Source organism: Spinacia oleracea, chromosome 2 (genome assembly GCF_020520425.1).
Source record: "Spinacia oleracea cultivar Varoflay chromosome 2, BTI_SOV_V1, whole genome shotgun sequence".
NCBI lineage: Eukaryota > Viridiplantae > Streptophyta > Magnoliopsida > Caryophyllales > Amaranthaceae > Spinacia > Spinacia oleracea.
Window position 1 is genome coordinate 62691604 of NC_079488.1, and position 120861 is coordinate 62812464.

Below are 120861 nucleotides of genomic sequence, written 5' to 3' on the forward strand. Positions count from 1 at the left end.
GGAGACTTTTATAAAGCCGGCGTCTAATTGTTTAGTGACTTCTTCTTTTATTTTCAAGGCGATCTCTGGTTTGAGCCGCCGTAGCTTTTGTTTTACTGGCGTCATTTTGGGATCTAGCGGAATTTTATGCTCAGCGATTTCTCGATCTATTCCTGGCATGTCTTTGTAGGACCAAGCAAAGACACCCTCGAATTCCCGCAAAGTGGAGATTAGATCGGCCTTTTCAGTGGGAGTTAAGGTGAGGCCAATTTTAATGATTTTAGGATTTTCTTCTGTTCCAATATTTACCGATTCTGTGTCCTCAATTATAGGAGTTTTGAGTTCTTGTTCACTTACAGCTTTTATTAGTTCGGTATATTCCTCTTCTGGCTCTTTTTCGTGCTCATTAGTGGCGAGACATTCTGCATTATTACTCGGATTTTTAAGCGACATATACTCAACAGTTTTGCTTATCTTATTAAAGTCATGAAGCATTACATCAAAAAGATCTCCCGGAGTAGAGATTTCCGGGTCTAAACTATTTTTGGGAGGGGTTACAATTTTGCTAGGTTCGGACTCGGAGTCAGACTCGGATTCAGACTCTAATTCTTCGTACATCAGACCCTCTCCCGCAGATATCTTGAACTTCATCCCACGAGCATTAGTCCATTTGAAAGTCTTGCGCCACCCTCGTTGGATTTGGTCATCTTTTGAGGGTGATGGAGCGATCAATTTAGTAGGATCGAACACTTCATCTTGAAGAGCTAATGCCATAATTTCTATTTCATTCTTCGCTCTTTTCTTTTCTAACCCAAACAATAGCCCGAAAGCATGTGAGTTGGGGAGCGTTTTTGGCATAGCATGATTCTTTGGGGCGAGTGGCCTTTGAGAACGTATAGGGTCGTGTCCCAGAGCATGCATCTCTTGGGTTTGTGCGACCTCTAGGTATAGATGTTCGGGACATGCTTCTTCCATCGCGTTCCTTGATGGCTATCACGGGCAGGTATTCAGGGGCCCTGCATTATTGTTGTGGAGTAGGAGACACATTAGTTTATTTCGTGAGTCGGTTTTTTTTTAGACATTCTATGACTACCCTTAAGTCAGACTAGTATATTTGGACTGCTATGTGTGCACTTTGAACTCTTTATATTTTCGAAAATCTCTGCCCGTGTGACATTCATAATTATTTGCATGGTCGACTTTTAGTGTCGAGCATTGCCGTCGTAGGAGGCCTAACAACGACGCAAAGAGTTATTAATTTTTTCACGAGTCGCTTTTTGAAATCGAGTGCTTTTCTTACGCCCTCGTAGCAATTCTTTTTACGAGCATTTTTTTTGTGCTACGTATTTTCCTTTTGCGCGGGCACCGAGGCTGCTGCGCCTGACCAGAAGGCCAAGCAGCACTTCAGCGCCCAGCGAGGGGCGTGAGAAATTCTGGCGCCCAGCCAGGGGCGCTGAAAATGCGTCCCTGACTGGTGCTCGATTTCTGTTTGCGTATATTTTTTGTTTATGCGACTTGATTTTGCGCGCTTGCCTTATAACGTCCTTTACGCGTTGTAGAGCGTTTGTGGGATTCGTTATGGGCCATCCCGAGCGTCGCTTATTTTTGTGGCGATCGTCCGGGTTTGCGGAACGCGTATTTCGGTATAACTCTTTGGCAAATTGGTTTATGAATGTTTGGGCAATTTTTAAGGTCGTTGGTTTTCTAGCATTATTTGTCTAGCATTATTCGTACGCACAATCATAACATAGTCACATAGTTCGCTACACATAACTACATTACAAACATGGATTTGAAAATTAAATATGTCACGTAGTTTATGATAGGCTTCTATGGGTAGTATTTGCGCCTGGCTTGGTACCGCTTCTATCGTAGATCCAACACATGCCCCGGTCGAGGTAGTGTCATCAACAGACGAATTTCGCTCAAGAGGCCAACCCGCAAGTGCAAGCCAAGGGGGCATGCATGCGAGAGGGACCTAATGAGCGAGCGATTGGGTTCGGGATAGGTGTACTACCTGCACAAGTACCGAGTGAGAAACATGCGCGGCGTATGCACCCCCCTATTGGAGAAAAAGGTATCCTTAGTCCCAACTCCCGAGGGAGCCGAGATTCGTTATGCGGTTCTGCCCGTTCACATTAATATGCTGATTTTCAGGTCGTCCCAACTTGATGGGGAAATAAACGCGGGGTAGGATCGTTTCACCCTTCGGCTATTTTGATTACCTACAAGCACGAGTATTTCCTTCACTATCCCCAATGGAGTCGCCACTGTGAGGGGGTCGAAAAAGCACGAGGCTAATGCGTGACCTCGTCCCTCGTGGGTGTGACGATTCTTTTATTCAATCAAGTGTAATTGGATTTCCTGTGAGTATACACCGAATTGACTAGTAATATAGGAGTCGCCATTCAGTTTTTAACGACAATGAGAAAAATTGACAAAACCCGGTTATCGTGACATAAAGGGAGTGCAATTATGTTTGACCACGACGGTCGTAGGTTCCCTTGTGATCCCTGGTGTGGGGATCTCTCAACATTCACCCGCAAGGTAGAGATTGAGGGTTCGGGGGACTGTAACTACCGAGAGGAGTACTCGCTCGTCGATAACTCCAGAGGCAGGATATCCTTACTAGCTCAGCATAAATAATTGAAGGGACATGCGTTAACTATTAAACTAATCTGAATTGATTTTAGCAATATGCAACATATAATACTAGATCGATCGCGATTATCTGATTTAAATAGTATTAAGGGACCTAGCATGATAATCCAATTTCCCAAAAATATTATATTTGTTAGGCGTGATAGAACATCAGGTTTAGTTAGTTTAACAGTTCATAAAAAGGGCGAGTAAAGCAATTAAATCATCGAAAAGGGGCACATTACGACGCACCCTTGAGAGGTGCGTCACGGTTCTCAGAAAACTAACCACTTTGACTTTGCTATTTCTCCTTTTTATTTAACGAATCTCAATTATGGGACAGGATACGTTCTGTTCGATTTATGGATCGATTGCGACAGAACGCGTGAACAATTTTGCAGCGTGAGGCTTAGGCTGGGGGTTGGAGTCAATACTCAGAATATGAATTGTGTGTTGTGTCCTTTTCACGTCGAATTTGGGGCTATATTTATAGGGAAGAGTTCGTGGAAAGATAGAATTGCAGAGTTCTAATCCACAAAGAATTAGGAAAAAAACACGTACCCAGGTACTTTCAGCGCCCAGGCCTGGGCGCCGAAGATTTCGGCGCCCAGAGCCAGGCGTTGAAAATAGGGTTTGGGCTGTTTTCTTAGTCAGATTCGGATTCCTTAGATCCGTAGTGTTTGAGACTTAATCGAGTCTTTTGGTGCGTATCAATTTCATGACGGAATGCGTCTGGGCCCGTTACGAACTCTAGGCTCGTTAGGATTTTAATTAATACGTAACTCTAATTTACGAATCATATTAGGAATAGGATTCTCGCAGGTTTCTATCTTTTATGACTTGCCACTTTTAGAAGCTACCTTTTAGGGCAGTTACTATTTTTAGAAGGTTTCTATAAATAGCAGGTTTCGGGTGAAATGAAAAGGGGAATTGAGATTCGTTATTTTATAGGAGACGCGTTGTCAAGTGGAGATTTACGCTTTCATCATCGAACCTTTCCCTTTCGGGAATGGGGACAAAAGTAGGTGTCTACAGGACGTCGGCAAGAATTAGCATAATCAACAGATTACAGGTACATGACCAAAATCCATAACTAATCTAATAAGCAAGACGAAATGTTCTAACTAGGAAAAGCTTTACCAAATATTAGTCTTTAAGGTAATACATAAAAAACCCCGGTGTTTAAAATTTTACAAGGAAAACTTGAGCCAAAATTAGATTATTTTTTCAGTTTTGGCTTCTTATACATGTGTATTACATATCCATAGTGTTTGACTGCTTGCTTAATATTCCTTTTGGATGTCACAATATGTTTGTATATTATTCTACTAGATCCAAATACGCAACGGAGGGAAGGTCATAGAGATTAGATAAATAAATAAGTAAATAAAAATTACTTTGTAACTTCATTATTGCAATATCAATTAATGCATAGGGGTAATAGAAAAAATTCCAACTTATTTTCATGTTACAAAGGCAATTAAAGGTAGAGGTAAAAGTTTCCATTACTTTTGTTTTGACTAATTCCTTGACAGGCGTGTTTTGTAAACTCATACAAACACTTTAGGACAGGGTCAAGGGGGGGATATTTTGGTTAGATTCTGGATTAGCCTAATTTGCAAGACAGGGGTAGGTTGAACATTGAAGACCATGGAAGGTCAAGAGATTTAGAATAAGAAAAGAAGTAAACTGAGCAGCATGCAGTTGTCCCCGCATATAATAGGTTTCTTCTACGATATCAAAGACGCATCCTTGTGCATTCTCCGACTCGTATATCCTTACCTAAACTTTATTAACAACTTTAAAATGGCAGTTGATCAATGTGGCACTTGCAACAAGCACAAGAACCGTATTTCATTATGAGTAGCCACAAGTACATTACATTCCAGGCTACGAAATTTCACTACTATCCTACCAAATACCACCATTTTACGCATAAAGGTGAACTGCAACTGTCACACTTTATTCAACCCATCAATTTATTCAACCATCAAGCATACCACAGTACAAAACCACAAATACAATCACAGCACTACTCTTACAAGACATAGAAAACAGGTTTCTCTCAATGAAGAGATGCTGTAAGTCCTCTAACTAATCCAACCAATAGAGCATCCCCAAAATATATATACCAGGGACATAATAAAATAATTAGTGATCAAGTCGAAAACTAAATCCTTTACCATTTCCTGAATGGAGTGTACAACTGAATTATACTTCTTCTGACCATCAAGTAGATTGCCTGCCTTGCCAAAATCTTCATCGCTTGCATCAATATCTTCATCTTCTTTCGAGGCATCCAATTCTCACATATCAGCATCGGGCTCTTCTAACGGCTCGATGCCTTCAAAATGTTCAGCATATTTTTTTCGTTGAACTGCAGCACCAAGAGAAACAAGAAGCTCATTTGTTTTCCCAAGTAGCATAGTTAATCTTTCATTTTTTCTCTCTTCAACCTAAATTCATTTCATAACCTACACAAACCATCTCACAAACCTACACAAACCCAAAACTTCATTTCATAACTTTTAATTCAACAAAACCTAAATGTGATAAACAATTAAAAATTCAACAAAACCAACTATTATAATAACCTATTCCAATTCATCAAAAACTACAATTAAAATTCAACAAAACCTAAATCCTAAAATGTACCCAATTAAAATTCAACAAATAATATCAACAATTAAAATTCAATTGTAATGCATAATTAATATTCAATCATAATTTCCACAATTAAAATTAAAATGCACAATTAAAATTCAATAAATCTCAAAATTAAAATTCAATACCTAAGGGCGGCGGAGTGGGCTGCGGCGTGGGCGGCTGCCGTGCCGTGTGAAGGAAATAATGCCCTTGGTCCAAGTATGCATTTAATGATAAGTCTAATAAATGCGGTTCAGTATTAATTATGCAAGTTAATAATTCAGTGAGATCAAGTGAACTGTATGCCTAACTAGAGGCCGCTTCAGTTCAAGTGGATTAATGATATTAATCAACAGCTTACTCTTGACTGAACCCGTAGGGTCACACAAATAGTACGTAAACCCAACAAGTATTTAATGGCATTAAATACTCTATCTAATCAATATATTCCGAATCGACGGATCTTGGTTTCAGTGGGAGCTGAGATCATCAAAGGCAGGTAAATGAATACTCCGGAAACGATGATATTGCCGAAAACGAAAATATGGATCGTATCGGAAATATAAATATTATCCAAGTCGTAGATGTTGCCGGAAACGGAAACATGGTACGTATCGGAAAATATTATCGGAAATGGAAATATTGCCGGAATCAGAAATATTGCAGAAAACGGAAATATTGTCAGAATCGGAAATATTATCGGAATCGGAAAATAATTCCGGAAATGCAAATATTAAATATTTGTTCGAGACGGAAATTAATTCCGGAATCGGAAATGTTAAATATTGTTCGTATCGGAAATGAATTCCAGAATCGGGAAATTAATCGGAAGCGCATCGTACGAATTAGCATCGGACGAGCTTGCTAGACAAAGGCCCAGCACGAAACCAGGCCCGCGTCCAGCAAGGCAATAGCGCGCCACACACGCCCAGCCCAAGGCTGCGCCAGGCCCACCGCAAGGCAGGCCCAGCGCGCACCAAAGGGGCAGGCAGCTCGTGGGCTTTATGGCCGAGTGGGCTGCGTCGCTCGGGCTTCGCGCGCGCGCATGGCGCCCCTCGTGGGCTGCTGTGGGTGCGTGTGTGTTCATGTTCACATACGAAACCTAAAGCGTATAGGATTCGTTTGATGATTAAATTTCCTAATCCTAAAAAGATAATTTAATTAAATAAGAGTTCTGCTAGGATTCTAATTTAATTAATTCGTATCCTAGTAGGATTCGATTGCTTATTCCATGGCCTATAAATATGAGATCAAGGCTCATAATTTACAACGAGTTTGAAGTATTCAAAGGTAAGAATTTTGAGCGAAAATTCAGTCATACACTTTGCCCATAATAGACGAAAATATTAGAACCTTAAGGGCGATTCTAGTTAGTCAATCTTAAGGCGGATCCGGACCTGCTGTGGACTTTCTACGGAGGGACGACACTTGGAGTCCTAAAGACTTCTTCTTGTTCGGTTCGGGTGCAGCAAGGGAGGGCACGCTACAAAGAGTATGCATCCTAATAATGCTAATTGTTATGTGGCAATTAATTTGGAATCCTGGCGTTTATGGTTTTTCCGCATGATTTATATTCGTTTATATGTATCATAACCTAACAGTGGTATCACGAGCCTCTAATTAATTCCATAACAATTTCTTAACATGGTTAAATTTTACAAATTTGCAAAGAATTAAAAGGGGTGATAAATTTTCGTAATTAATTGTTAATTAATTGCAAATTGCGTTTATTTAATTATATGTACGCAGTTTTTCGGCAGTTTCTTCGTTACTCAACAAAATCGAGTGATTTTTGTGTCAATTTCGCATGTAAAAGGCATTCTAAAATTTAGACAAAAATACGAGTTTTTGGCCGAAGCCAGAATTCCCAAATTCGAAGCCTAACTATGACTTTTCGGACGTTTTAGTTTTTCGAACGCAAAAGTTTGTAATTTTAAGATGTTAAATTGAATATTTGCGATTCTTGTTGTTAAATCTTGAATTTTTGATTGACCTACTGTATATGTTTAACAAATTTGAATGCCTAAGCTTGTTAATTATACAACCTAATTTGTAATTGTAATTAATTTGTTGAAATTCGAATAATTTAGAATTGATTTGATTTTCATAATTAATTAACGATTTAATTAGGTATCCATGATTAAAAACCACCATAAAAATTGTTAATTTATGATAAATTTTAGATTTTTATGACCTAGATTTGAATCCATGATAATCGGAAATTAATTGATTAATAAATTTTCGATTTTTCGCCCTAAAATTATGAAATTCATATGATTTATTAATTTTGAAATAAAAGTTTTAATTTTTATGAAATTCGCTCATAAAACTTGCAGGCACAAAGCAATGGACACTAGGTGTTACCCTTAAGGAGTGTTGTATAGTGCGGGCATGCGGGCATGCGACGACGAGCAAGGGAGCTCGTCGCCCATACGGTACAATGCAGCGAGCAAGGGCCATGGCACACGAGCACAAGGCAGCACGCTGCCCTTGTGTCGAGTGTTGTGTGCAGCGTGGGCGAGTGGGCGATGGACGATGGGCATTGGCGTGAGCCAGGCGAGCAGTCGCGTGTGGACAGCGAGCGTGCTGCGCCACAGCGCGCGCTGCCGCGCCCAGCGAAGCAACCAGATGCGTCGAGTGAGGCAGGTTGCGCGCAGCGTGGCTTGGGCTTGCTGCGTTGCGTGTGGCCTGCTCGTGTGATGTCGTACGATGAGTCGAGGGGCGCTGCTGCCTCGTGCACTCGATGGGGCTTGGGCGCAAGGCCAAATGCCTCGTCTTGTTACGATTGATGCGTTTTGATTTTAATTTTAAATTTTCAGTTCGGAAACGATTTTAATTAATTTTAAAATTCGTAATTTAAATTGTTTTCTCAGAATTTAATTTTGAATAATCTAATTATTAAAAATTTTATTTATACTAATTATTTTACTAAAATTAAAACCTTGAATTAATTTAAATTCAATTAATTCAACTGAAAATAAATTAAATGGATTCAATTATAAATTTATATGAGCTTTAAATTTTAATTAAAATTGTATGTTTCCGGTTAGACTAGGAAATACATTTTTATGTTTAAAATTAGTAAAGCATGTGAATTTATTGGTTTAAGTGGGAGCATTTTAGTCGTAAACTCTTGATTAGGTCTACATTCCTTTAAGGTTAAAACAACTTGATTAGAATTAATAAGGACTGAATAATTGGTAGATTATTGGTGCCCTTGATTAATTCTTGCAAATATTTATGTGATGCATAACATGTTTTACTAACCAGCTATGTGGGCCATTCATGATAATGAATGGGTGAATGGTATATATTGTATATGTAGTGTTTTGCAGGTTATTGAAAAGTGACTAGTATGCCCAAATAGGATAGAAAATATGGTCTGCGTACCATTAATTTGAATGTAATATTGGTCTAATGCACCAAAGTTTTTTTTTCAATTTAAATATGGTCTGGTACCATCAAATAGTTGTAATTAGTTTAATTATAGCTGATCCTATTTGAAGAAAATGTCGCCTCCCATGGTGAAATTCAAGACGGAGTATCCAATCCATTTTCAAGACGGACTTTGAAGTTGAAGATTCAAGATGAAGTCGGGCCATACTAGATGACATTTTTATCTTATGCATGTTTTAAGTTATTTATTGCTTTAAATATGTCTTAATTATGCATGAGATTGTGGCTTGATTATGTTGCATGATTAAGGATTTTAGTTCACTTAAAATCTAACCAACATAGTAAGAGCCTTAAATTTCAGACTTTAAAATTGAGTTAAAAGGTGCCATCCCAAAATAACACTTACTTGGATAACCTTTACATCAATCTTAGTAATAGTTTTCCGCCATAGCGAGGTGTTACTTATTGATTCTAAAGGGGTAAGGTACACAAATAATTGTGAGTACATGTTAGTTTTGGTGAAACTCAACGATATAAGTAAAGGAGTCCTTTTATGTCGTGGAAAATGCGATAGGTTTACCTAATAAGTTCTTAGACGTACCTATCAACCAAGAGTAGTTTCTAGACTATTAGCAAAGGCTTTTCTTACCTAAAATATTTTAGAATTGAGTATAAATACATAATGTGCTTAATTCTTCAATGATTTAAGGATCTTGGAATCATTTTATTCACACCTGCCGGAACACATAATTTGAATAAAATGCTTAATAAATGATAAATTATGCATGTTTGCTAGAATTTAAAGTTTATTAAGAGAAACTGTGAATGGTTATTTATTTGTTTATTCTTTTTCAATTGTAGTTTTAACTATGGCAAACAACAATTCATTCAACATCCGATCAATTCTCGAAAAGGAGAAATTGAACGGGAAGAACTTCCTTGACTGGCAAAGGAACTTGCAAATAGTTCTTATGCAGGAAGGAAAGGAGTATGTCCTGGAAGAGGCGATGCCCGAAGCCGCTGGCGACGGGGTCACTCAGGCAGCCCTCAATCGTTGGATTGATGCCAACAAGGATGTGAAATGTCTAATGCTTGCAACCATGAGTGCAGATCTACAGAAAACGTTCATCAACTCAGATGCTTTCACGATCATCAGTGAGTTAAAGAACATGTTCCAAGATCTGGCTCGAGTCGAAAGATTCGAGACTCATAGGCAAATTCTTGAGACCAAGCTTAAGAAAGGCGAGCCCGTAAGTCCACATGTTCTCAAAATGATTGGACTCATTTGAGAATATGAGTCTGTTGGATCAGCAATTCTCTCAGGAAATGGCTGTAGACACCATCCTCCATTCTCTTCATAGCGGGTATGATCAGTTCAAACTGAACTACAGTATGAATAGTCTGGACAAAACGCTCACTGAGCTTCACGGTATGCTGAAGACCGCTGAAAAGTCGCTCAAACGTGATAAGCAAGATGTGCTTATGGTGCGTGGGGGCAAGTTCAAGAAATCTGGAAAGAAGAGGAATGCTAAGAAAGGTGGAAACAAGGCCAGCCAGACTAAGCAACCAGGCTGAACCAAATCTGAAAAGAAGAAGGTGAGCCAACCCACTTCTGAATCTGAATGCTTCTACTGCAAGAAGAAGGGGCATTGGAAGAGAGATTGCTTGAAGCTTAAGGAAGATCAGAAGAACGGAACAGTCGTTCCATCTTCAGGTATTTTCCTTATAGGTTGTATACTTGCTAATTCAACTTCTTGGGTATTAGATACAGGTTGTGGCTCACACTTATGTTCCAATTCGCAGGGACTAAGAAGAAGTAGAAGGTTAAGCAAGGGTGAAGTCGACCTACGAGTGGGAAATGGAGCAAGGATTGCTGCATTAGCTGTAGGAAATTATTATTTGTCGTTGCCCTCTGGGCTAGTTTTGGAACTGGAAGACTGTTTCCATGTTCCAAGTCTTACTAAAAACACCATTTCTGTTGCTTGCTTAAATGCTAAGGGATTTTCCTTTTTAATAAAAGACAATAGTTGTTCGTTTTATTTTAAAGAGATGTTTTATGGATCTGCTAGATTAGTCAATGGACTTTATTTATTAGATCACGACAAACAAGTTTATAACATAAATACCAAAAAGGCCAAAAAGAATGATTCAGATCTCACCTATCTGTGGCATTGTCGATTAGGCCATATTAACTTGAAACACATAGAAAGACTTCAAAAGGAAGGAATTCTAGAACCATTTGACTTAGAGGATTATGGTAAGTGCGAATCATGTTTACTTGGCAAAATGACAAAGCAACCTTTCTCTAAAGTTGGAGAAAGAGCAACTGAACTATTGGGTTTAATCCATACAGATGTATGTGGACCAATGAGTACAAATGCTAGAGGTGGTTTCAGCTACTTTATCACTTTCACTGATGACTTCAGTAGATATGGTTATGTCTACCCAATGAAGCATAAGTCTGAATCCTTTGACAAATTCAAGGAATTTCAGAGTGAAGTAGAGAATCAATTAGGCAAGAAGATTAAGGCACTGCGGTCTGACAGAGGCGGTGAATATCTGAGCTATGAATTTGATGACCATCTGAAAGAATGTGGAATTCTATCAGAATTGACTCCTCCTGGAACACCACAATGGAACGGTGTGTCGGAACGGAGGAACAGAACCTTGCTAGACATGGTTAGATCAATGATGGGTCAGGCCGAACTTCCAATAGAATTTTGGGAACATGCACTAAATACAGCTGCACTCACTATAAATAGAGCTCCGTCTAAAGCTGTTGAAAAGACTCCATATGAGTTATGGTTTGGAAAGCCTCAAAAAGTGTCTTTTCTTAAGATTTGGGGATGTGAAGTATACGTCAAACGATTAATTTCAGACAAACTTCATCCGAAATCTGACAAATGTATCCTTGTGGGCTATCCAAAGGAAACAAAGGGGTATTACTTCTACCATACATCTGAGAACAAGGTGTTTGTTGCTCGAGATGGTATCTTTTTGGAAAGAGATCACATTTCCAAAATGACAAGTGGGAGAAAAGTAAACCTCGAACAAATTCGAGTCGAACAACAAACACTAGAGAATGCTCAAGATGACATTCAGGATGAAACTCAGAGATCTTTAGAAGTATCTGGTGAGAATCAAGGACCATCTGGAAATGTAACCCCGCGTAGATCGCAGAGATATAGATCTCAACCGGAAAGGTACTTAGGTATTTTGACGAACGAGAGCTATGACGTTCTATTACTTGAAAGTGATGAACCTGTGACTTACAAACAAGCTATGACAAGCCCTAGCTCCAAGCAATGGCAAGAAGCCATGCAATCTGAATTAGACTCCATGTCTGAAAACCAAGTTTGGGATTTGGTCGATTTGCCAGATGGCTACCAAGCCATAGGAAGCAAATGGGTTCTCAAACTGAAAAAGGACAAGGATGGGAAACTTGAAGTTTTCAAAGCTAGATTGGTTGCAAAAGGTTAAAGGCAAGTCCACGGTGTGGATTACGATGAAACCTTTTCACCAGTTGCAATGCTAAAGTCTATTCGGATAATGTTAGCAATCGCTGCATGTTACGATTACGAAATATGGCAGATGGATGTCAAAACCGCTTTCTTAAATGGCGTTTTAACGGAAACTGTGTTTGTGACACAGCCTAAGGGTTTTGAGGATCCAAAGAATGCTAAAAAGGTATCCAAGCTTAAGAAATCAATCTACGGATTGAAGCAGGCATCAAGGAGCTGGAATATACGTTTTGATGAAGCAGTCAGTGACTTTGGTTTCATCAAGAACGCAGACGAATCTTGTGTATACAAGAAGGTCAGTGAGAGCAAAATTGCTTTTCTAGTATTATATGTCGACGACATATTACTTATCGGAAATGACATTTCCTATGTTGAACTCTGTCAAGATTTGGCTTGGGAAATGTTTTTCGATGAAGGATCTAGGAGAAGCACAGTACATACTGGGCATCAAGATTTACAGAGATAGATCTAAGAAGATGATTGGACTCAGTCAAAGCACTTATATCAATAAGGTGCTTGAAAGGTTCAAAATGGAAGACTCCAAGCTAGGCTACCTACCCATGTCTCATGGAATGACTCTAAGCAAGACTCAGTGCCCAAAAACACTAGATGAGCGTAGGCGAAAGAATGGGATTCCATATGCATCATTTATTGGTTCAATAATGTATGCTAAGATATGTACACGCCCGGATGTTGCGTATGCACTCAGTGCTACGAGCAGATACCAGTCAGACCCAGGAGAGGCACATTGGACTGCTGCCAAGAACATTCTGAAGTACCTGAAAAGGCACAAAGATGATTTCCTGGTCTATGGTGGAGATGATGAATTAATTGTTAAAGGCTATAAGGACGCAAGTTTCCAAACCGACAAAGATGATTTCAGATCACAGTCTGGGTTTGTCTTCTGCCTCAACGGAGGTGCAGTAAGCTGGAAAAGTGCTAAGCAAAGCACCATTGCGGATTCAACAACTGAAGCGGAGTACATTGCTGCACATGAAGCAGCAAATGAAGCTATATGGCTAAGGAAGTTCATAGGTGAACTTGGTGTAGTCCCCTCCATTAAAGGACCAATAGCTCTGTATTGTGATAATAATGGAGCTATTGCACAGGCAAAGAAGCCTAGGCACCAGAGAGTCAAGCATGTACTTCGTAGATTTCACCTTCTACGAGAGTTCGTTGAAAGAAAAGAAGTCGAGATAAAGAAAGATTGGAACTGATGACAACATCTCAATTCCATTAACTAAACCTCTGCCGCAGGCGAAGCACAACTCGCACACTGCAACTATGGGAATCAAGCAGGTTGGAGAATGGCTTTGATGTCCTTATTTAATGTTTTAAAGTTTTAGAGTTTAATACTCTGTAAAACATTATTGGTTAATCATTCACATTAATGAATAGAATTCATTTTTCCACTTAATTTGTGGTTTATTAAATGATGAGTGATTAGTCCCTTCAATTTGACGATATATTCAAGATAGACTGTCAAGACCAGTCCTGTGACTAAGAAATGTCTATCAAGTGAACTTGAATGTCAAAAGTTGAAAATGGTCCCTGGTCGGAGATTTCTATAAAGATGGACGCATAGAAAACGTTAGACGACTAGAATGCAAGATGACTAGTAGTTCTGTTTCTTGAACTATGTGGACATGGCAATGTCGTAATCATTTGCATAGATACTTACTTTGGGAAGACTAGTATCGGACAGACCTATGAAACTTTACTGTAAGAGATGAAAATCAGTCATAAGTAAATTTCATTAAAATTATTAGACACTAATCCTCAATACCTGAGTGATTTGAGATTACTTGTTTGAGAACTGCTTACTTTGACGTTGTCAACCGTCGCACTGTAAAAGGAGGCTATAAAGGCAACGCTCAGGTAATCACCTATCAAACGAAGTCTAATCTCAAGATCGCAAGATTGGGATTGTCCTCCCATAAATTGGGATGAGATGCTGAAAGTTGTACAAGGCCGCTCGGAGAGCTAGAAACTGTAAAATGCATGGCCGTGCTCATATGAATCATAGGCTATGATTATCTGTTTATTTGATCAGTTGAACTCTGAACCCGAGAAACACCTCTGGACATAATAAGGATGACTACTCTTACCTTATGTTCAAGAGCAAGCATCGAGTGACAAAGGAATTAGGAAATACACACTTGTCCCTAAGGACAAGTGGGAGACTGAAGGAAATAATGCCCTTGGTCCAAGTATGCATTTAATGATAAGTCTAATAAATGCGGTTCAGTATTAATTATGCAAGTTAATAATTCAGTGAGATCAAGTGAACTGTATGCCTAGCTAGAGGCCGCTTCAGTTCAAGTGGATTAATGATATTAATCCACAGCTTACTCTTGACTGAACCCGTAGGGTCACACAAATAGTACGTAAACCCAACAAGTATTTAATGGCATTAAATACTCTATCTAATCAATATTCGGAATCGACGGATCTTGGTTTCAGTGGGAGCTGAGATCGTCAAAGGCAAGTAAATGAATACTCCGAAAACGATGATATTGCCGGAAACAGAAATATGGATCGTATCGGAAATATAAATATTATCCAAGTCGTAGATGTTGCCGGAAACGGAAACATGGTACGTATCGGAAAATATTATCGGAAATGGAAATATTGCCGAAATAGGAAATATTGCCGAAAACGGAAATATTGTCAGAATCGGAAATATTATCGGAATCGGAAAATAATTCCGGAAACGGAAATATTAAATATTTGTTCGAGACGGAAATTAATTCCGGAATCGGAAATGTTAAATATTGTTCGTATCGAAAATAAATTCCAGAATCGGGAAATTAATCGGAAGCGCATCGTACGAATTAGCATCGGACGAGCTTGCTAGACGAAGGCCCAGCACGAAGCCAGGCCCGCGTCCATCAAGGCAATAGCGCCCCTCGTGGGCTGCTGTGCGTGCGTGTGTGTTCGTGTTCACATACGAAACCTAAAGCGTATAGGATTCGTTTGATGATTAAATTTCCTAATCCTAAAAAGATAAATTAATTAAACAAGAGTTCTGCTAGGATTCTAATTTAATTAATTCGTATACTAGTAGGATTCGATTGCTTATTCCGTGGCCTATAAATATGAGATCAAGGCTCATAATTTACAACGAGTTTGAAGTATTCAAAGGTAAGAATTTTGAGCAAAAATTCAGTCATACACTTTGCCCATAATAGCTGAAAATATTAGAACCTTAAGGGCGATTCTAGTTAGTCAATCCTAAGGAGGATCCGGACCTGCTGTGGACTTTCTACGGAGGGACGACACTTGGAGTCCTAAAGACTTCTTCGTGTTCATTTCGGGCGCAGCAAGGGAGGGCAAGCTACAAAGAGTATGCATCCTAATTATGCTAATTGTTATGTGGCAATTAATTTGGAATCGTGGCGTTTATGGTTTTTCTGCATGAATTTATATTCGTTTATATGTATCATAACCTAACACCGTGCACGAAATCCGTGGGCGGTGGCTCTAAACAGGGAGCAGACCTAAACAAGCGCAGGGGGAAGTGAGGGTGAAGTAGTGAGGAGGGTGAATCAGGAAGGAGTGCAGCGCAAGGGGAACGGCGACAGTGAAGCAACGACGACAGTGAGCAACGACGCCAGAGCAACGATGGCAGTGAACGGAAGGGTGAAGCCGCCGGTGAGAATGGAAGCAGTGTTGGTGTTGGTTTCGTTTGGGAGTGAAGGTGTTGGTGTGAGGGGGTCAAAAAAGCACGAGGCTAATGCGTGACTTCGTCCCTCGTGGGTGTGACGCTTCTTTTTGTCAAATCAAGTGTAATTGGATTTCCTGTGAGTTTACACCCAATTGACTAGTAATATAGGAGTCGCCATTCAGTTTTTAACGACAATGAGAAAAACTGACAAAACCCGGTTATCGTGACATAAAGGGAGTGCAATTATGTTTGACCACGACGGCCGTAGGTTCCCTTGTGATCCCTGGTGGTGGGGATCGCTCAACGTACACCCGCAGGGTAGAGATTGAGGGTTCGGGGGACTGTAACTACCGAGAGGAGTACTCGCTCTTCGATAAATCCAGAGGCAGGATATCCTTACTAGCTCAGCATAAATAATTGAAGGGACATGCGTTAACTATTAAACTAATCTGAGTTGATTTTAACAATATGCAACATATAGTACTAGATCGAGCGCGATTATCTGGTTTAGATTGTTTTAAGGGACCTAGCATGATAATCCAATTTCCCAAAAATATCATATTTATTAAGCGTGATCGAACAATCAGATTTAGTTAGTTTAACAGTTCATAAAAGGGCGAGGAAAGCAATTAAATCATAGAAAAGGGACACATTACGACGCACCCTTGAGAGGTGCGTCACGGTTCTCAGAAAACTAACCACTTTGACTTTGCTATTTCTCCTTTTATTTAACGAATCTCAAGTTACGGGACAGGATACGTTCTGTTCGATTTATGGATCGATTGCGACAGAACGCGTGATCAGTTTTGCAGCGTGAGGCTTAGGCTTAGGGGTTTAGAGTCAATACTCAGAAATATAATTGTGTGTTGTTGTCCTTTTCACGTCGAACTTAAGGCCCTATTTATAGAAAAGAGTTCGTGGAAATATAGAATTGTAGAACTCTAATCCACGAGGAATTAGGAAAAAACACGTACCAGGTATTTTCAGCGCCCAGGCCTGGGCGCCGAAGATTTCGGCGCCCAGAGCCAGGCGTTGAAAATAGGATCTGGGTTGTTTTTCTTAGATTCGGATTCCTAGAATCCGGAGTATTTGAGATTTAATTGAGTCTTTCAGTGCGTATTAACCTTGTGACGGGATGCGTCTGGGCCCGTTACGAACTCTAGGCTCGTTAGGATTTTAATTAATACGTGACTCTTACTTTCGAATCATATTAGGAATAGGATTCTCTCGCAATTTCTATCTCATTTAGGATTTATGTTGGAGTGCAACACCTAATTCTGACAGGTTTCTATCTTTTATGACTTGCCACTTTTAACAACTACCCATTACGGCAGTTACTATTTTTAGCAGGTTTCCATAAATAGCAGGTTTCGGGTGAAATGGAAAGGGGAATTGAGATTCGTTATTTTATAGGAGATGCGTTGTCAAGTGGAGATTTACGCTTTCATCATCGAACCTTCCCTTTCGGGAATGGGGACAAAAGTAGGTGTCTACAGTTAGCCCCCACTTTGACTGAGTCTTGGAGTAAGACGATGGTCAAAGTATTAGACGGAGTGCGTCGCACAAGCCATGGTAACCTGTTTTTGCGAGGGTCTCACGAGCCCCCGAGTGATAATATTTGACTTAAGGGTCATCACTTGAAGTGTCGACATATCCCTCACGTGTCATTGGGATTTGTCAACTGATAGTATAGAAACTCCCTCACTTTGTCATTGGAAGTATCTAAAGATGCGTAGAAACTCCCTCACTTTGTCATTGGGAGTAGCTACAGATGTTTTCGAAATCAAAGCTATAAAGTGTAATTGGGCCTGGCCAAGCCCAATCACGAGGTAAAAAATATTTTTAAAGATTCTCATTTTCAGGGCTAGCTAAACGAGAAAACCCCCTTGTTTTTATGGGACGTAAAACGAAGGAAAATCCAGCACATCGTTCTTTTTTGGAAAAAACGGAAAACCATTCTTTTAAATTTTGGAAAAAGGGAAAGCTACTCACATCGTTCTTTTTTGGAAAAACGGAAAACCAAAAGCTACTCACATCGTTCTTTTTTTTGGAAAAACGGAAAACCAAAAGCTACTCACATCGTTCTTTTTTGGGAAAAACGGAAAACCAAAAGCTACTCACATCGTTCTTTTTTGGAAAAACGGAAAACCAAAAGCTACTCACATCGTTCTTTTTGGGAAAACGGAAAACCAGAAAAAGTTATCGCTGCAGCGACTAAGGACTTGCGCGGTTAGTGGCGCAGACCCCGCCGGCTAAAGATGGCGAGCCTGTCCGCTAAGGGTGGACACCCCGTCCGATAGAAGTGGACGAATCTGTTTTGAAGTTTGTTTGTTTTTTTTGAAAATAAGGACCTACGCGGTTTGTGACGTAGACCCCGCCGGCTAAAGATGGCGAGCCTATCCGCTAAGGGTGGACACCCCGTCCGATAGAAGTGGACGAATCTGTTTTGAAATTTGTTTGAAAATAAGGACCTACGCGGTTCGTGACGTAGACCCCGCCGGCTGAAGATGGCGAGCCTGTTTTTTTGTTTTGAAGATTTTTATTTTTTGAAAACTGAGGATCTGAGCGGCTAGTGACGCAAACCCCGCCCGCTGAAGGTGAGCGAGTCCTGTCCGCTGAGGGTGGACGTCCCTGAATTCGTTTTTCTATTTGGAAATCGTGCGGTTCGTGGCGCGATCTTGCCCGATTGAGGTGGGCAAGTCCCTATTTCATTTGTTCTTGTGATTTCTTTGAGAATTTCTTTTCTTATTCATTCTCGCAGGAGCGAATTCTTTCGAGGGATGCTCGAATTTAGTTGCAACCTGAATGTGGGTTGATAACGTGATTAAACGGACCATTGTCTTGTGGTCATCTTCTTTCATGGTTTTGAGCTAGTCTTTATGGCTCAATTTTGCCATTACCTGGGTCCTTGATTAGGGGACTACGTATAAGTGTCAATGGCGACCTTTGTCTTGAGGTCGTAAATCGGTTTTATTTTTTGAGACATCCAAACACGGGACTTCGTACAGCGTAGTCTGGGAATATTGTTTTAACTTTGCATAATATATATTTCTTTCGAGCCACCAAGCACTCGTGTTTGGCGGTCAGTTCTTGTCAAAGAGGTTCTTTGGGGATAAGCATTTTGTAATGTCCTTGATCGTGTTTGGGATTGTGCTCGTAAGTGCGAGCGATCTTTGTAGTGGTGTGCTACTCTTAACGAAGTCGTGAGGTGCGAACTTCAGTAAGGAACTCGGCAATTTTCGAGTCGAATGGATACGGCAGGGCCCAATAGAAGTTAGGGCCTTTTTTGAGCCTGGGTTCATTTTCGGCGCCCAGGCCTGGGCGTTGAAATAATTCACGCCCAGGTGGGGCGTTGAAAGTGTTGTTTGGGCTGGTCTTTTGATGACAGAGTTGGCCTCTTGTTCGTTCATTTTCCTCTTTTTTTTCTTTTGAACGCGTTCGTAAATGTTCGATACTTAGAAAAGGTGATATGTATGTGCGAACGAGCGTTCATAGAATGGCCGTTGTGTGCGGTCCATTAATCAGCTTGTTTGAATTTTTTTTTGAGCAATGACTGATTTTGAATAGTTTGCTTAAAAGCTTGATAGGGTTCAGGCCCATTCATGAAGTGGGCTCAAACATCGTGCCCTTTCGATTGTTCAAACATTTGCTTCGAGATTTTTTATTTTGCTATGGTTGTTCCGTAGCTTGGAGCCCCCAAGTATGCATGTTGGGATGCTTCCTTTTGGCGTACGATTTTTGTAGGTTCTTTCGAGAAAGATGCCTTGGGGTTCCGCTCGTTTAGGTGCGAGCTATCCCTGCCGTGGTAGGTAATGTTTTGCTACCTTTAATCCTTAATGTAGAAGTCGTGTGGCTTGCATTTTGAATTTGTGCCTCACTCTTTTTTTTTAGACTTGTACCGTGGGATGGTTGAACTTATGGTGCGACGTAGGCTTGTGTGGCCTAACAGCATGTCTTAGAAAATTCCTCCAGGCGTTGGGATATCATTATTATTTTTGCATTGGAGTACTTCATCATGCCTCGTTCAGGTCCTCGGACAAGTGTAGCACCTTCTGCGGGGGTTTGCACGGCTTATTACTTCGTTCGATGCGAGGATTCATAGGTGTTTCTTTCTTATTTTTATATCTGGGCAAAACTTGGCTAGCGGAAAGATTCAGCGCCCAGCCTGGGGCGTTAAAGATATCGGCGCCCAGCTTTGGGCTTTGAAAATGATTTCTGGGTATATTTTGGCAGTTCTTATCCTTGATTTTTTCTTTCGCTTTTGCTTTGGAACGAGGTAGACTGTGTAACGGGCGCTTGTAAGGAGAGCGTTATGTGTAGTAGTTTGATCGGAGTTTTGGTGACTCGCGATTTACAGTTACCCTTGATAGTGGGGTGACTTCATATATTCTTAGTAGTGCTTTAGAATTTGGGAGGGGTTGTAGCCATTCTAAGGTTTGTTTTTCACAATTAATGCTTAGGATTGTGCCCCTATGATGTATGTATAGCATTAGCGTCGAGAATTTGCGATAAAATCGTCATTTCGAGCATTTTTAGAGTGTTTTTCTCAAGCCCCCAATTGTAGCTACGGGATTGGCTTGATGCTATAATGCTTGCCATACGTTTTTATGCATTCATGATGACATGGATCATGAATAGTTTGAACCAGACTCGTTTAGTGCGAGGTACGTTCGCGTAGTGATTTGCTACTTCTTTTGTAAATGTCGTATTGTGCGACATTGCCGTGGTCAAGGTAGTCACATGTTGAAGTGTGCCTTGACCAAAAGCTAGGTGCCTTTCTTTACCCATAATCATATTTAGAAATCTTTTTTGAATCACTTGCAACATCGAAGATAAACACATACTTAGCTTAAACCAACGACACTTTATTATGTTCGAAGAAGTCTTTTGAAAATTATTTGAAATCCGAGTCCTACTGTGTACAATCCAAGGTGCCCTAAGTAGGTTGACTTATAGAAGGGTTCGTACAAGATTACATGAGTGAATCAAAATACTGTTACGATTTTTGGAATGTTGTCTAAGGATTTGCTGGAAGCCAGGGTGCAGGCGTCAAGATATACTTGTGCCCGTTTGGCGTATGCTTTAGGCTTTTAGGGCCATCTTTTCCAGAATTGCGGGAATATAAACCGTTTTCAAATTGACTTAGATTTACTTGGTGTATGTCCGTACAAAAGGTCAAGGTATATTTAGTTCTTTCCCTAGCTCTTTCATTTCAATTTTTAGCCCCCAGTTGCTGTTATGTCTTCCCATTAATGATGCTTTCAGATTTCGATTTTAGATGCCCGTGTCATATGTCTGAGTAGGGTGAGCCTTGGTTAAGTGCCAAGTCCTATTGACAATTTCTGATTTTTTTTTCAAAGGGGATTAGCAAGCATTTGAATTACCATGAACGGGTGCCCTGAGTTCGAAGGAACGATGGGGCGATGCCGTAGAACAATCTTTTCCATTGCAAGCTTACTGCCTTTACTACTTGTTGGCGATCATGACTGTGTCTAGTGGTGAAAGAAGGTCTTTAAGCGAACGACTATGTCTAGTGGTGAAAGAAGGTCTTTAAGTGAGTTAGTTCGCTTTAGGGAGGGTCAAGTCGAGTACTTTAGAGGTCATGGACGCTTGCGCTAGCCCCCATTCAATTGAGACAAAGCGATCTTTTGGGTCTTGGCTAAGTGCCTAGGAGTGTGAGTGCTCCTTCTGGCAAGGGTACGTGCCCTTATTATTTTTCGATGTGTGCTTATTAATTTTGGCACCTTGATGACTTGGATTTTTCCTTTGACTTAAATTTTTCTTTCGACTTGGGTTGCAAGTAATTAAATTTCAATAAGGGACTCTATTTCTTATTCTTGTTATTCTATAGGCTTTAATATTTTTGCAAATTGGTTGGACCGAATCATGGATTGCCTGCGTATCCGCCTTAAATAGATTTAATTTGGAATCAGGTCTTGAGTAGTTCTTAGCCTAGAAAATGGTTTTTTAGAATGCCGATTTTAAACAAGTACGTTCTGAGGTGGAATCGCAATGTTTGAAATAGGATGAGATAAGTGAAGTTCATTATTATTTCAATCTGCTGCTTTGCCGTAAGCCAAAAATTTGTTTTATTTTTTAGTACATGTATTTGCACAAAAATCTTTTCATGTTTTCACGTGTTTTTTTTTTTACGTATATTTGAATACGTGTTGTACTTTTTTTTTGTACGTATATTTGAATACGTGTTGTACCCCTCCAAGTGTTCGTTATTGTTCCGTGTATATGCGGATAAAATGACGAGCACTTCTGGACAAATTTTTAGCAAGCAGAGAGATTCAGCGCCCAGGCTGGGGCGCTAAAGATTTCGGCGCCCAGCTCTGGGCGCTGAAAATGACTTCTGGGCGGATCTTTTTTTTGGTGCGCTAAATGCTTCTTTTTTCTTTTTAGACGAACTTTTAAAGGCGCTTTGCAAAGTTTGTTTTTTTATTATTTATCATTTTTTGTACTTTTCATTTGTTTCTTTTTTATTTCGTAACTCAAGACGGTTTGATAGGATAATTTGTATTGGTCAAGCATGAGGATTACATCTGCTAGGGACTCACAATTTGCAGCCTCAAGCTAGGGTCATGAGCTTACATCAACCAAGGCCAATGAGTAGCATGGGGACGACTCAAGGGTATATCAACAGGATGTATCCAAACAAGTTATATGGCCATTATGCTAATGGTGGTGTAAGAGCAGGTTTTGGCTTTGGAAATAATGGGTATGACACACGTGTCAATGGCCGCGCGTGTTTTGCAGTCAACAAGTTCAAGAACAAGGGTCGAGGTAATGGTTTCTTGGGTTATGGCAATGAGAACATGGATGGGTTAAATGTGCTGAACAGGGGCCCTAGAGCGAAGGCGTCTAAGAACATAAGGATTGGAAAGGGTAGACATCGTAGAACTTTATGATTTGGATTGGTTGACTCAATTCTTTTCCTTCGTTCACTTGGGTAAATTTCGCACTTTGGGAGGTACGGGCTAAGTATTTCATGGCTCGCTCTTTTCGCTCTCCCTTTTCTCTTTCTATTTTTTCCTTTTTGCATGGGATTTCTCCCCAACATAAATCCTTCAAAATTTTATTTGGGCTAAAAGGTAGATGGTTGTGGTTTTTGAGTCACGAGGCGAGATTGAGTGAGCCTCGTTTGGTAGGCCTATAGTGGACCTTTAATTTTAGTAGGCCTAGGGTGGACCTTTAATTTTAGTAGGCCTGGGGTGGACCTTTTAATTGTCTTTACTTTGCAAGCGTATTTAGTCGTTTAAAATGTGCAAATAGCGTAGATTCAAAATGTTATTTTTACCTTATTGAAATTTAACGAAAGAATTACATCGAAAATAACTTTTTTGCTTCTTTTCAGATTCCAGTTTCTGGGATTTAATTGGAAGTTGCGATTTAGACTCGAACTTTCATTAATCTTTCTGATTATAACCCGTATATGAATACAAGGAGGTGGCCTAGACTCAAAATAATGACGTGGCGTAAGCCTATAATACTTGACCAAGCGACTCTCAAACTTAGGCTAATTGGACCATAACTTTCGTTGGTTGACACTTTAGATTTTAACCCTTGGGTGTTCATTTGTCATGCGCCATTTTGCTTAATGTTGGCAAGGTAGTTAATTGGGGAGATCGAATTTTTTTTTCCAAGACTAGAATCATTAGTGTGGCTTCCCTCTTAGTGTGTATTGCTTTACCCCAATGGTAGCCTTATGGTATGCCGATTTGGGTATTTTCATGGTTCGTCATGTTGCATTCATGGAAAATCTTTTAGTCCGTACTTAGGAGTATTTAAAGGAGCGAGTGGCTCGAGAGGACTATGATAGTCGTGACCCAATGTGATCATAAGCCTTGAGGCCATTAATTTTTGTTAATGGTATTGACACCTTAGGTTCACTTTGGGGGTTGTGCTACTATGAGGGAATGATTTTCAGAATGTGACTGTTTCCATTTTGCAAATACTATAATATATTCTTTTTATTGGTGAGAGAGAGTATTGAGGCCGTAGACTCTTAGCAAGGGATGACAATTACATATGGGTGCTTATTGATTTAAATGTTAGGAAGGGAGACTCAATATGTTTTAACCTTTTTAGCTTGCAGAAGGACACCAAGTATTAGGACCGATTCTATGGATAAGACAACTAAGACTTAGGATTTGGATTGTATTTTGCATACCCTAGTCTAGACTCGGATTTATTTATTTTTTATTTGAACATTTATTTTTTCTTGAAGACTTTATTCGAACACTATTTTTGAATACTTTGCCCATGTGACATTCAAGGTCGTTTAATTAGCATGCTCGGTTTTGGTGCCGAGCGTTGTCGTCGTAGGAGGCCTAACAACGACACAAAGAGTTATTTATTTTTATTTTTTAGTCGCTTTTAGAATCAAGTGCCTTTTCATACGCCCTCGTAGCAAAAAAAATTACGAACGTTTTTTTTGTGCTACGTATTTTCCTTTTGCGCGGGCACCGAGGCTGCTGCGCCTGACCAGAAGGCCAAGCAGCAACATCAGCGCCCAGCGTCGGGCGTGAGAAATTCTGGCGCCCAGCCAGGGGCGTTGAAAATGCGTCCCTGGCTGGTTCTCGTTTTCTGTTTGCGTCTACTTTTTGTTTATTCGACTTCGATTTTGCGTGCTTGCCTAATAACGTCCTTTACGCGTTACAGCGTTTGTGGGATTCGTTACAGGCCATCCCGAGCGTCGCTTATTTTTGTGGCGATCGTTCGGGCTTGCGGGACATGTATCTTGGTATAACGCTTTGGCCAATTGGTTTATGAACGTTTGGGCAATTTTTTTTTAGGTCGTTAGTTTTCTAACATTGTTTGTCACAATCACATATTTCTTTACACATAACTAACATTACATCATGAGGCAATAAGGCAATAATAATATGTCATGTAGTTTATGATAGGCCTCTATGGGTAGTTTTTGCGCCTGGCTTGGTACCGCTTCTATCGCAGATCCACCACATGCCCCGGTCGGGGTAGTGCTTTCAACAGACGAATTTCGTCCCAGAAGGCCAACCCGCAAGTGCAAGCCAAGGGGGCGTGCAGGCGAGAGGGACCTAGTGGGCGAGCGATTGGGTTTGGGACGGGTGTACTACTAGCGAAAGTGCCGAGTGGACAACATTCGAAGCGTATGCACCCCCCGGTTGGCGATGGGTATCCTTAGTCCCAACTCCCGAGATTAAACACCAAGGGAGCCAAGATTCGTTATGCGGTTCTGTCCGTTCACATTAATATGCTGATTTTCAGGTCGTCCCAACTTGATGGGGAAATAAACGCGGGGTAGGATCGTTTCACCCTTCGGCTATTTTGATTACCTACAAGCACGAGTATTTCCTTCACTATCCCCAGCAGAGTCGCCACTGTGAGGGGGTCGAAAAAGCACGAGGCTAATGCGTGACCTCGTCCCTCGTGGGTGTGACGCTTCTTTTTGTCAAATCAAGTGTAATTGGATTTCCTGTGAGTTTACACCCAATTGACTAGTAATATAGGAGTCGCCATTCAGTTTTTAACGACAATGAGAAAAACTGACAAAACCCGGTTATCGTGACATAAAGGGAGTGCAATTATGTTTGACCACGACGGCCGTAGGTTCCCTTGTGATCCCTGGTGGTGGGGATCGCTCAACGTACACCCGCAGGGTAGAGATTGAGGGTTCGGGGGACTGTAACTACCGAGAGGAGTACTCGCTCTTCGATAACTCCAGAGGCAGGATATCCTTACTAGCTCAGCATAAATAATTGAAGGGACATGCGTTAACTATTAAACTAATCTGAGTTGATTTTAACAATATGCAACATATAGTACTAGATCGAGCGCGATTATCTGATTTAGATTGTTTTAAGGGACCTAGCATGATAATCCAATTTCCCAAAAATATCATATTTATTAAGCGTGATCGAACAATCAGATTTAGTTAGTTTAACAGTTCATAAAAGGCACTACTACAAAAATGTCCAAAGAGATCTCTAAAAACAGACCCATTACATGAATTAACGGGTCTCTTTAATTAAAAAGACCTTATATAACAAATAGAGGGTCTCTTATATAGACCTGGACGCACTTACAAGACAATAAAATATAAAACAGAGACCTGCTAGCATAGATAAGAGGTGTCTTTTGTATGTGGGGTCCACTAGTTGGAAAAGTTGAGACCCGTCATCTTATACCGGGTCTGTTTCCTAATTTCGATCAATACGGAAAACTCGTTGTATAACTTGGAATTATTCCATAAAAATAAAAATTAAAACGTTTTGAATAAAAACGAAAATTCTTTTTCCCTTGTACCAGCGAAAAGCAACCCCTTCAGATCTAAAGTCAATCATCCCAAAATTCTTACTCCTTCATTAACAATCAAAACCCCTAATTTATCTTCCTCAATCATTCTCCATTTTCTGCACCTAATTCGAAGAAAAACCAATTCTTTCAATCTTCAAATCAACAAGGGTATAAAACCCTAATTTGTAGAAAAACAAATTCTTGTAATGAGATGTAATTTCAAAAGCTCGGAGGAAGGAAGCGGTGAAGTAAGCTCGAATCTTGCTATGGAACCAAGGTCTCCATTGATGAAGCTGCTTATGGTGAGAATTTTGTCATAATTAGGTTCAATGGTCGTCCTCATCTCTTAGTTAAAAAACCTAAAAAGGGCGCCGATAGCGGTGTAGATCTGCAATCGAAAAAAATCAATTTTCTAGAAATTGAAGCACCAAGCTCTACAACTGTCACCTTCTTTCCATTCTCAAATTTGAACCTCATATTTCACTGGTATTTCCCTTCCTCCTCATTGTTTGATTTTCTTTAGATCTGTCGTACGTAATTTTAAGCTTTTATGGTTAAAAATGGATGTTATTGTTTGCCGGCGGCGTAGATTTGTCTATTAGGGCACAATTTGTTATTTTTTTAAGCATCTCTGGTGAAATTGTGACCGTGGAGGTATATATTTTTAGCTGTTATATTTCTCGCTGCTATATTTAGGTTTAATGTTTATATGTGTATTCCATTGAAATTAAAACTGCCTGATTAATGACTTTATTCACCCTCCGTCGTCACCGTCGGTGACATCTCTGACAAGTATCGCCATTCATTTCCTTCTCTCTCTTTTTGTCACTCTTAGTTTTAGTGTAACTTTTGTGTGATTGTGTATGAGATTTGATAGTGGAGTTCGGTTAATTTTATGAACAAATGGATCAGGTTATTTTCGGAAAATATCATTATATATTGATTTATTTCAAATTTGAAGTGGAACATTTTAGTTTTAGACGAATGCTTTGATTTTAATCTAATTTTTTCGTGTTCTGTTTTCCTAGGAGAAAGATGATTAATCATAGTTACAAAAGGAGAGATGGCTCCAACTCCATTTACTGATATTGGCAAGAAAGCCAGAGGTAATTTGGATATTTTTGTTTTTGTTAATTGTAACTTTAACTGGTTTTATGACGTTTGTATTTCGTTTTATTTTGTGTAGATTATGATATTATAATTGTATTTGGTTTAGATTCATTTTATATTTTTATTAGATTGGGAATACTTGATTTGGTGAATATATTTCAATTATTATGTGTTTGGAATGATACTCACCATTGGTTAGGAACTTAGGATACATATAAGCTGAAGCAAAATCAGTTGTTGGTATATCATTGTTCCGAACGAAATCAGTTCCAATAGTAGCTCAAAATACTGGAATTTATTGTGCATATTGTTCTAGTTTTCTAGGAGAAGCTTTGCATAGTACATTACTGCAGTCGGTATGAGTACGTATTTGAACCTTATTCCGAGCAGGTGAGTGGAAAGTCACTAAACAAAGGGGAAAAGGTTTTTTTTCCTGGGGAACTGCATGGTTGATGTTTTTAGTTTCTAGAACTATTAGAAGTATTTTTATGTCACAGCTAACATATTAGGCAAATAGACCCTTGATAAATTTTTCTTGATTACATGTTTTTCCAGTTTAGAGACGTTGGAAGAGTTTTACATTGATCGAGTATAACAAAACACACATAGATACAATGATCTTACACGCAATTGATTTTGCGCGTTTTTGTTTTTCTTTTTGAATTTTTTCCAGTTGAACATAAAATATCTTTGCTTTGAGTATGATACGGATCAATATTATCAAGCGTTAGATGCTCTGTGTTGATGTAATGTTTGATCTCTCTTCTTCCCCGATTCATATTATCAGTATTGTTTGAGAGTTTAAAAAACCTCTTTCCACGTGTTGTAATTTGTTCTTTTTAGCAGATTACTTTCTAATTACTATATGTTGGTGTTCACAGAAATATGGATCTCAACAAGGGATCGAGGTTCTCTCCTGTAAGGCATACACTATTTGATCCTGGTGGTCATAGATAAGGTACATGCAACCTACATTTGACTCAGATGTATTACTTAAAACTGGAGCTATATTATTAACTGATGATGAATTTGCTCATTTTGAGCTCTTTCTATTTGGTTGAATATTTGTTTTGGCTAATTCCTTGAATCGACTTTTTGTAAAATGTTTCAACAGAATGGGGTAATCCACCTCTTACTTATAGTCGTTTATGAAGATTACTGGTTAGCTCTCGTCAATTTGGGTGTACGACTTCAGAGATATACATAGTATATTTTTTAGTGGGTTTATTTAGGTTGTAACGAGATTTTATTCCTGTAGTTGCACAATTTTTGTATTTTTAGAGGTAAAATTTAGATTTATATATGAAAGTTACAATCATGAATGAGTAATTTGTAATTTTGTGTAGAAGATTTTGGATGTAATATTTGTTTATTTTTCGGTTGGTAATATAAGCAATTATCAATATGCAGACATGTCGGCATAAATATTCTTTTTTTAAAAAATTAAAAATTATCAAAGAGACCCGTTAGGGGAAATAGGGGGTCTGAGTTTGTTGAATTAAAAAAATAACAAAAATTCAAAGAGACCCCTTTTCTTCCATATGAGATCTGAATTTAATTAACAAAGAGACCTCATATCTTTAAGAATGGGTCTTTTCCCCTTCTTAATTATTTTTTTAATGCTCTATATAACAGACCCCCTTTCTTGCCTAAGGGGTCTCTTGTTTCTAACAAAGAGACCTCCTTTAGATGAGAGGGTCTCTTAATCAAAGAGACCTCTGAGATAGAGACCTCCTCAAAAGGGGTCTCTTATGCCATTTTGGAAGGGTCTCTTTGCCCATTTTTGTAGTAGTGAGGGCGAGGAAAGCAATTAAATCATAGAAAAGGGACACATTACGACGCACCCTTGAGAGGTGCGTCACGGTTCTCAGAAAACTAACCACTTTGACTTTGCTATTTCTCCTTTTATTTAACGAATCTCAAGTTACGGGACAGGATACGTTCTGTTCGATTTATGGATCGATTGCGACAGAACGTGTGATCAGTTTTGCAGCGTGAGGCTTAGGCTTAGGGGTTTAGAGTCAATACTCAGAAATATAATTGTGTGTTGTTGTCCTTTTCACGTCGAACTTAAGGCCCTATTTATAGAAAAGAGTTCGTGGAAAGATAGACTTGTAGAACTCTAATCCACGAGGAATTAGGAAAAAACACGTACCAGGTATTTTCAGCGCCCAGGCCTGGGCGCCGAAGATTTCGGCGCCCAGAGCCAGGCGTTGAAAATAGGATCTGGGCTGTTTTTCTTAGTCAGATTCGGATTCCTAGAATCCGGAGTATTTGAGATTTAATTGAGTCTTTCAGTGCGTATTAACCTTGAGACGGGATGCGTCTGGGCCCGTTACCAACTCTAGGCTCGTTAGGATTTTAATTAATACGTGACTCTTACTTTCGAATCATATTAGGAATAGGATTCTCTCGCAATTTCTATCTCATTTAGGATTTATGTTGGAGTGCAACACCTAATTCTGACAGGTTTCTATCTTTTATGACTTGCCACTTTTAACAACTACCCATTACGGCAGTTACTATTTTTAGCAGGTTTCCATAAATAGCAGGTTTCGGGTGAAATGAAAAGGGGAATTGAGATTCGTTATTTTATAGGAGATGCGTTGTCAAGTGGAGATTTACGCTTTCATCATCGAACCTTCCCTTTCGGGAATGGGGACAAAAGTAGGTGTCTATAGTTGGTTTCGTTTGTCGAGCAACCTAAGTCAGAATAGTGAAGCTTGAAAACAACTAAGTGAGCGCGAATTTGAAAAAAAAAAAATCTAAAACACATTGCGTTGCAGCTTTGTTAAACTGCGAGGCAAATGACTCTAGGATGCTCCAAGAGTCATTTGCGTCGCAGATTAGTAAAACTGCGACGCACTTGATTGAGTAAATTTCGTCGCAGCTTGATTAATCTGCGACGCAAATGACTATGGGAGCATCCTAGAGTAATTTGCCTCGCAGTTTAACAAAGCTGCGACGCAAATGACTAATTTTTATGCGAAAATTTGTCTTTTGCGTCACATGTTCATAATGACGACGCAAATATAGTGATGCAATTAAACGTTTTTCCACTAGTGGCCGAGCAGCAAGCCAACGCTATGGGGCTAACGAGCAACAACCCAGCGCCCATGGGCCAGCGAGTAGCAAGCCAGCCTCGTGGGCTCACGAGCAGCAAGCTGCGGGCTGCGCTGCTTGGCTGCGGGCTGCGCTGCTTGGCTGCGGGCTGCGCTGCTTGGCTGCGGGCTGCACGGCAGCATGGGCTCAAGGGCCACGCGTTGCCTTGTCCGGCTAGGTTATTTCCTTGAGAAGTAAATCTCGTTTTCCTAATTCTACTCAAATAAGATAATTTGTTAAATCTGAAATACGTAAGTGTTTGATTAAACATTAAATTCTAATGATATAATTTAACTAGAATCCTAATGGATTTAGTTATTGGAATCCTAGTAGAATTCTAATTCTGTTATTTTCACCCTATAAATACGTGGTTCATAATCACAATTTATAAAAAAAATTCAATAAGTATTCACATAGATTAAGTTCAAGAAAGAATTTAATAATTTGCCTAAATTAATAAGTAAGCTTTCCGAATAAACATAAAACCTTAGATAATATTCTAGTTAAATGAATCTAAGGCGGATCCGAACGTGCTGTGGACTATCTACGGAGGGGCGACATTTGGAGTCCTAAACTTGTTCTTGTTCGGTTCGGGAAGCTAGGGAAGGCACGCATCTCATTGTATGTATCCTAATTATGCTAATTGACTATGTGGCAATTAATTTGGATTCCTGGCTTTATGGTTTTCCTGCATAAAATATATTGTTTATATTTGTCATAACCTAACATCGCCGCCTGATTTAGGGTGTCTCCGGCGAGTTAGGCATGGGTTTTAATTTAAATGGGAGGGTGGGTGTTTTAATTGGGTGGGTTTTAATTAAATGGGTGAGCTTTAAGTTAAATGGGTAGAACTATTTTAAACTGGCACGTGACTTTAGTATTAACCTGATACGTCATCATCTTCCACTTACAAAATCGGTCATTTTTGGAAAAGGACCACGCAAAGTCAACCCCCTTTGTTTGGGCCCTGCTAGTAATACCTCGTATTTGAGACCGTTTAAAAATAAATGGTCATAATTAGAACGGATTTTTCATGAAATGACCCCGAGGTTTGCGTTAATGCACCAAATACCCCTAATGTTTCCAGAATGCACCAAATACCTCCGAGGTTTAAAACAATAACACAAAATGCCCCTAATGAGCATTTTTCGTCCATTCCGTTAAGTCTCCGTTAGCGTGAATTTACTTTTTTTCCATTACTCAACCATTTTCTCTCCTAATCCTAATATTAACACTTAATTATATTAATTAAACCCCCCAAAAAATAATTAACTACTATTATTTAAAAAAAAACCCAAATTTTACTCAAAAAAAAAGCCAAACATTTTTCTTCTTCCTTATACTACGCTTCTTCTTCTTCTTCTTCCTTATACTACCTTCTTCTTCTTCTTCACCATTAAAACTCAAACTTTCTCTCTCATCTTCCTCACCATCATATTAATATAATCCATTGTACACTTAATTATATTAATTAAACCCCCAAAAATTAATTGCCTCAATTTTTAAAAAAAAAACCCAAAACTTTTTTTTGGGATTTCTTTCATAGATCTAAATCTTGAGGAGATGCGAAAATCACAGGCTAAGACAAACACATTCGGAAGGCTCGGGAGCTCGTGCGAGACGGGATTATCTGCAGAACCGGCGACAAAGAGATATTTGAGAGGAGGTGGTAGAGGAGAGAGAGGGAGGAGCCTGCGATGGTGGTGGTGGAGCCTGGCATGTAATTTCCTCAATTACAGTGGTGGAGCTTGCGACGGTGGTGGAGCAACTGCACCCTCGGTCTTTGATTGAAAAGACCCACCATATCTGATTTATTGGATTAATTTTTTGGGTTAAAGAAAGAAAAGAAGAAGAAGAGGTGGTTGCAGGTTTTTTGCGGCGATTATTGCGACGAGCAGCTTCACCCATTATTGGTTGCAAATTGAAATCCCCCAATATTGCTGATTTGGAGATCAATTTTTTTGTTAAGGTTTGTGAATTTTGAGGAGATGCGAAAATCAAATGTGTTTGCCTTAGTTTGAGTTGATCTGAATCTTTGAAAGGGGAGGCATTGGGGGTGGGGATTTTCAAAAAGCTCAAGGGACGTGAAGGTGAAATAATGGGTTAACAATGGAGATTGAAAAAGGAAAGAGAAAGAGACTGAGAAAGATAAAGATAAAGGGAAAAAAAAAGGAAAACAAAATAATTTTAATTTTAACGGAGACTTAACGGAATGGACGGAAAATGCTCATTAGGGGCACTTTATGTTATTGTTTTAAACCTCGGGGTATTTGGTGCATTCTGGAAACATTAGGGGTATTTGATGCATTAACGAAAACCTCGGATCATTTCATGAAAAATCCGTAATTAGAACCACCTTTGTCAATTTTTCCTTATTAAAATGATTTTACAAACAACAACAAATGGAATTAATCCTGCTCATTCCTTTCCCAAACCTGAAGACCCAAACCAAACGGCCTAGGAAACGCTAGAGTCGTTTAAACGATCCAAAAAGTCGCTCAAATTTAGCAAATTTCCGCAGTATTCCCTAGTTTCAGACGCCTTCTTCTTTTCCTCACCTCCAAAAACCCTAAACCCTGAAACGCAACAATGGCGGATGTAGTACAAGAGAGATTGGAGCGCATGGTTCCAGAGCTCGACGATTTGGAGAAAAGGGGGTTATTCAGTCGCCAAGAAATGGCCGAAATCGTGAAAAAGCGCCGACAATTTGAGTACAGACTCCAAAGGCCAAGCCCTTTAAAGCAAGATTTTGTCGACTATATTGATTACGAAAAGCATCTTGATAGGCTTCGTATTCTCAGGAAGAAATCCGTTTCTCGTGACTTGAAGGCTAAAGGTAACAAAAAACTGAAGAAATCTCTGTCCGATTACGCTGGGGTTCGACGAATTCTTGAGATTTATCGTATTGCTACTAGCAGATTTAAGGGAGACCTTGAGCTATGGTTTCAGTATTTGGAGTTTTGTAAGGAGAGGAGCAGTGGCAGGATGAACAAGGTAATTTGGGGTTTATTTTTGTGTTTATGGGTTTTGTTGGGGTTTTTTGTTTTTTGTAACTAGTTTTAAAACTCGTACGATACACGTCCTATTTATTTGGGATTATGAATTTATAGATTGCATGTTTGTTTAATGTGTGAGAATAAGACTATATTGGTTAAATAGAGCAATGTAATTGAATTTGCTTTGTGATTTTGAAGAATGTTGATTGACAAAGAAGTGCAATGGTTTGTATTGTTTATCTTATTCTATGAGTGACATGGTCAAACTGAATATTATGACAAAAAAGAAGACATGCTTATAGTGCTCTATATAGTATAGTAGCCACATGGTTAGTTAAAACCAAGTAAAAATCTTTGTGTTTTTTAGTTTTTGGAAGTTAATGTTGTTTATATCCATATTCATATTTACTATCAATGAGTATGCTTGTTTCTAAGTTGACACTGAGCGTTGTCAACTCGTTATGTTGTATTTCTGTTGCTCAGCATATGTAAAGCTTAAAGAAGTGGGTTTGTTTATCTTCTATTTTATTTAAATCTTTGTTGTGTGAAAAACAGATGATGATGAATCTGTAACCATGCTGGTTGAAGTAAATATTGTACAAATTAGCAATTCAGCAATGTGATTTTGAAAAACCGTTGAATTAGAAAGAAATAGAAGGGATTGCATTGGTTATGCAAGTACAGAGTAGCGACATTGATAAACTGTACCGTATTATTCTGAAGTTCTATCTTCCCCTTCTTTTATGTATTTTGTAGATTGAGTTGCTCCTGTTTCTGGATTATGTAACTAGCTGACCTTATTTTCCCATTCGAATTATATCCATTTTGAACGTGTTATGGTTAGGTGGAATATCCATTGAGGAACCTTGTACCTTAGGGTGTTAGGAAAGTGTAAGGTCGATTAACTTGGTTGGTCAGATTAGTTGTCTTACATGAATATCCATTATTTACAAATATCCCAAGCATTGCAAGTGTGGTGTTACGAGACTGCAAATTGGGTCCAGTAGAGAATATTCATAGGAAAGTTCATGTGCCAAGAATCAAGTTGGTCTTGGTCCTTAGCTTCACTCACGCTAGCACGGTAGATTACAGAGAGCGAAGAAAGATATTGTAGAAGAGACATGGTCTGGGAATTAGGAGAATATGAATGTATTTAGCAATATCTAAATTAAGTTCACCTAATACAAGCTATCCAACTTTCGAGAGGTTAGCACTCTCAAAATCTACAAATTAATTATCACTTTTCTCAATGAATTTCCCTGAAGCATCCCTTTCCCTTTTGTTATAAGGTCTTACAACATATCACTGTCTTGCTCACCACTCCACATCCTAACAAATTATTTTTGTAATTTCCCCTCATACCCTTCTTACAGAATCTGCAACAAACTCTAAGCTGCAGTTACAGTATTACCTTTCGTCCTAGCATAGATGAAATGAACCTGGGGCTTGGGCCAATTTACTGCATCATGCTGCATGGTTTCTTGTCAGAGATGTCTTTTGCATTGTTAAGGATTTGGATGAGGCATCTATCTAACATATCAGGCTTAGGTTAAAAGCATCTATTATAGGTAACCCATAGGTTAGAGCATGTCCATGGTGTTGGGAGTGACAGATGCACATATATTTGAAAATTATCAGTTTGTCATTTTGCCAAAGAGTTGAATGTACCTCACGAGAATGTTGCTAGCAAGCATCAAGTAAGATTGTGGAGGAGATGAGAGAGGATAAAATCTGGCAAAATGACTTGGAATTGGGTCATGTTGATGAAATCAAGGGTCATACCGTTTCTAATACCCGAGGATCATATACATTTAGGAATAAAGCACATTTGTCCTAAAAAGAGGATGGATTTCGTGCTTTTTTACGAACTTGTCATTGAAGTTTTAGCAAGGCTTCTTGTTTAGTTAGTCACCTTATGTTTTTTTATTAAAAAAATTTCTGCCCACTTTTACTTCATTCTATTTTTTACAAACATATTTTACCATCATACCCCTTCCCCAGGAGATGATTTTCCCACTCCTAAACTTGTTTTTGGCACTCCCGCTGCCTCTATGCACAAAGAAGAGTATAGAGCTCCATTTTTAAATCTGAAACAAGAGTGGAGAGCGAAGGTGGACAAAAGAATTCATTTAATTATGTCACGTGTACGGTTTAGGGGAGCGGGATTAGGGTAGGTGGTGAGTGGGCTGACATGGGATTTCTTTTTAAAAGTTGAAATTCATGCTGCGACAACCGCGACACATTCCGCGACTAACACATCATTTCCTTTACCGAGACTCTGCGACCGACCCCGCGGCTGCGACCGATAGATCTATGGTCACAATAAGTGGGTACATAAGAAAAACGGAGGGAGTGTGCTAAATAAGATAATAAATTAATTTTTAAAGGGTATGTTTTGATTATTGAGTGTGGAAATAGAGTACTCTTAAGCTCTTTGGGGCTTGAACATTTTTTACCTCCAAGCATGAAAACACGTATCATACCTGCCAAGCTACTTGCAATCATTTTATTGTAGGATGGTATTTTAATTTTTATAATTAATCAACTAGAGTTGTGTGCCATAATCCCTTGCATTTGGATCCGCCCTCTGGGTAGGGGGGACCGGGAAAATGTAGTGTTACTTGAACTTTTCTTCCTTGCTTAGTCTATCGTTGAAAAGGAATTGCATTATCTGTGCTAGTATAGTATTGACATGGTTATACTGAATCATGGAATTATTTTTTGTTTTTTGGGACTTGATGATGCAAGCATTTCCATTCTCCAGTATGACTCTTTAATCTCAAAGGATATGCATCATATGCTTTTGCCAACTCAAGCTTGATCGCGGTCATTCAGAAGTATGCTGCTTTTCAGTTTCTTGGCAAAACAAAGCTTATTGTACTGGGTGATCATCTGTGAAACAATGCTGGTTGCTCTTGTGTTCTTGATCCTAAAGATGGATGTTTTAAATAATAAATATGTTCCTTAATAATGCCTTTTGGCTTTAGTTCCTTTTCTGTAATATTTGATTGACTTGATGCAAAATATTTCTGTCGAGTCTCTTTATCTTTTGTCCATATTACTTTGTCAAATTAATATGTATTTCGTTGTAGCTTAGCATTTTATTCATGAGTCATTTTTTTTTACGATTTCACTGCTGGGCAATAGCCTGTATCCACGTTTAATTACTTAGTTTTTCAATTCACAGATACATTAATAAATAACCCCCCATGTTCTTTTGTACCGTGTAATATTACCACTCAGTATACTTGCTTCTGTCATTTTGATCTTGTTAAAATGAACTTATTTGAAATTAAAATCATCGTATCGGTAGTTACTTGTATGTTCATGTTAACCATTATTTAAAGTGAAAATGTTGAACTTTGAATTTCACTTCGAAGACATCACATTTTTATGATGTTTTATATTTTACATTTTGCCCATTGGGCGCTACAGGTTTTGGCCCAGGTTATGAGATTCCATCCTAAAGTTCCGGCTGTTTGGATCTATTCTGCTGCCTGGGAGTTTGACCATAACTTGAATGCAAGGGCTGCACATGTAATCATGCAAACAGGTTTGAGATCTTGCAAAACTTCCGAAGATCTCTGGGTTGAATTTCTGCGAATGGAGCTTACATACCTGAACAAGTTAAAAACACGTAAAGTTATTTTAGGGGAAGTTGATGGAACACTGATTCGTAAGGATGAAGATGCTAAGGAGAATCAGTGGCAAGAGGAAAACAAAGATCTGTTCATGTCCCTTGAAGAGAAAAAGGGTGGTGATGATAATTTTGATGTTCAAAAGGAAGATTCTTGTAAGAAACTGGATGTCTTTCGTGAACAAGGATTTAAACTTTTTGAGAAAATATATGAAGCTGCTATTGATGCTATTCCATCTAGTTTCAGTCTGAGGAAGAGGTTCCTAGAGATAGTGGAAGCTACAGAATTGGCACATTCAGAAGAAATGCGAGCTGAGATACTGGCTCACATGAAGAGAGATTTTTCGGAAGATTTTGAATATTGGAATTGGCTTGCCCAAAATAAATTAAAAGACCCACAAAGCATTCCAGATATAAGTTCAGAAAGTGGGCGTTCCCAGGTGGATGAAATCATAAAGGTATGAATTTTTTTACTCTATGTTCATTTGTCATTTACTCCCACTATATTTGCTCCTGAGGAGAGGCAACTTGGTTAATTTTCAAGTAGCTGGATAGTATACTTTTGCTCTAGTCCGGTGTCAAAGATTAGATTATGTTACTGGTTTGTACAACCTTCTAGTGGGACATAGTATTGGTTCTTTTAGATAGCTTTCCTAAGCTCTCTGTTTTTTTCCCTACCAGTTTTTAGAGAAGAAAATGAATCTATTGAAGCTACTAATTCCTCTGCTATATATTTGCATTCCCTTATAGGATAGTCTAATATAAAATAAAAACCAATTAATGTACTACCTCCGTTCCTAAATGATCTTTACGGTTACTATTTGCACGGTAATTAAGGAATTTTGGTGAACATGTGATGGTGGGGTAACAAATGGAAAATGAGTGGCTATAAATTGTCCAACAATGTGAGTGGGTGGAAACTAATATTAAAGTATTGTGAGTGGGTAAGTTATGGTGGACCAAATAAGAGTAAAAATGGAATAAAGTAAGAGTGTAAAGAACTTTCAGGAACGGACTAAAACGGAAAGCGTAAAGAACTTTTAGGAACGGAGGTAGTATGTAGCCATGAAATTGTTATATTCTTGTTATATTTACAATAAATCCTTAGTTCATTTTAATGTAAATTGTAAAGTAGTCAATGCATTAGGAGATAAGAAGCCTATGGAAGTTTGAAGAGCTTTTAACATTTATTTTTGGATGTGGATCATGTTGGCCACTTGGCCTGGTATATCCAAGATGCTTTGTAGAGACTGAAAGTTTGGGATGGAGGGATAGAAAACTAGAAAAGAACCACATCGTGTGTTGCTGTTAGAAAACAGCATAATGCTTTGGCAAACTGCTTGGTGTTGCTGTTTGTTAGAAAAGTTGTCTGTAGGATCACATTTGATATCAAGTGTCAGGTCAGGTCTGTTGCTAGAGTTTGTAATTTTTTTTTCTCTTCACTGAAGTTTTGGAAATCGATGAAACTAGCTTTTTAGCCAGTGTAGGCTTTCAATAGTAAAACCGAAGGAAACTGTGGTTATTTTATCATACTGTATGTTCTATCTTATGGGGAAAATGAAGAGTTTAAAAGAGTGAAATGAAGGGTTGAGTATTGAATTATATTCTTAAAAAGATATTATGTCAAGGAGTATATATAAAAGAACAACTTTAGATAAATATATTGAATTAGAGATAAGACCATCTTTTAAAATAAATCAAAAAGGAGAAAGGAAAGATTAAAAATGGGAGTTATAGGACTCATGGTGCTAGTGTGTGTTTCGCTTTGCATCAAGTAAAGCTCGTTGATTCTATATATAAATATCCATGTATGGGAATTGTGAAGTCCTCCATTCAGAGAAAAATCGTTTTTTGAAATTGCGTGGGTTGCATTCATTTCTGGACTCTTTTGTTAATTGTATTTGCAGTCATTAACTTCACTGCCATCCATTTAATCCTGTATTGATGCTACTTTTCTAGGTATATGAAGAAGCTATACAATTTATGCCATCAGCTGGGATGTTCAACATGTACATCAAATTTTTAACAAATGTCATCAATGCAAATGGAGAAATTAGAAATTCGGGAGATTATAGTGCTTCAAAGCATGCAGGAGACTATGTATCACACCTGATGAGGGTGTTTGGAAAAGCTGATGTCATGGGCTGTCTTGATGAAGAACTTGCCTCTCAGTACGTAATGTTGTACAAGAACATGGGTAATATCGATGAAGCAATGAAGTTAGCGGAGACTTTCTGCGAGGGGAGATATTCAGATTCAAGACAAGTATGGGTTCTGAGGGTTACTGAACAGATGAAGCACACTGCAGAAGCTGGAAATTCTAATAAAGCTCATCTGTCCTCTATCTTTGACCTATTGAAAAGGATGGTGAAAAAGGTAGATGTATCAGATGTCGAGGGCGTGTGGATAATGGTATGTTGTTATTTCTATTTTTCTGCCGTATAAAAATCTAAGCATCTGAGATTTTCTATAATATTTCACTATGACAGTAGCTTATACAATGACCTTCATCACCTGCATTTGCATTTACTTCTAACATCATCTCTTACCATTCGGATGTTTCTTTCTCCACTAGGCAAAACAGGTGAGAGTATTGGCCAATGAGGAATGGTATCTTCACCTCACCCCTTGGTCGTCTACTTTCATGTCTTTCTCTGACTCGTCAATCATCACTCTTCAACTAATATTTTTTCTTCTCTGTTAATTGGCCTCTCTGTTTTACCTCTTTTTGGTTGTCAAGTAGAAATATTCAAATTATTTGTTTGGTTCTGGTCTTGAATTTCTTAAAACATTAATAGTTTCCTAAATTGATAGCTTTACTTACTAGTTTAGTAAGTTAATGTTATGATGTAACTACGTTGCAGGCTCTTGAGTTGTTTGCAAATGAAAAGAAATACTTTGCCAAGTTGTTGGACCTTGCCCTTTTTTCATTGGCTAAAGATGGTGGCCAAGATGATGGATTCTCTCTATCTGCTGCTATTGTTAACTTTATTTGGCTGCACAATGGAATTCAACAAGCAAGGGACTTTTATAAGCGGTATGTAGTTAGACATTGAGCTGCTTATGGTGGAAGGAAGGAAGGAAGGAAAGGGGAGGGAAGGAGAGTGTGTTGGTTTTTTGTTTTTAAAACTTTCCGATACTGGAAGGGTTTGGTTGTTTAACACTTTTAGAGAGGAAGGAGAGTGTGTTGCTAGTTTAATTTTCAAAGAAGTAATTACTAACTCTCTCCTGTGAATTTGGTTGCAGTCTTGTAACTTTACCTCGGCCAGGATTAGGCATGTACAAGCGCTGTATTGAGCTGGAGATTTCTTCCAGTGACAAAGCTAGTCTTGCACATGCTCGTAAGTTATTTGAATCTGCACTTGCAACCTATAGTGAGGACATCAGCCTGTGGCAAGACTATTATTCCATTGAAATAAAGGTAATTACTGAATTGGATTGGATTGGATTCAATATTTATGAACTGTCTGTCTTCCTTAGAGGTCTGTTAAATATGTTTTACAATATGCAGATGGGAACATCAGAAACAGCCGCTGCTGTATATTGGCGTGCAAAGAAGACACTAGGGGATGCCTCAGTGCTTTCTGATCCTTTACCGCAGTAACGTGTAACGTGCAAGTACAATACAATTAGGAAGCTACAATTCCTTTGTGTGGATTTCGACAACGCAAGTGTAGCCGAAATGTGGTCACGTCAGAAACTCACGGTGAACGCCGCACAAAAAGATAAGAGAAGACCCCTTCTGAAAGTTTTCTAATTGCAACAGGAATGGTAATTTAAATTTATAATTTCATTTGTAGAAGAGTAACTAAGCTGATTATAGAAAATAGGGCTAAATCATTATTGTGGGTTTTGTGAACACCACCTGATACAACGCTTTGTTAAATCATAACCTTGTACTTGTAGCTTAGCTGGAAATGTTACTCAGCAATGTAAGATACAACCGTTTTATAGTTATCCGATCTTAATTCTTATTTACAAGCGGTGTGCAATAAATATTGTATACTGTGGTAAAAGTTTAACTCAAACTGTTTAAAAGTTAACTCAACTTGCTTAAAAATTAACTCAAATTGCTTAAAAGTTAGCCTTATATGTAGTGAAGTTATCTATTTCTTCTGCTTCAAAATAGTTGCAACACTTTGTTTTTTCCTATTTACATAATCTATTTTGTTTATTTTTGAAGATTTATATTAATCTTGTTAGATTCGTCTTAATGTGTCTTTTACAAAAATCATTTTTTATAACTTTTACTTGTCGATAGTAAAATATATTAATTGTTCATGATTACATTGACAATCGTGAACATCAAAATGTTGCAAGTAAAAAGGAGGGAGTATTATTTAATGATAAAATTTTTCATTTTTATAAAAAAATATTCTTCAAAATCACTAATAAATGATACTCCCTCCGTCTCTTTTTGTTTCTTACGTTTTCCTTTTTGGTTGTCCCAAAATGTTCTTTACATTTCCTTTTATATCACACATAAATATATTTTAACCAATTAAATCCATTGAGTCATTTAATCTCTCACACTTTTCCATTGGGACAATAACTTTTTCTCATTTTCCCAATAACAGAATTTTGATAAGAGTGAAAACATTATAAATAAACGTAATATTCCTCGTTTACATGAAAAACTCATAAGAATCATAATACACATTAATTAGTCGTTAAAACGCGTGCAAAATACCAAACGTAAAAAACAAAAAGAGACGGAGGAAGTACAATTAATGATTTAAACTCTTTAAAATGTGTATCTACTAATTTTTTTTTTAATATAAAAGTTAATTAAAACATATTAAAAGTTACAAAAAAAAGTAAAAGTTACAAAAATTTGGGTAATAGTTATGATAATGTACAATAAATTTATTGTATACTTTGTGTGTTCAAGACCTTATGATATGAGAAAGTCTTGAAATTATAACACTCGATTAATGATTAAATAATCTACAAGCTAGTAAAGTTTTGCCTTATATATAATGAATAAAAAGATTGATACAGTCGTCTACAAAATATGAAGCACATAAAGGGGCTTATTATTTATCGCCCTCTTTATTTACCAATATATCCTCTTATATGCACCTTCCTCGTTTACCTTCTTTTACCTCTAACCTTCTTACCACATTTCTGACCACCACCACCTCCGATCCTCCATCACCTCGGCCGCCACTCCGAGTGTCAATCCGGCCGCCACATATTACATGTATGAGTCTACCGGCGGAACCTCGACAACTTACAAGAGTTTTTTTTTTGTCCGGAAAAAATTCACGGACATATGCATTTTAAGTTTGTACCATGATATAAATTATGAATTTTGAGCTTCGACCATGGTATAGACTTATGAATTTTAAGCTTGTACTATGACAGGAGCTTAAAATTTATAAGTCTATACCTTGGTCGAAGCTTAAAATTCATAAGTTACTTAGCCGCTTCCCCCCCTCTCTCTCTTTTCTTCTCTCCTTTTATGGTCTACAAAAAGTAGTGTTTTCTAGGATGGAAATAGCCAAAATGTTTCAGAAATTTTGGCTATTTTCGCCCCTTTCACTTCAATTCTGTTTTGTTTTTTGGCGTTAGATCTCAATAAAATTACATATTTCAGTGTAGTAAGTACCCCTATCGTGATTTGATTCTAGTTAAGTTTTGTGTATTTAGTTTAGTTCAGGTTGTTTCTATGGTAGAGATTTGTGCTGGATCAAAGAGGGGGTGAATCTTTCGACTACAATAAGACGAATCTGACGGAAATCATATTTGTCACGGCTACAACAATCTATAGACCCCCTCATCGAAGAAAGCTGGAAATAGAAGCAATATAAAAGAGGGTATACAAAATGTTTGATATACTACGATCGTAGCTATGGTGAAATAAAGCTTTTATTTGATTCGATTATTATGTATTTGTTAGATTCAAATCTTTATTTAGACGTCGTATGACTTTATCAATGAATTAGTTTGTTATAAAAAAAACCCTTAAATAATATAGGCTTATGCATATTAAGCTCACACCATGGTGTAGACTTATGCATTTAAGCTCTTGCCATGCTACGAGTTTAAAATTCATAAGTCTATACCATGACCGAAGCTCCAAATTTATAAGTTTGTACCATGGTACAAGCTTAAAATTCATAAGTTTGTATCATGGTTCAAACTTAAAACACATAAGTTTGTGAATTTTTTTCCGGACAAAACAAATAAAATAAAATAAAGATGGAGGTTTTTTTTCTCCGGAAAATTGCGTAGCAATTGGTGGTGGTTGGCTGGTGAAGCGCTGATAGAGGGTTTTTCTCCAACAATGGGAAAGGTGAAAGTTAGAGGGAAAGAGAAATGAAAAGTTAGGATAAAAGTATAAATGTAAAAATATGAGACGATTTTGAGTATATTGAAGCGGTTTTTAACTCTGCACCACATACAAAAGCAATCTACTCCCAAATGCAATGCAAGTAAAATAAAAGTTGTCGAAAGTAAAATAAAAGAGTCTCAAAATCCACTCTCTCTTGGATCCTGAGCTGTTTTTGTTTCTGTAGAAAGTCTTATTTTCTCATAGTCATTTTGATGTGAAAGGGAGTAGGGTATGACACAGGAAAAGGCAAGAAAAGAAATTTCACATGCATGAATTTTTGATGATATATACTCCGCATATAACAAATTTTGGAAAATAACAAATTTCTGATGATATATACTCATCGGTTTCTAAAACATTGTCCAATTTGATTTTTTACGATATCTAAGACACGACATAAAACGTAAATAACTCTAATTCTACACGCGTAAAATTTATAAAAAAATTTGATATTTCGAACATATATATTGAAACGAATCTGACAATACCCCACATGACTATATTATTTTTATAGGTGTATGAGAATTCATAGCCAAAGTTTTCAAAGTTTGACCAACAAATTTGCAATGGGCCAATCTTTAAGAAGAGGAGGGAGTATTCATGAATTTTTAGGTCTTGTCTTTTCATTTCTTTTATTAAGATGATTTTTGATTATTAAGAACATTGCCTAAATTCAATCCAAAAGGAAAATAATTACGGTGAACGATAATCCAGATGATTATGGAAAACATAGTAAATATTTCCTTATCGGTAACGGACTTTTGTAAATATTCTACCATAAAAATAAAAAGGCAAATTTGTCAAAAAGGACCTTTTATAACTCAAATTTTGCGACAAAGGACCTTATATAATTTTTTTGTGAAAACACACCTTAAAGTAATTTTTTTTTGCGAGAAAGGACCTAAGGGAAGTTTCCAGCATTAACCGTGCTTTTTCGGCCATTGACTTGCACGTGAGCAGCACGTGTGGCTTACGTTGGCTAAAGACATTGATTTTCCCGAGTCTTGAATTTTCAAACTTGATTTTATTTCGATTTTTTTTTCAACTTTAGGTTTTAAAGCTTAGAATTTTGGAGAAAAATTGGGTATGATTAGCAAAATAAAGTCACACGTGTTTCTCACGTGCAAGTCAATGGCCGAAAAAGCTCAGTCAATGCCGAAAATTTACTTTTGGTTGTCTTTCGCAAAAAAAAAATTACATTAAGGGTGTGATTTCACAAATAAAAATTATATAAGGTTATTTCTCGCAAAAAAATTTACATTAAGGTGTGATTTCATAAAAAAAAATATATATATGAGGTCCTTTCTCGCAAAATTTGAGTTATAAAAGGTCCTTTTTAACAAATTTTCCAAATAAAAAGCAATAATTTACAGGTATATTTAGAGGTTTTCAAGATTAAAATGTAGAACAAGAAAATAGAATAATCTAACAGAAATTGTTGTGCCTTGTTAACTAAACTACAGCATTGAAAACGAGATTCGATGTAACCGGGGTGCACAATTGTATTTACCGGTTTGTTTCCAAGGTTTACACAAATCTCAACCAACAATGACACTCTTGGGTGTGAGATGGAGTCAGTAGAACTTATGCCAAAAAAATAAAAAAAGAAGAGGAGAGAAAGAGATAACAATTGTATGTTTTCAAAGCCAGAAAAATGTACAAGTATATATAGGACTTAATGGAGGAATAAAAACAGCTCTAGAAAGCCAAAGAACTCAAGTGCGTTTAACGACCACAATCAATAGAATTAATCTTTAAGTTTATATGAAGAGTTGGTAACACCGTAATCAAGTGTAATAACCACCAAATAACTCAATATGCTCAGAAGAATAAAATCCCTTAAACAACAATTCAAAGAGCCGTTACGATAGAAATGCAAAGCCAAACGTATAAAAGTATGACTTTTGGTATCGGCGCGATCTGGAGACCTCGCCCGATCGGAAGCACGTTGAACTGACCAAAACCTTTTTAATTCGCCTGGCATGGCACGATTGCAACAGCGAAATTGCGCCATAGTTATATGTGGTTTATTATACTCTTATAATTTGTTTGGTGTTATATCATTAACGAAAGGGAAACCGAAGAAATACAAAGCAAAGAGAAAATGAGTTGGCCGGTTATATTTTCCCTTTTCTTTTCGTTATTATTTAAACGCTAAACAAGTTGTAAGGATATCATAAAACCGCATATTACTATATGGAAACGTCATCAATGATAAAGATCTATGTACGTAGTAGGGATGTCAGTGGGGCGGGTTTTATGGGAGATCCGCCCCAAGTAGGCGGGGATGGAGGTAGGTTTGGCGGGTGATGGGGCGAGGATGGGTATAAAAATCATACAGGTCATGGGTGATGGAGCGGGTGTGGATTTTATATTGGCCCGCCCCATCCCCGCCCGCCCCGCCCCATCCGCACCCACTTGATACTCGTAAACTCTATCCGAGTATCATTTCCTATGTCAATTTAAAATTGAAACAAGATAAAAAGTTGAACAAATTTTTATTGTTTTGTTTGTAATATGTAATAATATAAATTAAGACTAGACTTTTAATTTTGTTTGTTTGATTTTTTTTTTTTTTGTTATGGAACTTGTTTTTTTCCATAATGTTTGCTAAATAAGAAAAATTAGGTGGCTATTGGCGCGGATTTGGGGCGGGGATGGATAACCAGGCGGGTGGTGGGTAAGGGATGGATTTTAGTTTGTACCCGTTGGGGCGGGGATGGGGATGAATTTTGTACCCGATATGGATGATGGGGCGGGGATGGGGATGAAAATTTTAGGTGGGGAAGTGATGGATTTTAGTTTGTACCCGTTGGGGCGGGGATGGGATGAATTTTGTACCCGATATGGGTGATGGGGCGGGGATGGGGATGAAAATTTTAGGTGGGGATGGGAATGGAGGGATCTACATCCGTATCCGCCCCACCCCATTGACACCGGAGACGTGCCCCCAAGTACCCCAATCCATTCTTAAAAGTTAAAACCAATTAAAAGTTGGACTCTTAAAATTAGTAAAATTTTGGTATTTACTATATTAAAAATATACTACTTTTGTATTAACTACCTTATAAAAATTTTATTTTAAATTATTAACTTAAAGTTTCCATTTTTATTTATTTATTTACTACAACTTTACAGTTTTCTCATTTTAATATCTCTTTCGTTTCTTAATCGTTTAAAGTGATTCAAAGTTCATTATTTTTCTTTTTCTATAGGGATTTCATTGAGAAAGACATTTCAAAATAATTCGTGTTTTAATTCATAAATATTTTAAAAGTTTACAAACAATATTTAATTCGTTTTACCTTTTACAAAATGTTAAAACAAGATCCGGTTAGGCCCATGTGCTCGACCCGGCCCAGCCCACGGCCATCTTTAGACCAGATCAACGTACTAAACTACGTACTCCGTAATAAAGATATCTAGGAACAAGGTACACGTAGACACAAGAAGGTAATGCTCCACAAATAAACACAAACCCTAACTAACTGAAAATTTCCAAGAATAGCTGCTGAAGTCTGAACTTAATTTTCATATGCATAAATCATGCTCAGTAATAGTCTGGTTCAATAAGGAATAATGAACAAAAAACACAAAAAAACAAAAAAAAAACATTTGGCATCAAATAGACCACCTAGTGATCTACTATTGTACTACAGTACAGTTTATCAATAAGTGAGTTAAGTGTGTACATCTTAGAATGCATGTGATAACGATCCTTTCATCAAATCTTATCTTTTGACAAAATTCTCCAAACTTGGGACACTCCTCTTTCACGGGCCTTCTTTTATGCATCTATTAATAACACCAACTTATTTTACACACTATCTACAAAACCCCTGTTCAAATTCAACTCGACGATAGTAAATCTCGAAAATAAAGGACTTGTTCGGTATCACATTTTGATTTTCGCAAATGTATGATGATCATGAAATTAGAAACTAATGATTCTGATTTTAAATTTTTGTTTTTAGTTTCTGAAATACTCAAAATTGGAAACAAAAAACGAAAACGTATAATACATTACTAGCTATATATAAGCCCATAAATCATTACTCCCTCCGTCTCGATTTATTTACCACATTTGACCAACTATAAGCCCATAAATCATTAGGAGTATTATTGAGAGTGTTCTGTTTGTGTGACAGGCTCCCCCCACCCCACTCTCCTGCTAAATAATTAATGTGAATTTAAGTGCCCTTTTGTCTTTGCTCATCCAAATACCAAATACCACATATCAGATATCACACACTCAATCTCTCCATCCTCCACCACGGCACTGAGGTGCGCATGTAGACAGAATTTGTTTGACAGAATTTGTTAATTGTTATACAGGCATTCACAGAAGTTGCAGTACGTTGTCAGAAAAAGGAAGCTTCTTATTTCTTAACAGTATAGAGAAAATAATAGAGGCTGAAAATTTGACGATATGGGGGTGTGTTCGAGCAAGATGAAAAGAGGAAGGTATGTAAGGAAAGATGATCCAAGGATGTTTATACAGAAAATGAAGCAACTACAGCAGGAAATCAGTGCAATATTGAAGCAAAGGGAGGAAGAGACAGAGGTGTATGAGAGGGAACTCATGTTGTTTGCGTTCAGAGAAACGGAGTGGAAGAGAGACCGGAAAAAGCTCCGGGAAGAGGTTAAGGGATTGCGTAGGAGCTTGGAGGACCGAGAACAAAGGATTAGACGGATGGAAGTGGAGCCTGGAATCACCGACAAATCAGAGCAAGATAATCATACTACTCATACTAGTACTACTACTACTACTACTACTAGTTCTAGCTTCTTGCTTGTGGAAAACATGAGGGAAGAAAGAGCAACAAGAGATGAGGCTGTTGAAAAATGGAAGACGTTGTATTTGGCTATTAAGCATGAACTTGATCATCTCATTCAAAGGACACATCAAGGTACCTTTTTTTTCTTTTTATTCTTTCTCATTATTAATTAATTAATTAATTAATTAATTAATTGTCTAGTCTACCAACCAAATTTGACTAACAAGAGTCATGAAAACAAAACTTTGTAGAATAATGTAGTCTAATTTGAGATAGATAATGAACCACGTACCTCAATCGTTATGTTATATTATATTATATTATATTATATTGGTATACAGAGAGCTGCAAAGGACAATGATGTAGATGAGATTCCATCTTAAGTCTTGTGTACTATGTAACATTGTCCCCTAAATTAAGTTGTTTAATCTGACGACTATTTTTTAAATGAGTTTGTATGAGATTTTGTCCAATTTACAGCAGAACTTGAATGAGTAGCACAACCTGATTTTAAGATTTTAATGTATTTTCTTTTGTCTCTCTAAATTATTTTTAAAATTCTTGATGGGGTTTTCTTCTTCTTGTTTCTTGTAAATTGTAAGCCTAGCGGCAGGATATATGCATTATCAGATAAACTGAAAGATTTCTTTTGGAAATTTCCTAAAAAGCTAATCATAGGTTTTTTTTGTCCCAGGGACACTTTACTGGAGAGCAGATGATGAAGATTTGATGGAAGATCTGCAAAAGGAGTTAAAGGCAAAGGATGAAACAATACAAGTGTTGAAAGCACAATTAGCTTCAATGGAGGATGAAGATTATAAAAGAAAGAGGGAAGTAGACATTCTCAGACAAAGCTTGAGAATAATGAGCATTAATAGTAGTAATAAGGGACCAACTTCTTCTGCAAAGGTTAAGAAACTCTCTACGAATTCAATCCGTTTTACCAAAAAGCTTGCATTTGTAAACTAGAACATTAATTATATAAACTAGTATTAATATCGGAATGGATGGGTTTAGTACTTAGTATATATCCAATCAAAAGAGAAAATATGTTTCTGATAATAGTAATATTTACTCATTTTCGATTGTTTCATCTGTAAATATTTGTTGTTACTTTCAAACTTGTCAATTCTATAAAGTACCATTAAATTTTAAGTCTCCATACCTATGTTTAAGAATTAAGAGTCGAGGAAGATGGAGGCTATTACGTTTGTTCTGCTCATCTTGGCCAATCTATCCGCTACCTTGTTAGTTGTTAGTGCATCTTGGTTCATGATATCAGTAATCCGCAAAATAAGAGCCCTGCAAAGATGAACAATTACGGGATTAACATCTGTAATGGTTGTCTTTGATGCTAGAGATAACTTGTTGATATAATCACAACATTCTGCCATATAATCCCTTTTCTCTGTAAACCTGTGTACAAAGCTAGCAGCTCACCTTGCATTTTTTACTGAAACCAAATACCCAGTCCCCTTGATGGTTCCAGACCACCCTAGTTTAATCAAGGAAGAATCAAGATTCAGTTTAAGCTAGGCCATTTTGAGAGGGTGGACTGTGGAGTTGTAATTTCAGGCGGTGTGAAACTCCCAAGCTAAAGTTTGGGCTTCTAATGCGAAATGCGAATACACAGTTTTTTATATTTTTTCTTCATAGTTTGCTCATTTCAATTTTGCATTAGGAAATTAATTTCTATATTTGGCTACACTCTTTTTTTCTACCCATAAACAGCTAATAAAAAGGGATAGAAAATTAAACAATAAACCTGTTATCTGTGGTGTCTGTTTTAGTATAGCTGGATTAGATCCCGTGCATATACGAATTTTGATAAACTTTTTAACAAAATATTATCTACTGCATCATTTTGAATTTTTAAAATATTCATTTAATTTATTCATTTAATATGCATAATTTATATGGGTAATTTGCTAATTTTGACCAAAATTTTGAGTTAATATATTTTGTATTATTAATGTACCGATTTGACTAAAATATCTCCAACAATATTTAGCTAAATTAATATTACGTGTATCTATTATTGCAATAATATATTAACTAATACCTATTTTCATAGATAAATTGTTATAAAAGAGGGAAGAGAATAAAAATAAAACAAAACAAATACATGCACTTTTTAGAAAAATGGATTTTGTTGGAAAAATTTCGCACCAGAAAGTGACACGTGTCATTCATGGTGTCTGTTTTAGTATAAAGTAATAGATGTACTCCCTCCGTTCCGGAATACTCGAAACGGTTTGACAGGCACATAATTTAATGCACTGTAATTGACTTTTTATTTAATTAGATGGTAGTTGGGTATTTTTTTAATATAGGTAGTGGGATGTGTATCAAACTTTTAAAGAGGGAAGGGGGAAGGATAGTGAAATTTTTAAATGATTTTTTATTAGGGAGTAGGGATGTAGGTGGATCCTTAGATAATTGGAAAATTGATTTAATATAAATATACGTTTCCACTTTTAGAAACGTTGCAAATAATCCGGGACGGCCTCATAAGAAAAACGTTTCAAGTATTCCGGACGGAGGGAGTATTAAATATGGACCGACGGCAGAAGTAAAAATAGTAAGCAATATACAAGAACATATATCTCAAACGAATTTCTCGAGAAAAAGAGAACTGAGGCATACTGCTACATAATCGGATCTCTCCCCCATTATTTCACACTCAAATAACTCGTCAATAGCAAATATATAAACGAACTTTTCTGGTTGCTATTGATAATATACAAATATCATCAGTTTGAAGCACTATACAGCACTATACGTCAAGTACATTTACAAAGCAGACATGAGGATACTAACAGTGCAAGTCTCAAAGTGTGAGTGTATAGAGAAACAACATCCACACTCATATTGTGAGAGAGCACCACAAGTGAAACAGTATGGTGCGTTGGGCAGCTGCTGTTTATCAGGGCAATATTCCAATATTCAGATTTGTCCAGAATCATATCTACAACTGAAGGTAAATAAGCTAAACAGCAGAATCATGTCTAGCATCGGGAAGCTGCACAAGCAGAACAGTCCAATAGAATGTGTCTGCTCTTTTCTAGTTGAATAGACATGACCCTCTTGCTCCTCCTGCTCTGCTATTTTAAAATAAGTATTCTATATACCGGTATGCAAAATAGAGAAGTGGAGCAACCCATGTCAAGTAACGGGTTTCCTACAGACACCATAGCATTATCGAAAATCAACTTTGATGGTTCATGAAAATAGGTTAATTTGAAACTTGAAAGTTTACAACCAACCATTAAGCATTGTGCTGTTTCAGCTGGTAGATAAATCATCTCCTTTCCTGCTTACTGGCACACAAGCAGTTTGATAATTTGACTTCACATTCTGTAAAAAAAAATAAAGGTTTATAAATATCATACAGTGTCTAAACCACTGCCATAACCACCACCACGGCGACAAAGCTGATAAGGATGCCAAAGAGAACATATGTAATGATCCAGTATGATCCCACCATTGACATGATCTTGGGAGGTTTGTTACAGCTTATAAGTGATTCTGCTCTAAATAGTTGAAACGGGTAGGGGGGCCATCTAGTTTCAAAACAGAATACAAGACTTCATGAGATATGGACTAACAGGAACGCAAGAAAACATATAACCTAGTGACCAGAGCTTGCATGGGTTTGTTAAAGGTTAACCCCTATGATCTATGACGACTACACGCTAATAGCTTTACCATAAGCTATTTAAACTTCACACAAACATTTTTAGACCTATGTTATTTTCCTATAAATATATGTTATTTTTTTCTCCCATGTTACTTTTTTATTTTTTTTGTGCGGGAGTATCATGAGCATGGTACTCCCGGGAGTACACAACTACTTGCGGCTAATCACTTACTGAATATTCCGGCTCTTTAGTTGCATATTTAAATTCAGGCCTAATCACAAGTTCTACTATATCTTCTGACATTAATAAATTGATTTATGTCATGTAATTAGGCATGATCGAATTCAGGGGCACACGGAAATAAAAAGATGCATGTGTATACTTATTTTCAAAAATTGATTGATTGAAGTATTGAACTTCAAAATAAAAGTTGCACACCAGTTGCATTAACAAATCGACATGAATCTTATATTAACCAAAATAAATGGGCCTGGACACTTTGTTTTGGGCCAAAATCATGGATTTCTATTTTCTCAAAATAGCTGAATCAAACACTTGGACACGCACCAATTTCCAGAAAAAGTACTAGAGTCTGACGAATACAATTAGCTAGCTTAAAACCACCAATTATCAACTTTTACCTTTTAGCTGCCATTGTTTAGCTTACTATTCATCCCTTACCTAGTTCTTTAGTCATGAATATAAGAATCAACACCTCTAGGGAACTAACAAAAGTAAAGTTAACCTCGCTTCAACTGAACTCACACAACTCGTTGCAAGGATCCATGGTCAACCTATCACAACTATGGTTCTGAGCAAAGAAACTACCTCCAACAGTGAGATATAGTAGAAATCCTCCATATGTTGCATCAATGCGCTCCCATCTCTAATTGCCCGGAAAATATTTATCTCGGTCTGAAGTATTCTGTCCACTAATTCTTTCTCACCTTTCATCTGCATAATTTACCCATCAAATTGGTTAAAAAAATTCAATCCAGATACCTGAAAGATACATTGGGTTGAAAAAGATTTTATATTTTCTTTTCTTAAGCAATATTTCTTAGTTCTTCCAAGGAAACATTCTGTGCATGTCAACTAATAAGTACCACCTTCAATATATATTAAAAAAATAAAAGAACACTCCAATGCTATAAAACTATAGGAAACTCTAAAATAATTTACTATTCCATGTCTCCAACATACATGGTACTTGACAAGTTGGCGGAAATTGATTTTCGCACACTTTGAACTTATTTTGGCATGCTTACTTGTGTGTAGAGCACATAAAACTGTGCTCTAATGCTCTCACAGTGGGTGTTCTAAAATCAAATTTTGATGTGCCAAGATCAGTTCCCGTACTTGGCTATCTGCTTGTGCTGAACGGCTGAACTACATGTGTCATGCCAATAAACTATTTTCATTGTACATTGAAATACTGGACGAGGGCCTACTATCTACATTGTCAAAAAATAATATTCAAAATTACAGACACAGAGAACCCATTTGTAAAGGACACAGGGCATACACAGAAGCCATGCAATACATTGAGAGCACAACATGATAGCCAGTATATAGAGCCAAACAGCTAATTCTGAGTTTGGTAGTTTCCAGCTCTAGTGGCAAAAAAATCTCGTCTTCCAAACTATCCAGAATCAACAAAGCAGTAAAAACAAAAGATTTCACAAGACTGGTACAGAATCTGTGGAACGACCTTTGAAAGCTTTCAGATCAACCACTGATATCCATTGTTTTGCTGAATTTAGATGCATTTTTTTTCCAGAAAGAAATTGAATGTGTAGATATGCATCATTTGAAATAATTACTGCAAGTACAAGTTTAAATAAGAAACCTAAAATTTAAATTATTTGTGTGTTTGGTTAGAAATAATGGCGGAAATTAGATGCATTATTTTCCAGAAATAATTAAACAAATTGAATGGTTAGATATGCATCAGTCGAAATCATTTAAACTGCAAGTACAAGTTCAAATACGTAACCTAAAATTCTAAATTATTTGTGTGTTTGATTAGCAGTAATGGCGGGAAGTGGAAATGAAGTGAAGGAAGGGAAGGAATAGACTTGCATTTTCCTTCCAAATGTTCAAATAGTGGAAGAATATGGTTGATTAAAAAGGGATGAAAACAGACCGTCTTCTTTCCCTTTCCTGAATGCCTCCCCCTTCTATATCCAAAATGGGAAAATAGATCCCTTTCTATCCCTTCCCCTCCCCTCCAAATTCCTGAAGGACATATTTTGGTTGCTGTCAAGCAGCTATTTAAACTACCACATATTCGCCTAATCTCCCAACCATGAACCATTCAGGTACTGGATGGCAGAAGATGTCAGTAAAAAAAAACAGTAACACAATTGGGCTCTTTGCTCCTGCTTCTAATCACTAAGTAGTTCTATTTTGTTCTCGAGGTGAACTGGACTTCACCAAATAGTTTGATTATCTCGTGCATAATTACTCCATCTCGTTTTACACTTTCACTTCCACGCCAGAGGAAATGGAGTTTGATATGAACTCACACGTACAACAGATTAAACAAACCACTCCACAGGCCACTAGGCATACCTACGGGTTCTTGATTCAGAATTTTCAATTTTGTTATATGGTAACCCAAAAGGATTTCCGAATTCAGATACCGATCAATGTCATGTGTATGCTTCTCCATGGGACATTCCCCACGAAACCTAGAAACAGAACTGCATTTGCATCCAAGCAAGACCCCACCTTAATCTTCCATTTGCTAAGTGACACCTTATTTTCTATGAACGCACTACCAAAAGACCACAAACAGTGCTAATCTCCACCCTTGACTTGATGCCTCATAAAATGTGGAAATGAGATTAACCACTGGGCACCTGGGTAATCAGTCTAGATCCAGCATCTTAGGGAGACTTAGTAAATTATCGCACGGTGCAGTTTAGTTTTTAGCACACTCCACATGCAACAAATATGTGCAAAGAAGGACAGCGATGATATATTCTACTAGGCTTTTAAAGCTTTCCTCCTTTTCTTCTTTTATTCTTCTTTTACTTTATCTTTTCTCTTTTACACTTTCAGAAAGTTTAACTACTCAGGATCAAGGTATGTGTATACATATTATTCTTATGAGGAAACCGCAGATTTCATTTTAAGAACCAAAAGAACAATGAAGTAAAAACAAAAGTAAAGCCAAGAGATAAACAGAAACATACAAATTCACTGACTAAAACTTCAGGTGTTGCTTCCCCAATCACATCCCCTTGATAGCCATCTCCAGAGAGCTTGACATGTTCCTGATGTAGCATATATCAAATGTAATAAATGAAAGATGTCTGAACTTTGAACGCTAGCGTTCATATTTGAACATGTAAAAATGGTGACTAACTTGTATAAATGAAAAGCATCTTGTATCAAGAAAAAGAACCTGAAATGAATGTGGACATTAAATGAACTTACTGGAGCATTCTCCTGATCTCCAGCAGACAGATAAACAGGCTGAGCTACATGACAGTAACCCATCAAGCGAGGGACAGTTGGTATGATGTCTCTGTGGTTCACTACTCTCCAGCTATCTTTCACTCTCTACAATGATTTTGTCAAAAATATAACAATAAACATCAGGCAGAACTTTTGAAAAAATAAAAATTCTTATTAGTCTTAGCTGACAAAATTAATAGATTTCCTTTTTGATAGCACTCTATGACGGTTTCTCCAACCCTCCAATTTAATCTATATTTTTTTACTTTTATTTTTTCTGTTTCTTTTTAGTTTCAAGACTTCAAACACTTACCTTATTAGCAAATGTCATAACAGTCATAATAGTTGCAACTAGTCAAATTTTAGTAAGCTTTATATGTAAAAATATCAATATTACGCTTAGTTGAACAACTAAAGAAATTAAATACCACCCTCCTAATTAGTAATTATTTCCTCTCTCTCACCTCCACCCTTCCCCTTTCCCCCTGCCAGGTAAGCCCAACCGCTACAAAGAACCTGCTGTAGGGATCTCTTTAACATTATTATTACATCAACTTCAGCGTAGTTGATTTCCCTAGGCCCACAACCACCTCCTTCAAGTAACTAAACCACCTAACCCTTTTCCTCCATGTCAACTAACCACCGCCACTTAACCCCATCGCCTACTCTCCCCTATAATACAAACTAGGTTAGGTCTGTGCACACACGTATATTATTAAACACTTTTTTATTTTTTGTGGCACAGTAATTTATAAAACATAAGTTTTATTCTTGTTTGTTTAAAGCATAATTTTTAAGTTACGGCATTGGTCGTTGGGAAAATAAGAGAAAATTGCTATTTGTTCGAATTATAAAGTGATTAGTACAGATTTAGGAGTTTAGGTTTTTGGAGAAAAATATAAGTGGGGTAAAAGAAGGAAAAAAAACTTATATCAAGTACCTGTTGCTAGAAATTGAAGTAAGAATGATATACGTAACCGATCTGATACCATATCGATTAGAATAGCCTACAATCTAGATCAGATATTTGATAGGGTTTAGGGTTTATAGGTGATTTTGTTATACCATGTTTTTAACACTTGTTTTATATAAATGTAATAAAATGAAAGAAAATAAACAATTTGTTGTTTTGGTATGAACGTATAGTAATACCATAATTTATTTATTTCACTATTGTAGTCATTTTGTTAAATCACTGAGTAGGGGTGGTCGGTGGGGATGGTATGGAGGACGGTCCCTCCACACCAAATATCCGCCCGAAATTCTCATCTCCATCCCAAGCAACCACAATAGATATGCTACTCATCCTTATCCCATTCCCCGCCTAATAAAAATTATCCCCACTCCATCACACCCGTCTCAAACCTAGCCCTTGTTTGTTTTTGGGAGAAGAGTTTTAAAGTTTAAAACTCTATTCTAGAATATTCGACAATTCGGTTGTCTAACAAAAGAAACATTATAATATGTAGGTTAGTAGTGGAAAAAGATATTCATAATCAATTAAATGAAGGATAAACGATGGAAGACATATCCAATCTAAAATTCGTCATAATTTCCCCGTCATCTGCGACAGATACATCAAATAATTTATCCCCATCACCACTACTTTCCTCCATCCACGCTCACTTGGGGCGGAGGGAGGGGGTATTGTCTCCCAAAAAAACGTCTCATTGACAATCTGATGTTTGTACATTTTGTCAACATCCACCTTACCTTTCAGCTAATTTTTAAATATATTGTCATAAATTCATTATTAAAATTGATTTTATTATTAACCATAATATTGATCAAAAAAAATGTGATTCTACAATTTAAGATGGGGCAAGTGTTCCCATGTCAAATCAATCCAAACCCACCCATCACCAACTACCATGTGGATATATGTTATTCTTATTCGCGACTGCCAACACCAATTATCTATATTTATCTTCGTCGTTGGCCCAATCTAAATTTCAAACTCGCCCCATCACCAAGGTGTGATGCACAGTTTATATATCAAACTTTAATTTTGCACAAGTTTTATGTAGATGGTGCAATCATTTACATGGCGTGTATAACCTCATCCCATACCCTCCTTACCATGGTACATAAAAAAAAAGTTATCTTAATTCAGACCAACTTATTATGGAGTACTTTTTTTCATTACAGTGTGTATTTAATGTAGATCTCTATTTAGTAAATTGCCCGTTGAAATTAAGGATATTTGTATACTAATTTGTTGTCTTTTAAAAAAGAGCGCAAAAGAAAGTTTATAACAATACATTGTTCTAAGTATGAAATAATAAGAGCTTGAATGATACAAAAAAGTACTATTTGTTAGTAAAATACATGACTTTAATCATGTTAAGAACCTCGTCTTGCATACAAAACATTTTCCTATGGGCTAAGATTTTTGTTTTTATAACTAAAATTTCCTCTATTATATAAGTCAACTTTTGAAATAAAATCAAAAAAATTAATTTTCCCTTACTTATTTATTGAATAACGTCGTTATAATTTTCAAGTTTGAGATATTTAGTAAGGAAGAAAATTTTAAATAAAAGTTTAACTCTAACATTTAGGAATAATAACTTTAATTCCTTTCAATAATCAATTACAATGTTATAAATTTAATAAATAATACATAAATATTTTGTCTTCTTTACTTAACATTTAAAGCCCAACGTTATATCATATAAATAAAATATATTGAGATAAAACTACAATAGGTAATCTAAGATATTAGACTTGAGATATTGGACATGAGATATTAGGCGTTAAATATTAGGCATGGTATTGTATTCAATATTATTGTTAGGACACATGGAATATTTGAATATGGAAATGATTGTTACAATATATTTGCTAAATATTAATTAGTATGCAATTCTTATACTTAGCAATAAAGTCAAATATATTATTTTGTTTTAACTTTTTTAAGTTTAATTATTTACATTAAAAGAGAGGCGAATCATAGAGTGACATTTGTCATCACCACATTGATTTCCTCTCTTTTAGTATAGTACATAGATATTAGTAAAAAAATATGATTTTTCATTTTCAACATATGGAATCAGAAGGTTGTTTTAATTTCACCCTCTCGTTCCTTATTGTTTGCTCCTTATTGTTTGCTGCTTTCAATAAGTTTTCAGTGGCCTTGAAGCTAACTTACACAAGTGTGAAGTGTACATAGCTGGTGTTCCTATTTTAGTGGTTGGCCTAATTATTGACAAACTAGGTATCTCAAGGGGTGCCTTTCCTTTCAAGTATGTAGGGGTGCCCCTCACGACCAAGAAACAGAGCTATACTGACTGCAAACCATTAATTGAAAAAATTGTGGCTAGGGTGAAGAATTGGTCAGCAAAGTTGTTGTCTTATGCGGGTAGATTGCAGCTGATCAAATCAGTACTTTTTGGCATTCAATTATACTGGTGTCAAATTTTTGTTATGCCAAAGAAAGTAATGAAGGGATTCATCTGCAGGTATTTTCTATGGACAGGAACGAAAGCGCCTGTTGCTTTGGAGCAGTTGTGTCTTCCTAAAAGCTGTGGTGGGTGGAATTTGAAAGATCTGATCACATGGAACAAAGTTGTAGTAACTAAGCAGTGTTGGGCTTTATCAATGAAGCAAGATAGGATGTGGGTAAAGTGAGTGCACACCTACTACATTAAGCATATGGACTTATGGACAATGCCAGTTCCTAATGGCTTATCTTGGTCTTTAAGGAAGATTTGGCAGCAAAGAGAAGAGATTAGTCAGGCAGGTGATGCTCATCACTTTGGCAGTGCACGGAAGTTTAAGAAAATTACAAGAACTTAAGGCATCAAAGTAGCCATGTTAGCTGGAAGAGACTCATTGTAATAGCGAGGCTAGCCCAAAGACCACCTTCATTACTTGGCCTGCAGTTCAGAATAGGCTAGCAACTAAAGACATAATGTTGAATTGGAACATTGATGGCACTTGTGGGCTTTGTCAGACTCGTAATGAAGATCTGCCCCATCTTTTCTTTGAGTGCAGCTACTTAGCTGATATTTGGAGCAAGGTTCTTCGGAGGAGTGGAATTGTGATAGGTTCATATTTTATAGTGTTTTTACCCCCGTCCCTTACTACTTTTTTATCTCAAATGAGCTCTTCGGAGCGATTTTTTTAGTACTAATGTGCTCCTTGTAGTGTGTTTGTAGTTTCAGGTTCATCATTGTAGGAATTAGCATATTTGTGTGCATTTCCTAATCATTTGCATCAATGCAAGAGATTATGTACTTTCGAGAGCACAAACATTGAGTTGGAGGAGTTTTCAAGCAAAGCGAATAGTGAAAGAAATAGAAAACCGACACTCGTCTACTCTTTTGATCATAACTCAAGTTCTACAACTCCAAATGAAGTGATTTTAATTGGGTTGGATTCTAGACTTCAAGAGCTATCCAACGAGTGGTCACTCACCTAATTTCGACGAATAACGAAGGAGATATGGCGTTTTGAAGATAGAGGATCGTGCAGTTTGTATGCGCTCCCGACCGGGCGATGGGCGCCCGACCGGGCGGATGTACGCCCGACTGGGCGGATGCCGGCCAGGTCGGGCCGTTTACGAGCTGGATGCCCGGTCGGGCGAGCGTCTGCTCGAGCGACGACAACTTCTGGACGCGCAGATTAGCTTTTATTTCCGGTTTTTGGTTTCGTTTTTGGGCAAGACTATTTAAACTAAGCCCTTGGCTCATTGTAAAACATCGAATTTTCTAGCATTGAATACTTCTTTTTATTTTCTAGCACTTAGTTAGTTTCTCTAAACTTATCAAAAACCTTTATTTTATTCTCAATTAAAGTTCCAACCTTTTAGTTCTTCATTCGTTCTTCGTTTAGGTAATAATTCAATTCTTAGCTTTTTTATTTAATTTCAATTCATTTGCTTGCTTTATTAATTGTTCCTAATTATGTTTCCATTGATTAATATTGTGTTGCTTATTTCAAATATGTGTGAGTAGTTCTATTCTAGGGTTTTGGGAATCCATGGACTAACTTGAAGGGATGATAGAATATTGTTGATGGATTATTTGTTAATTCCTATTGATTGCTTCCATTTACTTTGCGATTAGATTTGCGCAGGTTTAATTGTATTAGTCTAGCAATATCAAGTTAAGATTCGAGAGATGCAATTTGATATTTAGGCTTGTTTCAGTAGGTAGAATTGGCATTAATACATAGCGAGAGCCTGTTAACTTCAAGTCTATGATTAGTATCGATTCGAGAGAGCATGCTAGTCTAATTAATTGTTTTATTGATTATTAATATTGTTTATAATCCTGGATTGTTGTTCATTGGTGAACCTATGCCCTAGACCTTTTATTATCTGATTCATTTCCTTTCTTATTATCGTCGTAGTTTTAATATACAAACCAACCAATTTTCTAGTTTCCCAATAGTCTAGACCTTAGTTTTAGTAATAGAAAGAACGCATGTTTCCCTGTGGATACGATCCCTACTCCCCTTACTATCTTGTTAGTGGACTTAGGTTTATCTTTGATTAGGTGATACGACTTTAGCCTACTTTTTGGAATGTGGAGGTTCAGTGGACTCAAAGAAAGAGCAGAAGTACTAAAGCTAAAGACATAAACAGTAACAAGGTGTTTATTGAGACAGTTTATGCCATCTAGTTGCAGAGGAATGCTAAATTATTCTCAAATCAGCTTGAGCCTAGCCACACTGTTGTTAGTAGAATTCTTTTCAGTGTAGCATGTAGGAGTTAAGTGTTGTTTTCTTTGCTTTCCTGTTTGGTTTAGCTTTGCCTTGTTCTAGGTGTATCTGGTGTTTTGTTGACCAGTTGTAATTCTTACTTTGGTGATTAATGAAATCTATTATTTACCAAAAAAAAAAGTTGGATCATGTGAACGTTTGTTTGATGCTCTTTTTTTTTCAATTGTTTATATGTTGCTCCGTATTCGCTAGTTCCACAATGTGCTGACAGCAATACATTTTAATTTTATTAAAGAAATAACTTTGACAACATTATGGTTTTTAACAATTATGCAAAAGGGATAAAACATATAAAACAAAGGAAAATTTGTAAAAAAATAAGTCAACCTTTGGGTAGTCTTCTAAAAACAATCCCAATTTTAGGTATTTCTGGAATAATCCAACGTTTATTAGCTATCTTCCCGAAACAGTCCTTTACCTGTTGGTAACCAGATTAACAAGTCAAAATGACACGTGTCTTTATCTAATTGGTCTATATTCTATTAACTTTTAATTTTTAAGATTTTGATTTTAATTTAACAAAAAAAAACATCATTTTCTCTTCCCCTCTCCCTTGTCTGACTTCTATCTCTCTCCTCCTTCTCCTCCTTCATCTCCTCCTTCCACGTTTATGGGGTAAATATATAACTTCCTCCTTCTTTTTTCCTTTTATAATTGCATCAAATTTACATATTTTTGTTGATTTACATGTCAGAAGATAACAAACATATACTCGATCCGTACAAAGTATCAAATGACATCTATGATTCTTGTAACTAATTGGAAGAAGTACAGAGTATATGTATTATAACTAATTGTATCTACATTGCTTAACATAAGTGGTGGAGGAGTTTGAAAATTGTCAAGAATTTGCCCTTGGTGCACCGTGCACGATAGAATTGTTGAGGCTTATTTCTTGATTTTGGGCGTGTACCACGAGCCGAAGTACTCGTACGCTAGAACGATTGGCCGCCTCCATCACTTCTCCTCCCTCCCTCTCTCACATCCAATCTCCATAACATGGGTCGCCTTTAATAATCTTGAAAAAACTATAATTTCTGTTGAAAATTGGAGGAGATGGGGATTTGGGGGGAAAATTGGTTGACTTTTGATGGTTGCAGATAGAATGAGAAGCAAGAAGGGGGAATGTCTGGGTGGTTGCTTGCGATGGGTTTGATGTTCGGCATTTGTGGCTGCGGGGTGATTGCTGATGGTTGCAGGTTGGCGGTGTAGTGGCGGCTATAGTGGATTTAGTGAGGAAGAGAGAGATGGAGAAGGGGAAGGAAGAAGGGAAGGAACTTTTTTTTTAATAATGACAATAAATATCCAAACCAATAAGAAAGCGCCACATGGAATTCTTAATCTTTAAACAATAAATTTGACCTGCTATTAAGGTTATAGACTTATAGGTAAAATGAACTATTTTGGGAAGATACCCCATAAACGTTGGATTATTCCAGAAATACCCAAAATTGGGATTATTTTAGAAGACAGCCCAAAGGTTGGCTTGTTTTTTACAAATTTTCCTAAAACAAATATAGGCGTTCAAAATTATACAAAGAAGTTCAAGCCCAAATTATGATATTCAAACTTTGCCCAAGCCACACACTAGTTTGGGCTTAAACCAAAGCTATATCCATCAGGAAATACTAGACACAAGTATTTCACATTGTCAAAGTCTTCAATTGCATTAGAAAGTAAAACTATGAACACGACTATAACTAAGGAACAGAAAGGTCGTATTTGTTTTCACCATAAATTGCTTTCCAACTTAGGCACGATTATCCTGAGAACAAAGTACATTTTATTTCTCGTCCACGACGGAACCTAGAATAGTCAACGTTAAAAAGTGCAAACTACACAAAATAGAAGTATGCATTAGCAAGTAAAATGGTGAACAAGACTACAACTAAGGAATAGATAGACGTCGTATTTGTTTACGCCAAAACCATCAACATTAATACATTTACTACCAACTTAAGGCACGATTACCCTGGGAACAAAGAATTTCTATTTCTCATCTAAGATGAAACCCATGATGGTCAACATTAAAAGTGCAAACTCTACAATACTGAAGTATGCATAAATGCAATACAAAAACTGTTAATGTCATGTCCAATTCTATGGTTTCCTATATATACTTTCTAAAATAGAAAAGATGGTTGAGACTCGAGACAAAGACCAAGTATCTTTGTCTCCCTCAATAAGATGTTATTCCTGCAACTTAAGAGTCTTGATAATATTTGGTTATGTATTTAAAATCAAGTGACATGTTGTGATATACTGGCACTTAAAAATATGTAAACCAGATCATGGAAATGAATGGGTTCAAAAGGCCTGATTCCCAGAGTATTCAGTCAAGCATCAAACCATCAGCTGGTAGCCTGGTAGTATAGGAGGGGGCATAGGCTCACTGAGAACCCTAAAGTAATTCTAAATGATTTCAGTCCCTGGAATCTAAGAGAAAGGCAACCTTTGGAATATATTCTTTAAAGGCGTCAGAATGTGATGCACATAACTTTCTAATACTTCCCCCGTTCCCTAATAGTTGCAACATGGGTAGGGGACAGGGTTTAACAAAAGGGGGAAATAATGGGATTTGGACCTTTTTCTCCCCACTGGGGTAGTAGATTAAGCAAAAATTGAAAGGGGAGTAAGGGAAAAGTTGTAATTTTAATAGTGAAAGTAACTAAAAATAGTAACATTGCAGCTAAAAAGAATATTTATGTTTTAGGGAAGTGTTATAACTAAAAGAGAAAGGAAGAAGTATTAAACAGGCTGACAAACGTCATGTGTTAAAACACGCTGCTGGTGGGATGAGTTGGCAACTTTGTTCACACTTCACAAAAGGACTTAGTCCGACTTTCTCACTTCTCTTGTCCAAGTTGAATGTTCGGACCTTTACGCTCCCACAGTCCCACTTGAAGGGGAGAATTAAGGATATAGTTCTCCGTGCTTTTGGTGTGTATGAAATGTGCACTTGTTTCCAAATCCTAGTTATTTTGTTACCTAGGTTTCTAGTGTTTGGCTTAAGCTACAATCATAAAGCTAGTAGTATATAACGTAAATGTTTTCGTTGAGTAAAGTCAATTGACAAATTTCCTAAAAGTTTATCATAGCCGCTAACCAAAGGAACTTTACTGGTAAGTTTAGCCCCTATGGTGGTTTCTCACCTTAGGCTAAGCCTGCATAGAAGCATTGGAGCAACCATATAAAAAGTCGAGTATGGTTAAAATTAACAGAAGACATCCTAGTCACATAAGTAAAGAATTTTCCTACACCAGAATATTCAAAATCATTTAATCTTGATATATAATCGTGGAAGGGTTTACAGCAGCCATAGCAATAATAAGATTTAATCTCGATCATAAATGCGATGACTAATACATTCAGATCAAAGGTGTAAATCTCAGTGAAATAAAATAAATTTTTCTTCATGGTAAATCTTTCCTACAGTCATATTGTTCAATTGTTTCCCAAGTTAAAACTTACCTCTAGTTGTATCTTTCCACCACCTCCCATGCCATCCAATTCCATCATCAACTCATGTGAATTTCCTATCAAAATATACTTCAATCATCTCATCACTGTGTGAATGAAATCTTATTCCTTTACTCTTACATTGTCTCTTCTGTTTAAAAGATGTACTTCCAGAACCACTCAAAAACCACCTCTATACATTACACTAGTACTTGAGAAGGAGAGTGTTATACCTATCTATTTAAATTGTTCATTAGTAATGGTGACAAATAAAACTGGATAGAGTTTTAAAAAAAAAGCATATCCTAAATTTTAAACAAAAACTAATTCCAAACAAACAAAAATTGGCATATTATAGCTAGAAAATAAAATTCTTTTCAAAAGAAATAAAAATCTATGACGCTAATCGATTTATGGTTCAAAGCAGCCAGGAAAAGTTAAAACAATGTTAAAACAGCTGTATTGTAGAAAGAGAACACGAAAACAAAGTAACTTTCTTACCATCACATAAGGCTTCCAAATGAACACCAGCATTTCCCATGCGCTTGTGTGGTGTGACAAGATTTGCATCCCAAGCTGCGACCTAAAGAGGTCACACAAATGTTACGTGCAAAGAAGTGAATTATAATAACGCGCCTCAAACTTGCACAACTTTCTTAATTCTGATTCATTGTTTTATTATCCACTGTTTGGTGTTCAGATGAACAAAAGGTAATAAATATAGAATTTGACATGGGTTTCTAATCCAGGAGCCCCATATAGCCTCTTAAACACTTTATCAGCTTGTGAACTAAACTAGTCCCATACAACTCCTTAGACACTTGCCAGCTAGGATTGGCTAATCGCCTAGTGCTACCTTTAAAACAATTAACCAGCTACTCATCTCAATAAGAAGATGGTAAACTTGACAAGTTTTTAAGTAGTACGAGAAGAGAACTTGAGCGCTAACCCACAAAGATCAATGTAGTAGATGAGTTTGCTAAATATTACATGGCTCTAAAAAGCTTGAAGCTTTTTGCTAGTGCAAGAGGTGCAAAGCAACCAAAAAAGTACACTAATTTAATAACTTAAAAAATTAAAAAGGAGAAGATCTGATGCAGGAAACTCAAATACTTATAATTAAGCTGTAAATATTTTTATACTTCAGTCAATATCAAATAAAGCCAGACTATAGCGAATTCCAGCAAGGTTGTGCAAATTAGTGCGCAGATAATTTTAAAAAGGAAACTTGCAAGCATCTTAAAGGATAAATAGATTTACAATTTGAATGCCATAAATTCAGTAAAAAGATCTTCAGAGTGCTTTCACCTGAAGAAAGGTATTTGGTGAAAGCTTGATATTTAAAATGAATTCCTCATTCCACGTTGGATCTTTTGTCCTGAAATCATCAAGAAGCAGAAAGATAAAGGAGGATGCTGATTTGGCCAACCAAAAGAGAATAACAGATAGAGACAGACATGAACTATGAGTTAAAACTTCTCAAACAGGTTACTTATCATTAATCTTTGTAGTATTATGCTATGAACTAATATATGGGTAGGGGCACTTCAAGAAATAGCTATATAAGTTAGCATGGGTATCTTGGGGAATAAGTTAGGGGGTTAGTTAGGGAAGTATTACTATATACAGAAAGCTTATTTAAGACGGGATGTTATGTTGAATATTGATATATTTTGTATTGAGCTTTTAACAGTTCACTTGGGAGAGGATAAAGCCTCTCAAAAGCTTGAATACCATTTACATTTTCTGTATTTTCTATTAATCAAATCATCTTCTTCTTCCTATTTTATACCATTACTGATGCTCAAGCTATAGCATATTAATCGCATACGTTCTTTCATACATAAAATGCAATCCAGATGATGCATACAACAACAACAACAACAACAAAGCCTTAGTACCAAAATGATTTGGGGTCGGCTAACATGAATCCAGATGATGCATCCTTAAAAAAATAAAAAAATAAAAAAAATTCCATTTCAACAGTCATGAGTCATCATATCCGAAAGGAAACAACACTTAGAAAGTTGAATTGCAAACTAAAAGAGATAAATTGAAAGGGGATGACTACCCCCATTTTATTTTGCTCTTGAGAACTTGACCATCAAATTCCATGACAACATATGGATCGCTTGTCCCCTGAAACAAAACATATGTGTTGAGGGAGGTGGGCAGTGAAGTATGCAGAAAATATTATGTGCAACTTTCAAATCAACACGGAAGAGAAATCAAAAGCGGAGGAGGGGGGGGGGGAGTAAATGAAGAAATTAAACAAGGATCTTCGTCACATGTATGAACAAGTCACAAATTATAAAAAGTCGATAATTAAAGCAAAAGTGGCTAAAATATTACAAACCCATGGATCCATGGCTGGGAAATTAAAGCCTTTCTTCAACTTTATAAACAATTGTCCATCATATATTTCTCGGACAAACGACCTGCAAAAACATAACTCTTTTAGAACATTTCAAGTATTTAACCAAAATAAATATTTTTGCTTTGTCTATTTCGTTCCTTCTTTATTTATATACCCCCTTCGCTCCTTAGTGTTCTACTCACTTATTGTTAGAATCCAACCTTCTTTTACTTGTACTTTTCTTATCTATAGCTTCCCAGGACTTTTCATTTAAATTTTTCTAGGCTTTAGATAAGACTATTATGTTTCTGCCAATCCAGTGTTCAATGGTAGTTTTTAGCTGATTCAAAATAAACCTCTATATGGAGTATGCACCAATTATCCTGAACCCCCCCCCCCCCAAAAAAGCTGCCTTGCTTTCTTACTAGCTTGTTGTTAGCCTTTATTACTATTGTGTTGTCGCTCGTATTACAGCTCCTAGACTCAACAAAGTCTTCCAAAACAGATAAACTCTCGTCGTCGGCCCCACTCCCTTGCGCACAGGTGCCCGATCGGCCCTCGCCGCTCACTCTTGTTGCCAATAGACAAGAGCGCCCCTTTGAGAAACTTTGCTCGCTCATGCTCCACGAGCCCCTCGACTCAGTTCCGCACAAGGCTTGCACCCCTACTGCCGAATAGGCAAGAGCTTGATGCACGATCCGGTATCCAAAAGACTCTGACTGTGACACTTATTGTAGTCTCTTGTTTCTAGAATAGTGTGAAAATGTGGATAAAGTAAGAGGGAAAGTGTAAAAAAGTGAGTATATGTAAGAGAACGGTGGATAAAGCAAGGGAAAGTGAGTGGAAAGGTGTAAATATCATGGGGAAGGGGGTAAGATTAGGATTGTGCACCGGTCCATAACCGGTCTGGTCCAGACCGAAACTGAAATATCGAAATTTTTATGTCCGGAGACCGGACCGGAATAATTCCGGTCATGTCCGATCCGGACCTGATTATTCCGATTCAATCCGGATTTAGCAACTGCGTATTTATGAATTTATTTTTTAAAGAAAAAAGCCACTTCAAAATTAGACTACTGGAGACTTCAAGCCCGGAATTAAGATGAGGTAATCAATAATCTCACCTTACACAAAACAATATGTAGATCAAACATCATATTTCATGAAAAGTATTTTCAAGATCCAAAAATCACAAGTCAAATGAATATCATTAATACTTAACAACAAATCTGAAATTTTTTCACGAAAAGTTTGTAAAAGATCTAAAACATAATCAAAAATCCTAAACCACAATACCATAATTGTATACCTTCATATTACATATAACAACTACTCTTATGTGTTATTACCACACTAACAAGTAATAACACTCATGCGTGAAGATTAATTTATGGAGTTTAAGACTCAAAACTTCATCCTTCCTCCCAATTTACCAAACACTTGGCCAAATGCTCATGCAGTCATGCGTGAAGCTTCAGAGAGGGAAGCAGAAGTAGCATATCAACGATCTTGTGGGTCGTCGTGACTGATGGTGGACGGCTGATTGTGGATAGAGAATGGGGGAGAAGGAAAGAGAAGAGAGAAGGAGGATGCAACCGAGTAAGAGTATGGGGGATGAGAGAGAAAAGAGGAGTATTTGGGTAATGGTGGCGGCTAAGTAGCTAACTATCTGGTAGGGTTTTTGACTTCTCAAACTTCTATTATTACTATTTTAAAAAATTTGGATTTCAGGTCCAAACCGGATTTTTCCGGTTTTTGTCTGGTCCGGTCTAGAATACGGAATCTTAAATATTTTAAGAGCGGTGTCCGGACCTGAATCCACCGGTTTGGACCAGACCGGAAAATTCAGGTCCAGTTAGGTAGGATGGTAAAAGGAGTTTGCCAAAAGTAGAATAAAGTAAAATGAGTAGAACTTTATGAAACACACCAAACGGAAAGTGAGCAGAACGTTGAGGAACAAAGCGAGTGCATAAATTGGTGCATGAGTATTCTCCTAAAGATATGTAAACTAAATAGACTTATTTTATTTTAGATTGAACCCATACTACACCAACCAATATTTGATGACTCAAAGAAAATCGATGTTTCTAAGCAAATACAAAATTGCCTCGCTGGCTTCTACATATATACTGAAAATAGAACCCCATTCAACAATTTACTTCCTCACTCAACAAATCCATTTTGTGCCTTCAGCTTAAATAAATATTGAAGACTTTAAAAGGTGGATATGCCTAGGCAAGAAGAGAAACTATAAATTTTGACCAAGAACTCCTAGGACACTGACTTGTATACACACAGAAAAATCAGTTCAAGCCTTGGAACGAAAATGCAGTTCACCTGGGGCCCCGCGTAAAATGACAGATGAAGCCATTACTCAAATGGATTTACCCAAAATAAATATAAAATACATATATCTTGTGCGAGCTATGGATGCTTCCTGGACACATTAAGAAAGAAATCCCAACTAAGAAAATCTCCAGGCTAATAAGTACTTCCACCAAAACATTAAGCAGTTTTCAGCGTGTAATGGTGCTTCAAGTAATAAAAAGTTTAACAAGATTATCAAAAATTGTTGATATCTAACACCAAAATCGTGTCAAAACAATAAGGAATTCTACGGATGCTGAGAATGGAAACCATTGTGCAACAAATAGTGAGATAGATACTGAGCACTTTGATGAATTACACTGACATTGAAGTCACACGTGAGATCATGAACGATAACGATAGCAGCAACAAATTAATGATGATTTGATGACACAAATAAAAGAAAGACAACAGTGTTACTAGTTCTTAACATTAAGAAAATGGAAATACCCCTTCCCGTGAAACTGGCTCACAATTATATCACATAAACAATCAGTCATGCACTTAATCTCTCATAAAATCATCATACAGCGACAAACTTAAGAAAACGATCACGCACTCGGAAAGATAAACCGTGGAACAATCAGCAGCATCATTTTCTTGGCGTCCAACGTTATCCTGCATAACATCAATTCCGTTCAATCAAATTACAATATTTCTTCTCCATAACTAGAACCTCAAATGCATCTCATTGGAAACTACATAATCAAGCAGAAAAGCAATCAATTAACTACGCATAAATGGCAAAAATTAACAGAATATGCTTGAAAATAATTTAGAAGAAAATTACAGGAGTTGTATAAGCTTCGAATGCAAAACCAGCTAATATGACGGCAAGATTAATGTCGAAAGACGGACGATGAACCTCAACTTCGACCTCATCGGCTTGCAAATTCGCTTTGCGAAAACAACATAGAGTACGATTCCCCGTTCTAACATTTCTCAAATCGGAGCCGAAAATCCTAATTTTACCGAAAAGAAATAGAGGTTGGAGTTGGAAATGAGGGAGTTTCGGGACTGCGATTGATCGACAGCGGCGGAATTGTGAGGAGAGATAAAATGGATAGGGAAGAAAACGGTGGTGTAGGGAGGCAGCAGCCATTGGTGGTCAGAGTGACAACACAGAATTGGAGGAATTATTTGGTTAAAACTTGAAAAGGAGAGTATTTGCGCCAGAAACCGATCTAATTGGTAGCCGGATGTCCGACAAGGATTGCTAAACCTCAAGAGGCCTGTGTCCATATGGACATAAATGACTCAAATACAATTATTTTAGTACCAACACAGCCTATGTCAGTACCAATAACATAAATAATTTGTATTGGTACTTCTTAGCAATGTATTGGTATACCAATACCATAATAATCTTAGTACCAATACCAAATTAGCGGGTACCAATTACAAGTCACTTGTGTCCATATGGACACAAGTCACTTGAGGCCAAGACTTCCTCGATGTCCGAGAAGGAGGGAGGCTAGATCGCTAGTCGCCAGCGACATTTTTTGTCCATACCCGACGCATTTTCGTAAAATTAAAGCACGTTTTATTGTTGACAAAGTCAACAAAGTAACTTCCAAAGTTACCGCTCTTCATCCCCGAGTACCGATTCACACTCTCCTTCTCCAACACCAACTTCCTCCTTCTCTCTCATGCCTTTGCATCTATTTCATCTCCGAGAAATCCATTTCCGATTCGACAACGACCTTGTTACTCTGAAAGAGAGTGGAATCATTTTCTCCTCCTTCTCTGTTGAAAAACGATAGTCTTCAAGATATTCTTCTATGGCCAGAGGTTAGTAATTCAATTTTTTTGGGTTCTTCAAGATATTCTGAAATTGGTTTTTCAAACTTGAAGATATTATTGAATGAAAAAGTAGTTATCTTGATTTGTGGTTTTTTAGGGTATAGTCAAATTGGGGTTTTTCTAGGGGTTACAGTCGTATTTCCGTGATATTTGTTACAAATTAGGTGGTTGATTTACGGGACAATTAGATCTATTTTTAGTTCAGATCGGTTCCCCTGTTATTGTGGTATGCATTATATAATTTTAGTAGCATTTTTATGGTTCAATGTTTGCGATTTTGGTTCAATGTTTGCGATTTTTTAGCTGTGTGTACATGGTTGAGTTTTGGATATAAATTGTTGGGAACTGGGAAATGGGTGCTGAAATTATTTTCATGAATACCTTTACTGGTTCAGCTCCCTTGCTTTCATTTTGATTACATATTTTTTGATTTTAGTTGTCTAAAAAATAGAAAACCAAAACGAGGGGCCTTAGTTACACTTGTTTTGACATGCATTTTGCTTCTGGTATAAATCTTTTTGTTGCCTTCTGGTACAAAACCAAAATTGATGTTTTGACATGTAATTTTTGACAAAAGCCCAATTGACATGCATTGTGTAATTTGTTTTGTTGCTGTCAAAACAAAAGCTAAATTGAATACAAAACCAGAAGTAAATCTTTTTGTTCACTAGTACATAATTGAGTTTATGTAACACGTGTTGGTAACACTTTTTGAAATACAAAATTATTAGATTTATAAGTAACACTTTGGTAACATTTGTTTAGAATGTAACACTTAATGTACCACTTTTAACATAAGTAACATTACAAAGTAACACTTTTAAAATAGGTAACGTTTTATGGTAACACTAAGAAGTGTTACCTTATTTTTAGAAAAAATTAAACATTTGCAATTGGAAAAATAAGCGGTAATCCGTAATTTCCCAATTTATCAAAAAAGTAAATTTTAGCCGCCAAAGAGTAAAAAAAATATTAGAATTTGGGCAAAATTCTAGTAAAACCTTGATAATCGCCAAACCATAAGAAAACAAAAAAAAACAAAAAATTGAATCTCTCTCAAAAGTTTCCTCTTCCCAAACAGAGGCAACAATAATCCCTTAGGTTTAGTTTTTCAGAAAAACCAGGTCGGCGTCTCGATTTCATCAGAAAACCAGTTATCATCTCGATCGTTATCTTGCGTTCCATCAAATTTGCGCTTCCAATTTCATGTAATTTTTTATTTGTATGTAGTGGGTGTTTTAATTTTTTTTGTTATTTAATCATTAATTTTCAAGAATCTATGAATTGATAATCTAGATTATAGCGTTAAAGTTTTTGATTGGATTCTGAACGGTTATTGGCTTGGTCTTTGATGTAGTGTTAATTTTATTTTGATTTATTGATTTGGTATTTCGAATTTCTGAATCATGATTCTGATTTGATATCCAGGTGCTTGGGAATCAGGGCGAGTTGCGGCGGCTTCACTGAGGTAATTTTCTCCTACTTACAGAATTTTAGAAAGATTATATGAGCGAATAACTCCTGTAAAATCTGCAATATTCTTTTGGTTAGTTGTTTTCCTTACTGTTGAATTTAAGTGTTTAGATGTTCAAGATTATTTGTTTGGATTTGTCCCATGAAACTTGGCTAGAAATTGAATCTGACTGATTACATACTTTACCTGATTTAGGTTTGTGAGCTCTTAAATCCTTTAGCAATAAGGTACTTTTGTCTCGTAAGATTTCTTCATTTACTCTCTCCATCCAAATTAGGTGTGCACTTAACCAGCTAATCTTATCCAAACTAAAGGTCATTACTCTGTTGAAAAAAGTTTTTGTTGCAAAGTTGCCTATTCATGTGGTTTTTTCTTGTTACTTAGGTCTTGAATAGATTTTATGGAGCAATTAAGTTTGCAAATTTTTTTAAGAAGATTGTGCTTTTTGCTTCACTAAAATGTATTTCTTACTATTTAGTTTCTAACAACCCTCTTAGTGATCTGCAGATTATAAATATAGTGAGGAAGCATATATTGGCCGGTGGAGTGAATTGAAGCGTCCGTCATTTACCATTCCACCCCTTGTATTTTCCTCCCGTAAGTTTCTTTTAACTCTTGTCTTTCTCGTTTGGTGTCATAAAACGTCTTATACCTCTGAGGTTGTAATTCATTGGATGTTTTAGACAACATGTTAAGCTAGTCCTTAGTTAATAGCTGGAAAATACCTGATGTTTGACTATGGTGCTGATTTTTGTTTAGTTGGTCGGTTGGTCCTATACAGCTTGAGTCTTGGGAGATTTGAGAACAATATTCTCTTTAAAGCAGATTGTTCATGATTCATGAGCTTCTTTGATCAAGAGGTTTAAGACTGCCTTTTTTTCTTAATGTGGTGAAATAGCAGTTTATTGCATCATAAATAGCAAGAATCTTGATTTTAACATAGTATGATTCATTATTTATGAGCTACTTTCCGATTAACTTGTTTTAATTTTCTGACTCAGAAAAAATATGCTGCTAGTTTATTTATTATAGGGTGTGATTTGTGTCAGTCATTGTGCAATATAATTGCAATATCTGGCACAACAATGAATATAAGAACACATAAATGATGAGAAAGGAGTAGGCTTACAGGCTAAAATTTGTAAACCCCAGCGGCTTTATACCACACCAGCTGGTACAAGTATGTATTATGATGTCTAAATGTATATCATTGTTCCATTTGAGACACTTTTAACCGTAATTTTATCAATCCATGTCATAGACAATCTGCCAGAATTACACGCCTGTAGCCATCTACTTTGCTAATCGGCTGATTAATCGGCCATTACTAAGCGGTACTCTATGTTCTAGAATGAGTGTAAGTTTAACGATGCCTATGAATTAAGGTCTAACATATAAGTGTCGTTTATAATCTCCCTATCATACCATAAGTGTTGAGGAAGTAAGTCTTAGTTTGTATTTGATAATGAGAAACAAGATGCTAGGTATTGGGTGGAAGTTGTATAAAAGATTGGAATTTAAAAACGTACATCTTATTTGTTGATCTGGTATATACTGGTCATTTTGGGTTGCTTTCGTATCCACACATGATTGCCATATTATGTTGCTGTTAAATGTTTGACTTTACAGAACTGCAATCTTCTAATTATTTAGATATGCATTATTCTGTTTACCAGGATTAACTCTTTATCTCTTTCTGAAGTTCTCGTTTAATTACTAACATAATAGATGGTCCTCATGCTTATGGTTTCCTAACGGGAGAACTCCCTTTCTTAACCCCTTACCCACCTAAGAAAAAAAGAGTTAGGTATGAAATAGATGACCAAGGTTGTTACTTGCTAGTATTAGTACTAGTTGAGACTTATTGTTAATTGCCTGGAGCTTCTCATAATACAATTGTTTATAATAACTCCCCCCATTGAATTTATTGCGTACAAAATTGGAAAAATGATACTGGTACCATACAATCCTCTATCGGCCTATTTCTTGCTAGACTCGCAATTCAATAAACTCATATACTGTCAAAAACAGTTTTAAACCACTTGTATAGAGACTTTTACTCCTTAACTATAAACTGCTAGTAGTTATTGAATTTGCTACCCGCTGATTGTGCATAGTGTGTGCAATACACTATTATCTCTTCGCCTTATATCCTTGAAGAATAAGACTAATAAACTGGCCAGTAAGACAACCTGATATCAGGTCAACCAAAGTTGAGTTAACCCAAGACCCATGGGGAGACATTCTATAACTTGTATAAGTGTATAATTAGTCTCTGAGTTAACCCGAGACTCGTGTTTGTCTTGAACTGCATTAGTTCTATTCAAATCATTTTGGTATTGATCTTGCGGTGAAAACTGTATTAAGATCAGTTTACTTAGTAAAGAAGATTTGTCAGATGCCTATAAACAGTAAACACTTGGATAAGATTGTTTAGGATAAGGGTTGTAGGTATTTTCCAGTGGATGTCAAAAATTTGTGGGCAATATTTAAAGCATTGAAATGCTCAGGGAACAACTTTCACAACTGTGAAACCTTGATAGCAAACCCTTGATTGTGAAACCTTGATAGCAGGGGCATTATTTCTTTGATAGCAAACCCTTGATTGTGAAACCTTGGGATCAGGATCTGGATATGGATAAAGAGGAGGTGCAAGTTGTTCCCATTTGGATTCAGTTGAAGCTGAATTTCAAATACTAGAGTGAAAAGGCATTATTCAAAATTGTGAGTCAGGTTGGAAAGCCAATCAAAAGAGACTATGCTACCACATGTAGAGATAAAATTCAGTTTGCTAGAGTCATGGTGGAAGTTCCCATGGAGAAAATCTTACTTGATCACTTATTCTTCCTGGATGAACATGGTGAAAAGGTTAAGGTGGACTTGAGATATGAATGGAAGCCTACTCTATGTAATAAATGCAAGATGGTGGGGCATGCTGAAACAGAATGCAGGCAAGGTAAGAGTAGGAAGGTGTGGGTGCAGAAACAGACAGAAGTGGTTGCTCAACCACAGAAAGAGACTATAGCCATTGAGGTGGATCAGGAAGGCTTTCAAAGGGCGTTGAGACCAATTAGGGTCAGAGCTGATTCAGTGGAACCAACCCAAACTGCTAACCCTTTTGATATACTGCAGAATGAAGAGATGGTGGAAACTAGTGGTACTGTGACAGGTGGGGGAAGGAACTTGAGTAGACAGGAGGGTGGACAAAGTGGAAGGGGGGACCCTTCACCACCTCATGGATAGAGTTCTTAGCTGGAATGTAAGGGGCATCAACTCATTGAAGAAACAGGATGAAGTGAGAAGGTTCATCCAGAAATTTGATGTAGGGTTGGTTGGTCTCCTTGAGCATAAGGTGAAGGGTGCTAATCTTGGCAAGCTTTACCAAAGAGTTTTTACAGGCTGGTGTTTTACAGGAAATGTTAGTTTTCACAAGGGAGGGAGAATAGTGGTAGCTTGGAAACCTGGAAGCTTTACAGTGAGTGTTGTAGCTGTTACAGCTCAGTTGATTCATTGTCATGTTACCCCCATGAGTGGCAAAAATGGCTTCTATTGCACTTTTGTCTATGCATTCAATGAATGCAAGCAGAGAATTGAGCTATGGAGAGACTTGAAGATTTTAAGCACACAGGATCCTTGGATTATGTGTGGAGACTTTAATTGTGTCATGGCTAGTAATGAGAGAATAGGTGCACCTGTCAGACAAGCATAAATCAATGATATTACTAGTTGTATGCATGTTTGTAGTATGGAAGATGTGAAGAGTGTTGGGAACATGTTCACTTGGAATAATAAACAGCAGGGTTCTGCTAGAGTGTTTTCTAAGTTGGATAGGGTGTTAGCTAATCCAGCATGGCAGAGTGAGTATGTGGATGCAGAGGTATGTTTTATGAATGAGGGTGATTTTGATCATTCCCCTGGCTTGCTTACAATTTATCCAAGATCTGCAGGAGGGAAGAAGCCATTTAGATATTTTACAATGTGGAAGTCAGCTCCTACTTTTGATACCATCATTAAGGATGTATGGAGGGAACATGTATCTGGAAGTAAGATGTATGTTTTAGTAACTAAATTGAAGAAGGTGAAAGTTGGTCTGAAAGAGCTCAATAAGAAGGGTTTTACTGACATTCAGGCTGCTGAAATTAAAGCTCATCAGGAAATGTTAGATGCTCAGCAAGCCATGCATTCTAATCCTGCAAATCAGCAACTAGCTGATCTGGAGTTAGATGCCATCAAGGAATATAAATTACATCATCAAGTGTATATGGACTTTTTGAAACAAAAAGCCAAGCTGGATTGGATCAAATCTGGTGATGAGAACACTTCTGTTTTTCATCAGAGTATCAAGGCCAGAAATGTTTAAAATCATGTTTACAGCATATATGATATGCATGGAAAATGGCAAGATACTCCAGAAGCAGTTTCTGATGCTTTTCTTGATTATTATAAGCAGCTGCTGGGTACAACTCAAGCTGGAAGGAGATCTGTAATCAAAGAAGTGGTGTTGGCTGGCCTAGTGCTTACTGATCATCACAGAGCTATTCTCAATGCACATTACACTAGAGGGGAAGTGAAGAATGCTCTATTCTCCATTCCTGGAACTAAAGCTCCTGGACCAGATGGTTTTGGTTCTTTCTTTTATAAGGATTCTTGGCATATAGTGGGAGATGAGGTAATTGATGCAGTTCTTGATGTGCTGAATAATGGTAAACTTTTAAAGGAGATTAATCATACAGTCATCACTTTAATTCCTAAAACAAAATGCCCCAAAAATGTTAGTGAGTTTAGACCTATCTCATGCTGTAATACACTTTATAAATGTGTTACTAAGGTGATGTGTGGTAGGTTGAGACAGGTGTTGCCAGACTTGATTCTTGAGAATCAAGGGGGGTTTGTGCATGGAAGATATATTGCTCATAACATCATGGTAGTGCAGGATTTAGTAAGGCATTATGGAAGGAAATCTGTTCAGCCTAGTTGCCTTTTAAAAGTTGATTTGCAAAAGGCTTATGATACAGTAGATTGGTCTTTCTTGAAGGAAATGTTGGAGAGTTTGGGGTTCCCTATTGCTTTTAGGGAGTTAGTGATGACCTGTGTTACAACCCCTATGTTTTCTCTTATGATTAATGGTTCTATGCATGGATTTTTCAAGTCTAAAAGGGGTTTGAGACAGGGGGATCCTATGTCACCTTTGCTGTTTGTTATATGCATGGAGTATTTGTCCAGAATATTGCATAAGTTGATTGATTTGCCTCAATTTCAGTTTCATCCAAGGTGTAAAGATGTGAAGCTCACCCATCTTTGCTTTGCTGATGATCTTATCTTGTGTTGTAAAGGGGAATATCCCTCCATATATTCCTTGCTCCAAGCTTTTGCTTTATTTTCCAAGTCTAATGGTTTGATGGCTAACAAGAGTAAGTCTGCTATTTATTGCCATGGCATGTCTGAGAGTGATGTGAAAAGAGTGGTGGATGCATCTGGTTTTACTAGGAGTACTTTGCCATTCAAGTACCTAGGAGTGCCAATCTGTTCTAAAAGGATTTCAGCAAGTCAGTGTGATGTTTTGGTGGACAAAATGACAGCAAGGATTAAAATATGGAGCACTAGGAATTTGTCCTACACTGCTAGAATGCAACTGGTAAATTCAGTTCTTTTAAGCCTGCATATGTACTGGGCTCAGATTTTCATCCTTACTAAGGGTGTTCTGCATGATATTGCTAAGATTTGTAGAGCTTTCTTATGGAGTGGGCAGGCATATAGTACTAAACCAAGCTCTGTTTCCTGGGATAGAGTTTGTTCACCTAAACAGGTTAGTGGTTTGGGGTTTAGGGATGTGGTCACTTGGAATATTGCTAGTTTGGGAAAATATGTGTGGGCTATCACCACTAAGCAGGATAACATCTGGATTAAGTGGATTCACTCAGTTTACATCAAAGATGGGGACTGGTGGGAGTACTAACCAAATGCCTCTGCAAGTTGGTACTGGAAAAGGATATGTGAAACAAGAGATCATCTGAAGCAAGTTTTCTCCTATACTGAATTTAGGAATATGGCTAAATATTCTGTCAAGCAGGTTTATAACAAGTTGGTTGGAGATAAACCTCATGTTCAATGGGATAAAGTGGTTTAGAACAGACTGAATGTGCCTAAGCATAGGTTTATATGCTGGCTTGCAATGCAGAATAGGTTACAGACTACAGCCAAGTTAGCAAAAATAGGGGTGAGCACCTCTGCTGATTGTTTAATTTGTAAGCAAGCTGCTGAAGTTCATGAGCACCTGTTTTTCAGTTGTCAGTACAGCAAATTGTGTTTTCAAGACCTGGCAGCATGGCTTAACATTAGAAATGTTAATACTGGTCTGTACAATGTCATCAACACCATCAAGAGAGGGAAGCATTCCAAGTTCAGAAACCAAGTATGCTATGCAGGGGTGACAGCTTTGGTTTATTTGATTTGGAAAAGTAGAAATCAGAGTTTTGGGAAGGGTCAGTTCCAACAGTTGATTCTGTTATGAGTAATCTGAAACGAATTGTAAAAGATAGAATTAAATCTGTCATGTGTAAGAGAGTAAGTAGAAGAGATACTACTTGGTTTCAGAGTCTGTAAGTAGGTTTTGATTTCTATAGCCTGCTGGCTGTTAGGTGTTGGTTCCTTTCTGCTGATGGCAGTTAGTTGTAGTGTGTGTTCACCTCTGTGGGAGGTGTTTAAGCTGTACTGGTTTTGGTTGGTAATAATTATAATAGCTTGCTTACCAAAAAAAAAAAAAAAACTTTCACAACTGCATAGAGAACTAGAGGAGTAAAGAAATACAAAGAATTGGAATTACAATTTTTCTAACAGTCATTCACATTTCATTGAAGTCTTTATCTTGTTGATCATTTCCATAGTTCTATCAAGTAATGGAATTCATTCCTAAATCCTAGTCTAGTACTCCAGAATAGTGATTGTAACTTTAACTTAAGACAATTTTAGTCTTGCTTCAAATTATGTAGTTAACAATTAGAAAAATAAATATTCAAGTAGAAATTAAGGGTCTGAGAAACTGACAAGCATAATTCTTCCTGATGTTCGAGGAGTAGCTCTGCCTCGTTACATCCCCCCTAACTGCTTGTTGGTTTATTCGTTTCTGTTGTTCTTTTAAATTTCATTCTGTTCGTTTTCTTTATAGGCTATACCTCCGTTGAATAAAAAACAAGCATAATTCTTCCTAATGTTAGAAGAAGCATGTGTCTTTTATTTAGATATTATGGGACTACTCGTACATTGATCCTTGTGAGCTTAGAAAAGATAGCCATGAAAAGTTGGAAGCATGTCCAAGACATTGGGTTTACTCTTTTCCACTCGGCCCACAATTACTCGTTTTTTGTGGTTATACAAGTTCATGATCAACTGGTTATATGTAGTCTAGGCTACAATTTACTAGTGTAGTCATTACTTTAAGATTTTTTGTTGTGCTTCTTTTGATTATCGATATTTGATCTTTTTAATTTTATATTTTTTATAGGATGAAGATGATGGATTGGATCTGATTGCAAATGAAGATCAAGTTGATAGTGAGAATCATGCACACATAAGGAAAAAGAATTGAAGATTAAAAGATACAAGACATTTAGTTTTGGACTATACAAGACATGTTATGTTTAGATATTGATCATTTGGTTTTATTTTGAACATAATAATTTAATTTTCATAGATCATACATCAAATACAGTAGTATGTAGTTTATTAGTTTAACCTTCAAAATTACATTTACATATTCTTGCAAATAACTATTTCGTATTCATATTATTATTAATTACTATTATTCTTTTTATTGTTAATATTGTTATTCTTATAATAAATTTATCATTATAAAATTATATTTATTGTGTTTATTACAGTATAATTTATTGTTATAAATATCATTATTATTTGTACAATAATTTTGTAATATTTATTAAATGATTAATTATTCTCAATTATAAGAATCACATTGTAAGTGTTACAATAGATACTAAAATGTGTTAAATACGTAGTGTTACCTGATAGCATAAAAGTGTTGCTTAATATTGGAAAAAGTGTTACATTATATTGTGAAAAGTGATACCTATGATTCAATAAAGTGCTACTGTAACTCAAAAGATTATATAAGAAAGTGATATTAATGGTTAAAAAGTGTTACCTAAGATATAACGAGTAACACTTTTTAAGTGTTACATAGGACTGGAAAAGTGTTACATGGAATTATTTTTAGTAACACTAGTAAAAGTGTTATTATATTTTATTAAAAGTGTTACCTAAAATTATAGGTAGCACGAGCATATGTATCACCCACAAAGTGTTACTTATAATCTATGGAAACACTTTACCCCCCTTATGTAATAGTTTTTGGATGTTACCTAAAGTTAATTATGTATGGTTGCTTCTGGTACAAAACCAAATTTGGGCTTACTTTTTGTTGTCTTCGGGAATAAATCTTACTTGAAATGGTGGGAAAATTCTGTCTATTAATCATCATTGTGTTGCTTCTTCAATGTCGATGAATTTGGTGCAGTGGCATGATAGTTATTTAAGTGCAAGAATTTGCTAATCATATAAAAGGGGTCTCTTCTGGATTTTCCAGTTTTATCAAATAGGAAGCTTGATCTAGATGAGAGTTTCTGTGCATCAAAGCTTTTCAATAAGCATCTTTTGTCCCAAGGCTTGTGAACTTGTGCTTGTTAGTTTGATAGAGATATGTTACATGTGTTGTAGTATTTTTCAAGGGTATTGGCCTTGTTGGTTTGAATTAGAGACACTGCTATTCCTGTTTTCCCTCATTTGGAACCTGCGTCATAATATTTTTGGAAATGCTCCTGTGGGAATCCTCATTCTTATAACAATATAATCTGATCAGACAAATTTAGTCGAGGAGGTACCTGAGAAGAATCGGTGACTAATGCAGTCAAGGCTCCCTTTTGAACCAATTGTTTTTCATTCTGAATCGATTCGCAGTTAAATGTTCACATAAACAGTGGAAACAAAAATAGTCAAGAAACTATGCAACATAATATGATATTTTCTTATTGAAAAGAGAGAAAATATGTATAGCTTGTATATACCTGTAAAAGAACAAGCAATTTGTTCACTACCCCATCCATGTAAGGAGTTAAGATATCTGGAGTGCAATTCTCGCTAAAATTAAGAACAGCTGAAGCAGCATGTGCCTGCATAATGCGGAAAAAAGGGCATAACTGTGAATCTTCAAACATATACTTTATAGTTTATACTACTCAGCAGAATGCAAGTGTTGTTAGATACAATGATGTTAGTTTGTTGAATATACCCATCCCCATCAATTACTATGTAGTTTGTGATACCATTTGCAAGCTAATACTCAAGATTGCCTTCATCACAGAACAAGCATTAACAAGTAGGAACACAAATCTTTTCAATGTAAGCAACCTTAGTCCTATCCTTACAAGTGAAAACTAGTGTACATTGCAACACATGAACTATGAAACAGGTAAGCTGGAACACTGTCAAATTTCTAGGTTCTCAATAGTTAACATAGTCATTGAAGGAGTCAACTAGCCTGCACTCTAGGATTTTGAAAGTCATCCATGGAACATGTTTTCCCTCATTTGGAACCTTTTTTTGGTAATGTAGATGGTTTGATATTGTCTAAAACGTCCACTTCCTAAAATGTTTTCCAAAACGTAATCTGTAGATAGCTTTAGTTGCATGAGTAATAGCAGAACAGAACTGCAACATAGCTAATTTCATGAACACCTTTACTGGTTGAGTTTCATGAACTTTGATGAAATTACATATACCAATTTGGGGGAATTCGAGACTTTTACTAATAATGGATGTTATTATTATTAGGTTTATCTGAACGAGGAAGGGGTCGTGGACGAGGAAGGGGTTGTGGAAGAGGAAGGGTAGAAGCACAAGTAAGTGCAAGAAAGGTATGTTCCTCCCCTCTCCATCTTCTTTATCTGTCAAATGGTACAGATTGAATAATAAATGTGTTATTTGTAGTTAATTTTTATGTGTTTTCACTACAAGAAAAACACGATTTTGTGACTGATTTTTAGTGACTGACAAAAAATCAGTCAAAATCGGTAGTCGCAACGTAGTCGCAAATTTGCGACTACCTTCAAAAATTTGCGACGGCAAATTCAGTCGCAAAAATTTCATATAACAAAATTAAAATACAATAGAAATTGCGACTACAAATAATATTATTGCGACTGTTATAACCGTTGCCAAACTTTTTAGTACAAAAACATTGTATACTTCGTTGCTCTAATTTCTTGCTAAAAGTTTAATTCAGATTCCAAAGTAAACCTACCCCACCCATTAACTAAACCTAAGTATATAATACGGAGTAGAAATCTGTCAAACCTAACCTACTACTTTTTCCGTTTCCTATCTCCCTCATCAATTTCTCTCTCTTTCTCTTCTTACTTTCTCTCTTCATTTCTCTTCTAAAATCCAACGTGGCCAACAATGAGTATGTTTAAAAAGTAAAGATCTTAATCTTTACTAACTCACAAATCTCCAGTATTGAATTGAAGCACACAAGTCCGGAGAGAGGTCAGCCAACCAAATTTCAAGCACATGTCAAGTTATACCTTCAATCTTCTCCCTCGGTTTTATCGACGCACAATGCTAACTCGGCGAGTATAGATAAGCTTTTTGATAAAATTCTAACTTATTAGTAAACTTTAGACTATTCGATGAGTAAAGTAGATCTGGAACTTTTGTTCAAGAATTTTAACTTTTTTGTATATGAAAATTTTGTGAGTAAGGAGGACGGGGTGGTTCTGATCTTGTAATTTCAATATCAATTATAGGTTGTAAATTTATTTCCTCGATTTTTCGTATTTATATTATTAGATCTGTAATTAGCTTTTGAAATTGGGTTGTACGTGCTTAACTAATGGAATGACTAATATTCTCTTCTTAAATACGATCTTCTTTGATACGAAGTATTCTATAATATGTGATTATGTTTTTATTTAATTTCTTTTGCCATGAAATTCTTCTCTAAATTGAAATTAACAACTAATTGAGTTGTTAATTTCGTTTTCTTTTTTTAATTTCTTTTGGAAGAATTTGCGACTGCGCGCACTGTAGTCGCAAACGTTTGATATACAGTTGCAGACCATCAGTCACAACGTGGTCGTTAATGTTAGTCGCAAACAATTCGCGACGGTGATAGTAGTCGCCAAAAGTATTTTGCGACAAGGGTTTCAGCGACTGCTGCTCAGTAGCAAACCCACTTTTGCGACTAATCTAAGCAGTCGCTAAAATCGATATTTCTTGTAGTGTTTATAATAGTTAAACTTTGATGACATTGACTTTGATGAGGAGCATAGTGAAAGTGATTCTGAATATACCTGTCAAAGTGATGAAGAGGTAACATAATTGCAAGCAATACCGTTTTTTTACTTCAATAGATCTTTTGATGTAATACATTTATTCTTATTTAGATGCAGGCATCCCCCAAGAAAAAAGAGGTTGTTCCTAAAAGAGCAAAGGTGGTTACGAATATGTATAGAGTAAGTGTTTATTTACTTGTTGAATATCTACTGAGTTTACAAATATTGAAATAATTTGATTTGTGTTATTTAATTCAGGATAATACTAGCACTAAGGGGGGGTATGACGAAGGTGGCAAACAAAGTTATTCAAACACGCTCTCAGGAGATGAATAAAAAGGTAGAACCACTTTGACCTTTTTCATTAAATGAATATCTTAGTGAGTGATGTTAAACTGATATTCTTATGTTGTGTATGCAACCTCCGAATCAGAACTGTGCTGTTGAGGCCCTTGGAAGAATATTAGGAGGGTTCGATGATAGGAAAAGGAAGTTAGTTAATGAGATGGGATTTGTTGGCCTGTTTAGTATGATTGATAAAAGGTTGCCGGCAAACCTAACCTATGGGCTATGTACAAGGGTAGATGTGGCTCTCAAGTCTTTTATGTCTCCAGACGGGGTCCAGTTTCCTCTAAACCCCATTCAAGTGCATTGGGTTCTTGGGATTCCAATGGGACCGAGACCGGTCCCAACTAAAACTGTGATATGAGAATCTTGAAAAAGACCTTATTACTAAGTACCGGACTGTACACAAGAAAGGTGGTGGCATAACCAAAAAGACTTTGATGAAATATGTTGAGGGTGCCTGTGAAGATGATAACGAGTTCAAGAGACTCTTTTTGATGCTTTCTTTAGACTCGGTACTTACCCCCACCAAATGTCATCGATTGAGTATGAAATTTTTCCACTGTGTTGTTGTTGCACATGAAGCCTCTGAGTATGGTTGGTGTAGTCTTGTCCTTGAGAAATTTTTGCATGATGTTGGAAGCTTTAGTAAACGGTTCTACGCAGATGGTTATGCTAGAGGATATGGATGCTTAATATTTCTGGCAGTAAGATTTTAATCCTTATGAATACATATCTTATCATTGAATTACATATCTTCATATCATTGCATTTAATATCTTTATATCATTGCATTTTAAGTTAGGTTCTTTGTAAAGTTGGAAAGTAATGTTTATGCTTTGACAGATCTTTTACCTAGATCGACTTAAGAGACCGCCTGCTGATTGGGGTGTATTTTCGAGAATGATGGTGTGGACAATAGAAGAGATGAACAAGGCACAAAATCTGGATTGTCTTCCATCCCGGGATTATGGGTGTGTAGGGGTAAGTAATATTCATCGAAATGTCTACTTATAATGTCTACTTATAATGTATTTATCGAAATGGGGTATACTTATAATATTTATCTTGTATTATGGGGTATACTGATAATATTTATCTTGTATTATAATATTTATAATGTATTTGCATAGTGTGTTGATGTCGCGTACGGCCCTACCCATCCAATGATGAAGGGTATTATGCCCGGGAAGAGGATAACCTCGACTGAGCTTGATAAGGTAATTTTATTATTAACTAATTTTAACTTTTAAAACTTTATATGGACAATAAGTAGTTTCTCAAACTCAAAATTTACTAAGTGTGACAATATATAAACTTATGTGACAGTATATAAATTTATGTGACAGTATATGCACACATGTGACTGTGTTACCGATTAATAACACTAACGGTATATATTTTCAAATATTTTCATAAATTTTCAATTGAGTTTATTGCTTTAATGTCAAATATAGACCTCAGAAGGAAAAAATGTACACACAGGTAACACAAAAAAATAAACATGTTCCAATAATCCAATTAAAACTCAAAGATAAGTTATAAAATCCCCTTCTAAGAAAACAACCATCTTTACTCACCTTCCGGGTAGAAACTTGGCTATTTCAGCCCACTTGTTCCCATACATACGATGTGCATTCATCAAAGCTAGTTCTTCATCTAATGTCCAAGCATCTTTCTTTATGTCTGGATTCAAATGATTGTTCCACCTGTGAGAAAAATAATTATTTAGCCTAAGTTATCACATAAATAATAATATTAGTTCACTGACAGCCAAAAGCAGTAGAGCAGAGTGATATTTGTATCTTAAAGAGAGTCAATCAGCCCTTAACCCAACCCACTTAAAGGTTTGAAGAGCATCTTATCAGCCCCTATGAGATCAGCATGGGACCCAAATCTTAACTTCTCAAGGCCAAGGCCAGCCTCTTATTGTTTCTTTTGGCTGTGAAATGTTACGATCCCACCACAAGAGACTGAAATTCCAGGGTTATGTGGGATTTATATACATATATAGCTCCTATGACATGCTTAGGAGTGTCTTTTAATGCAATAAAGTTTCCTATTTTGATAGTACATATTTCATTTATGACAGTATATATATTACAATACAATGACAACGTGCATATACTATATGACAGTAAATATATCATTTATGACCGCAAATCTATTATCACAATACAATGACAACATGCATATACTATATGACAATTTATATATATTTTATGACCGTAAATCTGTTATTAATAGATTTTTATATGCTTCATGATCTGTCTCCCTTTTCATGGAGTGTTATGTTTAATTTATGATCTTTGGATTCAATTGAATTTTGAAGATGCACCTTGATGTTTGTAGTTAATGAATGCCGCCAAGGCTGGATTGGACACCAATGACGAGGATGAGTATGACGTTTCTGTTTTGATAAATGTTACGGGGAAAAGAAAACGAAGGCGTGGTGGGACATCAAAATGCATTCCACAAAAGGTCAAAGGAAAGTCCACATCACAAGGTACAATCCTTTTACTTGTTTTTTTTGTTATTTGTTTTTGCACAGTCCCTTAAACTAACTGATCTACCATAACCAGAAGCACAACCTGATATACCACCTGAGAGAATACGTATTATTGAGAAGACCATCTTGACGAAGCAGTACACCAGGAAGAATAAAAGGACATGTGAACTTGCTCAGAATGGGACAAACCAATCTGATGAGGCACTGCACCTCGATGTATCAGCTTAGAATGGGACAAAGCAATCTGATGAGGCACTACACCTTGATGAGCCACCTTAGACCGAGAAAAACCAATCTGATGAGGCACTACACCTTGATGAGCCACCTCAGACCGAGACAAAGCAATCTGATGAGGCACTACACCTTGATCCAGGTAATATCGTTCCAAACCACACTGTGCAGCAATATTCTGAATCTTTTTTGGGTTCTTCAAGATATTCTGAAATTGGGTTCTTCAAACTTGAAGATATTATTGAATAAAAAAGTAGTTATATTTCAAACTTCAAGATAACACTTAATGCAGTATATATTTCATTTATGACAGTATATTATTACAATACAATGACAGCATCCATATACTATATGACAGCTTATATATATTTTATGACCGTAAATCTGTTATTAATACCTTGATCCAGGTAATATCGTTCTAAACCACACTGACGAGAGTTTTGTAGCAAGTCCTGAAGTTAGTGAAAAGGTGTGCACATATGATTCGGAGAATGAAATAGTGTACTCTTCCCGTCCCATGACCCTAGCGTTAAAGGGAGTGCGGATTCGTATGTCTAAAAAATTCTGTGAAATGAAGGAAAGTCGCAAGAAGAGGATAATGGGACCCTCCCCGACGCTTAATGAGTCGTATATTCAGATTTGGCGTCCGAAAAAAATCCATGCGTATGTTGATATGATAACCCAGTTTGTTATGGACAACAGTAGTGGGTCATCTAGAAATCTACATGGAAAGTAAGGAACTTAATTTCTTATGGTTTGTTGTTTCATGGGTTATGTTTTATGTTATACTAATTAATCATTGGTTGTGCTTGAAGGGTCAGACCTAAAGTGTTGGAGTTCGATGGAGATTATGTGAACGCAAACCTGAGTATGGGTGTTGTAAGAAGTAATAGTGAAGTTAGTGACCAGGTATGCATTGTGTACTATCTTGTATTTGTTCCATTATGTTTTTTTTACCTAATTTAATATGTTTCCACAAATTATTTCCACAAAGTATGTGAGGGTTGCAAGACAGATCTATGAGGAAACATGGAAATTACAATTTCCAAAACGGATTAGGCATTTCATGTTGGATCCTGCGTTTGGGGTGAGAGCTCTATCATCCCCCTCCCTCCCCTCTTATTTCAACATTCACTGATATTCTTACTTCTGTGGGACATACATTAGTTGTGGGTGCTATAGGTGATTCTGATAAAGTAAATAGCCTTGCGCAACGGTACACTAAATAACTGAGTGGAACAGCTCTCGCTAGAATAAATGTGGTAAGTATAAGTGTAATACCCCGAATTTTTAAAACTTAGTTAATTATGCTTAATTATTTTTATTTAGCTTAAAATCGTTTTAAATCATAATTTCAAAATTTATTTTAATTAATGAAATTTTATTTCGCTTGAGTTTTTAATATTGTTACACGAATTATTTTCAGATTTTATAATTTCAAATTTACGAGCTTAGCTACATTTTTAAATCTTTATTATTTCATAATTTATAAAGGGTTTTAATAATTCCAAAACGTTCTTATTTTATTCAAAAACTAAATTTATTTTTCGTTACGATATTTTTAAAAATAATTATTTCAAAACTTGGTTAAACATTTATATTCTAATTAATTTCCTAAAAATAGCCCGAATTTTCTGAAAATTATCCAACAATATATATATTACCAAATGCCCATTTTGTTAGGTTATGATTCATATGACAAAACATAAATCATGCGGAAAAACCATAAAGCCAGGAAATCATATTATTTACACATAATCATTTAGCATAGTTTAGATGCATACACTTTGTTGCGTGCCCTCCCTAGCTGCGCCCGAACCGAACAAGAATAAGTCTTTAGGACTCCAAGTGTCGTCCCTCCGTAGATATTCCACATCATGTCCGGATCCGCCTTAAGCTTGACCAACTAGAATCGCCCTTAAGGTTGCTTAGGAATTTCGGCTATTTAGGTGCAAGTGTATGGCTGATTTTTCTTCAAAATCTTACCTTTAGAATACTTCAATTGTATCTATAAATTATGACCCTAGGATCCTATTTATAGAGGTATGGAAAAGGAATTATAATCCTACTAAGATTTGGATTTATTAATTAGAATCCAACTTGAACTCTAAATAATAAATTTAATCTATTAGGATTAGGATTTAATCAATACACGAATTCCGATAGGATTAGGATTCGTTACGAACATGAGCATCGTATGGCCACGAGCATCGCACCACCCGCATAGGCCTTGCGGCCCACACGAGCAGCCGCTGCTCGCAGCCCAACAGCACGCCTAGCGTGCGCGCGCCAAGGCCTTGCTGGGCCTGGCCTTGCGCTGGGCCTGGCGAGGCTGTGGCAGCTCCATGTTGGGCGCTCGGCTTGCTGGGCGCGGGCCTGGCTTCGTGCTGGGCCTTCGTCTAGCAAGCCTCGTCCAATGCTAATTCGTACGATGCGCTTCCGATTAAATTCCCGATTCCGGAATTCATTTCCGATACGAACAATATTTAATATTTCCAATTCCGGAATTAATTTCCGTTTCGAACAAATATTTAATATTTCCGTTTCCGGAATTATTTTCCGATTCCGATAATATTTCCGATTCTGACAATATTTCCGTTTTCGGCAATATTTCCGATTCCGGCAATATTTCCATTTCCGATAATATTTTCCGATACGTACCATGTTTCCATTTCCGGCAACATCTACGACTTGGATAATATTTATATTTCCGATACGATCCATATTTCCGTTTCCGGCAATATCATCGTTTCCGGAGTATTCATTTCTTGCTTGTGTCGATCTCAGCTCCCATTGAAACCAAGATCCATCGATTCTGAATATCCATAGATGGAGTATTTAATGCCATTAAATACTTGATCCGTTTACTTACTATTTGTGTGACCCTACGGGTTCAGTCAAGAGTAAGCTGTGGATTAATATCATTAATTCCACTTGAACTGAAGCGGCCTCTAGCTAGGCATTCAGCTCACTTGATCTCACTGAATTATTAACTTGTTAATTAATACTGAACCGCATTTATTAGACTTAATATTATATGCATACTTGGACCAAGGGCATTATTTCCTTCAGTCTCCCACTTGTCCTTAGGGACAAGTGTGCATTACCTACTTCCTTTGTCGCTCGATGCTTGCTCTTGAACATAAGGTAAGAGTTGTCATCCTTATTATGTCCAGAGGTGTTTCTCGGTTTCAGAGTTCAACTGATCAAATAAACAGATAATCATAGCCTATGATTCATCCGAGCACGGCCATGCATTTCACAGTTTCTAGCTCTCCGAGTGGCCTTGTACAACTTTTAAGCATCTCATCCCGATTTATGGGAGGACAATCCCAATCTTGTGATCTTGAGATTAGACTTCGTTTGATAGGTGATTACCTGAGCGTTGCCTTTATAGCCTCCTTTTACGGTGCGACGGTTGGTCAACGTCAAAGCAACCAGTTCTCAAACAAGTAATCTCAAATCACTCAGGTATTGAGGATTTAGTGTCTAATAATTTTAATGAAATTTACTTATGACATATTTTCATCTCTTACAGTAAAGTTTCATAGGTCTGTCCGATACTAGTCTTCCCAAAGTAAGTATCTATGCAAATGATTATGACATTGCCATGTCCACATAGTTCAAGAAACAAAACTACTAGTCATCTTGCATTCCAGTCGTCTAACGTTTTCTATGCGTCCAATTTTATAGAAAACTCCGACCAGGGACCATTTTCAACCTTTGACATTCAAGTTCACTAGATAGACATTTCTTAGTCACAGGACTGGTCCTGACAGTCTATCTTGAATATATCGTCAATTTGAAGGGACTCATCATTTAATAAACCACAAATTAAATGGAAAAATGAATTCTATTAATTTATTGTGAATGATTAACCAATAATGTTTTACAAAGAATTAAACTCTAAAACTTTAAAACATTAAATAAGGACATCAAAGCCATTCTCCAATATGCTTGATACCCATAGCTGCAGTGTGCGAGTTGTGCTTCGCCTGCGGCAGAGGTTTAGTTAATGGATCTGATATGTTGTCATCAGTTCCAATCTTGCTTATCTCGACTTCTTTTCTTTCAATGAACTCTCGTAGAAGGTGAAATCTACGAAGTACATGCTTGACTCTTTGGAGGTGTCTAGGCTCCTTTGCCTGTGCAATAGCTCTGTTATTATCACAATACATGGATTTTGGTCCTTTAATGGAGGGGACTACAACAAGTTCACCTATGAACTTCCTTAGCCATATAGCTTCCTTTGCTGCATGCTTCATGTGCAGCAATGTACTCCGCTTCAGTTGTAGAATCCGCAATGGTGCTTTGCTTAGCACTTTTCCAGCTTACTGCACCTCCGTTGAGGCGGAAGACAAACCCAGACTGTGATCTGAAATCATCTTTGTCGGCTTGGAAACTTACGTCCGTATAGCCTTTAACAATTAATTCATCATCTCCACCATAGACCAGGAAGTCATCTTTGTGCCTTTTCAGGTACTTCAGAATATTCTTGGCAGCAGTCCAATGTGCCTCTCCTGGGTTTGACCGGTATCTGCTTGTAGCACTGAGTGCGTACGCAACATCCGGGCGTGTACATATCATATCATACATTATTGAACCAATCAATGATGCATATGGAATCCCATTCATTCGTCTACGCTCATCAAGTGTTTTTGGGCACTGAGTCTTGCTTAGAGTCATTCCATGAGACATGGGTAGGTAGCCTCGCTTGGAGTCTGCCATCTTGAACCTATCAAGCACCTTACTGATATAAGTGCTTTGACTAAGTCCAATCATGTTTTTAGATCTATCTCTGTAAATCTTGATGCCCAATATGTACTGTGCTTCTCCTAGATCCTTCATCGAAAAACATTTCCCAAGCCAAATCTTGACAGAGTTCAACATAGGAATGTCATTTCCGATAAGTAATATGTCATCGACATATAATATTAGGAAAGCAATTTTGCTCCCACTGACCTTCTTGTATACACAAGATTCGTCTTCGTTCTTGATGAAACCAAAGTCACTGACTGCTTCATCAAAACGTATATTCCAGCTCCTGGATGCCTGCTTCAATCCGTAGATTGATTTCTTTAGCTTGCATACCTTTTTAGCATTCTTTGGATCCTCAAAACCTTCAGGCTGTGTCATAAACACAGTTTCTGTTAAAACGCCATTTAAGAAAGCGGTTTTGACATCCATCGGCCATATTTCGTAATCGTAATATGCAGCGATTGCTAACATTATCCGAATAGACTTTAGCATTGCAACTGGTGAAAAGGTTTCATCGTAATCCACACCGTGGACTTGCCTGTAACCTTTTGCAACCAATCTAGCTTTGAAAACTTCAAGTCATTTTCTTCCAATGGCTTGGTAGCCATCTGGCAAATCGACCAAATCCCATACTTGGTTTCAAGACATGGAGTCTAATTCAGATTGCATGGCTTCTTGCCATTGCTTGGAGCTAGGGCTCGTCATAGCTTGTTTGTAAGTCGCAGGTTCATCACTTTCAAGTAATAGAACGTTATAGCTCTCGTTCGTCAAAATACCTAAGTACCTTTCCGGTTGAGATCTATATCTCTGCGATCTACGCGGGGTTACATCTCTAGATTGACCATGATTCTCACCAGATACTTCTAAAGATCTCTGAGTTTCATCCTGAATGTCATCTTGAGCATTCTCTAGGGTTTGTTGTTCGAATCGAATTTCTTCGAGGTCTATTTTTCTCCCACTTGTTATTTTGGAAATGTGATTCTTTTCGAAAAAGATACCATCTCGAGCAACAAATACCTTGTTCTCAGATGTATTGTAGAAGTAATACCCCTTTGTTTCCTTTGGATAGCCCACAAGGATACATTTGTCAGATTTTGGATGAAGTTTGTCTGAAATTAATCGCTTGACGTATACTTCACATCCCCAAATCTTAAGAAAAGACACATTTGGAGGCTTTCCAAACCATAACTCATATGGAGTCTTTTCAACAGCTTTAGACGGAGCTCTATTTATAGTGAGTGCAGCTGTATTTAGTGCATGTCCCCAAAATTCTATTGGAAGTTCGGCCTGACCCATCATTGACCTAACCATGTCTAGCAAGGTTCTGTTCCTCCGTTCCGACACACCGTTCCATTGTGGTGTTCCTGGAGGAGTCAATTCTGATAGAATTCCACATTCTTTCAGATGGTCATCAAATTCATAGCTCAGATATTCACCGCCTCTATCAGACCGCAGTGCTTTAATCTTCTTGCCTAATTGATTCTCTACTTCACTCTGAAATTCCTTGAATTTGTCAAAGGATTCAGACTTATGCTTCATTAGGTAGACATAACCATATCTACTGAAGTCATCAGTGAAAGTGATAAAGTAGCTGAAACCACCCCTAGCATTTGTACTCATTGGTCCACATACATCTGTATGGATTAAACCCAATAGTTCAGTTGCACTTTCTCCAACTTAAGAGAAAGGTTGCTTTGTCATTTTGCCAAGTAAACATGATTCGCACTTACCATAATCCTCTAAGTCAAATGGTTCTAAAATTCCTTCATTTTGAAGTCTTTCCATGCGTTTCAAGTTAATATAGCCTAATCGACAATGCCACAGATAGGTGAGATCTGAATCATCCTTTTTGGCCTTTTTGGTATTTATGTTATAAACTTGTTTGTCGTGATCTAATAAATAAAGTCCATTGACTAATCTAGCAGATCCATAAAACATCTCCTTAAAATAAAACGAACAACTATTGTCTTTTATTAAAAAGGAAAATCCCTTAGCATCTAAGCAAGAAACAAAAATGATGTGTTTAGTAAGACTTGGAACATGGAAACACTCTTCCAGTTCCAAAACTATCCCAGAGGGCAACGACAAATAATAAGTTCCTACAGCTAATGCAGCAATCCGTGCTCCATTTCCCACTCGTAGGTCTACTTCACCCTTGCTTAACTTTCTACTTCTTATTAGTCCCTGTGGATTGGAACATAAGTGTGAGCCACAACCTGTATCTAATACCCAAGAAGTTGAATTAGCAAGTATACAGTCTATAACGAAAATACCTGAAGATGGAACGACTGTTCCGTTCTTCTGATCTTCCTTTAGTTTCAAGCAATCTCTCTTCCAATACCCCTTCTTCTTGCAGTAGAAGCATTCAGATTCAGAAGTGGGTTGACTGACCTTCCTCTTTTCAGATTTGGCCCCAGTTTGCTTAGTTGGGCTGGCCTTGTTGCCACCTTTCTTAGCATTCCTCTTCTTTCCAGATTTCTTGAACTTGCCCCCACGCACCATAAGCACATCTTGCTTATCACTTTTGAGCGTCTTTTCAGCGGTCTTCAGCATACCATGAAGCTCAGTGAGCGTTTTGTCCAGACTATTCATACTGTAGTTCAGTTTGAACTGATCATACCCGCTATGAAGAGAATGGAGGATGGTGTCTACAGCCATTTCCTGAGAGAATTGTTGATCCAGCCAACTCATATTCTCAATGAGTCCAATCATTTTGAGAACATGTGGACTTACGGGCTCGCCTTTCTTAAGCTTGGTCTCAAGAATTTGCCTATGAGTCTCGAATCTTTTGACTCGAGCCAGATCTTGGAACATGTTCTTTAACTCACTGATGATCGTGAAAGCATCTGAGTTGATGAACGTTTTCTGCAGATCTGCACTCATGGTGGCGAGCATTAGACATTTCACATCCTTGTTGGCATCAATCCAACGATTGAGGGCTGCCTGAGTGACCCCTTCGCCTGCGACTTCAGGCATCGCCTCTTCCAGGACATACTCCTTTTCTTCCTGCATAAGAACTATTTGCAAGTTCCTTTGCCACTCAAGGAAGTTTTTCCCGCTCAACTTCTCCTTTTCGAGAATTGATCGAATGTTGAATGAATTGTTGTTTGCCATAATTAAAACTACAATTGAAAATAATAAACAAATAAATAACCATTCACAGTTTCTCTTAATAAACTTAAATTCTAGCATACATGCATAATTCAGTGTTCATTAAGCATTTTATTCAAGTTATGTGTTCCGGCAGGTGTGAATAAAATGATTCCAAGACCCTAAAATTCATTGAAGAATTAAGCACATTATGTATTTAGACTCAATTCTAAAATATTTTAGGTAAGCAAAAGCCTTTTGCTAATAGTCTAGAAGCTACTCTTGGTTGATAGGTACGTCTAAGAACTTATTAGGTAAACCTATCGATTTTGCCACGACATAAAAGGACTCCTTACTTATATCGTTGAGTTTCACCAAAACTAACATGTACTCACAATTATTTGTGTACCTTACCCCTTTAGGACCAATAAGTAACACCTCGCTGAGCGAAAACTATTACTAGATTGATGTAAAGGATATCCAAGCAAGTGTTTATTTTGGCATGGCACCTTTAAACTCAACTTTTAAGTTTGGAACTTAGGACTCTTACTATCTTGGTTAGATTTTAAGTGAACTAAAATCCTTAATCATGCAACATAATCAAGCCACAATCTCATGCATAATTAAGACATATTTAAAGCAATAAATAACTTAAAGCATGCATAAGATAAATGTGATCTAGTATGGCCCGACTTCATCTTGAAGCTTTAACTTCAAAGTCCGTCTCCAAAATGGTAACTTCGTCTTGAATTTCACCGTGGGAGGCGCCATTTTCTTCAAATAGGATAATCTATAATTAAACTAATTACAACTATTTGATGGTACGCAGACCATATTTAAATTGAAAAACAAATTTGGTGCATTAGACCAATTACATTCAAATTAATGGTACGCAGGCCATATTTTCTATCCTATTTGGGCCATACTAGTCACTCCATAACCTGCAAAACAGTACATATACAATATATACCATTCACCCATTCATTATCATGAATGGCCCACATAGCTGGTTAGTAAAACACGTTATGCATCACATAAATATTTGCAGCAATTAATTAAGGGCACCAATAATCTACCAATTATTCAGTCCTTATTAATTCTAATCAAGTTGTTTAACCTTAAAGGATTTGTAGACCTAATCAAGAGTTTATGACTAAAAATGCTCCCACTTAAACCAATAAATTCATATGCTTTACTAATTTTAAACATAAAAATATATTTCTAGTCTAACCGGAAACATACAAATTTAATTAAAATTTAAAGCTCATATAAATTTATAATCGAATCCATTAATTTAATTTATTTCAGTTGAATTAAACGAATTTAAATTAATTCAAGATTTAATTTTAGTAAATTAATTAGTATAAATAAAATTTATAATAATTATAATATTCAAAATTAAAATCCAAGAAAACAATTTAAATTACGAATTTTAAAATTAATTAAAATTGTTTCCGAACTGAAAATTAAAAATTAAATTCAAAGCGCATGAATCGGGTCAAGACGAGGCCATGGGCTTGCGCCCATGCCCCGTCGAGTCCTCGAGGCAGCATCGCCCCTCACGAGTAATCGCACAGCAAGGCACGAGCAGCTGCCACGCGCAAACGCAGCAAGCCGAGCCACGCTTGTGCGCAGCATCGCTCGCTGCTTCGTAGCGCAGCAGTTGCTTGGCGAGGCTGGGCGAGGCAGCGCTCGTGCTGCGAGGCACCCCTCGCTGCCCGCGCGCGCGCCTGCCTTTCTCGCTCGCCTTGCTTCTTCGCCCATCCGCCCATGCATCATCGCAGCACTCGACGCAAGGCAGGGCTGCTGCGTTGTGCTCGCGTGCTACTCGCCTTGCTCGCTGTATTCGTACCGCATGGGCGACGAGCTCCCTTGCTCGTCGTCGCATGCCCGCACTATACAACACCCCTTAAGGGTAACACTTAGCGTCCATTGCTTTGTGCGTGCAAGTTTTATGAGCGAATTGCATAAAAATTAAAACTTTTATTTCCAAAATTAATGACAAATTAATAAATCATATTAATTTCATAATTTTAGGGCGAAAAATCGAAAATTTATTAATCAATTAATTTCCGATTAACATGGATTCAAATCTAGGTCATAAAAATTTAAAATTTAACACAAATTAACAATTTTTGTGGTGGTTTTTTAATCATTGGTACCTAATTAAATTATTAATTAATTATGAAAATCAAATTAATTCTAAATTATTCGAATTTCAAAAAATTAATCATAATTACAAATTAGGTTGTATAATTAACAAGGCTAGGCATTCAAACTTGTTAAACATATACTGTAGGTCAATCAAAAACTCAAGATTTATCAACAAGAATCGCAAATACTTAATTTAACATCTTAAATTTACAAACTTTTGCGTTTGAAAAACTAAAACCTCCGAAAAGTCATAGTTAGGCTTCGAATTTGGGAATTCTGGGTTCGGCCGAAAAACATTATTTTTGTCAAAATTTTAGAATGACTTTTACATGCGGAATTGACACAAAAATCACTCGATTTGGATGAGTAACGAAGAAACTGCCGAAAAACTGCGTACATATAATTAAATAAACGCAATTTGCAATTAATTAACAATTACGAAAATTAATCACCCCTTTTAATTCCTTGCAAATTTGTAAAATTTAACCATGTTTATGCAATTTAGATTATGAAAATAATAAGAGGCTCTTGATACCACTGTTAGGTTATGATTCATATGACAAAACATAAATCATGCGGAAAAACCATAAAGCCAGGAAAGCATATTATTTACACATAATCATTTAGCATAGTTTAGATGCATACACTTTGTTGCGTGCCCTCCCTAGCTGCGCCTAGAGCTGTCAAAAACTGACCCGACCCGAGAAACCGACCTGTATTTTTAAAGACCCGGACCCGACCCGAGACCCGACATTTTGTTAAAATAGGAAACCCGTAACCCGACCGTATTCAACCCGTTAAAACCGACGACCGATTTCGACCCGTTAATGCTTGACCCGGACCCGAACCTGGCACCCGACTGAAATGTAACCGATCATAGAATTGCGTCAACTGACCCGACCGGAAAATGACCGAACCCGATTCAACACCCGACCCGATGCCAACCCAAAACCGAGTATAACCCGATAAAACCTGTTATTGACCCGACCCGTGACAACCCGTTACATGATTCGACCTGTTGACAACCCGATTTATTACTAACCTAACTAAATAGTGATAAATCAAGTTAATATTATTTTTCATAATTACTTAATCTAGAACAATTGAAAGCGTTAAACCAAATTTAACCTAAATATTATTATTTAATAAAACAAACGCTCTTATTTTGTTACTACAATACTTAGAGTTATTTTTATGTAATTTGTTATAACCTTTCATTTCGTTAATAATAATAAAAAAATTATCTTGTTCTGATCTTACAATTTGTAGTTACATTGTATTATATATAAATTAGTACTTAATGTTCAAATAAAATAATATGTATACCCTTACTAAATTTATATTTCTTAAATAATACTTGTATAATTAGGAGTATTAAAAACTCATCCATCCTATTATTTTTTGAAAAGAAAAAAAACATTTTATTTAGTAAGCTGTTCATCACATTTTGTAATAGGTAAATAGTTTCGATAATTGGAAGGAGAAATATAACAACCATTTCAACTAAAATAGAATGATGAGCATAATTGAATCAGAATTGCCTTGGATTTTAAAATGGTTTATGTACCCATAACTTAGGAGCTAAAAACTTATATATAATATTAAAAATATCAACACCGTTGGTTCCATATATTACATCAAAATGGGATTTTAAGTTTATGTACCAAAAAAATACAGCTAACAAGGGATAAACATTGGCAAAGCTGTAAGACCAACTACTTATCCAAAGCTTAGATTAGAAGTTGAAGTGCCACTATACATTGCACGCAAGCACAACATAACAAGTTAAAGTTTAAGAAGTTTAAGTCATTTATACATCAAAAAATGATCGCTCTTGGCAACACCACTTCAAAGGAGCACAAAAGAGAAGCATGACCACACCTGTTGCAACAAAGCAACAATTTAGAAGTTAGAAAAAAAAATTGCAAAAACTCTTTGTAGTAAGAGATAAATAATCGAAGAAGATGATTAGAACAACTTGCAGATAATAAAACAACTAAAACCAGACAGCAAGAGGGAGGTACAAGAAAATCATATTGGTTGAACCATTAAAATCATATTAATTGAAGTATTAACCCCTTGTTTTACATCTACCATTAAAATCATATTAGTACATTAAAATCATATTAGTGAGGAGATACAAGAAAAACCAGGCAGCAAGAGGGAGCTAGAAGAAGAGAAAGACATTAATATTTGAGAGAAGCAGCAGTTGAAAGAGAAATTTGGTTTTTTGTCTTAATATTCTGTTCTGATGGAAAATATACCAGAATGCTAAAACTACAAATACAACTCCATCAACAATGTCAGTACTAAAAGTTATTACCAAATAGGGGAACATCTTATAATTCACTCGTTAAGCTCTAAGCCTCTAACAGCTACGAAGTATTTACTATTTTACCAAACCAAAACTACAACAAAGCCAACAACAGAAGTTGCCTAGTTACCCTTTGTAAAGCGAAACCAGAACTGCAATATTAATGCAGCTAACATGCAAGTTATGAAGGAAATAATGCCATTGGTCCAAGTATGCATTCAATGTTAAGTCTAATAAATGCGGTTCAGTATTAATTAACAAGTTAATAAATCCAGTGAGATCAAGTGAGCTGAATGCCTAGCTAGAGGCCGCTTCAGTTCAAGTGGAATTAATGATATTAATCCACAGCTTACTCTTGACTGAACCCGTAGGGTCACACAAATAGTACGTAAACGGATCAAGTATTTAATGGCATTAAATACTCCATCTATGGATATTCGGAATCGACGGATCTTGGTTTCAGTGGGAGCTGAGATCGTCACAGGCAAGAAATGAATACTCCGGAAACGATGATATTGCCGGAAACGGAAATATGGATCGTATCGGAAATATAAATATTATCCAAGTCGTAGATGTTGCCGGAAACGGAAACATGGTACGTATCGGAAAATATTATCGGAAATGGAAATATTGCCGGAATCGGAAATATTGCCGGAAACGGAAATATTGTCAGAATCGGAAATATTATCGGAATCGGAAAATAATTCCGGAAACGGAAATATTAAATATTTGTTCGAAACGGAAATTGATTCCGGAATCGGAAATATTGAATATTGTTCGTATCGGAAATGAATTCCGGAATCGGGAAATTAATCGGAAGCGTATCGTACGAATTAGCATCGGACGAGGCCTGCCAGACGAAGGCCCAGCACGAAGCCGGGCCATCGCCCAGCAAGCCAGCGCGCCACAAACGCACCATCCAAGGCTGCGCCAGGCCCACCGCAAGGCAGGCCCAGCGCGCGCCAAGGCTACGGCAGCGTGTGGGCTTGCGGCAGTGGGCTGCGAGCTCGCGGGCTGCGCGCGCGCGCATGGCGCCCCTCGTGGGCTGCTGTGCGTGCGTGTGTGTTTGTGTGCTACTCGAATCCTAAAGGTACCGGGATTTGTCATATGATTAAATCTAATCCTAAAAGATTTAGTTTATTTAATTAGTGTCCTAGTAGGATTATAATTAAATAAATTAGTATCCTAATAGGATTCCAAATCCTTTTCCATAACTCTATAAATAGGTGCCTAGGGTCACATATTTACATAGAGCATTCAAGTATTCAAAGTGAGTTTTTGAGAGCAAAATTCAGTCATACAATTGCCTATAAAGTGCCGAAAATTCTAAGTACCTTAAGGGCGATTCTAGTTGGTCAATCTTAAGGCGGATCCGGACGTGCTGTGGACTATCTACGGAGGGACGACACTTGGAGTCCTAAAGACTTGTTCTTGTTCGGTTCGGGCGCAGCTAGGGAAGGCACGCAACAAAGAGTATGCATCTAAACTATGCTAAATGATTATGTGTAAATAATATGTTTTCCTGGCTTTATGGTTTTTCCGCATGATTTATGAATTGTCATATGTATCATAACCTAACAGTGGTATCACGAGCCTCTTATTATTTTCATAATCTAAATTGCATGAACATGGTTAAATATTACAAATTTGCAAGAATTAAAAGGGGTGATTAATTTTCGTAATTGTTAATTAATTGCAAATTGCGTTTATTTAATTATACGTACGCAATTTTTCGGCAGTTTCTTCGTTACTCATCCAAATCGAGTGATTTTTGTGTCAATTCCGCATGTAAAAGGCATTCTAAAATTTTGACAAAAATAGTAATTTTCGGCCAAACCTAGAATTCTCAAATTCGAAGCCTAACTATGACTTTTCGGAGGTTTTAGTTTTTCGAATGCAAAATTTCGTAAATTTAAGATGTTAAATTAAATATTTGCGATTCTTGTTGATAAATCTTGAATTTTTGATTGACCTACTGTATATGTTTAACAAGTTTGAATGCCTAGCCTTGTTAATTATGCAATCTAATTTGTAATTATGATTAATTTGTTGAAAATTGGAATAATTTAGAATTAATTTGATTTTCATAATTAGTTATAATTTAATTAGATACCTATGATTAAAAACCACTATAAAAATTGTAAATTTATGTTAAATTTTAAATTTTTATGACCTAGACTTGAATCCATGTTAATCGGAAATCAATTGAATAATAAATTTTCGATTTTTCGCCCTAAAATTATGAAATTAATTTTATTTATTAATTTGTCATTAATTTTAAATATAAAATTTTTAAATTTTATGCGATTCGCTCATATAACTTGCACGCACAAAGCAATGGACGCTACGTGTTACCCTTAAGGGGTGTTGTATAGTGCGGGCATGTGACGACGAGCGAGGGAGCTCGTCGCCCATGCGGCATGAATGCAATGAGCAAGGCCATGGTGCACGAGCACAAGGCAGCAGCCCTGCCTTGTGTCGTGGGCTGTGAGCAATGGACGAATGGGCGAGGGCGAAAGCAAGGCACATCAGTCGCTTGTGGGCAGCAAGCGAGCTACGCCACAGCGCGCACTGCCTCGCGCAAGCGTTCGGAGCCTCGCGCGCAGCGAGCGCAAGCTCGCGTGCCACGAGTGCTACGCCCAGCGTTGATGCCTCGCGAAGCGAGCGATGGCTCGCAGGATCGAGCGCTGGCAAGCGCGCTGGCGAGCGCTGGCGAGCGCGCGCAGCGAGCAATGGCCCGCATAAAGCGAGCGCTGGCGAGCGCGCGCAGCGAGCGCTGGCTCGCATGAAGCGAGCGCTGGCGAGCGAGCGCAGCGAGCGATGGCTCGCGTGCATCGAGTGCTGGCGCACGCAGCAAGCACCAGCTTGCAAGATGCCTTGCGAAGGAGAGCAGCAGCAGCGATGCGACGCAGCGCATGGGCTGCGCGCACATGGCCAGCGATGGCTGTGTGCGTGTGGCCCATGGGCGTGCGTTGCGTGGGGTTGTTGCGTTGCGATTGGATCGTTTTGAAATTTTAATTTGAAATTTTCAGTTTACGTAATTTTAATTAATTTTAAAATTAATAATTTAAATTATTTTCTTGGATTTTAATTTTGAATATTGTAATTATAATAAATTTTATTTATTCTAATTATTTTACTAAAATTAAAATCATGAATTAATTTAAATACGACTGAAATTAAATTAAACTTTTTGGATTCAATTATAAATTTATATGAGCTTTAAATTTTAATTAAATTTGTATGTTTCCGGTTAGACTAGAAATACATTTTTATGTTTAAAATTAGTAAAGCATATGAATTTATTGGTTTAAGTGGGAGCCCTTTTAGTCATAAACTCTTGATTAGGTCTACAAATCCTTAAGGTTAAAACAACTTGATTAGAATTAATAAGGACTGAATAATTGGTAGATTATTGGTGCCCTTGATTAATTGCTGCAAATGTTTACGTGATGCATAATGTGTTTTACTAACCAGCTATGTGGGCCATTCATGATAATGAATGGGTGAATGGTATATATTGTATATGTACTGTTTTGCAGGTTATGAAGTAACTAGTATGGCCCAAATAGGATAGAAAATATGGTCTGCGTACCATTAATTTGAATGTAATTGGTCTAAAGTACCAAAGTTGTTTTTCAATTCAAATATGGTCTGCGTACCATCAAATAGTTGTAATTAGTTTAATTATAGCTTATCCTATTTGACGAAAATGGTGCCTCCCACGGAGATTTTCAAGACGGACTTTGAAGTTGAAACTTCAAGATGAAGTCGGGCCATACTAGATCACATTTATCTTATGCATGTTTTAAGTTATTTATTGCTTTTAAATATGTCTTAAAATGCATGAGATCAAAAGCTTGATTATGTTGCATGATTAAGGATTTTAGTTCACTTAAAATCTAACCAACATAGTAAGAGCCTTAAGTTCCAAACTTAAAAATTGAGTTAAAAGGTGCCATGCCAAAATATACACTTGCTTGGATATCCTTTACATCAATCTAGTAATAGTTTTCGCTCAGCGAGGTGTTACTTATTGGTCCTAAAGGGGCAAGGTACACAAATAATTGTGAGTACATGTTAGTTTTGGTGAAACTCAACAATATAAGTAAGGAGTCCTTTTATGTCGTGGCAAAATCGATAGGTTTACCTAATAAGTTCTTAGACGTACCTATCAACCAAGAATAGTTTCTAGACTATTAGCAAAAGGCTTTTGCTTACCTAAGATGTTTTAGGATTAAGTCGACAAACTGTGCTTAGTTCTTCAATGATTTTAGGATCTTGGAATCATTTTATTCACACCTGTCGGAACACATAATTCGAATAAAATGCTAATGACTTGTTTAAATTGCGTGATTGCTTTCATTTTCAAGTTATTATTCATGATAAATGTTTAGACTTTGCATGCTTCAATGTATGTTTTAATTATTGTTTATAATTAAATATCTTGCACTGCAATAAATCCTTTTAGAAAGGTAACAGTAAATTTCCTCGATTGGTAGTGAATCCAAGAACGATTCACGGAAATGAGAGAAAATGAGCAATTTAAAATGTACGTTTCTTATATCGACTTTTATGGTTGTTTTCGAATATCAAAATCGAATGGCAAACCAATTGGTGCTTGTGAATTCAAAATACAATGTAGTTTTGAGATCATAAAGCATTGAGTTTAAACACTCAGCTTTACCAATGGTTAACAACCTAATATCTTTGTCCATTTAATTCTCGAATGAGTCTGGTCCCTAGACATTCGAATAGATCGATGCTTAGAGAACTTTAGAAGCTTCTGGTAAGATCATCTAGTTGAAACTTAATATTCAACATAAATTAAATGGTAAGAACCTTGTTGGGGTGACATTGGACATGTCTAACAAAGTATAAAAGTCAATACTAAAGAATTCAATTCTTAAGACTATAAGAAAGGGTACAAGAAATAGGAAAACAAAGGAACAAATGAAAAGAATTTACAATTCCGTTTCTACCTAAAAGTTAATGTTTAAAGAAAAGTGACCTAGCAATCAAACTTCCTTGGTATCATATACCGCTTGAGGTTCTTACTTCGGTAATAACTCAAACAATGGAAGCTAGGATACACTAATGACCTACAAGTGGGAAATGAAGCATGGCAATGCTACATTAGTTGTAGGGTCATCTAGTTTGTTTTAAGTCCTTTCAAAGGCTGGAACTTAATGGCTATTTTGTTCCATAATCAGCATACCTAAATTTCTGCTTCAAACACAGAAAGACTCACATTCAGAAGAACAAAAACAATGTTTGTTTGTTTGTTTATTTGAATGAAATGGTCAATTACAGGTTGAGTCAATATGCTTGATTAAAACAAACAACTCTTTAAAGAACTTTACTAGGTTCAAATCAACCCCTTGATTTGAGTTCCACTAATCTTTGGCATTGTTGCTTAGACCATATCAACAAGTTAACATTCATAAGCTCTATTTTGATGGACTTTTGAAAGTTGATTGATTTCTAGATCATTTTAAGACAACTAGTCTTACTTGTTGAAAGTAACAAAGAATATGAACTATTGTTAGAACGCCTAGACGATAGAGTTCAAAGCTAAAGAAAGGTTTTATGACTTTATTATTTCACATGGATTTGAGTGAATATAGGTTTATTTACTCAAATGTGATATAAGTTGAATCTGTTTGGCTAGTTCAAAGATTCAGAAGTATAAAATCCACTTGGCAAGAAATCATAAAGATCTAGGTTAGATCATGTTGATGATTACTTGGGACCAAATATGATCATCAATGATTGTGTGTTGTAATTTCACAATCTAGCTCCATAAGATATGGCATATCTACGTTGGAATAATCGAAGTCAATTAGTACTTGATTCGATCAATGATGAATCATAAAGACTTTTCCTATAATTTCTAAAACAAAATGCTCAACTACCACCAAACTAAACCAAATTCGTCAAAGCTATTGAAAAGTAATTTCAGAATAACTTTTCATAAAATATATCTAAAGAGTTCCTAAACTCAGTGGGAGCTTAGTGTTTGTTATTCAACAAACTAAGGCCCCAAGTATAGATATATGTTTCATTGTGATTTATTCAAATGAGACACAAGGGTATTGTTTCTACCACGAATTTTTGAGAACATAATGTTTGTTTGCTCGAAATAATGTCCTTTTGGAGATTCGTTTCCAAAATGACAAGTGGGAGAAAATAGACCTCGAAAGTCTTCGAGGCGAACAACAAACATAAACGGACATTCCGGAGGCTTTTCGAAGTGCTTCAGAAAATCCGAACTTATTCTGTAAGGACTTTACAAGTGGCTTTAAAAAAATAGACATCTCTTAGAAGACTTTACAAGTGCTTCAAGGAGAACAGAATATTCAAAGGACTTTCAAGTGGCTATTGATATTCTGTTGTTTGATGTTCTAAACCCATGTAGGCATAGAGTTCAAGTCACTATGAGATTCTTGTATTAGATAGTGAAGAAACCTACAACTTGCAGTCAAACTATTATCATGTAGATTAATGAGTTTGTGACTTGTGAGAAAGCTATGACGAAACCCAGATTCCCTAAAATGGTTAGAGGCCATATATAGACTCAAATGTTTTAGATGGTTAGAGGCCATAAAACATACTCAATGTTTTGATGACAAAATTGAAATTTTGTTGATTTGCAAGAATAGTTTCACACCTATTGGTTGCAAGTTTGTTTTAAGGATAAAAACCATCAAATATGAAATTGTGTTCACACACAAAGCTAGATTAGTTGCTAAAGGTTACAAGAAAATTCAAGATGTGGATTGTGTTGAAACCTCATGCAAAATCGTAATGCTTAAGTCTATAATTCAAGCAATGATTGCATATTGGTACATATGGCAGTTGGATGACAAAACATCTTCCTCAGTCAAATGTTGGAAGAAACTATGTACATGGTATGTCATAGGATTTGTGGATCCAAATAAATACTTGAAAAGAAAAGCTAGCTTATGAAATCTAAGTACAGATTTAAGCAAGCAATTGGGAATTGGAAATGTATTTTAGTGAAACTAATAAGTATTTTAGTTTCATAAAACGTACATAATTCTTATAGATATATAAGAAGTTTAGTGGGAGTACATAAAAACTTAACTGGTCCTGTGTGTATCACACACATATCTCTCTATTGTAAAATAACATTCAAATGCTAATGACTTAGATTTGAAATTATTCATCAATGATGGACCATGGCGGAACTTAGTACATACTGGGTATTAAGATCTATTTACAAAGATCTTATATTATTGTTTTGGATTAAGTAATGGCATTTACTAAATCAAACACGAAATACTCCATTGGAGATATTCGACCCATGTGAATAAATCTAAGTAAAGAATGTTTGAACTATGTATAAGCATTTACTAAGTTAAACATCAAAGGATCTGAGTAAGATTCTTAACCTATATTATATGTCAAAGAATTTAGCTGGATTTAGTATCTACTGAAACTAGATGAGCTAAAGTTACATGAATAGAATTCAATTGGGAATTATTTTGCAAAAGAATTTATCATGTATGATATAATATGAGGATTGCCAAAAACGTATCGTATGGCTTTAGGCATGACGAACATATACCAGTCTCTATTGATCTAAGTGAAGATCAACTAGATAGAGATCAAGAATACTTATGGTACTTGAAAAGGTACATAGGAATAGTCCTTGATTCAAGGAAATAAAGATATGCTAAATATTGATGCTACACGCATAAACACTGGCAAAGGATCAAGCAAGACCCTTTGGAGTTAACCATTGATAAGGACGAGCTATAGAGCATCGTGTTTTGAAATGGCAACATGGATTGGAGACCATGAGTTGTTGCGTGGGAAATTGAATATTAATTTCTATGTTCTAAGATACAGCTGGAAAGTATTCCATATATCTGTGAACTGCTTGGATAAGTAATTCCAAACAAGGCATCACTAGCAACCTATAAAGTTGAAGTAAAAGTACTTATTGCCTAAGAAGCAATAAAATAGAGTTGTTTATATGAGTTCTTGATTGAACTTGGGAAGATCACATGTCTGTTGACTTAATGGTTCTTCATTACAAATGCGTAGAACCACTAATGTAGCAAGAAAGACTAGATCACAAAATAAACATACTCAAAAGTTCTTATCATCATATCTCGAAGAACATTCGATGAAAAGGATGTTAAGATTGGCAAAGCGTGATAACTAAACCTATGCAACAAGTGAGAAGCAACACTCACGTTGTAGCACTGGAAATCAAGCATAGCTTTGAATTCCATGAACTGTTTTAAAGATGGGTTTGAGGCCCATGGTTGTAAAACAATGGGGTTGAACATTTATCATATATGAAATGTATTTTCATATTCCATTTAATCTTGGTTTAGTATTAAATGATGAGTCCCTTCAATTTGACGATATATTCAAGATAGACTGTCAGGACCAGTCCCGTGACTAAGAAATGTCTATCAAGTGAACTTGAATGTCAAAGATTGGAAATGGTCCCTAGTCGGAGTTTTCTATAAAATTGGACGCATAGAAAACGTTAGACGACTAGAATGCAAGATGACTAGTAGTTCTGTTTCTTGAACTATGTGGACATGGCAATGTCATAATCATTTGCATAGATACTTACTTTGGGAAGACTAGTATCGGACAAGACCTATGAAACTTTACTGTAAGAGATGAAAATCTGTCATAAGTAAATTTCATTAAAATTATTAGACACTAAATCCTCAATACCTGAGTGATTTGAGATTACTTGTTTGAGAACTGGTTGCTTTGACGTTGACCAACCGTCGCACCGTAAAAGGAGGCTATAAAGGCAACGCTCAGGTAATCACCTATCAAACGAAGTCTAATCTCAAGATCGCAAGATTGGGATTGTCCTCCCATAAATCGGGATGAGATGCTTAAAAGTTGTACAAGGCCACTCGGAGAGCTAGAAACTGTGAAATGCATGGCCGTGCTCGGATGAATCATAGGCTATGATTATCTGTTTATTTGATCAGTTGAACTCTGAAACCGAGAAACACCTCTAGACATAATAAGGATGACAACTCTTACCTTATGTTCAAGAGCAAGCATCGAGTGACAAAGGAATTAGGAAATGCACACTTGTCCCTAAGGACAAGTGGGAGACTGAAGGAAATAATGCCCTTGGTCCAAGTATGCATTCAATGTTAAGTCTAATAAATGCGGTTCAGTATTAATTAACAAGTTAATAAATTCAGTGAGATCAAGTGAGCTGAATGCCTAGCTAGAGGCCGCTTCAGTTCAAGTGGAATTAATGATATTAATCCACAGCTTACTCTTGACTGAACCCGTAGGGTCACACAAATAGTACGTAAACGGATCAAGTATTTAATGGCATTAAATACTCCATCTATGGATATTCGGAATCGACGGATCTTGGTTTCAGTGGGAGCTGAGATCGTCACAGGCAAGAAATGAATACTCCGGAAACGATGATATTGCCGGAAACGGAAATATGGATCGTATCGGAAATATAAATATTATCCAAGTCGTAGATGTTGCCGGAAACGGAAACACGGTACGTATCGGAAAATATTATCGGAAATGGAAATATTGCCGGAATCGGAAATATTGCCGGAAACGGAAATATTGTCAGAATCGGAAATATTATCGGAATCGGAAAATAATTCCGGAAACGGAAATATTAAATATTTGTTCGAAACGGAAATTGATTCCGGAATCGAAAATATTGAATATTGTTCGTATCGGAAATGAATTCCGGAATCGGGAAATTAATCGGAAGCGTATCGTACGAATTAGCATCGGACGAGGCCTGCCAGACGAAGGCCCAGCCCGAAGCCGGGCCATCGCCCAGCAAGCCAGCGCGCCACAAACGCACCAGCCAAGGCTGCGCCAGGCCCACCGCAAGGCAGGCCCAGCGCACGCCAAGGCTACGGCAGCGTGTGGGCTTGCGGCAGTGGGCTGCGAGCTCGCGGGCTGCGCGCGCGCGCATGGCGCCCCTCGTGGGCTGCTGTGCGTGCGTGTGTGTTTGTGTGCTACTCGAATCCTAAAGCTACCGGGATTTGTCATATGATTAAATCTAATCCTAAAAGATTTAGTTTATTTAATTAGAGTCCTAGTAGGATTATAATTAAATAAATTAGTATCCTAATAGGATTCCAAATCCTTTTCCATAACTCTATAAATAGGTGCCTAGGGTCACATATTTACATAGAGCATTCAAGTATTCAAAGTGAGTTTTTGAGAGCAAAATTCAGTCATACAATTGCCTATAAAGTGCCGAAAATTCTAAGTACCTTAAGGGCGATTCTAGTTGGTCAATCTTAAGGCGGATCCGGACGTGCTGTGGACTATCTACGGAGGGACGACACTTGGAGTCCTAAAGACTTGTTCTTGTTCGGTTCGGGCGCAGCTAGGGAAGGCACGCAACAAAGAGTATGCATCTAAACTATGCTAAATGATTATGTGTAAATAATATGTTTTCCTGGCTTTATGGTTTTTCCGCATGATTTATGAATTGTCATATGTATCATAACCTAACAAGTTACAACAGCCCCCCTAATGGTTATCAATATTTGCATATAAACCCAAACATACCATTATTGATCAATACAAATATGACAATACACAATCAACAAGGAATATGTCCCACGACCACAAAGCACTTGGTCACAAGTAACTCAACAAGAATTTCAGCAAGTTAAATGTAATACAAGAGCAATTAAAAAAATAAAAATAAAAATAAAAAATAAAATCAGATAATAAAACTAAAAATTATAAAAATAATGATAAAAATTATATTAACATTACTTACCACTAATAATCAGTTGAAGGCTCGGTGTGAAGTTCACAATTTTCAACCTCTTCTTCATCATAACCATCCAACCAATTTTTACAAGTAACCAAAGCCTCGAGGTGTTCATCTGTAAGACAACTCCTTAGCTTGGTCAAGATACGACCACCCATGCTAAACGACGATTCTGAGGCAACGGAGGTTATAGGAATGGCAAGTACATCTTTTGCCATTCGAGAGAGGATTGGATAAGAGGCAGATTGGTCTTTCCAATAATTAAGGATATCAAACTCTTCACCCGGAAAACTGGACCTCAATGGCAAACTCAAATAGGCATCTACTTCGGATGTGGAACTGCTTACTCTACTGGAAGCTACAGTTGAAGTGAAATTCTAACAAAAAAAATATAATATGAGATTCAAAACATAATTCTGGTCAAAAGATATTGTTGGTTAAGTAAATAAAAAATAGAGAATAAAATAACCTTGTAGATATCGCTGGTCTTAAATGGTCTCGGAGGGGCAAAAGGCAAAACAGATGTTGATGTGCTTTGTAATGAAGATGAAGATGAAGAGCACGGTGTTGAAGATTTGGCATAAAAATTGTACATCTCGATAAATTCAGAAAGCACAAATTGTGTCTTTCTATTAGTTTCATCATCAACGTATAGGATAGAGTACAAGTTCTTCACCAAATCAAGCTTGAAACGAGGGTCAAGAATAACAGCAAAAGATAAAATTACAGAATAATTGCTCCAATATTTGTCAAACTTATCTTGCATCTTACCAGCCATTATTCTTATCATTGAATCATCATTAACATGGGCATCATGTAAAAGCTTTTCAATACTCATAATATTAGCAAAGTAATGGTTTGAAGTAGGATAATCCGAACCAGAAAAAAGTTTTGTAATTAGATAGTATGGCTCAAGAAAATCAAACATTGATTGAATATGTTGCCATTCAAGTGGAGAAATACCAAAGTGGTAATTATTTTCTCGTTTGGCAAACATATCTAAAGCTTCTTTGGCTAACAATGCTCTTTGAAGCATTAAAAAGGTAGAATTCCACCTAGTGGACACATCTTTTTTTAACTTCAATTTAAAATCAGAATTAGTAGCCACAACACATTGCTTAAATTTTACTTTCCGACATTCAGTGAGTGTAATGTACTTCACACCCTCACGAACCTTCACAATACAGTCATCAATAACACGCAAACCATCTTGTACAATCAAATTCAAGATATGCACACAACATCTAATATGAAAATATTTACCATCCATTGGTAAAGGAGAACAAGCATGCAAATCACACTCTAATCTTGCAGCAAACAAATCCATATTAGTAGCATTATCTACTGTGATTGTAAAAACTTTCTTTTCAATACCCCACTCTCGAATCAAAGCTTGCACAAACTCATAAATCTCATTGCCAGTATGAGCAGATGTGAAATGTTGAAAATTTAATATTTTTGAACGCAATTTCCAGCTACTGTCTACAAAATGGGCAGTGAGGACCAAATATGAATTTATGGTACATGCTTGCCACAAATCAGAGGTGAGACAAATTCTAGAAGTTGATGCACCTAGAGTATCAAACAAATTTTTCTTTAAATCATTATACTCGGACATGCAACACTTAGTAATGGTATTTCTACAAACAGTTTTCACATTTGGATTCAAATAATCATGCAACTTCCTAGTCCTAGGATGTTCAGCCATTTTGAATGGATATCCATGAGCTATTATCGATTGAGTAAACATTTTCAGATATGTTTTTTGATCAAAACTAGTACCAGGAAGTCCATTTGGATTATTAGACATATACTTTAAATAAGGAGGGCAACTTAGATAATGTCTCTTGGCATTAGAAGTCCCCATACCACTATCATAAATAAAGGAGTGTGTTATGCAATACTTACAATGCACCTCAAAACCTCCTACTGATAATGGAGTGAAAATGAAGTGATCCCATACCGGAGAAGTACGTCTGCCCCTCTTATTTAATGTGCCTTTATTAGTAAAAGCACGCTTCCGTTTTGTAGATGCAATGTCATTACTTGTAGACATCAGCTCATCTACATTGTCATCAATCCCTTCAATAAAAAAAATTACATTTATCACATACACAGAAGATATAAAATAATTATAAAATTTTAAGAAAATATTTACATTACCAGATTACCTATCTCATATTCATTTTCCATTCCGGATGGAACTTCTTGATTATCCATTGTGACAAAAAGTCTTATCTCCTGTGTTTGTTTCACAAAACAAGAGAAATAAATTATACATACCAAATAAAGATTAAGACTTGTTGTACATCAACCAAAATAATCATGGAATTCCTCATAGAATATTCCTCATTGAATAGCAACAAAGGGAAGCAATTATAAAGCAACCATATAATATAAATCCCACATATTCAAACAAAGTCGCTTTGCATAGAATGTTACAGTTAAAAATATCTTCAACCAACTAAACATACACATTCATTAACACATACGCAATTCATCTCAAGTCGCATTAGTTTCCAAGAATTAAATGACAAGCATACAGTAATAATAAACTAGTAATTTTGGTAAACAGAAAATTGGGCTTCATGGCAATGAATGATGTGAATACTACTTATTGTTGTCTTCATTGACAACCTTTAGTCGTTTTCTATTGTTTAGAAAGAAATAACAATTAACAAAGACCCCAAATCCCAACTAACCACATTATACCAACTAACCTATTATACAGACAAGGAAACTTCATCCTTATCTTCTTATTGGCATTAGCACAGAAAGCACAAAAGAAATTAGGAAATTTTAATATTTCATTTCAATACCCAATTCAATGTGATTAACCTATTGTCAAAATTATTTAATCGATTTATTAAGTACCCAATTTAATTTCTAACATCACCACATATAATCAAATTATCAAACAATTAGGGGTTAACCAGATCGATTATGAATATTTTACAAACAATAGCACCAAACATAACAGATTTACAATCTGGAAAAAGATAAAACAAAAAGGTTAAACATTAGACACAAGGGTCAAGCTGATTATACCAGAGAAGACGGGGCGACCTGAAATTCTGCGGGCGATGAGGCTCCAATTTATGGCTCCAAATTTACGGCTCCAGCAAAATCTACCCATAAAGATAACAATGTGTCAAATAAAAACACAACAAACATCTAAATTATTGTGAAAATGGTAGATCTACGATCAAAATAATAAAATTACCCAGATCAAGGAATGAAGATGGAGGAATTACCTAAATAACGAAGAGACCATGTTCTACGTAGAGGCGCATCGTGTGAGAGTGAGAGTCTAACGCCTCTTTTTTGTATGAATGGATATGGAGGAGTGAAGGTGGAGGTGTCTGCCTTTTTTTCTTTGAATGGAAATGGAGGAAGGGAGGCAGAGGAACCGTGGAAATGAGAGGTGGGTAGGATTAGGTCATTGTCATTAGGGTAAGAAATGCCCCAAGAGAGGAGAACTATTTATATCATTAGGGTTTTAACGGTTATTTTTGTGTTTCATGGTTGGGCTTTGTCAATATTTGGCCCAAAATATTGGATTATTGTGTTTTTTGGCCAATTTATTGTAGATGTTATTATTATTATTATTATTATTATTATTATTATTATTATTATTATCTACATCAATTTGTTATTATTATTATTAAAAATATTTTATGTAAGAAACATATACTGTAGTATATATAATTCAAAAATAAAATAATAATTAACGAGTATATAAGACATGTACAATATATTTCGTTATTGTGTTTATGAAGTTACTGTGATTGAGATTGAGAGTATATATGAAGTTATTGTGTTTGAACTTGTTTAAGTTAATTATATAATTCGATACACTATATTCAACTGACTATTCAAACATTATTTGTCTAATTTTTGTTCAATTGAATGTATCAAACCGAGTAATTAAATATGATGAAAACTATATAAATTTGTGAGAGTCATTGTTGTTTGAAATTCTTAAAATAATTTATTAACACTTATAGTTTGATTGTAGTTATGTAATTACAGTCTTGTTCTTATAGAGTTATACTAATTAGCTTGTCATATTTATCACTTATAGTCGTTAATGAATTATATGAAGTATAACTTATAGGAGTAGTCCGCATAAAGTTACAGTCTTATTAATTTAGTAGTCCTACACTCGTTTAGACTTATATTTATAAGTTATAAAATATAAGTAGTTTATAAGTGTTTTAACTAACTAGGATCCTAGTAACTATCTAATCTAACTATTACCATTAGTATTTACGGAGTACTACAAGGGTTATTCTTGCGTGGACTTGGTCCACAATAATATTAGCGTGGATTCAAAATCAATAGTTTTCTCTAGCACGTTTTTACGCTCACAGTGACCTTAATTTATTGTTATATAGTAACAGGTAACTGGTATAAGGAGCTTATAACTAACTAGTATAACGCCTGCTATAACTAAACTTATAGGTTTGTAGACGTTAATTGTTATAGTGTTATACTATTGCAGGCTTATACTATCAATATATAGTCATATATAGTTATACTCCCTCTGTCCCAGAATACTCGCAGCGGTTCGAGTCGACACGCTTGTCAACATCTTTAACTACATATTATAAAAACTTATGAAATATTAATATTTTGAAAATATATGTTAAGATGAAACCAATAATATATTATATGCTAACTTTGTTTTCATATACTAGAAATAAAATAGGGTCAAAGTGAATTATGTGAATAGTGCAAAAAGTCAAACCGGTGTGTGTATTCCGGGACGGAGGGAGTATACAATAATTTTGACTAAACTTAACCTATTTGCTAGTATGTAAAATCATAGTGAGAACAAGATATGTTCTGTTTACGCTTTAAAATGTTGAGATGACCAAATCGATTATTTACTCGTAATCCCTTATTAACTGTATATATGTATTGACTTGACAAAAACACACAATGACTTAGTTTAAATAAAACTCAAATTTGAAATAAATGAATCATTCATTTTTACAGTGTAAGAAAAATTATTTATAAAGTTAAACACGTCTACACCTGATAATTATCGGACCCGGTTTTAACCCGTTTTTTAGAGTGAACCTGACCTGAATTTTAACCGAACCGATAAATGTCCGATTCGAACTTGACCCGAACCCGAAATTAACTGCTACAAGTACGACACAAACCCGACTCGATAAGACCCGAACCCGAAATTGTACCCACCAGAATAAGACCCGACCTGAACCCGACCCGAACCCGACTATACCCGAAATGAAAAAATAACCTGACATGACCCGACAAAAATTCAACCTGACCGAACCCGACCTGAACCTGGGTGATAAAATAACCCGACACGACCCGACCAGATTATGACCCGAGACCCGTTATTATCAGACCCGGACCCGACTCGAATAACCGTTTTGACAGCTCTAGCTGCGCCCGAACCGAACAAGAACAAGTCTTTAGGACTCCAAGTGTCGTCCCTCCGTAGATAGTCCACAGCACGTCCGGATCCGCCTTAAGCTTGACTAACTAGAATCGCCCTTAAGGTTGCTTAGGAATTTCGGCTATTTAGGTGCAAGTGTATGGCTGATTTTTCTTCAAAATCTTACCTTTAGAATACTTCAATTGTATCTATAAATTATGACCCTAGGCTCCTATTTATAGAGGTATGGAAAAGGAATTATAATCCTACTAGGATTTGGATTTATTAATTAGAATCCAACTTGAACTCTAAATAATAAATTTAATCTATTAGGATTAGGATTTAATCAATACACGAATTCCGATAGGATTAGGATTCGTTACGAACATGAGCATCGTATGGCCACGAGCATCGCACCATCCGCGCAGGCCTTGCGGCCCACACGAGCAGCCGCTGCTCGCAGCCCAACAGCACGCCTAGCGTGCGCGCGCCAAGGCCTTGCTGGGCCTGGCCTTGCGCTGGGCCTGGCGAGGCTGTGGCAGCTCCATGTTGGGCGCTCGGCTTGCTGGGCGCGGGCCTGGCTTCGTGCTGGGCCTTCGTCTAGCAAGCCTCGTCCGATGCTAATTCGTACGATGCGCTTCCGATTAAATTCCCGGTTCCGGAATTCATTTCCGATACGAACAATATTTAATATTTCCAATTCTGGAATTAATTTCCGTTTCGAACAAATATTTAATATTTCCGTTTCCGGAATTATTTTCCGATTCCGATAATATTTCCGATTCTGACAATATTTCCGTTTCCGGCAATATTTCCGATTCCGGCAATATTTCCATTTCCGATAATATTTTCCGATACGTACCATGTTTCCGTTTCCGGCAACATCTACGACTTGGATAATATTTATATTTCCGATACGATCCATATTCCCGTTTCCGGCAATATCATCGTTTCCGGCGTATTCATTTCTTGTTTGTGACGATCTCAGCTCCCACTGAAACCAAGATCTGTCGATTCCGAATATCCATAGATGGAGTCTTTAATGCCATTAAATACTTGATCCGTTTACGTACTATTTGTGTGACCCTACGGGTTCAGTCAAGAGTAAGCTGTGGATTAATATCATTAATTCCACTTGAACTGAAGCGGCCTCTAGCTAGGCATTCAGCTCACTTGATCTCACTGAATTATTAACTTGTTAATTAATACTGAACCGCATTTATTAGACTTAATATTATATGCATACTTGGACCAAGGTCATTATTTCCTCCAGTCTCCCACTTGTCCTTAGGGACAAGTGTGCATTACCTAATTCCTTTGTCGCTCGATGCTTGCTCTTGAACATAAGGTAAGAGTTGTCATCCTTATTATGTCCAGAGGTGTTTCTCGGTTTCAGAGTTCAACTGATCAAATAAATAGATAATCATAGCCTATGATTCATCCGAGCACGGCCATGCATTTCACAGTTTCTAGCTCTCCGAGTGGCCTTGTACAACTTTCAAGCATCTCATCCCGATTTATGGGAGGATAATCCCAATCTTGTGATCTTGAGATTAGACTTCGCTTGATAGGTGATTACTTGAGCGTTGCCTTTATAGCCTCCTTTTACGGTGCGACGGTTGGTCAACGTCAAAGCAACCAGTTCTCAAACAAGTAATCTCAAATCACTCAGGTATTGAGGATTAAGTGTCTAATAATTTTAATGAAATTTACTTATGACAGATTTTCATCTCTTCCAGTAAAGTTTCATAGGTCTGTCCGATACTAGTCTTCCCAAAGTAAGTATCTATGCAAATGATTATGACATTGCCATGTCCACATAGTTCAAGAAACAGAACTACTAGTCATCTTGCATTCCAGTCGTCTAACGTTTTCTATGCGTCCAATTTTATAGAAAACTCCGACCAGGGACCATTTTCAACCTTTGACATTCAAGTTCACTTGATAGACATTTCTTAGTCACAGGACTGGTCCTGACAGTCTATCTTGAATATATCGTCAATTTGAAGGGACTCATCATTTAATAAACCACAAATTAAATGGCAAAATGAATTCTATTAATTTATTGTGAATGATTAACCAATAATGTTTTACAAAGAATTAAACTCTAAAACTTTAAAACATTAAATAAGGACATCAAAGCTATTCTCCAATATGCTTGATACCCATAGCTGCAGTGTGCGAGTTGTGCTTCGCCTGCGGCAGAGGTTTAGTCAATGGATCTGATATGTTGTCATCTGTTCCAATCTTGCTTATCTCGACTTCTTTACTTTCAACGAACTCTCGTAGAAGGTGAAATCTACGAAGTACATGCTTGACTCTTTGGTGGTGTCTAGGCTCCTTTGCCTGTGCAATAGCTCCGTTATTATCACAATACAGGGCTATTGGTCCTTTAATGGAGGGGACTACACCAAGTTCACCTATGAACTTCCTTAGCCATATAGCTTCCTTTGCTGCACTACAAACACAAGCTCATATAGCGACGGACCAAATCCGTCTCTAAATTAGTCAAATCCGTCGCTATGTGTGCTTAGGGACGGAGTTAGGGACGGATACCATCCGTTATTAAAAACCTTATCGCTAATTCAATTTAGGGACCGATTCCATAAAATCCGTATCTAATATTTAGAGACGGATTTTTGAATCCGTCCCTAAAATTTAGGGACGGAATTAGAATTCATCTCTAAATTTACAAGTAAAAATAATTGCTACCTATTGTTAGATGTTCGGTTCAACTCGGTCCCATACCGGTTCGAAATCTCGCTTAGGTCAACCCGGTCCAGCTTTGCAAGGGGAAGGGATAAGGGGAATCGAACTTGTGACCTCAAAGTCACGAGGAGAAACTCTAACCAACCACACCAAATACAACTTGTATACTTCTATGTGTGAAATTGATAATAATTAAAAGAAATATTAGAAACGGATCTAGAAAATCCGTCTCTAAACTAGGGACGGATTTAACATTCCATCTCTAAATTAGGGACGGATTTAAAATTCTGTCTCTAATTTAGAGAAATTGCTAAAACACATTAGGGACGGATTTTAAAATTCGCTCTCTAATTTAGATCTAACTTTCTACGAAGAGTCTATGAGAAATTGCTAGTGGATTTCACATTTTGAAATTGCTAAAACACATTAGGGACGGATTTTGAAATCCGTCCCTAACTTAGAGACGGATTTTGGAATCCGTCCCTAATTTAGAGACGGATTTAAAAATCCGTCCCTAACTTAGAGACAGATTTGAAATTCGTCCCTAACTTAGAGAAGGATTTTGAAATCCGTTCCTAAATTAGAGACGGATTTATAAGTCCCTAGATAAAAGTATCGACGGATTTCCAATATCCGTCTCTAAATAAATTTAGAGACAGATGTTGAATATTCCGTATCTAAATTAGAAAACGGATATAAATCCGTCTCTATATATCCGTTGCTATACGAGATTTTTTTTGTAGTGCTACTTCATGTGCAGCAATGTACTCCGCTTCAGTTGTAGAATCCGCAATGGTGCTTTGCTTAGCACTTTTCCAACTTACTGCACCTCCGTTGAGGCAGAAGACAAACCCAGACTGTTATCTGAAATCATCTTTGTCGGTATGGAAACTTGCGTCCGTATAGCCTTTAACAATTAATTCATCATCTCCGCCATAGACCAGGAAGTCATCTTTGTGCCTTTTCAGGTACTTCAGAATATTCTTGGCAGCAGTCAATTGTGCCTCTCCTGGGTCTGACTGGTATCTGCTCGTAGCACTGAGTGCGTACGCAACATCTGGGCGTGTACATATCATATCATACATTATTGAACCAATCAATGATGCATATGGAATCCCATTCATTCGTCTACGCTAATCAAGTGTTTCTGGGCACTGAGTCTTGCTTAGAGTCATTCCATGAGACATGGGTAGGTAGCCTCGCTTGGAGTCTGCCATCTTGAACCTATCAAGCACCTTATTGATATAAGTGCTTTGACTAAGTCCAATCATGTTTTTAGATCTATCTCTGTAAATCTTGATGCCCAATATGTACTGTGCTTCTCCTAGATCCTTCATCGAAAAACATTTCCCAAGCCAAATCTTGACAGAGTTCAACATAGGAATGTCATTTCCGATAAGTAATATGTCATCGACATATAATATTAGGAAAGAAATTCTGCTCCCACTGACCTTCTTGTATACACAAGATTCGTCTTCGTTCTTGATGAAACCAAAGTCACTGACTGCTTCATCAAAACGTATATTCCAGCTCCTGGATGCCTGCTTCAATCCGTAGATTGATTTCTTTAGCTTACATACCTTTTTAGCATTCTTTGGATCCTCAAAACCTTCAGGCTGTGTCATAAACACAGTTTCTGTTAAAACGCCGTTTAAGAAAGCGGTTTTGACATCCATCAGCCATATTTCGTAATCGTAATATGCAGCGATTGTTAACATTATCCGAATAGACTTTAGCATTGCAACTAGTGAAAAGGTTTCATCGTAATCCACACCGTGGACTTGCCTGTAACCTTTTGCAACCAATCTAGCTTTGAAAACTTCAAGTTTCCCATCCTTGTCCTTTTTCAGTTTGAAAACCAATTGCTTCCAATGGCTTGGTAGCCATCTGGCAAATCGACCAAATCCCATACTTGGTTTTCAGACATGGAGTCTAATTCAGATTGCATGGCTTCTTGCCATTGCTTGGAGCTAGGGCTCATCATAGCTTGTTTGTATGTCGCATGTTCATCACTTTAAAGTAATAGAACGTCATAGCTCTCGTTCGTCAAAATACCTAAGTACCTTTCCGGTTGAGATCTATATCTCTGCGATCTACGCGGGGTTACATCTCTAGATTGACCATGATTCTCACCAGATACTTCTAAAGATCTCTGAGTTTCATCCTGAATGTCATCTTAAGCATTCTCTAGAGTTTGTTGTTCGACTCGAATTTCTTCGAGGTATATTTTTCTCCCACTTGTCATTTTGGAAATGTGATTCTTTTCCAAAAAGATACCATCTCGAGCAACAAATACCTTGTACTAAGATGTATTGTAGAAGTAATACCCCTTTGTTTCCTTTGGATAGCCCACAAGGATACTTTGTCAGATTTTGGATGAAGTTTGTCTGAAATTAATCGCTTGACGTATACTTCACATCCCCAAATCTTAAGAAAAGACACATTTGGAGGCTTTCCAAACCATAACTCATATGGAGTCTTTTCAACAGCTTTAGACGGAGCTCTATTTATAGTGAGTGCAGCTGTATTTAGTGCATGTCCCCAAAATTCTATTGGAAGTTCGGCCTGACCCATCATTGACCTAACCATGTCTAGCAAGGTTCTGTTCCTCCGTTCCGACACACCGTTCCATTGTGGTGTTCCTGGAGGAGTCAATTCTGATAGAATTCCACATTCTTTCAGATGGTCATCAAATTCATAGCTCAGATATTCACCGCCTCTATCAGACCGCAGTGCTTTAATCTTCTTGCCTAATTGATTCTCTACTTCACTCTGAAATTCCTTGAATTTGTCAAAGGATTCAGACTTATGCTTCATTAGGTAGA

At 36.8% G+C, this 120861-nt stretch overlaps 3 protein-coding genes and 1 long non-coding RNA gene across 5 annotated transcripts; 3 read left to right on the forward strand and 1 right to left on the reverse strand.

Annotated features, from left to right (window-relative positions):
• Nucleotides 1–32788: 32788 nt before the first annotated feature.
• Nucleotides 32789–40959, forward strand: LOC110799175 (uncharacterized). The gene is made up of 6 exons (XM_022004388.2): nt 32789–33339; nt 36777–37436; nt 38938–39390; nt 39843–40015; nt 40225–40399; nt 40490–40959. The coding sequence occupies exons 1-6, from the start codon at nt 32935–32937 to the stop codon at nt 40580–40582; spliced, it is 1959 nt and encodes a 652-aa protein (XP_021860080.1). The 5' UTR covers nt 32789–32934; the 3' UTR covers nt 40583–40959.
• A 6447-nt stretch (nt 40960–47406) lies between these two features.
• On the forward strand, nt 47407–49214 carry LOC110799178 (uncharacterized). The gene is made up of 2 exons (XM_022004392.2): nt 47407–48225; nt 48788–49214. The coding sequence occupies exons 1-2, from the start codon at nt 47745–47747 to the stop codon at nt 49060–49062; spliced, it is 756 nt and encodes a 251-aa protein (XP_021860084.2). The 5' UTR covers nt 47407–47744; the 3' UTR covers nt 49063–49214.
• A 1482-nt stretch (nt 49215–50696) lies between these two features.
• Nucleotides 50697–70271, reverse strand: LOC110799176 (uncharacterized). 2 transcript variants are annotated; one of them, XM_056836876.1, is made up of 12 exons: nt 69899–70270; nt 69668–69726; nt 66742–66823; nt 66457–66524; nt 65694–65763; nt 64887–64968; nt 64398–64462; nt 55179–55304; nt 54935–55015; nt 52563–52688; nt 51360–51450; nt 50697–51274 (listed from the first exon to the last, which is right to left on the reverse strand). In XM_056836876.1, exons 1-11 carry the CDS (start codon nt 70208–70210, stop codon nt 51379–51381), a joined length of 1143 nt encoding a protein of 380 aa, XP_056692854.1. In that variant the 5' UTR covers nt 70211–70270; the 3' UTR covers nt 50697–51274; nt 51360–51378. The 2 variants fall into 2 exon arrangements, with proteins under 2 accessions (XP_056692854.1, XP_056692855.1); XM_056836877.1 differs by having other exon boundaries at nt 50697–51450; nt 69899–70271.
• Nucleotides 70272–71921: 1650 nt separating this feature from the next.
• On the forward strand, nt 71922–80195 carry LOC110799179 (uncharacterized). The gene is made up of 4 exons (XR_002536332.2): nt 71922–72119; nt 72340–72379; nt 72893–72982; nt 79887–80195. It is a non-coding gene; the product is annotated as an uncharacterized lncRNA (long non-coding RNA).
• The last annotated feature ends 40666 nt before the right edge of the window (nt 80196–120861 follow it).

Coding starts and splice junctions, on each gene's coding strand:
- LOC110799178 (XM_022004392.2), top strand. CDS start 47,745: ATGGGGGTGTGTTCGAGCAAGATGAAAAGAGGAAGGTATGTAAGGAAA. Junction 48,226..48,787: donor CATTCAAAGGACACATCAAG/GTACCTTTTTTT, acceptor TTTTTGTCCCAG/GGACACTTTACTGGAGAGCA.
- LOC110799176 (XM_056836877.1), bottom strand. CDS start 70,210: ATGGCTGCTGCCTCCCTACACCACCGTTTTCTTCCCTATCCATTTTAT. Junction 66,824..69,667: donor TCCACGGTTTATCTTTCCGA/GTGCGTGATCGT, acceptor ATGTTTTTGCAG/GTCGTTTGTCCGAGAAATAT. Junction 64,969..65,693: donor CACCAAATACCTTTCTTCAG/GTGAAAGCACTC, acceptor TGACCTCTTTAG/GTCGCAGCTTGGGATGCAAA.
- LOC110799175 (XM_022004388.2), top strand. CDS start 32,935: ATGGCGGATGTAGTACAAGAGAGATTGGAGCGCATGGTTCCAGAGCTC. Junction 37,437..38,937: donor AGGTGGATGAAATCATAAAG/GTATGAATTTTT, acceptor CTACTTTTCTAG/GTATATGAAGAAGCTATACA. Junction 40,400..40,489: donor ATTATTCCATTGAAATAAAG/GTAATTACTGAA, acceptor TACAATATGCAG/ATGGGAACATCAGAAACAGC.